This window comes from Sturnira hondurensis, unplaced genomic scaffold (genome assembly GCF_014824575.4).
Source record: "Sturnira hondurensis isolate 20B ecotype Veracruz unplaced genomic scaffold, ASM1482457v3 Scaffold0024822, whole genome shotgun sequence".
Lineage (NCBI taxonomy): Eukaryota > Metazoa > Chordata > Mammalia > Chiroptera > Phyllostomidae > Sturnira > Sturnira hondurensis.
Window position 1 is genome coordinate 4,364,861 of NW_028097453.1, and position 142,899 is coordinate 4,507,759.

General features: G+C 46.8%; 2 protein-coding genes and 1 pseudogene across 8 annotated transcripts; all 3 read left to right on the forward strand.

Moving 5' to 3' along the window:
- The first annotated feature begins 7,779 nt into the window (after nt 1–7,779).
- SLC22A15 (solute carrier family 22 member 15) lies at nt 7,780–71,707 on the forward strand. Of its 3 annotated transcripts, none has more exons than XM_037038771.1 (12): nt 7,780–8,122; nt 20,996–21,208; nt 40,661–40,793; nt 41,424–41,588; nt 45,099–45,228; nt 49,814–50,029; nt 53,725–53,865; nt 55,736–55,821; nt 63,157–63,277; nt 65,391–65,463; nt 67,541–67,729; nt 68,065–71,707. In XM_037038771.1, exons 1-12 carry the CDS (start codon nt 8,036–8,038, stop codon nt 68,149–68,151), a joined length of 1,641 nt encoding a protein of 546 aa, XP_036894666.1. In that variant the 5' UTR covers nt 7,780–8,035; the 3' UTR covers nt 68,152–71,707. The 3 variants fall into 3 exon arrangements, with proteins under 3 accessions (XP_036894666.1, XP_036894667.1, XP_036894668.1); XM_037038772.1 differs by having other exon boundaries at nt 67,541–67,666; XM_037038773.1 differs by lacking the exon at nt 67,541–67,729.
- A 463-nt stretch (nt 71,708–72,170) lies between these two features.
- LOC118981925 (chromatin modification-related protein MEAF6-like) lies at nt 72,171–77,306 on the forward strand (annotated as a pseudogene).
- A 24,072-nt stretch (nt 77,307–101,378) lies between these two features.
- MAB21L3 (mab-21 like 3) lies at nt 101,379–121,749 on the forward strand. 5 transcript variants are annotated; one of them, XM_037038822.1, is made up of 7 exons: nt 101,379–101,778; nt 103,246–103,519; nt 110,460–110,600; nt 112,085–112,376; nt 114,873–115,051; nt 115,449–115,643; nt 120,957–121,749. In XM_037038822.1, exons 2-7 carry the CDS (start codon nt 103,352–103,354, stop codon nt 121,188–121,190), a joined length of 1,209 nt encoding a protein of 402 aa, XP_036894717.1. In that variant the 5' UTR covers nt 101,379–101,778; nt 103,246–103,351; the 3' UTR covers nt 121,191–121,749. The 5 variants fall into 5 exon arrangements, with proteins under 5 accessions (XP_036894717.1, XP_036894715.1, XP_036894718.1 ...); XM_037038820.1 differs by having other exon boundaries at nt 103,273–103,519; XM_037038823.1 differs by having other exon boundaries at nt 103,280–103,519.
- The last annotated feature ends 21,150 nt before the right edge of the window (nt 121,750–142,899 follow it).

Here is a 142,899-nt window from a genome sequence, read left to right on the forward strand (position 1 = left end):
AAGGAGATGTGGGTCTCAGCTGAGAGCACCAAGCTGTCATGCTTACATTGGGGGCCCGCTGGTCACCTGGGGCAGGGACGGAAGAGAACCCCATCCAGCTTCCAACAGAACATCTCGGTCAGAACGCCTACTCCTTGGGCAAGCCCCTTCACACAATGGAGAGCTTCTCCATTTAACTGGTGTCTGGTTATCGGCTGTCCTGACTATCCAACAAATGAAAACCTAAATCGGCTTTGAGGACACATCTTTCCATTATATGTTTCAAGGATATGTTCGCCATCTCCTTACAACAAAGCACATTTTTACCTCATAAGGCCACACACAGCGGAAAAGAGCAATGACAAAAATAAAAACATAAACACAAAATGACTCAAATATATTTATTCCTGTGCGTATGGATGTATGTTGTGCCACAGATATTTTGCTCCTAAAATCTTCTCTCCTTTCACTTACCTCCGTTCCGCACTTTATCCTGCAGGAACGGGGCTCCGCGTGGGAGGGAGACGGCAGAAAAGGAAGGCTGGTCACCAGGATACTGTGGTGATGGCAGCGGGACATCATTCGGAGCTCAGTCACCAAGCAGGAAAGGCTGAGAATTCGTTAGCAGCCCAGATAGAAGACCATCGCTCCCATCACCATTTGGAACGAAAGTGTACCTCCAGAAAAAGCCGTTTACTGCTTTGTCTGCAGAAAGCGCTAGAACAGTGAACCAAAGAGACAAAACAGCCTTTAGTGAATATTTATGGCACTTAAGAAAGTGTACATTGTAATTAGCCATATGCTCTGCTTGCACAGCCCAACAAGAAATGGGCTCGGCTAGCGAGAGCTCCAAGGCTGGTTTCGGCTCAAAAGCACAATGGCTATTGAGGAAGGACTAAGGCACAAAGGAAAGCTACAGCGCCTTCCCATCCTTTAGCTTCAATCAGAAATGGATGAGAACTCTTCCGTCATAAGTCTTCAATTGTAGCCACGTTGCTGAAGTATGTATCCCAACCAGAGTTCCTGGCTTGGGGTACAGGGAGGGACGGCCCTCCTGAGCTAAAGCCCCAGCCCTAAAATTGTAGATCCTGGGACCTATTTACAAAGGAACCAGAATGCATCTGTGTTACAAAGATAATGTTGTTTTACATTAGCATTTCCGGATAAGAAAAAATGGTTCAGAGATGGGGCCTACACCCAAGAGTGGTCCCAGAGAGCCAACTAACTAACGCACAAACAAAAACCCACAAACTTTTGAGAACTTGGTTCTATGTGCTGCTTTGCCAACTGCGCGACTTTCCGTAAATACAGTATCTAACCCCCTGTAGCCTTCATCTGTCATTTCCATAAGGTGAGGGCTGCACTCAGCGAGTTTTAACAAATGGTATTCAAAATGTGTGTGGGTATGCATGCGCCCTCTCCAACAGCCTCATTTTCTTGAGATAAACCATTAACTTTCATTAGATTTGAAAAGGTCCTGTGACCCCCCCCCCCCAAAAAAAAAAAAGTTTGAAGGAAGAATCGTAGCCCTGGTAGGAGAGGAAAATGAAACAGAATAGTCACGACCTCGTGCTGGAACAGAAAATTGACAAGAGGATTTCATTTGCTCTGTTTGGCTGAGGATAAGCCACTTTTCTCATGCAAATGAAGGCCGAGAAGGAAGATGAGTTTATATTGTTTAAAATGCAATGTTATTTTTTGGCTCGAACAGTTGGATCCCAGTAAATTAGGGATTAATTTGATTCTGAAAATCATGCAAATTCTCTTTGTGAATTTGTGCATTAATGTAACTTTCTTCTAAGTGACTTTTGCTATGGGGAGATAAGATTTGGCTACATTCTTCTCATGACGGAAAAACTCAAGGACAAGAGCCCTTAGACTGAACAAGACTTAATGGATGATAAAGACTCTTTTATAATCTAATCTATTTGGTTCCCGCTGTTATGTTTTGATTTGGGGTTGACTTCACCATCAGATAACAGGGCAGCAAGTATGCAATTCCCACAGTCAACAACTCCTCCTCCTTCTCCTGGCTCTTGTCCCAACCTACTCATCCAGTGGTGCAGCCAAGAAGAAAGTCATCTCTGGAATCCAAGCCCCACCAGGCAGAGGGAGAGGCTTTGCTGCTTTAATGCTGTATCCCTCACACCTCGAACAGTGCCCAGGGTAAGCCGGTTGCTCAGCAAGCGTTCGCTGAATGAATTGTAATACGAATTTCAGGATGGCTTACGTTTGGTGATGTATCTTTCTGAGACTGAGTTGGTCAAGTGTATCAAACTTGGTTCTCTGACCTCTACTTTGGCTTCCTATTTTCTGAAAGCAATGTAAGTTGCTCACTTTGATTGATAGAGCCCATTTGGGGCTAAGACTCCCGATTCACAGGTTACATCATCTTTGTGCAATAGGTAAGCAACTAAAGTGGTTTAGGTGTTCTAGTAGCGTCCCAGATCTTAATCGTGGGGAACTTGGAGGCTTTTGTCCTTGGATAAGACACATTTTCACCCACCCTATGGAATCACAGCCTCAATTTATCAATCCCCCACGAGACTGGCAAATTCACCCTCTCGGCCTGTATTCTGTTGTGTAACTCTCCTCCCATGTAAGAAACAGCAGCAATGGCCACAACAATAACACTGACACCTTCATGGAGATTGGGCACTCAGGAATGAATCTGTTGAATTAGATGAATGCCCCTATTATCTAAGCCTAGTGCCTCTTGAGACAACATGTAAAACTAAACTCTTAGCAAGCACAGTCTAAATTCAAACACTGTTAATGGCTAATTTCCTTCATATTTCATATCCCGCTACTGAAATTCCTGAATTTTAGATCTACCTCAATGTACACTCCTTTGTTTTATGACTAAAGTTTGAGACAGAGCAATGGCCTATTTCTCCGCATTAAACTTTGATGTATTTTAGTGTATGTTTCTTTGCCACCTTAAGGATGGTTTCTGAACTATGGTTCTTGGGTTGAGCGGCCAGATGTCAGAGACATGTCCATCTCACCGCTACCTCTGTTTTCTTTTTGCTTCTCCTCCCTTTGTCTTCTTGCTCCTTCCTCCCAGACATCTACCCACAAAAGTTGGCTTCCTGACCTGGTTATTTCCTTCATTTTCACGGTGCTATATTTGTTAAGGCATGTTGCACACTGACAATCAAGGGTTATCTCGGGAGGAAGGTTTTTGCAGAAGGAAAAATATTCTTCAGATTATTTTAAGAGACAGTAACTCTGGGTACCTCTAGGCTAGTGTACAACACTGATTTCCAAGGATTTGATGCAACACAACATACACAAAGTTTATTATCTCACACATCAAATTTCAGTAGACCCCTGGGACACCAAATTACCTATGAAGCAAAAGACATGACACAGTGCTTAGGTGCACAGGTGCACCTAAAATGGTAACGACTGAGTATATTTGCTTCAAAGCTTTATGTAATTCACCAGATAAAGCTAACCCCCTTTTTCCCCCTCATAGCCCAAAAAGTATGTACTGGATAGATACCTTAATCTAAACATTATTTTAATTTTTTATTATTTAAAATACCCTAAATGTTCAATACTCCTGAAGTATAAAAGATACAGGTACTGTAAAATTATGGGAGAAAAGACTTAAGAAAAAGGGAAATGAGAAAGGAGTGGTTAGATGGAGGAAAAGATGTCCTCAAAATGGAACTCTTTGCTGAGAGCCACAGATGCAGTACCTTGGGTCTCAGGAGAGCTTTAATTAGTCCAGCTTTTCCTTCAGCGCGGGCTCAGAAGCCCTGGCAGTGATTGTAAATTAGGGCAAAGAAATCCAGCTGGGCCTGGGTGGGTTAAGGGGGAAGGGCAGGCTCTTAAAGGGGTAGCAACCATTTGAAAGAGCAATAGATACCTCTGATCCCCATGATCCCAGCCATAGGCCCTTGAACCTACCAGCACCAACCCACTCCACCTTCCACATTCCCCATCTCAGTCAGTAGTGCCTCCATTTTTCCAGTCACTGACGCCAGAAATGTAGGAGTCATTCTCAATTTCTCTTCTGCTTTTGCAACATGCAATCATCAGTTTTTGCAGCTTTTACCTTAAATTGGACTTCATTTCTTCATCCCCCATTATCTGGGTTAAGGCCTCCCGCCCTCACTGGGTCTGAGGCCTGCCCGGGCCATTACAACGGTATCTCAGCGGTACATCTGTGTTTGACTGTTGTCCCATCACCTTGCAAAAATCCCACCCTAGCTTCAAACACTGCGGCGGTTCCCCACCACAGGAAAAAGTTCAGACTCCTCCGCGCTGCGGGTGTGGCCTCTATCGCCCCATCAGAACTCATTTCTGATATCCCCAGGTGCACCTTCTGCTCTCAGAGGAACCATCTCCTCCATATTGGGGTATATATACTAAAAGGAACAGTTTTTTGCTAACTGAAAATACATAATCTTTTAGGGAGTAAAATGAAATAATCCAGTTCCTACCTAGTGCTTTATTAATTGAACTATATATCATGCAAACTATTAATTTACATTTTTTCACTGCACACATTATGATGTCAGTTTTTTTCAAAAGTCAAACATATAACTCTTTGACCAGTATAGAATAAACCCAAGATAGATATTTTAATTAATGAAGGAACCAAGTAGGGTGGTAAAGCTGCTTCTAAGAGCATTTGAGAAACTGGTTATTTCTAGGAAAAGAACCCAGAATGCTAAAATAAGATGGCTAGCTTAAATACAAAATGAGTTAATGTTTTACAGGGCAGTGAAATAATAGACAATCTTTTCTATTGAACATAATCACTTATATCTCTACCAAACAAAAATCTATAAATTTTCACAGAACTGCATGGTGCCTGGATTCTAATTCATAGTAAATAGCAAAGTCAAACCCAGGCAAATTCTACAGAATGACGTAATCCTGCATGAGACCATTAAACAACACTGCAGGATTGCACTGAAGTGCATACTACAGTCTTCTTCCTGCTTTCTTACTATTTTCAAGTACAGGACCATTTTTTATTAACGATGGAGTTTTTGTATTATTAAAACATGTCTCACGAACCTCTTCCACCAGTGTTTTGGCACTACAGTAATCACTTCCTGAGTCAACAAAGCTCTCCGGAACGTAATGTTTTTACGTCCTCCTAAGATGTCCCACATAAATATTCTTGGAATCTTGTGTAGGCTCCCATGAGTTTGAAAAGAAAATAGATGTATTGTATTAAATAGCTATCAATAGTGTATAGTTACGTGGATATTAACAATGTAGTAATAACTACCAAAGTCATAGTAATAATGCAATTAGCAGCCCCCCCAAAGGAGCTAAGAGAGAAGAGCAATATAGAAATGGCTTTAAGACTCCACCAGATGGCCTGAAGGAAAAAGTAAGAAGATGGTAAAAAGAAAAACGAAAGAAAATGGTAGGAATTGTTCCAAATATGTAACCCACAACAAATATAAATGGACTTAATGCACCTATTAAAATACAGAGACTATCAAATTGAATGGATCAAAAAAAGATTCTTCTTCCAGAAACATGCCTAGAATGTAACAAAACCAAAAGGATGAAAATGAAAAGATGACAAAGAAAGTAATTTCAAAAATCTGATGCAGCAACCACATTAATAATTAATGTTAATTATCTAATTAACATTAGACAAAAGTAAGACAAAAAGCATTAAAAAGAGCTATTTATTATGATAAAGAGAATGACTTAATGGGTACTTTTATGACCTACAGAAATAAAAACAACTTGATAAAAACTCAAAAATGGTAATCATTTATTAAAAACATATATGGTATAAAAACTGACACATTTATTAAAAACAGATGCATCTAGCAGAAAAAAATCCAGAAGTAATACAGACTATTTGAATAATATTAACAAGCTTGATCTAACATATAGAGAACATTACATCCAAACAAATGGAGAATATTTTATTTTTTAAAAAAAATACTTCAGTTACAGCTGTCCCACCTCATTGTTCTCCCTTGCCCCTCCCCCCCCCACGCATTATCTATGACCATGAGTTCTCTATTCTGGTTCCTTGGCTTGCTCCTTCCCTTTCTTTCCCCTGTCATCCCCCTCCCTCACACTCCCCCTCCCCCCCAGCACTGTCAGTTTGTTCTTCATTTCCATGTCTCTGGCTCTATTTTGCTCATTGGTTAAATTGAGAATATTTTCAATACATTCAGTACATTTTTCTAAAGTAACCACACACTAGGTCACAAGAAAACACAATTTCCGAAGACTCAGTATCATCTCTGTTCATGAATCATTTAAATTAGTAATGAACAATAAAAATATGGTTTAAAAGTGGCAACCACTTTAATTGGGAACTAAAAAAAGCACTTATAGATAATAGTTCATCGGGTAAAGAGGAAATCATAATGTCATAGAACATTTTAAACTAAAGACACGGACGGCGCTGTGTGACAGAACCTGTGGACAGAGCAGAGCCCCGGCAGAAATGCAAAGCCTTGAGCATAATTATTCTTTAAAGAAAGAGAAAATTGAAAGGAAGCTAAACTTTCAAGCCACATAGCTAGTAAGAGAATTACAGAGTAACAAAAGTAAGTTAAGAAAGCAAAGAATTGATAGAATTCATAAAATAGAAAACAAAAAATACAGATAGAAAACTCAGAAAATAAAAACTGGTTCTTTAATAAGGAATAAAGCAGAAAACCTCTGGCAAGACTGATAAGAATGGAACACTGAACAATGAACAATATTAAGATTGAAAATAGGGCACAAATACAGCTGGAACATGATTTTAAGAAACCCTGAGAGAACAAGATGAACAAGTTTATTCCAAAATGAACTTGGGTTCATTTTATATTGGTAAAAGAGTCATATTCCTCACTTTTGAAAATTTTTCTTTGACATCATGACGTGTGGGAGTGAAAAATTAAAAATTAATATTTCATATGATATATGGCTAAATTAATAAACTGTTAGGCAGAAATCAGATTATTTCATTTTACTCCCTAAATGTTTTTTAAAAGACGTTGTATAAAACTAGCTAAAATAGAAACATTTCTATAGAAATAACTAAAAGTAATTAAAGAACACAAAATCACAAAGATACGTGATGTCTACTCACCCACCCACCCACCTATGTCTGCAATGAAGAGCCTGTTTCTGGAAAACAAGCCAAAATGAGACGGTTTCATGGAGAGATTTACCAAACACTTTCATTCATTTTACTAAGCACTATAATCCCACTGCCAAATCCAGATAAGGTCAGTAGGAAGAACAGAAAACTATCGGCCTATCTCACTCTCTCGGCTGTAAAATTGTGGATAAAACATTAGCCGGTTGCACCCCTTCCGTCCAATATTGTGTGGGGGTCATGACCTGGACAATGGAATACTATGCAGCTGTTAAAACCAGCCTTCGGACGTGGACGAATGAGGGGACTAAGGGAGGCGACCCCTGACCCCGGGCCCTGCCACAACTTTCTTCACCTTTCCAACCCACAGGCTGCTGTTTATCCTCAAACACCTTAGCAGCCATCGCCTCCTGCCCCACAGAGCAATCTTTCCCCTTTTGTGTTTCCTTCGTACTTTGTCAATATTTCTATGAGCAAATCTGTCTCACAGTTGTGCAAGGCTTGTAGGATTGGGAAGAAATGTTGAACAGTACCCTTCTCCAAAGGGTCCAGAACGCTCCCTCCCCACCTCTCATACTGAACTGATTGATACGAAAAGACAAGTAATGCTGAGTCGCCACCAAGCCGCCCAACGGTTATCGCGCCCTCTAAGCCCCGAAGCAGGGGCCTGAGTTGGACGCGGCTGCAGTTCCCGTTTTCTCCATCGGAAAGGGCGCCTCTCGCCAAGCCACTTCCTCTTCCTCTCTGTTCCAGCGGCGCGGGCACCGATCCATCTCCGAGAAAAGCTCGGTAACAGGAAGCGGAGGCCAGGGTACCGGGCATCCAGCTCGGATCCCACGTCCTCCGCGCGCAGCCCAGGATTCCGCACCGCCTGCGCCCCGCGCTCCACCCGCTCCACGCCCGCTCCCACCCCAGCGGGACCAGAGCGGGTACCGGGGGAGCGAGGGCCCCGCCAGAGTCCCGGGCACCATGGAGGTGGAGGAGGCGTTCCAGGTGGTGGGGGAGATGGGCATCTACCAGATGTACTTGTGCTTCCTGCTGGCAGTGCTGCTGCAGGTGAGTGCCCCCGCCCCAACAGCGCCCCGCACCTCCTGCTCCCGGCGTTCGGCCGCGGGCGAGGCGTCCTCCTCCCCCCGCAAGGCTGGGCCCCACGCTCAGGCTCTGCGGGAACACCCGAGGTGGGGGGCACCTTCCAGCCTAACCCCACCGTGAGGGCAGGGCTGGGCCCCAGGACGCCAGGATCACCGGCCAGCCTGTCAGCCTCGGATCCTCCCACTATGGCGGTTCCTCCAGGTCCACCCATCCCGTCACCTCCAGTGGGGAAAAGAGTGTGTGTGTGTGTGTGTATGTGTGTGTGCATGCGCGTGTTAGGTGGGCGTTATGACCAGCTGGTTACTAAGCGGGGCAAAATCCTGTTGTTACCTGTGATCCACTGTGAATAGGAAAGCGAATTGTTGCTTTAACCTGTGGCGCTGACACCTTGGGATCGAGACCTCCGAGAGAGCCCTGGCGACCTGCCGCTGAAGGGTCCGGGCTGGAGCAGCCTCCTTCAGCTCTGGCTATTCGCTTACTGCCTTTAACTGGATTTGGGGGGGCTCCCTATTCCAGAGGTTGTCAATGCACAGGTTTATTTCTCTCTGGTTTCAGTTCTGCTGGGTCATTCTGCCCAGAGGTCAGCGTCGGCTGAGCCTTCTGTAAGGAGAACAGTGCTGTCTACAATGTGTGGCTATGAAATGGAACCGAATTCTCAGACGCAGTTTTCACATCCCAACCTAAAAATGTGTGTTCCCAGTGCTCAAGGTCACTGTAAATAACGATTTTCCAAGCAAAACTTTCTCCTCTTTTGCCCGCTTAAAGGTTCTGTTTGACATCAATTACTTCTTCCAATATTCTTAAAGACATTTTATTCACAGATTCTTCATTAGTATTTACTGTGAGTCAGCCATTTTACGCATTCCTTCATTCAACAGATATTTAATAAGTGCCTACTATGTGTTTAGCAGGGGCTGCACTTGGACAAATCAGAAACCCCTTCCCCGTGAAGTTTGTATTCTAGTGGGGTGGGTGAGGCAGGCAGCCAGATTGCAATAAGGGACATTTTGAGGGAGGTACAGGATGGTATAAGTATAACCAGTCATAACTGTAACCAGTTCATCGGTTGCTTAAACCTTGTGTGAGATAACTGCTCTACAGGAAGATGGGGGTGGGGGGAGGAGAGGGTGGACTTACTGTTTCATTTTCACTAAAATGATTGAAAGTTCAGTTGATTTTTTAGCACCAGCCAGCACTGCTCAAATGCTGGACTGGAAGACGAAAGCACTTGGTTCTCCAGTGAAGCAAGCTCTCAGCTCACAAATATGCAGTATCCTGACGTTTCTTTGTCTTCGCTTTAAATGCACTTTCCCTGTAAGGGAAAACGGTTTGTGCTAAATTACAAAAGAGTGTTTAAAACAGAACAGGATCATAATCTTGCAGTCTTTTAAGCCTGGTTTCATTTGTAATACTTTTTCTTTGGGAAAATTCTTTCCCTGGTCTAACCAAGAAGTCCAGGAACGTAACTCCCTGGCTAAGAAATCCCACCTCCCCACTCCCCCAGCCCTGCATTCTACCTTTCTTGCCGCTATCTTTTTATCTGCCTAGCCAGGAATCCAGCAACCTGGAATAAGTTTGTATTGAGTGGAGTGTGGCACTGAAAAGTCCACTGTTCAGGGTTCAGGTCCCATTAAGATTCCCTGACTGTTCTTTGTGGTTGACTTGGACAGTTAGGTTAGATTTTGGTACCAAAGAGGCCTAAGCCCTTGACCATGACTCTTCACTGAACTCTGCCTGATGTGTGGTTAGTATTTGCCGTAGAAAAACCAGGTCTTAGAATGCTGGGAATGAAGTGACTCACTGTTTATCTTATACACGTGGCCTGGGGAGGCGCTCCTCCCCTTACCTTTGTCAACACATGCGAGGCCCCGGGCTAGGCGAAGATGGTTCACAGCTGTCACATATTTATGAAGACTCAACCACCCCTTTGAGATATGTGAGACAGGTGGTCCTAGGATCGCCCCCAGTTATCCTGGATATGAGAATGGAGTTCCCAGAAGACTTCTCTACCAAGTCTGCTATTGGAGAGGCTCAGGCTGTGGCGGATGGTCTGCAGAGCCGCAGGCCAAGGGAGTCCCATGCACGGTTGTAGTACGATGCTATCTACCAGCATTCTCTGGGGGTTGCTTCCTCCGACAGAGGAAAAAGTCGCAAGTTCTTTTCAGAGTTGGCTTACATGGAAGGAGGTTAACGTTGTCTGCTTTTGAAACCAAAGCATTTGTCTACCGTTGCCCAAGGAAGGTGCGGATCAACTGCGAGCCCCGGACATTGTAGATGGGACTGTCAGGGACGGGGCCTGTCAGGGACGGGGCCGGGCCTCAGCAGGAGCCTTTTCTGCTGCTGAGAGTTGGTTAACGACCAACCTTGGCTGAGAAACGCAAAACCAGGGGGACAGAGATGGAAACTTGACGGGTCCTTTGATGCGTTCTTCCTCCTGGGACTATGATTACTTTTTAAATGGCTTTCATCTCCATTCACTTCAAACACGTTCAAGTTCAAATAAAAAGACAAAACCACATTACAAAGCCAGCGCTAAAGATCTTTCGGTTAACTGCTTTCTTGGATTATTAGTACTGTCATATAGCTCCTCAAAAGTGACTTCAGGTACCTTTGGCTGGGAGACAGTCCTTCATGTCTGTGCAGATGTGATCGTTGGCGTCTCTGTAGTGTTCAGCTTTCAGACACCTAAAGAATATATGCAGATTTCACAGATTCCTCTTGGGCATAAGATGCAAATGCCCTGCGACAGCAATATGTGGTTTTAAAGTGTATCAGCAAAATCTAAGGGGAAAAAATGGCTTCACATAAAAATGGTTGTCTTGCCCCGGCTGGTGTGGCTCAGTGTATTGAGCACCAGACGAAACAGAGTCGCCGGTTTGATCCCCAGTCAGGACACATGCCTGGGTTGTGGGCCAGGTTCCCAGTAGGGGGCAGGAAGAAGCAACCACACATTCATGTTTCTCTCCCTCTCTTTCTCCCTCCCTTCCCCCCTCTCTAAAACTAAAGAAATAAAACCTTAAAAGATAAATAAAAATGGTTGTTTTAAGAATAAGCAGTAAGATTTACAATTTTACAGTTAGAAAAATTCTTCCCTCAGGCTAGAGCTATTTGTGGCATTTAAATATGAATACTTCTGTTGACTTTATTGCTGTTTCTTTTTTCTGATGCTGACCCAGACTCAGTGCCATCACTACCGGTTTAGGTTTGAGTGTGTGTGCGCCTGTTTGCCAACCTGTCTGGAGGAGGAAGGCTGGAGTCCACTTCTTTGCTCTTTGGTCTCTTTAGACATAAATGAAAGCAGATCCTGCTTCTCTGCTCGAAGCCAGAGACTCCAGCTCCTGGATTCTTCTCAGGATCTCGAATCAGAGGTTGCATTCTAATTCGCGCGGGATTTAAAACAGCCATTAACCGACAGAAATGTGTAACCTGTAACAAGCATTTGTTTCACCAGCAAAATTGTGATGCTGCTGTAAGTGAGCCTCAGCTTGGGCTGTACTACTCTGGCGTTCCAGAATCCCTTAGTCTCGTGTCAGCTCTTACTAACCCCAACCTGATGTTTCAGATCCTGAAACTACCAGTGCATCCAAATCGTCCACGCAATAAACATCTTTTCGCAGCGTTTTGGAAAGGGCAATGACTGAACAAGTGTTTTGCGGAAAAGAAAACTATTCCTATAATAGTCACACATGTAAAGATGTTTACCTTCAGTGCTCATATGGGGAAGGCATATTAAAAAGACTATGAAATATCATTTCACACTTATTAGATTAGCAAACATTAACTAGTCTCCCAGCACAGGTGTGATGAAAATGAGACGTAGAAACCGCACCATCAAGAGAATGAATTGTCCTGTCAAGTGAAATTAAAAGCCCGTGTTGGACTCCGAGGTGGACGTCCCACAATATCTCTTAACCATGTGCATAAGGGGATGTGTATAGGACATTTACTGCAACGCTTTTTGTAGTAACGGAAATTAGAGGCCACCTAAGTGATTCTCAAAAACAGACTGGATAATAAAAATGTAGTATAAATTTGATAGGATATAACACTTAAAGCGAATGAACCAGATCTGTACAATAGCTACGTACATGGCTGAATCTCTAAAACACAAAGTTAAGTGGAAAAAAAACTAACCAGCCAAATATGTACAATGTGCCGCAAACTCTTATCCTAAATGTTTAGGACATACGAGACAAGACTATGCTTGGTTTGTGAATGCGTATGAACAACGGGGCACTGTGAACACAGGGCGTGGAAGGATCCACTCCCAGGCCATGGAACTGGTTGCCTCTTGGGAAGGGAGGGAACGGTGCTGGGAGGGGAGGGGTGCAAAGGAGGTTTCCTCGGTGTCTGTAATATTGTATATTAAAAACCTGAAGCAAACATGATAAAGTGTTACTTGCTAATTGTGGTGGTGAATCGTGTTTTATTGATTTTGCTTTTGTGTTATCTTTTCAAAATTAAATAATGGTAAAGAAAAGATCCGTATACCTAGGAGAGAATGCTACAGCTCACTGATGGAGAATAGCAGTTCACTCTTTTACTGATATTCCTTTAACCAGTTGTGGCTGTGAACTGTGGTCACGCAACACTTGGGAGGGCGAGAGAGAGCGAGTTTCATTCAGGGTGTGTTATCAAACTTTGGAGAGAACCCTGTCACAGCTCTTACCTGCTGGCATTCGTCACCATGTCCCACTCTCCCCAGGGAATTCATAGGAGGACTGACTTTTGACGAGGTGTCTCCAAAGTGGATAGCTGATGGTTCTCACCTTGCAACCACAAGCCCATGGTGAAGTTCATCCCGTGAACATCAGTGAAGACCTCTGTTCCGTTTCATCATTAAGGCCAGCTCTCCTGCCCCTGGGGATTCTCACCACCACCAGGGGTTCAGCTGTGACTAGAGGCTTTAGTAAGAGTTTCATGGCTGTCATGGCACCAGAACATGCGACCGTCTACCGGGGTCCTATGCTAGTTTAAGCAAGTTTTATCCTGCCCTTACCCTCTGATTTAGTTCCGCCTGCCCTCAGACAGTGGGTCGGATCTTGGACCATAATCTGGGGATCGTCTGCCCAACGTGCCTTCCGTGAGCTTAGGTGGGTGAGTGGGGCCCCATAGGTCAATGGCAGCTGGCCACACTTGCCCCCAGGAAGCTGCTGTTGTCTTTAGACAGACACTGCCCCCTGGTGCAAAGCGAGTGGAGCTGCAAACCTATCAGACCCTAGGATTTCCATTGTGGGTGTTATGGAGATCCAGGAGGCCTGTGGAGGTTTTGGAAGCTCCTTTGAGCCTGGAGCATCTCCAGAATTGGGATGTGCCTTGGGAAGCAACTAGCCCAACACCTCTACAGCACCCAGAGCTCCAGGTGCATGTCTGGCCAGGGCCACCCACAGCTGCTTGGCGTGTGCCTTCACAAAGAAGGTATCACCTTCCAAGACAACACAGAAAGAGTCATTAAAAATGTGGACAGAGGCAATGTGAAGACGGCAGGAAAAACGCTAGACTCCAATGCCCCGTGACAGTCAGCCGCAGGGTGGCTGAGTGGACTTCCCAGGTGGCCCCTCCCCCCTCACTGCGCTCTAGGAAATGGCTGGATCATAAAAGTTTACTTCACTTGTTTTGCAAGTTCAGGATTTCTTAATGTTGCCCAGGGCCCAGCGGTGAGTTGGTGTTATGTCAGTGTTGACCTTGAGAATGCCAGCTTTTCTGAATGCGGCTCATCACTACAGTCAGACGCTGCCTTCCAAGGAGGAGCCATGAAGTCAAAGACACATAGAGCTCAGGAATCCTCTCTGATTTCCTGAGCCAGCCCTGCGACAGAAGCGAACATCTGCCCGCATTCCCGGGGACTGGATGCTACTCAACAAATAGTACGTAGCTGTAGAAGAGCGAGAAAATACAGGGGAAAAAGGACAAAAATTACCAGAACACTGTCACCCAGAGCTAAAACATGCTCACCTTTTGACGGTATTGCCTTCCAGACTTTTGATTATACAAATACGTACATTGATCACTTTTTGCAAAACAAATGTATTTTAACCTGATTTTACTTGTCATGCAATATTGGGAGTGCCTGCTGGTGCTCATAAGTGAACAGATATGTCTTTTTTAATGGCTGTAGCACCGTGTTCGGGGTGTTCTTTTTAAACTGTGAAACATTTTAGATGAAGTACAGAGAATAATATCACAAACACACATGTACCTACTTCTAGATTTAATAAGTGCTAATATATATATATATATATATTTTACTTATTGATTTTTTAGAGAGAGGGGGAGGGAAGGAGAAAGAGGGGGAGAGAAACAGCAATGTGTGGTTGCCTCTCATGTGTCCCCTACCGGGGGGGATCTGGCCTGCAACCCAGGCATGTGCCCTGACTGGGAATCGAACCGGTAACTCTTTGCTTCATAGGCCCATGCTCAATCCACTGAGCTACACCAGCCAGGGCAATAAGTGCTAATATTTTGCCATATTTGTTTAAGGTTCTATTAGTCAAAGTTTGCCCAGAGAAGCAGGAAGCAGAACTCCTAGAATGGAGATACATGTACATGTGTCCATGTGTGCATATGTGTTGCATATGTAATCAACGAATGATTTATTATGAGGACCTGACCAGTGCAATTGTGGAAGCTAGTCCAGCAGTCCCTGTGGGGCTGTTGTCTGTGTTTGATGCTGGGGCTTGAAGCCTGCAGAGTGGGCAGTCCAGGAGGGAAGGGGCATCTGGAGCCCATCGGGATATACTGGAATCTGCATCCCCCTCACTGCCTCCAGCCTCGATGGAGCAAATGCTTTGCGTCCTAGAATTAAACACACACCTGACCCAGGAATCAGAGAAGCTGAAGGAGGGGCCAGGGAAGAGGAATCGGGTTACAGGTGGAGCTGCAGGGTCATGCCAACCAGGTGAGCCAGGGAAGAAGTGGCAACGTGTGGGAGGCACAAGGCAGTTGCCCTGACCTGCATAAAACCCAAAACGGCTGCTCCTTTGCTTTCACGCCTCCCCCCAAATCTTGCCTGCAAGTATCCCTGGCTGCCCACCTTAAATAAAAGCACACAAGCCGACACTTGGCATTGTAACATGGTGTGTATATTTTGTAGTTCCATCTGTCTGGTCCTACCTGTAGTAATGAAACATTTTATTTCTCTACAAATTTACTTAAGTTGAAAGGCCTGAATGAATTTAAAAGAAGAGTACCAAGTAATTAGTAGAAAACCAAATGTGGGTATGTAAACCTCTTACGGGGCGTACTCAGATGACCGAAGTTTGGGAAAAGCTGAGTTAGCTGGCCCTGGGGTAATTCTTCAAAGAACACTAAAAATATGTTCTTTACTTTCCTGACTCTGGTTGGGCTATTTCTTTGTCTAAAATTTCTTTCCTCTGATTTTTGTTTTGATTAACCCCCCTGCCGCCTTTTCACTACCTAGCTCAGGGGTCGCACTTGGGACCATCTGCTTATTCCCCTAGTTGAAATCCCCGTGTGTTTCCTCTGTGCTCTGTGTCATTGCATTCGGATTACGGCCAATGTGGCGTTTGTCAGGACCTGTCTGTATCTGTAGCTCTGGATATATTTCCTGTCTTGCCTTGAATGTATGCGCCTAGAAAGAAACGACTGTTTCTTATCTGTCCTTGATATCACCTAAGACTTGTAATATCGTCCAATGTGTTGTAAAGTGTTGGCCCTCAGTGAACTTTTTTCAAAATTAAACCGAAATAACAGGAAGAAGGTGGACCAGTGGTGGTATTTCCATTTAATCTGGAGAGAGACAGGAACAGATGCAGGTTAACTGGTGTGTCCAAAGTCTTAATTAGTTGTTGGAACCAAGACCAAGTTCTAGATTTACTGGTTTTTAATCTATTATACTTTTTTTCATCCCCTTACACCGTTCTGCAAGGAATTAGTTAAAATATATCACAGGCTCTTGGGTTTCTTGGAAAGATATAGAAGGGTAAGTTGGGGCTTCTTTCCTTTGGGAGAGGACAAATCATTAGGAAATCATAATTTAACTATATCTACACTGTTAAATAATGATGCCAAAATAATATCCCCACAGTAAATAATGCAGGCATTGCATGTCCATGACTTAAGAAAGAAGATGTTAGTGAAGTCTGGGGTGGTTCATTGACTCCAGAAGGAGAGCTGACCTTGAGCTGAACTTCGAAGCAGGGGTTTAGGGAAAAAATGGGTCATTCCAGGTGGAAAAACATAAAATCGGGAAAAGTGTAGAAGAGGAAACAACCTACGCCCTTGCTACACCCGGTGTGGCCCAGACCAGCAGCCTTGACCTCAGCAGAGCTCCTTAGAAATGCAGGCTCTCTGGTCCCTCCCCCGCCTAGGGCATCAAACTGCACATCAGAGCTTGGGAGGCGCGGGTGGGCTGTACAGTGTACTGCTGGCTGGAGAAACATCCCATTGGACCCTCAGCATAGGTTGGTCAGATGTGAATGAATTGGGTAATGCTGTACTACTGGTGTCCGTTCTTACTAGACGAACACGTGACGTTGATCAAGGTGTTGGTTTGCTGAAAGGTTGCCAGAGCCAAGGTCCAGGCCCAGGTTTATAGCTCTCGCGTTCTTTTCGCAGCACACAGTGGGGCATGGTGTCGGGGAATTGAATAGGCCGGCTCAGAGCTTGAACGAGGAGCAGGCGGCAGTGGGCCACCGGTGGGGATCCAGGGTGCTGGGCCGTTTATCACGTATCCACTCCTGGGCTTTGGACCAGAAGAGTTTCACCAGGCGTGTCTCAGGGAGACTGACGTGATGGAGGGATTAGATTAGAGTCCGGAAGAAACGAGACTTAGGGACGCCAGTTATTCAGGACACAGCAACTAAAAATTTTTAAGATCAAGAAAATACGTCATATATCAGTAAATCACCTTAAAAATATTTATGGAACGCTCCCTTTGTGCCGGGCCCCCGGCAGCTGGTCGTGCCCGTGTGGTGCATTTGGCTCAGTCAGTTAGACTCCTGAGCACCAGGTGCCCGGAAGGCTAACAATAATGACAAGAATGAAATCACTTCTGATTTTTCCTGCTTATTTTTTTTTCTCTGAAAAAAGCTCTGGCCCCAAAGTCAGGTNTTGGAGACGCCAGTTATTCAGGACATAGCAACTAAAAATTTTTAAGTTCAAGAAAATACGTCATATATCCGTAAATCACCTTAAAAATATTTATGGAACGCTCCCTTTGTGCCGGGCCCCCGGCAGCTGGTCGTGCCCGTGTGGTGCATTTGGCTCAGTCAGTTAGACTCCTGAGCACCAGGTGCCCGGAAGGCTAACAATAATGACAAGAATGAAATCACTTCTGATTTTTCCTGCTTATTTTTTTTTCTCTGAAAAAAGCTCTGGCCCCAAAGTCAGGTGGCTCCCAGTCTCGTTGCGGTTTTGCTATTAGTGCTACTGGCGACCTTGAATGAGTCACCGATCGCTGGGTAGCTCATTTTTCCTGCTTCGAACACACATCCTAACTGCCCGTGACTTCACAGACCAGACATTGTGATGGGAGAATTACAGAGGCGGTTTCGGTTTCCTGAGTATTACAAAAGCTTATAATGCTGTTAAACATAAAATGGCTTTTAAAACCTTCGCTTTCTGAAACTTTCAAAATTTCAATCCCCAAGTGCATTTTAGTCACTTTTCTAATTATAATTATATTGAGAGGGAACAAAGGCCCAGCCATCTGTGGCTCTTGCTCTCCTTCCCTGGAGGGGGCACTGGAGAAGATAATGATTTATTTGAGGTGTTGTGAGTCCCCCTCCGAAGGAGAGTGGCCAGCGCTTTCTCATTGTGCCTCCGAGGCCCATCTGCTGATGGGTGCGATTCATTAGACAAGAGTGTGCGGGCGCGTGTGCGCCTGGTAGTCGTGGAACAGGAGTGTGAGAGGAGACTTGTGCTCTGCGGGAAAGAAGCAGGGTGTGAGCTCGGAGACAGTAGAGCAAGAGGAGAACCAGCCCGGTGTCCCGTGATCAGATGAGGGCTAAACCTTTGGCTTCATAGGACCGGGTGGCCCGTGGGTGGCTCTAGGGTAGAGGACCTAACAGGAATCTCTGTGCCAAGTGTAAGCCTCACCTTCCACCTCATTGTCATAGTGCCTCTTCCATAGTGTTTATCCCGTGGTATCAGGGCTGCCTGCCTTCCTCCTCCGTCTCCCTGATCTTTAGCAAAACCAAGCCTGGCCACGTGTGTCAGACGAGACACAGGCTGGGGCTGTTCTGTGGAGCCCGCACTGCATGGACAAGCTGCATGTTTGTGATCCATCTGGGGACGGGAAGCCATGGTCCTGTGTGTTCATTTGCAGGGGGAGTGCACGTGTCCACGGGCATGGGGGGGGGGGCAGGGGAAACCTTGTGAGGGGGGTTGGAGGGTAGAGAAGGTGAGAAAGGTGGAAGGTCCTCATTCAGCCTACAGATTGCTGGGAGCATGGCCGATGAATGCAGACAATACTGACCCACTCGGTTTCCCTGCTCCCTGCAGCAGGAATCCGGCTCCATCTCCACCACCTCTGTTTTCCAACGGCCTCCTACACTTTCTGGTTTCCGCCGAGAATGGCAGCCTCCTCAAGCAAACACGGTCCAGATTTGAGGACCCTCTGGAGTCTTTCCTCCTTCGCCTAGAACATTGCTTATCCCAGAACGATCCAGATAAGGATACGATGGGTTAACATGTTTCCAGCAAGCACTCGGAGCAGCACCTGGCCCGTAGTTGGCATGAGAGAGGTGCTTGCTGTCATTAGCTGTGTTCCGCCCTGGTCATTTCTCCGTTCGTTCACTTGGTGAGTGTGTGATGCCACATGTCTAGGCCCCGAGTGGTTTGCTTTGGAAGCCCAAAAGGTGAACCAAACAGAGAGCCTGCTCTCAGAGAGAGTACATTTCAGCAGAAAAAATCAGAAAGTACGTACATGTGTTACAGTGAAGAAAATAATAGGGCTCTAAGAAAAAAGGTCTGGATGGAGCTTTGGTGGGATGGTGAGCAGAAGCAGGAGGGGGCTTCTGGAGAAAACCGAGAGGAAGGCAGGATGGTAGGAGGCGGTTTCTGAGTTGCGGGTTGGAGGACGGGAAAGGCTCGGACAGGTACAGCAGGAGGAAGTGCTTTCCAGGGAAGAGACTGTGGGAACAAAACCAGAAAAAGGCAGATTTGGAGACAATATAACTAGCTTGCCTTGCTGGATCGAAGGCCGTGCATTTACCGGAGCCGAGTTTTGCGTCATTTCCTGAGTTTCCTTGCCCCATTTTTTGTTTTCATTTCTTTATCTCTCAATGAAATTTCAGTGGGTTCTAATCAGGAGGGGCAGTGACTAAAACCAACTCGAGTGGCTTTATAATTATAGCTGCTGCTAAATGTATCATCTCTCTGTTGTTGTAATTATTAAGAATTCTATTTTTATAAGACGATTGCCTCCTGTTCTAAAACTTCCTTCATAGTATGCAAATAGGGCCAAGGAAGCAATTAAATCCAGAAACATGTTTTGTTTTGCACTTTCCAATAAATCACCCAGGCAGGCTGACCTGTGGCAGCCTTGTACATCTCGAGAGGCCCACAGCCATTCCGCTCCAAGTAGATCGAGGCTGCCTTCCATCCTGCAGCCCACCGAGAGAGGGAAAGTCACAGCTTGGGTTTTGCATTAGCTTTCTGTTATGACACTCACAATGTCACGACTTCTTCGCTCTTACCCTGAGAGTAATCTCTTCACCTACTTGTGGCAAATCACTGTGCCTTGGTGCTTTAGGTTATCTGCCCCTGCACACTGGTGTGGGAGGCACTGGTGGGGGACACTGAGGAGTGGACACACGCTGTGGGCAGGTCCGCCCGCCTTGGTGTGCCTCAGGTGACACGCCATCCGGTGGGGGTGTCACTGTGTCTGCTGAGCAATCACGAACGCGTTTGTCCTGTTTAAAGGTGTATTCTAATGCCTTGAGTTCTAAATTAATAGGGATAATTTCTTAAAATAACAATTTCTCACTTGGGAGAAAGCTCATTTGTTTTCTTAATATATGTTCAGCTTGAAATAATCATCCAGCAATGAGAGCAGATGTAAATGGAAGTCCACAGCATAAAAGGCTGCATTGGGCCCGAGAGCTTGCAGGCCTGTTGTGAGCAGCCGAAGAGCCCGGAATAGTCGGGGACAAATGGCATATGTGTTCAACATGTATTTCTTAAATGAGTGAGTGAGATTTTTTTCCCTTTGGGGAGACAACTATGTGTAGGTTAAACGATGGTTAAGAACAAACAAAGGTTATACAGTGAGTATCTCTTCCTGAAATTTTGAATTTCTTCACATTGCATTGTAAGTTGTATACTGTATTTTAAAATATCACCTAGTCACGTATTATGCTTGCCTGCTTTAATAAAGCACCCTCGTCTGGGTACCTACCCTCTCATATATATGCTTCACGTGTGTGTGTGTGTGTGTGTGTGTGTGTGTATTGCTTTCTGACACATTTTACTGTGCCAAAGAGTCTTCTTGCTTAAATAGTGAATTCAAGGCCAAGATACTCCTGGCCGCTGACTCATGCTTATCTGAACTGGGGGTTTAGTGTTGAGGAGAAAACAGTTGGAATGTTGCTCTTCAAAATCCTAGCCAGTAGTATCTTCCCTTCCACCCACCCAGTGTTGAACCATTTACGTGCAGTTGGAAAAGGTATCAGGTGCTTTACATGGGGGATCGCCGATGGGTTCATAGCAATAATAGATCACGAAGCTTCCTTTTTGCGTTTGTCTCCTTGGTTTCTGATACGTCTGGATTCTATAGCTCGTGAAAACACAAAAGCAAGAAACCTGACTTGCAAGGTGTGTGAGCTTATGGATTGTGTTTCCAGCACAGACGGTTTCGTGTGTTTGCTCCTCCAGCTCTACGTGGCCACGGAGGCCATCCTCATCGCGCTGGTCGGGGCCACGCCCTCGTACCACTGGGACCTGGCAGGGCTCCTGGCCAATCAGAGCCTCGGTGGCCAGAGGGCTGGGGAAGACCGGGCCCTCGGAGCCTGGCTCCTGAGGGCCAACGGCAGCGAGATCCACAAGCACGTGCACTTCAGTGGCAGCTTCACCTCCATCGCCTCCGAGGTAAGGCCCGAGGGGGGGGTGGGGGGACAGGGGAAGGAAAACAAGCCATCGGGGGCACTACGGGAATGCATCTCCTGGTCCCCATGGAGAGGCCTTTTTGTCTGTCGATTTAAATTTCAGTCGCATCTTCAAGTACCTTTCTAGTAAATTTCAAACACATTCTTTTTCCTTCCTACTAAAAATGGGAGAAGCATGAGTCTTAGCAAATTCGTTAAATGAAGAAAGCAACTCCAAAAGACGTGCCCTTCGACGAGAGTGTCCTGTTAAAAAGTGAATGAAAATGTCCATGCTGGTTCATTACGGACACAAAAATCAACCAAGAGAGAGAAATGTCATGACCCATCTGGAGCATCCAAGGTTCATGTTTAAGTCCAGTCTCGTGTGCAGACCACGTGACTATACAAACAGCCTGGGATACAAACGTACCACTTCCTGTGGGCAGGAGGCCTTGCTTTCCAGCAGGGCTTTGCTGGCCAACAAAGTTCTGAAAAGGACCGAGCCTTCAGGGCCAGTCAGAGGTGAATAAGCTGCGGGTTGACAGTTTGGCAAACAGAGACCCTGGGATGCGGGGCCAGGCTCACGCTCAGCTGGAAAGTACCTGTACTGGTCGGTAACACATTAAAATAATCTATGTTCTTTGCCTTCTCCCCACAAGCTCTCCATTTGCTCAGTGCTATCCTGGAAGTTTCTCCTCCGATCAAATTTTTTTGAGTTTTTGTCATGGTATTGAATTTTATAATATACATCGATTTGCCATTTTCTACATCAATTGCAATGATCCTCCTGTGATTTTTTTCTTCTTTACCTTCTAACAAGGTGGATTATATGAATTGATTTTTAAATATTGAGCTAGTTTTACATGTCTGGATGGCATATAATTATTTTATATATCGCTGAATTCTATTTGCTAATATTTTGCTAAGGATTTTGGCTTCTGTGTTCATGATGGATGTTGGTCTGTAGTTTGGGGGGCTTTGTATTCTTTTTATCTGGTTTTCGTATGAGAGTAACCCAACCTTCATAAAATGAATTAGAAGTGTTTCTATTTCCTAGAAGAAGTTATGTAGAATTGATGTTAGTTCTCTAAACATTTGTTAGAATCCTCCATTGAAATCATCTTGGCCTGTAGATTTGTTTTTGAGGAGTTTTAAAATCACGGATTCAATTTTCTTAGTAGTTACAGGGCTATTTAAATGATCTATTTTGTATCGTGAATTGGTCCATTTCATCTAAGTGGTCCAATGTATATGTACAGAGTGGTTCATAGTATGATCTTGTTATCCTTTTGACACCTTCAGAGTGCGAAATGATATCTCCTCTTTGATTACCTAATATTGGTGATTTGCGTGTTCTCTCTTATTCCATTTCTTGTCTGCCCTGAGAGAGGCTTGCCAGTTTTATTGATGTTTTTAAAGAGCCAGCATTTGTTTCATTGATTTTTCTCTGTTGTTCTATTTTCAATCTGATTGATTTCTGCTCTGCTCTTTATCATTTCCTTCCTTCTCCTTGCTTTGAGCTTATTTTTGCTTTTCTTCTGCTTCAAGAGGAGGTAGCTTAGAGTGTTGATGAGAGCCTTCCTATTTTCAAATATAAGCGTTTAGTGCTATATATTTCCCTCTCGGGACAGCTTTAACTGTGTGCCCCAAAGTTTGACATGTTGTATTTTAATTTGTATTTAGCTTCATGTATTTTTTTCTCTTGGAGATGTCCTATTTGACCCATGGATTGTTTAGAAGTAAGCTGTTTAGTCTCCTAATGTTTGTAGATTTTCCCACTAGCTTTCTCCTTTTTATTTGGAGTTTGGTTTTGTTGTTGTCAGAGGATATATTCTGTGTGATTTCAATTCTTCTGGCCCAGGGTGTGGTCTTTCCTGGCATATGTCCCATGGGCACTTGAACCAGATGTATGTTTTGTTGCTGGCGAGTGAAGTGTTTTGTAAAGATTGTTTAGATCCTATTGGCCGATGCCTTTATTGAGTTCTTCTGTCTCCTTGCCAATCTTCTCCCCCGTTGTTCTATAGATTGTTGAGAGAGAGAAGCGTTTGTGTCTCTAATTATAATCACAGATTTATCGATTTCTCTTTTTACTCTTCTCAGTTCTTGCTTCACATATGCGACAGCTCTCATGTGTGGTATGTACATATGTATGATTGCTATGTCTTTTGGTGGCTTGGCCATTCTACCATTTTATAATCTTCTTCTCTGTGCCTGGTAATTTTTTTTGCAACACATGATAATTTTGTGAAGCTCAAATTTATTCTCCATAGCTCAGCTTTTATTGAACGCAGCCACGCTCCTTTGTTGAGGCCTTGTCGATGGTGATCTGCATGCTGTAATGGTGGGGTCGAGTCGCTGTGACAGACCGTAGAGCCAGAAAAGCTAAAAGTATTGGCTACCTGGTTCTTTGTTCCTGGTAATTTTATTTGTTCAAAAATGTGCTTTATCTGATGTTAATATAACCACTCCTGCTTTCTTTGATTAGTGTTAGCAGGATATATATACTTTTTATCATTATGTGTGAAGTCTGTTTCTTGTAGACAGCATATAGTTGAGTCAGGTTTGTAAATCTACATTGCCCATCTTTGCCTTTGTGTGTCTGGGTAATCTACACTTAATGTAATTATACGTTAGGGCATACCTCTCCCATTTTATTTTCTGTTTTCTGTCTGTTCGCTCTTTTTTCTTGTTCTCTTTCGTTCATCCTGCCTTTCTGTAGGCTACTTGGATATTTTTCAGAATTCCATTTTGACTTATCTGTAGTGTTTCTGAGTGTATCTCTTGTATAGTCTTTTTAGTGATTGCTCTTGGCATTACACTATATATATATATATGTATATATATATATATATACACACACATATGTGCATATATATAACTTATCCCAGTCTACTGATATTGTCAAATCACTAGTTTGAGTGACGTAAAGAAACTGTTCTTCACTTTACATTCCTTCGCTCACCCCTGTTTATAACACAGTTATTGGAAATATTTTCCCGCTCACTTTTAGAGCCACGCTGCACAGTGTTACAATACACATAAAGAGTGCTCCCCGTGCCTTTGGAGAGAGCGCGTGCAGGCTTTGTTGGGGCTTCTTTTGTTGCTCCCCTAGCATTTCCGAGTCACTGGCTCTTCCGGCACCTGGCCTGGGATGCGGAAGGCAAAGAGAAACCTGGGGCTCTCATCTCCGTGCCATTTTCAGGCCCCCGGGCTCCCACTGGGTCTTCTCGCCACCTTTCAGAATTGCCTTTTGTTCGTTTTATGCAAAATGTCCAGGGTTTTAGTGATGCATCATGGGATGGACAGGGAAAAGTAGGTTGACTCCATCTTCCTGGAAGTGAGAGTCCTCTTGTGTCCTTTTGACCTGCTCATCACTTTATTTGAGCACCTCAAATGTTTTGGGCATGACCAGATATTCCAGGTTCATCTTGCACTTTCCCATCCCCACTGTGGAAAGCCGTTTCTCCAAAAAGCCCTGGTTCTGTTTATGGCCCCCATAGGATTTTGAAGTGGGCGAGAACAAGAGGTCTGCTCACTACATTACAAGGAAGGTGAGTTTCAGACCAATTTCTGCCACACCTATAAACACTTCCTAACTAAATTCTTTTTTCTCAAAGCACAAAATAAACTGTCTTGCAGGCTTGAGAAGTGCTAGCTCCATGTTTTACAGGTGTTCCAAACTGCATGCACGCAGGTCGTGGCGACAAAGTCCAGCTTTCCAGAGTCAGTGTACTGGCCCATTTCCCTGCCAGCACCAAGCAGACAGAACCTTCCAGAGTTCACATTGGCTAAGGACCAGGGAGAAGTTTTAGCCTAGGAAAGCCCCTCTATAGGTAAAGAGGGCAGACCACACTGGTTGTCTCAGAAATTCACACGCGGGCCATGAGTGGCTCTAAGATACATCGAGCTAAGTTACCACGTATCTTGAATGCCTTTGCTTTCACCAGGGATGGCCCCTGTTTAAAATTCAGCGTTGCTCATCAGCAGGCCACTATTTTAATGAAGGACAAGCACAGTGCCCATTGTCGATAGGGACAAGGACTTTCGGTGCCCAGTAAGGAGATTTCTCTGGAGAAGGGGCTTTCTGCAGTGGAGGCCAGCGGGGCACTACGGGGCAGGGCAGCCTTGATGGGCCTACCGTGGGGCCGTGGCAAGAGCTTGGCCTGAGGAACATTTACGCAGAATGTCCCGCAGTATACGCTTAATACCTTAAATTAAATAACGTAGCGATACTATGCTTCGGCATGACAGACACTCCACATATTTCAGTGCAATCGAATTAAATTAATACTAATGAAATCTATACTTAGGAGCCCTTTTAGGTACCACCAGAGGGACACCATTATTAGGAAATGTTTATTGAGCAGCTACTACTTGCCTGAACCCAGAGAAGGCCTTGATACAGGGAGGGAGGTGGCTGCCAGACCCTGCGCCCCAGGGCAGTGGGCCTGGGAGCCCTGGTCACTGGCGCATGTCCTGGCTGGTGCTCAGGAGCCTTACCTGCATCGTGCTTGACTAGAGGCTGAGCATGGAGGGGAGGGAGCCCAGAGAGCTAGGCCGCCAGGCAGAAGAGCTGGGAGAGAGAGGAGAGAGGAATTGAATAGCTTCCTGGCAGGTGCTGACGAGCTTTAAGGCTGCTCTGAGAAGGAAAGGAGAAAGGGCTAAGGTGGCCCTTCGCTCCCTACCCGTGTGGGCAGCTGTGTGTTCCTTTTATTGCCACTGGGGTAGATAGGTGAGTCTCGGTCTCTCTCGCCATCTGTCTTTGTGGGACTGTAACTCTGTGTCCCCTGCCTCTCTCCCTCCCTCCGTTCCTCCTCTCCTTCCTTCCTTCCTTCCTTCCTTCCTTCCTTCCTTCCTTCCTTCCTTCCCTCCGTCCTTATTTCTCTCTGCCTCTGTCATTGGGTCTTTCTGTGTCTGTTCTCTGTTCCCACCTCTCTTATCTGTCTGTCTCTCCGCATTTACCTTCTGTTTTTCCTCTCTGCCTTTCTCTGTGTCTGCCTCACCGGCCTGTCTGTCTTGCCTTTCCATCTGTCTTTCTCTGACATTTCTGACTCTCTCCATCTCTGTGTGTCCTTCTCTTGGTCTCTTGCTCTTTCTTCCCCACTGTCTCTCATTTACGTGTCCTTTTCCTCATTCCCACCATGCAGGTCCACCAATGTACACATACTTGGGTGTCCATGCCGCTGTCCACCTCGATTATACACACAGACTTATACGCATGCGGGACTTTCCTCCCATGGTACAGAGGCACGCTCATATTCTCACCCCGTCAGAAGGTCGGCAGTCACCCACCTCAGAGGTCAGGGCCCAAAGATTCCCCGTACAGATATTGATTCCTTGTGCAGCGGCTTCCAGCAGGTGCTCTGAGGTGTGTCCAGACCTGTGGTTGGGGGTGGGGCTGCCAGCTGCCCAGCTGGGTGGAGTCTGTGCGCTGTCTGGGAACACAGGGGTCATGGTTGGGTTACAAGGCATTATCTGTGAAGCAGCCCAGACGCTGAACTGGCTGCTTCTAGCCCGAATGGGCTCGTGGTGCTCCGCAAGGGCAGCTGTGGCCTGTCCACCCTGCTGATGGAGGAGTGCGGGTGGCACTGTTGCCACAGAGTGGGACAGAAGCCCACAGCCCCCATGGGATCCTCCGTTGTGACCAGACCATTCTGATACTTTGCAGGGAGTTTGTGGGTGAGAAGGGGAGTTTCACAAGCCTCAGTCGGTAAATGAGAGTGAGGACGCAGAGACGCACGAGTACCTTGGGTGCACGCCCGTGTGCTGCTGACTGAGTCCGGTGGGCAGCCCCGCCCTACAGATCAAACCACTGACCTGTGGGGAAATTGAAGAACTTTTCCTGACTCACATACTTACTAAGCCGCCGGTCTGGGATTTGATGAGCCCGAATTCTTTCCGCTGTGCCCGGGGTTTGCCCGCTTTTCCCCCTTGATCTTGGCATTTCCGTGTAGAAAAGAGCTGAATGGTTTGCCGTGGTCGTTGAAAGGGCATTTTATATTTTCTTCAATAAATGTCTCTACTTTTCATAGTACATGGTTGGATGCTTTCTCGACAAACCTTCTTATATTCAAAGTCAAGAAGAGGCTTATCTGCTTCACGTTCTTAGTGCAGAATCTTATGTTTTCCCCAAACCCACTTATTTTATTTCCTTGTACAAATGGAGTGTCCCCCCTCTGTGCTGCCATCCCCCTGAGAGTGTGTGAGTGACAGGTGTATTCACACACTCAGCTTCTGCCTTGGACCCTGTAGCCCTGTTTGGGTGGTGGTCCACGCCCTGGAGTGGTTCGGAGCAGGTGGTACAGGTGGCTTCCAGGTTTCCTGCTGCCAGGACCATAAAACAGGAGTCAGCCGAGAAACGGCGGCAGAGGGCAGAGTAACGCGAGTGGTGATCGGGGCAGCCGGGGCCACCAGTGCCGGGTGGGTGGTGATGGCTGCTTTGCCTGCCGCAGTCACCTTCAGGACAGGGAGTGCAGTGCAGCCCCAGACCAAGCCCTCCCCTTAATTTCTCAGTGTTCATTCGATGTCGATTCCCCCTCAGTCAGTTGCTCCTCAAAATCTCCGAAGTGCTAACATTGAAACTGGTACCCAAGCTCGCCGTTAGGTTGGTGAATATCCCTAATACATAATCTGTAGTGTAGAGATAACATATGGTTCTCACCGAAACCATTTGGTATAAAATGAGAATTAAAAAAATAAGTATAAAGTCTTCTTGACATTTCATACAAAACTTTTGAAAGGAAATACCAAGACAGAGTCTGCAGGACTCTGTGGCTGAAGAAGATGGTGTTACATATACGCATTTTACCAATCTCACCTTCCCCTTATTACATTCTGGTCAGGCCCTGCGGAATTATTCATGGAGGGTTTTGGGAAGGGTGAATAAAAGGTTATGTAGATATTAACTTTGAATTAATGTGAAAAAAACCCTCTAATCTAGGAGTCTTGGCTATTTTAAAATGAGTTAATAGCCATTGAGGTGAATTTATGTAGCAAATTGCTGTCTGCTGTATTCAAATTATTCTCTGAGCTCCGACTCATTCAGAAAGGACTAAATATCATGGAGACACACAATTATTATGCTTAATTAATGTTTGCAACCAAAAAAGAATAAGGTTGGAATCTTTAATATCATTATAGATAGAACAACTGAGATTGACTGATTATTATCTAGAGATTAATATATTTTCCCCAAGCCATACCCTGGAGTCAAAAGACAGAATATTAAAACTATTTGAAAAATTCACTGCAATAATTGCTTTAGGGGCTAATTTTTTTTAAATGCCTTGCTTCCTTACGCCTGCACTACTGACTGTTATGGACTGCACACTTCATCCATTAAGTGGTAATTCAGAGTGACAACTACACTGAAATGAAGCAAGTTAGTTAATGACCATGAAATTGTTCCTGAACCACCCTGTCCAAGTTCTTCCTGATCCCACAGGGCCTCTGATCACCTGGTTTTCTCCTGAAGGCAGTTTTCCTGTCCTTCAGGAAAACTGTAAATATTGGGGGGCGGGGAGGAATGCTGGACAGTGGGAGAGTGAAGTGGGCTTGGAATGGTCATCCAAAGAGTTCAGGATGTTTCAGAGAACAGTCACCCGCTCCCGGCTGGGTGGTGTGGAGCCCTCAGGACAGGGCTACAAGGCTGGGAAGCTGCTGTTTCTTCCCGCCCCTTCCCGCCCCTCAGACGCTATTGTGCTGGGAGTCCGGCTCCGGTTTCACCACCACGGGATTTCGGCTGACAAGACGCTCCATCAATAAGCATGCGCCCAGGCTTTCGGCTGGCCACCCGGACAGCCAGAGAAGCCGCCTTAGCCTTGGCCTTCCTTGTTCTTCCTTGTTCTTTAGGACCAAGTAGGCTGTGCCCAGGACAGCCGCCCGGTCTGTCGCCCTTGCAGGGAGGGCGGAGCTGGGTCTAGTGACCCCCACTGGGCTCGTCATCAAGTCTGCCCCACTGAGAAGGCCACAGCAGCCTGGTGAGGGACACGGGGGGCCCTGCCTGAGCTACCTGCTGCTCTCAGTGGGGACGTGCGGGAGCCGCGAACACACTGCTTTGATTTCTTGAGCTTCAGGAAGTTTCTGTTTCAGGGGTGCACATTTTGCCTTTACATTTTTTCCAGCCAGGTTTCAAGAAAAAAACTGCCCATTTTTCTTTCTCTTTAGTTTTCTTTCCCATGAAGGTAGAGGCTTAAGATTGAACCAAAATATTCCATGTGGCTGATTGGCTACAGGAAGAAGGAAAACCCCTCCAATCGCGAATCTCCCTCCCAGTCCCTGTGACGAGAATGCCACTCAGTGGCTCCGAGGAAAAGGTGACCAGTTAGCGGGTTCTCTGCCTGTCCCTAAACTCACCACTTGGTACTTGACGTGGGGACACTGAATATTTCTTGTCTGTGAAGATGCCCGTAAGACTGCGGCACTTACCCTTGTTCCCCAAAGAACTCAGGAGGCGTTTAATTAGTGCTGGCAGGTACTGTCAGGTGAGCACTGGGGATGTGTACCTACACTCAAGAAGCTCACAGCGTTGTAGGGGAGAGAAAGGTGAGCAAGCAATTCACCACACACCGTAGTAGAAGACGCAAATAGAGAGGACTGGCAGGGAGGAGAGCGTGGCCAGCCCTTCTCCAGGGAGTCAAGTAGGATTTCAGGTGCTGGGAGCTGCTTACACTCACTGTGTCCTGGATGAATGGGGCTGGTGGGGGAGGGGGGTGGGAGTGGGGGACAAAGGTGGGGCCTGTAGGAGAGCAATCAGCACCAGGCTTCTTGGCAAAAGTGGACTTTTCCTTGGGGAGCCGTGCCCTCCCCTGGGGGCTGCGAAGATCCTACATCATTCACGGGTGGGTAAAGCAGCCATTCGCCCTCTGCAGGCCAGAACACACACAGGACGGGCACAGCTTCCTTGTGGAGGGCACCGACCGAACCAGCCTTGAGGAAATGTAGGGTGCAGGGTCTTTGTCACCCACCCGCCGCCCCTACCAGGAGAGGGGTCTGGGCTGAGAGCACGTTTTTCAACTCTGGTTCCATGAAATGTTGCTGGTAGATGGGGGAATGAATGGTCAGTGCAGGTCCCAGGAGGAAACGGAAGCAGAGACAGACAAACCTGTGACAGTGACCGAGCCGACAGGAAGCTGCTCACAGCAGAGGCCGGTGTGTGTCATAATTCTCAGCGCTCTGACTCTGGAGTCTTCCCGACATTCACAGGCAACTGAAGAAACGGCTCTCTCAGTCTGTCTGGTGCAGTGGGCAGGGAAGGGTGAGGCGGCACCGTGCTGTTCAGGGCAGGAAGGGCAGCAGGCAGCCTGGGCGGCGAGGTGCGGGGAGGGTTAATGCGTCACGTGGATACTCGGGATGTCACATAGACAGTAGTAGATGACAAAGGCTCAGGTAAAAAATAGAAGCTTTATTAAGTGCTATGTTTTAAACCTGTACTGCAGAATGAGATAAATCTCCTGAACAAAACCACTTTGGAAATCGAGGTCAAAATTCATTACTCTCGTCTTCTCACCCCCAGCCTTCTCCTGCTGTTTCCCAAGCCCAGGGTCTTCCTGTTTGACACAGAACCTCCCTTTGTCCCTTCTCCCTTTCGCCAGCCCCTGGTTCTGCCACCCTAAGCCACAGGACCCGCTTGTCCCTAGTCTTCCTTCTAGTATTCAGTCGATGTTTTCATAGCTTCCTAAATGGAACACATGTTAAGGGTTAAATAACAGAAAATCGTTACCCAGCATATTGTAATTTCTGTGCTTTTGGTTTAACTCTCTCAGATCGAATGATTTATTCCTTGTGAGCTCCAGAACTCTATAAGACTTGACTAATTCAAGCATTTAGCGCTGAAGGGAAGAGGCTTCGTGACAAGTGTCTTGGCATCGGGTCCAGGCCGTTTCTTCTAGTGTGATCATGTCTGGGCTGCCTTTGTATCGTCTGTAAGTTGGGAGTACCAGTAATCACGGCGCACCTATTCTAAACGGCGGTTGTTGGGGTTCGGGGAAAATACTGTGTAAAAGTTGGTTGGTTATTCATTATCCGGCTGTAAGGGTAGGGTAGCCTTCCTATGTGACATATCTTTGATATACATTTTTCATCACTCAGAGGGTCATTTGTTTTAGGATTCTATAAGCATGTGGCCCATTTGAAAGCAATAATTTAATTTTGCAGGTTGTCGTATTTCTGCCACATCAAAGAATGATTGATTTGATTTGTGACGTTTTCATAAAGCCTAAGTTTTAATGATTTTGAGACATTTTGTTACTCCCTTTAAAACCTGTCTTCAGCTCTGGCTGGTGTGGCTCACTGGGACGAGCGCTGTCCCTCGAACCAAGGGGTCACCAGTTCGATTCCCAGTCAGGGCACACGCCTGGGTTTCGGGCTCAGTCCTCGTTCGGGGCACTGAGGGCAGCCGATTGATGTTTCTTTTTCACCTCCACGTTTCTCTCCCTCTCTTTCTCCCTCCTTCTCTCTCTCTCAAAAAAACAAAACAAAACAAAACTTGTCTTCAAGCTTCACTCAATCTGTGGTCAAACTAATTCACGCTAGTGGCTTCAGATAATACCCCACGCAAGACTCAGCCCAGGTCTCTATAACTAGCTTGAGTCCTTCCCTTCTCTGAGGCCCCCGCCCGGTCCAGGCTGGCCTGGGTCCCTGGCATGAGCTTCGGTGGGTCTTCCACACTTGCCCCTCTGTTCTGCTCTCTGTACGGCGGCTCCAGCCACTTCTCTTGGCACCCACCAATACCTCACCCCTCTGTGGACGAGCCCTTTATTCTCAGCCTCTCAGCGGTAAGAATTCAACTATAAAGGAAAAAACCCTCCCGTGACTGCCTCAACTCCCGTCACCCTGCCCGCCTGCCGTTCTCTCTCCGGGAGGTGGGAGGCTCTGCCAAGCGCCAGGCCCTGCGCTCGCTACAGCATTTGCGTCCCGTTCATCTTTTCTTCCCGAGGTGCCTGCTGTGGGTGGCTGTCCCAGTTGTGCCCGATTTCTGCAGATGAGTGAACAGCTGTCCCTGTGCTTTTAATGCTAGGGCCGCGCCAATCCTTTTGGAAAATGCAGGATAATAAGTGAATGGATGAACTCCATCTTTCAATCGCAGTGAGCACACGAACAGAAATACAGATGTGGGTTATAACACAACAGTAGCTTTAGCTGGGTCCTCCCGAGAGGCTGGAAATATTCTGCCTTTACGTTCCTCCTGTTCTGTTAATGCGTAAGAGAAGAAGAGAGTTCCTTCTGTTTAATTCGCAAGTGATTTCTCAATTTGAAATGAATAACTATAAAAAATTCATTCTGTAGCTCTAGAATTTGGCTTGTCTTTTTTAAAAAGATTGTAGGAGAATCATCATTTTAATCATCTCTAACCAATTAAGGGCTTGAGTGATTTATAAATTTATGATTTTTAAAATTTAAAGCCTGGTAAAAAACACATTTTTCAAGAATATCACGCTCATCATTTCTTAGATTTATCACAGTTTAATTTCTGATGTCCTGTGATATGCTGGCTTAGGTTTTGCCTTGGTACTAAATATTCATCAGAAGGGCAAAGAAAAAAAGCTAACCACGAGTTTAGTCTGGTGGGCAACATCTTTTGAAAACCTTAAATCGGGTTATACCAGTCCATTTTCTCAAATACCATAGGGGTCACTCTCCTAGCATATCTTGTCTGAGCTTTGACAAGATAAAACTGTTCAGTTCACACAACGGGTACGTGGTAAGTGTGTAAACTGCATTTGAAACATTGTAAGACTGAAAAAAAACCCAGACATTTACCTTGGAGTCTGACGTGGTAGGGAGGGGACATAGAAAGCCGGCTGCGAGCGCGTGTCCTCAGTCTGGAGTCAGCCATGGTGCACCCAGCCCTGTGGCGTCTCCTGGGTCCCAGCCTCGCATCCTCTGGGCGCTCTCTTCAAACCTGGCAGGGACTTCCAGCTTTTCTGTCCATCATCCTAAAGGCGTTCTAGAAAAATCAGGGAAGCGCGTCAGCCCAGCCAGCACTGACCTGAGAAAGAGTCACGGGAAATTGCTTTGACACTGGAACTGACAGCCTGAGAATCAGAATTGGGAACTCGTTGGTCAGACATCCCTTGGGCCACTTGTTCCTCAAAGTGCCAGCCCAGCCAATAGCTGCCCAGTTGTAGGAAGGCTGGTGTTACGGGCTTTTTGTTGGATTGGAGAAGTTGTGCCAGTGTGGTGAACAGGATGCTTGGTTACAGTGCAGCCGCGTGAAATACTGGCTATCAATTAAGCACAAAACAGATCAGTGTGGGCCCAGACATCTTGGCCATGTTAACAGACTAGCAGAAATCATGGTGCAGGGTAATCAAGGCTGAAGTCGCAGGCCAGGTTTGAAAGGCACAGGGACACCAAACAAACCCTGAGAACAGGAAACACGTAAAAAGCAACTGTTTGAGTTCCAAGGCATGAAAAACCAGTGCTATAGGCCTGGTTTACTGGCCATTGGAAGAGAAGGGCTGTCTCCATGATAAATACACGCCTCTCTTTTCTAGGCCAGCCTGATATTATTTGATTCATTTTTCAATCTGGAAAAATGTCACCCTGGTCATAGCCTCGTGAGCTGAAAATTCTACCGCAGAACTATCTATATGGCCCAAATAAGTTAGTTTTTCCTAAAACAGAATTTCTCCAAATTCCAGAACTTTTTCAGTCTCTTTTATGTGCAACTTTGCAGTGTAGTTTGTCCTTTCCTGTACAGATCCATAAGTCAGGGCTTCTTAACATGATCTAGTCTTTTCTGCTGACTCAGGCCCTGCTTTCTAGTACAGAGGTCGGTGGTGGGAGGCCTTGAGGAGGTTGAAGAATGTCTGGAGTGGCAGGATTACTGCGGCAACCGTGTCGGGAGACTGGGGGCCAGCGGTCTGAGGGTGGGATATTCAAGACCCGGAGTCTGGAGGTCATGCAGTTACTGAGCATGACAGAGTCCCGGACTGGGCTTCCTAACCTCACTGTCCATGAGAATCACCCCCAAAACTTAAAAAATACACCAAAGCCAGGGCGCTACCCCTGCGTCTTCAGGAACTGAGATTCCTCCCAGCTTTGGACTTGACTGTCCCTAATATGTGTCCGTCTTCATCATGGCCTCAGACAGAGCTCTGCTCTTCAGATGGACATTGTGAGAACCAGGATAGTAGAAATAAGAAAGGGACAAGGGGCAACTTGGCTGTCCTTAAGAGAAGCCCCTGGCAGCTGCCGTCCCATGCCTCTGCTTACATCCACCATGCAGAACCTGAGAGCGTGGCCAGAGCCAGTTGTGAGGGCAGTTGGGACGTCACTTCTCATTCTGGGTGGCCACATGCCCAGCTGAGCAGTCCGCTCCTATGAAAGAGTGGATCTTTCAAAACAGGCTAGATTCTCTGCCACAGGGGCAGGGTGGGTTATATAGACTCATCACATGAACTTCAGACGAGCTGCTGATTTTCAAGTGTGGTTACCCACTCCCATCTCAGGTTCTCAGGTCCAAGGAGAAGCAGCCTCCCGTTGAGGGGAGGTAGTTCCATGAGTGATTTCCTCCCGGGACGAGATTTCCATTAGGGCAAGAACGGAAAGGACAGAGATGAATAGAGGGGATTTTTCTGATGGTGACCGAGCACTATCTCCCTCACCTTATGTCTTCCTTTTCCCAAAGCATATTCCAGGATCGCAGTGACCACTGCTTTGCAACTCCCCGGTGCCTCTCTCCCTCTGCAGTACTCCGGGAAGCCGCCCACTCTGTGCAAGCTTAACTGTCCTCCTCCTCCTCATCCCGATCACTGTGGAGGTCAAGGGCACACCCAGCTGGTCTGGCCGTCCTGCAGCATTTCCCTTGAATGGGCCATGTCCCACTGAGGGGATCCTGTACGAGGACATCTTCCTGCTTAGACTTCTAACCCCTCCACCTCCATCCCGTCAGCTGTCGACCTCACTCGGTATTTTCAGTGAAAGAGAAAGGAAGCCATCAGGCCTGGACTTCCTCCACTGCCAGCCTCGGAGCTCACGTTCTGCCTTTCTCCCTTGGAGAGCGTCACCTCCCTGCTTCTATGGAAGGCGAGCCTCTTCACTTTTGCACAGCCAAGCCCACGCCTCCTGGCTTTTCTCCTGCATGAATATCGTCTCCACTGGGTCGCTCTCATCGACATGCACACGTGGCAAAAAACACACCAATAATCTTTGACCCACACATCCGTCAAATTCTGTTCCGTTTCTTGGCCCTTCTCTGTGGCGAAACTTGTGGCGGCCGTTTTGCACATCGCTGCGGCCGGCAAGGCCTCAGCTGCCTCCCATTCCTCTGCCGTGCCCCATCTGGCTTCCATTCGCACTCTACTGAAATGCTACGTTGAGTGTCCACTTTGTTTCCAAGTATAACTGCTCTTCTCTGTCCTCATCTTGACCTCTAAGCAGCGTTAGACATACCTGACCACCCCTTCCTCCTGGAATCAAGTTGGTTTGTCATACCACGCCCCCCCATTTTCCCGTGTTCTCTTTGTCTCCGATTCTGTGACGGTTTCTTCTTTCCCTCACCTCTGACTGTGGAAGTGTCCTAGGCCCTGTCCTGAGCCTGCTTCCCCATCCAGAGGTTCATAAACCCTCACATCCTCTCCCCTGAGCTCAAGTCTCATATCCAAATGATATCTGGCGTGGCATCTGCTTTCCCGTCATTCAGGCCACAGATGTCACCTCCCCAGAGAAGCCTTCCCTGAATCCCTATTTAAAGAGGTTTCCTCCCACTCTCTCCCTGTGTGTCGACGTGTTTAATGTCCGTCTCACTCCACTGGCACGTGCTCTCTCTCCATGGGAGCAGGGACCATGTCCAGCTCATGCACATCTGTATTTCCAGTGTTTAGAACCGTTATTAACTCCTCGTAGAAACTAATCAAATATTTATTGAATTCCTAAATGAAACAAAATGTCTGGGATGTAGTTCATCTTTTTTGTCCTATCCCTTCCATCACTCTCTTGCTGAAATTATGACGGCCACCAAAAGCAGAAACTTCCTGATGACCATTCCTAAGGGCAGTGCCACCCCAGTTCACTGCTTCTAATCCACGAAGGGCTGGGCAAACCAGTTAATTAAGCTTGTTAACGCATGCGGAGGACAGAAGTTAGCAGTAGTTAGCGAAGTTAGCACAGCGTCCACAAGGGGCGCTGTCCCTGCTTATTTTCCAGTGCCCGAATCTTGTTGCTGTTGCTGCTCGCAGATATACAGAAGCTGTCTTGTTAAGGTCTTCATCGATTCAGTCTCACAAGATATGCAAGAGAAGGAGAGAAGTTCAATCACTTTGGGCCATAAAGACTGGTGGCCAAAGGGCCATGGGAAAGGAGCCGCCCGAAATGGGGAGAAGGGGGTGCCTCCTTGCAAGTGTTTGGGAAGGGGCTTTTCATGACCCCGTCTTTGCTGACTCTGGAAAACAGGCTGCGAGGGAGAAGGCTGAGCATCCTCGTAGTTCTCTGAGGCAAGTCTGCGACACAGGTGGACTTTCATCCTTATAACAAAGATCGCTTTACCCCATGACTGGCCAGGGCTTTAGATAATGGCATTTTGATCGGAGGGTTACTTTCTCTTTAAGCTTACACGTTTCCCCAAAGTAGAAGATAATAGTGCTCAAGGGATGTTTTTATTGTGGTAACATATCCACAACATAAAATGTACCATGTTCATCACTTTGCAGTGTGCGGTTTGGACGTAAGAAACATCCAAACCTGCAGAGAATTATCGCGCATTTGTCTGAGCCAGACGGGTAACAATTGCTGGGAAGCCGGATCTCAGTGGACTGAGAAAACACCCTGGGGGATGGCAGTTTTGCAGCCGACTTTCATACATTCGAGTCAGAGGAGGAGGCTTGAGGGGGGTTGCACGAAATTCACTGGTGGTAGATTAGGGAGGGGATTGGATAAAAAGTCAAATGGGGAGACACCTACTTTTACATCGGTGGGTACCGGACAGTTCACAGTGAACATTCGCAGCACACGGAGATGGTGTTCGGGGAACAGGCAACAACCAGGGGCTCCGTGGTCAGTGCTCTGGTGGGAAATGGTGCCTGAGGGGCCCACACCATGCGGTAGCATTCAGCACACTCACGTTGTGTGACCGTCACCACCATCCATCTCCACGGCGTCCTCATCATCCGGCGCTGAAACCGGTGCCTGTTAAACAGCGGTTCCGGTTCTCCCAGCCCCCGGGGAACCACTGCTCTGCTTCCTGTCGCCGTGGCTTTGACTGCTCCAAGGAGAGGGACACCCTCCTCTTCGGACACTTCCGGCCGGTGTGGACGGAGAGTGGCCGAGTACCAAACCTGACAAACTCCGGGGAGGCCCGCCTGATGGCCCTCCAGACTCGGAGACCGAAAGGAACCACACAGGATGGTCTGAAATGAAAAGTTCCTAACCAAAAGCGAGTCGTGACGAGTAATCTGTCCCAGGCCAGTATCTTCCTCAACAAGGGTCGATCTTTGCCTTAACTGAGTCTGTCTATGGGGCTTTTTGTTTCTACAATGACTCTCCTCTGGCGCGTCAGGGCAGCTTCCTTTCTCCAGATCCCCCAGGACACAACCACTGCCCCAGAGCCCCAGACCAGGGACCCCTTGTTGCTACTGTTATCCTGTTAACTGTTAATTAACTATCCCATGCCCACCAATGTAGATGTGTGCGTCTGTGCCTCCTCCTTTTCATCCAGTCCCAGACGGTCCCCCTTCCCCAATTTGCTTTCTCCTGCCTCCCTGACCTACCACCAGTGAATCCCACGTAGCCCCCTTACATCTCCCCCTTTGAGTCTGATGTATAAAACCAGTGATAAAACTGCCATTTTCTGGAGTATTCCCTCAATCCGTTGAGATTTTACTGTCCAGCAACTGTCATCAGTTTGGCTCCAATGGATGCATAAAAATTCTGTACAGGGTTGGACGTTTCTTAGGTCGACACCACCGTGTGTGTGTGTGTGTGTGTGTGTGCGCGCGCGCGTGTGCGTGTTTCACATCAGGCTCTCCTGCCACGCCATCTGGGGATCCGACCATTCCATTCCGCTGGGGCCCTGTCGGCCTGGAGTAGACATTACATCCCACAGGGTAAGGGCTCGGTCCCACAAGGCTGCTCCCGCCGCCCCCTTCAGAGGCCAGTCTCAAGCCTTAGTTGCCGCCTGCACTTGTGATCGGCCAACTCCGAGTCAGGAGTTCCTACAGCTTTCTCCTTGAGTTAGGTGAACCCGTGTGGGCAGCCCGTAGGACTCAGGAAAACACGTCACTCACCAGCTCTCAGGTTTATTATGGAATTTAATTTTTATGGAGGACAGAGCGCCCTGTCCTCTCTGGGGGTCCCACCCTCCCGACAGAGCCCCCTGTCCTCTCTGGGGGTCCCACCCTCCCAGTGCCTCTACTCGTTCACCACCCGGAAGCCCTCGGAGCCCCACCCTCTTGGGCTTTTATGGAGGTTTCATTACATAGGCGTGGTTGATTAAAATATTGGCCACTGGCGACTGAGTCGATGACCTCCCTCCCTGGAAGCCTAGAGGGTGGGGCTGAAAGTTCCAACTCCCTCATCCTGGGGTTCGTTCCCCTGGCAACCAGCCTCCGTCTAAGGGGCTTCCTAGAAGTCACCTCATCAGCATAATGAGGTGTGGTGGAAAGGGGCTTGTGTAAACCACAAGACCTCCCTGGCACTTTTACTCCTCTGAAGCTTTTTCAGGCACCGGCAACAGAACTGAATACAGTAACGAAAGATGCCCCTGTGGCCCTTCCACAGGAAATTGCAAGGGCTTCAGGAGCTGTACGCCAGGAACAGTGAATGAAGACCAAATATACATTTCTTATCCTGAAGCACATCACACTTGTTAACCTAAAAATAAAAGGCCTTCAGTGAGAAGCAACAAGCATTCATTTGAGATCCAAAAATAACGGCTATTCTCAAAGCACTGATTCAGGCAGAACCCGAAATAGTGTTCCCATTAGGGGGTGAAGGCAAGGGGCATTCCTGAGAAAGGGAAGGGGAACAATTGCATGAATGTACAGAGGGAGTTTCTGTATTGCTGAGCTGAGGACACATTTTCATAGGTGTGGATGAAATAACACAGTGATGCTGACTAACCCTAAAGAACAACTTTAGTTTTCAGTCTGTAGTCACAACCAACAGCTCTTGGGGACACAAAGCCACCTTAGGCCCAGTCCACAGGTTATTTTGCCTCCAGCTGGAAAGGTTTGAGGACTAAGACTTGCCAGGCATTTCCCCTGTTCATACTTTTCACGCATTCGTGAAGTAGAATCATACAATATTTGTTTCTTTCATATGAGGAAAGAGTGAAGAGAGGGAAGGTATAAAATAGTCACTTTACCAATCTGCTAAAATTAATAACATGATGAAAGTTAAGACGCGAGGACTCTCTTCTCATTCTAATTGGCCTGGGAGCTTAAGCATTTTTAAACTTTCCAGTTGTATGTCTATGCCTGGGTGTACCTCTGGACCCCCAGGTAACCGTCTGTGTACCTGCCGGAGGACCCCCGTGTCCAGACCCTCTGACCGCCCCTTGGAGGACTCATGTATATCTCCCCTGGTATCTGATGGCCTGACAGCTGACTGGTACCCGTCCTGGACCAATCCTAAGGCTAAGAATGCAGAACATGTAATTCTCAGGATGCACTCTTTATTATAAGAACTTTTCTTTCTTCTTTGGAACCCTTGTGAACTCTTGCCCAGCTATGTGAGTAAATCTCCATCCCTTAGTTTTGGCAAAGCCTCCAGACTCTTTTCAGCTTTGTTTGACAGTCTTCTCATTTTATCATGGTGTCCTCAAGGTTTGTCCATGTCGTAGCTTGTCAGAATTTTATTCCTTTTTAAGGCTGTATAGTATTCCGTTGTACAAATATACGACGTTTTCTTATCTGTTCTTCTGTCCATACACCCTTGGGTTGATTCCACCTGTTGCCCATGACGAATAACGCTGCTCCGAACATTAGGGCACAAACAATCTGCTTGAATCTCTGCTTTGAGTTCTTTTGGTGTGTATACCCAAGACAGGGAATTACTGAATTATATGGTCATTGAATGGTTAATATTTTGAGAAAAGTGTTTAAGGAATTTTAAACCCATTCATCTATTGGAGAAAAGGGACATTTATTGCCTCCTGTATGTCGCTCGTGTGGTGTGTTAGGCGTCAGAGAGATGCAAATGCAGGGGCTTAATATGAGGGACAAACAGATGCGTGAGCGATAAGCTGCTGTGCACTGTGTTTGTGCTGTAACATGACGTGTATAGAGCACTCTGGGATCTCATTATAGTAATAATGATTTCCGGTGTTTCTGGAGATAAGGTCTTTTTGGATGTTGTCCAGGGTGGATGCTCTACTGAATTCTGGGCCATCGTGGGCCATGCAGCAGAGAAGTTAGGGTGTACAAGTTTTGTCATACATGTTTTTTTTAAGGGCTAACTCCCTCCAGCCAGCTTTTCAGTGACCTAAATGTCTCCCTTTTGTCATTACTTCCTCTAGTGGTTTTTAATTGCCAACCGATCCTACAAAGTGAGCGCGGCAAGCTCTTTTTTCTTCAGCGGTGTGTTTGTGGGAGTGATCTCGTTCGGTCAGCTTTCGGATCGCTTTGGGAGGAAGAAGGTCTACCTCACAGGTAATCCGTCAGCGTGTTCAGGAGCTGAATTAGAGGACAGATTTCCCAGAGGAAGCAGTAAGGGGCCCCTTTCCTTCCGGTTCTCAGGGAATTGTCATGTGGACACAGAGCTGGGTTTCGCGACACAGGTAAGAGGCCAGACGGCAGCCAGAGGTGATTCCGGCATCGCTGGGGATGGCCTGACTGCAGCACCGTGAGCTTTCAGAGATGCTGGTGCCATAGGCACCCCCAGATTCTAGTTTGTGCCGTTTCTAGGGAGAACGAAGATCGAGACAGCCTGCTAGATCCATTTCCTCCTTCCTTGCATTGTTGGCTCATTTCAAATGAGCTCTGCAGGACTCACTGTAGTTCTCTTGACAAGCTGAGTATGAGCTAGGATTTTGTAAATTTCCAGCATTTTTGTGCGTAATTGAAAACTGTGCATGACGGACAGAAATCACCTGGTAACAAAGAAAGAAAATTTCAGTTTTTATTGACAGTTTTAAAAGAAATCTCTTAAAAAACAAACCAAAGGCTCAGAAAATTTAAGTTTACCAAGACTTAATTTTACAAACTAATGAATAAAATTTAATACTTCTATCAAATGCTGTTTTGTCTCTGGATTATTGAATACTGTTACTCTCTTTCTAGGTTTTGCTCTTGACATCTTATTTGCTATTGCAAATGGGTTTTCCCCCTCGTATGAGTTCTTTGCCGCCACCCGCTTCCTGGTGGGCATGATGAACGGAGGGATGTCGCTGGTGGCCTTTGTCCTGCTGAATGAATGTGTGGGCACCGCCTACTGGGCACTCGCAGGTACTGCTTCAATCCATGCACAGGGGAAGGTGAGGAGCTGCTCCTGAAAACTGCAGGGCACCAATGTAACCCTGGAGCCTAAAAATGCACTTGGACGCGAAGTGCTCTGTCCAACTATTAGATTTGCTTTCCGAAGTTGGTCCTGTCTGACCTTGATTGAGTCATTTTGTTTGTATTTCTCCAAAGACAGTCTCCCCAGGGGCCTGACTCCCAGAGGTGAACCTGCCCCATCCTTGCAGGCTGCCTCAGATTATGGGGAGAATGTCAAGTTCCTCACAAGGACGTTCACTGCTTTTACTTTAAACTGAAAAGTGGTGCAGACAGGAAATGTTGGAAACTCCTTTCTCAGAGCCTTCTTATCCTATTTTATAAATCCATGTCTCATGGATCTTTCTGGCTTTTACAGGTCTGTTCAAGCCGACAGAGAGTACTTATTGGAACATTTCTTTACTGTTTTTTTAGTTTCATATTGAGGCCATATTCTGTATTCTTTTTAACCATCCGATCACCTTCTCAAGAAATAAAATGCTACAGCTGTGAAAATTTTCATATTAATATATTACTTATTTTCCCCTTGTATAAGTATCTTACAACAAAAAAAATGTGATGTCTACTGTAAGATAAAATCAAGAGATACAGTCAAGTACAAAGAACACATGTAGCCCTCCCCAGCCGGAAGCCACCACGGTTAACACATTGCTGTGTGTCCTTAGAGCTTTCCTTTGACTCTCTGTTCCACAAAAGACTTGTCTATTAAACAGACCCTCCCACGGACCAGACTCTTCTGTTTCAGGCACGTGGGATAAAAGGGTGGACGCAATGGGGTAGGTGAGGGAAGGTTCTGGTTCTCATGGAGCTTATGTTTTAATCAGAACAGGCAGAACAGACCTGAGGTGATTTCAGAAAATTGTAAGTATGATGAAGAAAATTAAATAGGACCATGGACTAGACAGTAATTGTGGAGGACAATTATATTAAATAGGATAAATGGAGAAAACTTTGATGTAGGTGTTTGATCTAAGACATGAATGATGAGGAAGACCTAGTTGTATAAAATTCTGAGAGAACATTCTAGAAGAATGGAATGGCAAGAACCAAGGTCCTGAGGCAGGAACGAGCTGCTTTGAGGACCTGCAAAAATGCCTGTGCTGTAGTGTCGAGAGGCAGGGGAAGACTGGGGAGAGAGCAAATTGAAGGTCCTGGATGATTTGGGGCCCGTGATAGGCTAAGTGAGAATTTGTTTTTTCCTCCACGTTCAAGCCAGTGGGTAAATTAACTAGAGGAGCGATAGGTAGCATCGTACGCACAGAAAGATCCCTCTGGTAGGTCTGGGAAGAATGGATTGTGGAGCAGCATGGGCAGAAACTGACAGGCCATTCAGGAGCCTGTTGGGGTTGGCCCCATGGAACTTGGCAGTGGGAAGTGAAACCTGACAAGGTGGGGCGTGGAGGAGGAGGAAGGAGGGTGTGTTCCATCTGGATTTGGGTGGGAACATGACTTGTGAAAGAATCAGCTGAGAGGGGACAAGGAAGAGGAATCAAGGAAACTTCAAGACTTACATTTAAAAACTAGATGGAGCATTGGTGCCATTTACAAAAAGGAAGTCGTTACTAGACACTGTTTTCTCAACCACCTGAAGTGTGGTTTTTACTGCTGCAAACTGAGCAGAATTGGCAGACTTGACATTAACTTAGAACGGGCAGAAAAGAAATCTGAAAAATAGGCAGGAATATCCAAAGGCCCGTAAACAGTTACAAAACCACTTCTGGTACTCCAGAATGCAAAAGGGGTGGTTTGAAATGTTTATTTTTAATTGAATGTTTAAACCAAACGACCCAGAGCCTTACCTCTTCTCCGTCTCTACACCTAATCCCTGTTGCCATTCACGTGCGGCTTCTTGCTGGGCATTCGCTGTGAGTGTCCATTGGCCTCTTAAACACAACGGGAGGCTTTCTTTCAGCTACAAGATCCCCGTCACCTTGTGCGACCTCCATCTGTAGTAATGTCATGACAGTTCTCAAGGCCATCAGAATAGAACCTTTGAATTGTGTCCTTGTGTCCCTCCTATCCAGGTGACACCAAGTCTTACTGGTTGTGACTGAGAGGCAACGCTGTTAACCTGTGGGTACAGGGAAATCATTTGGCTGCCATGACCAAACCGGGCCTTGGAGGTGCCTGGAGCCTGGAGGTCAGAGGCTTCTCATCTCCGTCCTCGCCCTTTCTGAGAAGCTTCCCCTCCTCAGTCAGGGATGGCCCTAGTGTCTCTCAGATCTCACGGTCCTGGACAGGTCTCACCCTCACCTACCTACTGGGCCACACGCTCTGCTTCGGAGTTCTCAACACGGAACGTGACGTCACATCAACTCTCCCTTTGGTTCCTCCTTTGCTTCCCTGGGGCACATAGGACACATGCCATTATTTTTAGTTTTAGCTCGGTAACCTAAGAGCAAGAGTAAAAGCAAACCTTCATTTTACAGAACGTTTGTAGAAAATGTGTGTAACAGGATCCCCCCAGCCTATCTTTATGGGCTGCCCACAGAAGCCCACCTTTCCCCGGAAGGGCAGCATGAGAGAGGAGTGTGCAAAAACAGTCCCTTGTGTCAGACCGTCCAGGGTTCGAGTCCCGGCCTAGCCACACACAGCGCCACGTCCTAGGCCAGCGGCACCTAACCTTTCTGAGCTATGTTCTCACTCTGTGGATGGCTAATAATGGTCCCTGCGTTCTAGGATAATACACATAAAAGGCTTACTGCTCAGTACACAGTAGCTAATACATAAATAGTAGCTATTTCTGGCACTATTAGCAATAGTAACAGATATGGAAAGTGTGATGGAGGTATAGAATTTGCGAGTGTACTGGGCAAGCCAGTGGATTCAATACCCGTCTCAGCATTTATTCTTAAAAATGTGGGCTTCTTAACCACCCCGTGATTGATTTTTTTCCTATCAGTGTGCTGACAGGAAGTCATGCTTCATGGAGCTTATTATATTCTACTTGGGAGAGACAGACAAGAACAACACAAATATAAGCTGTCACATCTGATGGTGATAAATTAAGTGGGGAAGGGCAATAGGGAGAATCAGGAGGTAGGTTGTGATGTAAAATAAGGATTTCAGGGACAGACATAAGGACATCCGTGACAAAAGGAAGTCCCACTGTTGCCATAGTCTCATGACCTAAGACCCTTATTGTCATGTTGCAAAAAACATTGCCAAGCCTCCGCTGCGGGATCAGGTAGATGTCACTCCCACGGACAGCACCGAAAGTGTTTCGGCACAGCCTTCAAACTCACCTTGACCGCAGGCGGTGGGTGTCTTTTATCTGACCTTCCCTGTCTCCCGCTTGTTTGCCGTCTTTTCTTCTAGAGTATCATCGGACGCTCTGTGTTTGGGTGGGTTTTTCTTCCCCAGTGACCTCTGAAGGGAAGGGATCGGCTCTGGGACATGGGTGGTGGCAGACAGTCTGCAGACAGTGCCTCTGCAGTAACAGGCCTCTTTTCCCCGAACCAGGGTCTATCGGCGGCCTCTTCTTCGCGGTTGGCATTGCCCAGTGCGCGCTGCTGGGGTACTTCATCCGCTCCTGGAGGACCCTGGCTGTGCTGGCTAACCTGCAGGGAACGGTGGTCTTCCTCTTGTCTTTGTAAGTAGTGCTTTCTCGTGGAGTTTAAATTCGGTAAGCAGAAGGAATGTCTTAAGAGGACACGCACCAGTGAGCGGCATTATTCCCATTTGGGAGTTTGCCTGAGCTGGCTTTGGGGAAGAACTAAGTCCCCGAAGTGCCCCAGTGCTTGGCAGCTTCTGGGAAGAGAGATACTTAAGTAATTCAGATGCCAGTACCCCTTGTTCAAAGTAACCTCTCAACAAACTGCATCTTATCCTTTAAACTGTGACATCAGGGACCAGTTTCTTTTGAACGTGATGTCTCAAACTTGAAGATCTTCAGGCCAAACCACATCGGCGTCTCGGTGTGAGACGGTGGTGGTTTGGTGGACCGATCTATTTCTCGTGATACACAGTGGCAACCGCTCGTCCCAGAGATGAGTCTCCCTTCAGGGCCTCTGAGCGCGGCTGCGGGAAGACCCTCAGATACGCAGGAAAAGGACGCTTTCTGCTTGGGGTGTCGGGGGGTGTGGAGGGGCCGCTCCAAGTGCTAAAGGCGAGCTGCCGGCCTGGGGCTGTTTCGCCGGGTGTTTTAACATGCTCGTGAAAGGTTTTCTTCTGAGGTACCAGACCCCAAATTTTGATCACGAACACCTTTGGGATAAATACAGTTTGGGGGCAATGGTACCAGCTTTCTTCTGTGCCCAAAAGTGAGGGGTCCCTGTCGTAGAATTTTCCCTGAGGGAGAGCTCTCATTTAGTAGTTCTTTATTCAGGTTTAACAGTAAGTACAGAAGTGAGTACGGTAGAAATAGTTAACCTACGTTTAACGTGGCTATTTATTCAATACATTCAGTTGTATGAATTGGAGTGAGGTCATGTTATCAGAAAGGGAAACGATGTTTTGTTAGCCTGTGCACTGTGAATTTTTGGAATAAACAGATGCTTCATGTAGACCTTGAATTAATAAGCATTTATGCAAATACTGGTAGATGAAGGAATTTTCTTTTAAAATGTTTAATAAGTCTGTCATTCCTAGATCTAATCTGCCCCTCCTGTCTCCTTCAAGAGCAGAGTGACTTTGATGGATGACAAGCTGTTCTGCCTTTCTTTTTTCTGTGTGTCATCTGAGTTGGCTACTACTTAGTGGGAAATGAATTCACATCATGAAAAACAGGAAACAGAGAGAAAGGAGCATGTGAAATTGAAATACATGCTTATTCCCCTAGGCCAGGAATGTGAGGCTTCCCGCGGCTGGCCTCCAATTTATCTTTCCTAGTTTTCTCTTGTCCAGTTTCCCACACTCTGTTCCAGGCACAGTGAGCCGGGCGTTGTCCCCAGTTGTACCTTGTGCTCGGCTGCGGCAGCCGCTCCACCCCTGGGTTGCGCCTGCTCAGACGCAAAGCAACATCGTCCGTCTCCCCGTTTCCTCTTAGTTACTGAATAGCCTTCCTGGTTTGCTCAAACGCTGCCCACACTGAAGTGTTCCCGATCACGCCTCTGGCGACAGGGTACTCGCTTTCTTTTCTGAACCTACGGCTCTTAGCCTGTGCCCTTCGAGTGGGCCTCGTGTTTCTGCCTCCTGCTGGAACCTGTCTGTCTCCACACACCAGGGGCTCTCTGCTGGCGGTGGCAGGCTCTCTGTCAAGTTACATTCCCAGCACCAAAGCCCAGGGTCTTCCACGCGGTAGATCCTTCGTGTCCATTGGGCAAATACTGGCACAAAAACGTGTGGAATTAGCTCTGAGCAACAGAAGAAAAAGTCACGTTATTTGAGAGTCATACTTTGTTGGTTTTATTAAAACCATATTACTTGGCTTAAAAATTCCTCATTTTCACAATATTAGAATTTAAATAATTTTATGTTATACACGAGTGCCCCCTTATTTTTCAAAGTTTTTCCACTTGCTAATAAATCTGCAGGAGCCCTGACTGGTGTGGCCCAGTGGGTTGAGTATTGGCCTATAAACTGAAAGGCCACTGGTTCGATTCTTAGTCAGGGCACATGCCTGGGTTACGTATGGGCCAGGACCCCAGTTGGGGGTGCGCTCGAGAGGCAACCGATCGAAGTTCCTCTTATCCATGTTTCTCTCCCTTACTTTCTCCCTTCCTTCCCCTTTGTGTGTGTGTGTGTGTGGGTGGGTGTGTGTGTAAAATAAAACAGGAAGAAATCCACAGAACATTTTTGAGCAGAGGCAGCGTTGTTAAATTAGCACTGTAGCTTCTGAAGGTGACCACGGCACCGCAGAGGGCGGATGTTCCAAACTCGCCTTTTCTTTTGAAGAACTGCCTTGCTCTTTGGTCTGTCTGTGTTGCAATTCCCATTCTCAAATCTGTCCACTGGCAACTGGGTGAGCCTTTGTCATGGAGAAGCTGATTGGCTCCTCAAAATGTGGTGAAATATCAGGTGCTACATTCTCATAGTCAAGACCAACCCTTTCCCCAGAAAAAATAATTTTATTAACTCAGAGTTAAACTTCCAGAGCCTGAATATCTCTCCACTACTGTGCTTAAAAATGATTGATGAAGTTTTAAAAGTAATTTTCATTGCCTACAAATAATTCTGAAAACACAGAGAAGTTGAAGGGGAGAGGAAAATGGCTTAAATTACTCAAAGATAATGACTTTGGTTTTGGGCTATTTCCTTACTGGTTCTTTATTCCTCTTCCCAGTCCTCCTCAGTTTTAAATGCTATTACCATATATTTTCTAGTATCTCACTTATTTTCCTATTCTAAGTTTACTATCTGTATGTATTCCTGTGGTCTTCTTTCTTTTCACGTGTAGTTGGACTTAATCGGGTAGTTTATGTAATACCTCGCCTGTGGGCAGGGCCAGCTGATCCAGGGGGTAATTGGCGCGCCTAACTGCCATCAGAGCAGTATTTTATTTGGGTATTTACTTGTGCCTAAGTAACAATAACCAAACGGTAATGAGGAAGTAAATAAAGGGATTGTTCAGGATGTTCTATGCTAGAAGGCCTTAGTTACTGCTCTTGTTGACGGTTAAACATTATACATGAACATTCTCTCCCCAGCAGCAAAACTTCTGGGAAAGTCCTGCCATTTATTTTAATCTTCACCCAAGGATATGTTTATTGATTTTGGAGAGAGAGAAATATTGATGTGAGAGAGAAATGCCAATTGGTTGCCTCTAGTATGCACCCCAAACAGGGATCAGACCCACAACCTAGGTGTGTGCCCTGACCAGGAATCGAACCCACAACCTTTTGGTGTAAGGGATGATGCTCCAACCAGCTGAGCCACCTGGCCAGGGATGTCCTTGCCTTTTTTGTTTCCATTGCCTTTCCTCCCTGCACCTGTTTCCCTGTCGGACACAGAATGAAGGCGCTCAGTAAAGGGTGATGGATGGCTGACTGTCCAGGAAGCTCCGCATCCTGTGGTGTTCATTGCCGATTCACCATCCTGCCGGAAAGGCACCTTATGTAGCCAATATTATTTCCACAAGTTTTGTTTTAGGCCAGTAATGTCATATTGGATCCAAAAGTACTTGATGTTGTGTTTGGTAAATAAGGGTTTCATGTTCTTACGATAGTTGTATGTATGAAAAGTCATCTAAAGGTGTCTGCAGAAATGGGAAGAGAAATACAAGTAACGTCTGTCCTTAAACTGTTGGAAGATATCAGTGGCAATGTAAATGTTTGAGACTTTGTAGCTGTAGAAGAAAGTAATTATTGTTTTGTAACCAGAGGTTACAGTAACCAGAAAGAAACTTTTATCTTTTTTTAAAAAGATTTTTATTTATTTATTTATTTCTAGGTGGGGGAAGGGAGAGAGAAAGAGAGGGAGACAAACAGCAGTGTGTGGTTGCCTCTTGTGCTCCCCACATGGGGGAACCTGGCCCGCAACCCAGGCATGTGCCCTGAGTGGGAATGGAACCAGCCACCCTCTACTTCGCAGTTCGGTGCTCAATGCACTGAGCCACACCAGCCAGGGTGCAACTTTTATCTTTTAAGGCCTTAGGGATTCAATAAATATCCACATGACATAATTCAAGTCAGTGTCAGCAGATCTGAGTATTTTTAAGTAGTAAATACTCAAAAGGAACTAATTTGTAATAAACCCTGTTTCATTTTTATGTGGTCTTAAACTAATCTCTACCTTCTTCATCGTGTGTCACTATGTTAAAAACACTTTATGTATCTTTTCTGATGAGATGATAAAGACTTTTATCTTCTTTGTGGAACTTTTCCAGAACCTAAAACATCTACAAGCCCTGTAACATTATCCTCACAGCACCTGGCTGTGACTTGGAGCCATGACTGACTTGGGCTTTGTGAAATGTTTGTATTGTTTAGTACTAGTGACTTACCTTGCTGTTCATATATTAAAATCTGCGTAAAAGTAAATGTATGCTGTTTACCGGTTTCACTGCTATTTCGGAAGCATGGTCTAGGTTTGCATTCATAAAGCAGACCACCATTTAATGATGGCAGGCTGTTCCGTAGCCCTCTCTCTCTCTTCCCTCCGTAACCGAGAGAGCTAGACTTTAGACCTGCCATGGAGTCGGCAGTGGTGAGGGATCCCGCGCACAGCGTAGGTGGGTTGTCTCCTCCTCTGCACGTGCACCTGTACGAATATACAGCCTTTCATGACGTCTCTTTCAGATTCATTCCTGAATCACCTCGTTGGTTATACTCCCAGGGTCGCCTGAGCGAGGCGGAAGCGGCTCTGTACCTCATTGCCAAGAGGAACCGCAAGCTCAAGTGCACGTTCTCCCTGACACATCTGGCCAACAGGGACTGCAGGGAGACCGGAAGTTTCCTGGACCTGTTCCGGCACCGGCTCCTCTTGAGGCACACTCTGACCCTGATGTTCATCTGGTAATTATGTCTACGGGGTGTTCTGTTGATCTTCAGCTGAAGGTCCATTGGTAATCTCTTCCTTCTTCAAGGTGACAGAAAATGTTGCCTTTTGTCAGCATGAAGTTATTCTCACAGAAATAAGCTGCCCCCCCGCCCCCACCTGGGGCCTGAAACTGGCCTCTGTTTCCACACCCTCCCTTTCAAGGACGAAATGAGGGCGTCTGAAGGCAGTTCACTGAACTAGACGTCAGAAACCCATTTTTTCTCAGGAGGTATTTTATGTAAATATTTGTCACCCTGCAAGGAAAAAAAAAGGCAAAGCAAGCAGAGCAGAAATAGGAGTTTCTAACTGGGGCGTTACACATGCCCACCTTTGGACTGGGCATCAGGCGGTGGGGTAGCACGTGGCAATTGGGCTGCGTGTTGTAGGGCATCCCCACTACTCGCTGAGATGGCCTGTCATTGTCCCCTGGACAAATGGGATGCTGGGAGTGTGAGGGGACCTGACTCAACACCACTTAGGCAGATCAGAGAATGAATGGATCAGCACGCTCTCTGAACCTGACTTTCAAGTTTTGTTGATTACAACCTCCCTCTCAAAGCGCTCTGAGCACTAAATGCAAATCACCCCAGATGGCTCAGAATGGTTCTGTTTAAAGAACAGAGTTGGGAAACAGGGACAAATGGGTGGACAGTGTGTACAGTCTGTGAGGTGTACATGTGTTTTAATGTTGTACATTCTGCCGGGGTGCCACAGATGTTCTCTGGTCTGGTTTCAGGCGTGAGCATCCGACTCACTGGCCTAGAGGACTGATGTGTGTGGTTTGTTTGCATTCACTGCGATGTCTACGACAGAAAACCCCATTTTCACGTGGGGGTGAAGGGGAGTAACTCTCTATGAAAGCGATCTGATGTATGAAGCTCAAAAGAATAGTAGCTTGAGAATAAGAAACTGTGAGATATTTTTCTATGTCGTGATTCTCTTTGCCAACTCCACCAAGCCCTGGCCACCGCCTGTGTGCTCAGGGGCCAGCTCACGCTGACGGCCACCTCCCTCCGGGGCCAGCACGCTGCTGGGGCACCGCAGGCGCATGGCACAAACAGAAGGGAGTACACGAGCTTGGAGGCGTGGAGATTAAGAGAACCTTCCAAAGCACAACCTGACCACACAGCACAGGAGCTGCTAACTTGAGAGCTAACTTATTGTAATGTAAATACTTAGGAGGTGTGTTCAGGTACTTTGGGCTTCATAAAACTGTACATTTGTGTGTTCAATAGACAGGCGAACCCTCGGCCTTGAAGGAAGCCCCTTCTTCTTGGGGAATATTTACTCTCATTTTTAAGATTTTTTTATTTTTTGAGGCATATCAAAACCTTTGGGTTCTGCCTTTTAGGGGATTAAAAAAACAGGTGAACCTAACAACCAACCAACAAACTAAACTTAGAGCCAGGGAGAACATCCCTGCTTGTTTTATATCTTACCCAACACACGGAACTGCTCTGAGATGAAATTCTGTCCCCTGGGCTCAGAATTTTAAAATACACAGTAATAGAGACACTGTCATTTCACGTGCTGCCGTCCCCATGAAGATGCTGCGACAGTCTCAGATCCGTTCTGCGGATCCGCCATCGAAGAAAAGCCTGCACTGGCGAGTGAAATTATACCTCCGTGTTCAACACCCGTTCCTGTGCTTGTTTCCCACAGTTGTGCCTTTTTCGATGGCTGTTCGGTGCCCTGGATCTACCATTCAATATTATGCAAGCATTTAAAATTTTGTTTGGGGTCCATAAAGAGGTGTGAGATGATTTTAGCCACTGTAGTCCCTCACCCCAATGACCAGTTCTGCCACCAAGGAAATGTACAAGCAGAGCCCCCCCACCCCGCTTGGGACCAGAGGCCTCCTGCCCTTTTCTCTCACCATCAGCTGGTAACTCAGTTCCTCTAGGGATCCTGAACTGGCTGGGTTTATTCATGCCCTGGTTGCTACAGTCAGGACCCAGTGTAAACAGGGCTCCGTCCTCCCATGGGGTCCCTTCCCTGGGATTTCTATGCAGAGTAGACACAGACTGAAGCCCGTAACACGTCAGGAACAGCATCATGTAAGAGCAGGGTCTCTACTGCGGGTAGAAGGGGGTTTCAAAAATATTTTAGGAAACTGCATGAGTCTGAATTTGTTTACTTTACCATAGGTAGGACCTCACATTAGTAGTTCCACGGCTGTGTTGTCAGGTTTGGCTTTGAAAGGTTCCCTTAACCTCCACACCTCCCAGCTCGTGTCCTTCCTTCAGGCAGGTGCTAGGGGGACAGGGAACACAGGCACTCGGTGGCTCCTTGCATCTGTAATGTGATGTCCTGGCTGCCTCACTGCTCCTTGCCCTCCAAGGGGCTGCTCTCCCTGGTAAGAAGCAACGGGAAGTAGCTGCTGCCCCAGCTCCTTGGCCCGGGAGGCGAGAGCGCCAAGTGGTCCATCTCCAGGGCTCCCTGTTCCTCCTCCCCAGCCTCTCTGTGGTCACTGTGGCCCATGGACAGCCCGGGGCACCTGGCCCGCTGTTTTGGCAGAGGCAGAAAGGAAGCTTCCATTTTCCCCTTTGATCTCATCCCAGCCACAGCTCATTAGGCTGTTTCTAAGGAAGACCAGAAGGAAGCAAACAAAGAACTTCCCCATAATAAACACTTGTCAGAGTGAGTTGCCAAAGCGTAAAAACTGGTGAACTTCCAAAGCCCAAGCCTTTCACTGTTTGTGTAGAAATGTATGGTTTGCAAAATGCATTCCTATACTAAGAAAGCCTAGTTTAAGGGATTTATTTATTTTCGTTCTGCTGTAGTTTGTTTTGTTTTAATAATGCCATTTCCTAGATGTGCCATTAATAATTCCAATAATGCCATTTCATAGCACCTAAGTTGCTATTTTATTGTCTTCACTGCCGTTGAGGAAGCCCCAGCTTGCAGGTTCAGGACGGCACTTCAGCTTAGCTCCTTGCGCCCCTTAGTTCCCTGGAAGGGCCAGGAGGCTCAGTGCCAGGGACAGTGCCTGCCACTAGGAGGCGCTCCCGCAGTGTTCTGGCAATGGCGCGCCTACGTGGATAAATGGCTTTTCAAAGGGCTCTTCCCACACTGGTCCTCCTGGAGAATGCTGCCCCACGGCCACGCCATCTTTTCTTCCCTGTTCTGGGTGTCCGCAGCATGGGTGCCTGCTGTACGCTGGATGGGGTTAAGGGCTGGGTTGGGGCTGGAGCACCAGTCATTCATGGCCTGCAGGTGACCCACTGATGATCCAGTCACCTCTCAGCTCCTGTTCTCCATGACATCCGCTGCTGACTTTCTCCTTGGGAGTTCTTTTCTAGAGCCGTTTTGATAATCTCACAACAACTGCTTAAGGCAAGAACCTATAAACCCAGTTAAACAGAGTAAGAATGGAGTCACTGTCTTCTATTAAATGCAGAAATGCCTGCTGAAATCAGGAACAATGTTTTTGTCTCTTTCAGGAGCTGGCCACTGATTTGCTTCACCTGGCATCTAGACAAATCATTTCCAAGTCCCCTTTATTTACTGGGTTTTAGTTTAGAGATTTAGATTAGGCTAGAACTGTTCATGGGACAGCCAAACCTCTTGCTCGAGACAGATCGCGTTATACCGAGCCGACATTTGAACCTTCTCCAGAAAATGCTTACGTGCCTTTTCTGTTGTCCTCTGTCTCCTATCCCCACTGCAGGTTTGTGTGCAGCCTGGTGTATTACGGCCTGACCCTGAGTGCAGGTGATCTGGGTGGGAACATGTACGCCAACCTGGCCCTGTCTGGCCTCGTGGAGATCCCGTCCTACCCACTCTGCCTCTACTTGATTAACCAGAAATGGTGAGTGTCGCTGGACACTGAAGTATGCTACACCTGCACATTCTCCTGTGTATAAATACCTAAGTATTTGTCTGTCTATAGTGTCTGCTAATTCCGCGGTGATCAGAATTCTTTTCAGACCAAGCATAGTAAGAATTCATTGTTAGTACAGCTTTTCTAGGGTTTCACATGTATGAGGTTTTATGTGGGTTTGCAATCCAGCATTCAAAGGCATTGTTACCTGAAGGTTTGTGAGTGGTGTGCGCATAATGTGTTAGTCTTAGCAGGTGTGATTACTGGTTCTGTCCAGGTGGGAGTGAACCCCATCCACCCAGTCACTGTCATTTAGAAGTTCAGGACAAGGAACTGGAGGAACTAGAAAGGTATTTTTAGTTGGGAGGAAGAACATCCCCCGTTTTGCTACTCATTGTGAATGGACAGTTTTGAAATACTTTTCAAAAGTTCTTTTCTAGAACACCTTTTCCTCCGTTTTCTCAGAGCCCCTTGGTACTGAGCCCCGACCAGGGCAACTAAGAATCCCGTCCGTGTGAGCCAGGAACCAGCTGGACTGGGCTGTTTCTCATTCTCTAGAAATCATCATTTTAACCCAAAACAGCATTCCTTGAGCGTTGCGCTCCTTGCTGTGGTCATGGGTATTGAGCTTAGCACATTTGCAGGGTGGGTTTGGATTCTGCTTAACTGAAGGCTTTGTTCCCGGAGGTGGCGCTCTGCTGGCCCCTCTGTTAGTGACAAAGCTGATTCTCATCGCCGTGTAAGAGCTGGTGAGGCAGCATCTCCAGAAACCTGTCCCCAACAACCCGCTGTGCCAGACGCCCCTCTTTTGTGCTGGTACGACTTCCCATGCACACCTCTGATGGCCACGTGAAGTGTTACAAGGACTCTGCCTGTCCATGAGGACATCCTACATGACTTAGTGCATCCCTGGCACCTGCCTCGAATGCAGCCTGTCACTTGAAAGGCGTTTGGTACTGACTGTTCAAGTAGGCAAAGTGACGTGGGGACTCAAGACTCTTCCCATCTCCAAGCTGCTACCACCAGTCAGGATTAAAACTGAAACAGACAGAAGGGATGCTGCCTTTGGGGTCAGGCAGACCTGAGTTCAAATCCAGTCTCAGCCATGTGTTTGGCCTTATGACTTGGACAAGTTACCTCCCCAGACCTCCACGTACTCATCCTTACTCAGGGGATGATAAAATACCCCTGGTAAAGTTGTCATACAAATTATAAGAAATGTCAAAGCTCCTAAGAGAGGACCTAGCGAGGTGCAGGCCCCTGGAAAAGGGGGGCTTATGAACGTCAACATCTTTCTTCCGAGTCTAGAGTGCTGACTTGAAACTTGCTACTCCCCAAAAGGGAGTGTTATGTTTCACTTAATTCTGCCCTATTAACGAGAAAATGTTTCTGTTTATACTTTTTAAGAGAGAGGAATGGCTATGTTTAAAATTTTAACTGCTTAAGATTCAAGTAACCAAAAATGGAAATAAGCCACAAGACTTCATTTTCCATGTTTTAGTTCCATTCTCCGGGAGATGGTGAATATAATAGTATAAGCCTTATGGTGTAGGGTCAGGGTTGAGTAAGGTAATAGGTGGGAAGCATTTAAAACAGTGCCCGGACCACAGTATATACAGACATAGGTAGAAGGATTTCCCCCCGCACCCGTTATTTAAGCCTGCTACCCAGCTAGTTTTCCTTTGTTTTATGATGGTCGTTTATTTTATGTCTGGGGCAGTCACATCGGCCTCCCGCTGCTTAAGGAAAGATGAACACGTATAATGAAACGGAGGCCATTTCAACAGGAAGGCTGGTGGAAGGAGCAGGCGAATCTGTAAGATTCTCCAGCGCAATGTGTCACTGCTTCCTATCACAGGTTTGGTCGGAAGCGGACGTTAGCAGCATTCCTGTGCCTCGGAGGACTGGCCTGTCTCCTTGTCATGTTTCTTCCAGAGAAGAAAGGTATGCATTTCGAGTTCCCACCGATGGGTTCGAACAGCGCTTCCACTGCAATGAATCTCAATATAGTCGAGAGATTACCATATGCCAGCCTTCGTGTCTGTGATTGTGTGTTATTTAGCAATCGTGTGGGGTATAATGAGCCAGATTCTTCTCGTTGCCTAAACCGTTCTCTGGGTGTATAATGCGCTTGGAGGCGCCTTATTAATTCTTTCAGGCGATTAAGCTGCCATCTGGGGTGTGTGGGCTGCAGGGCTGGTGCTGTCGGAGCTGTTTATTTCGTGAGGAGGACCGTTTAGTGCTGCATGGACAGGGGCTCCGACCAGGGCTACCGACCAGGCTGTCGTCCCAGCCAACCACGAGCTGGGACCGCACGGTCACTGGCCGCCAAGGGTGGCTTTGGCACCTCTCAGTGTCCCCATCAATCCTCCCGACAATAACAATGGCAATGAAAAGAATATTCACTGTGGGTGACAGGTGCCATTTTTCTCCGTCTCAGTGAGTGTATGAGTAAAACACTTTCAGAAAACTTTGGTCTTCTTATGTAGGTATAGCTTTGCTACGCAAACACAGCTTCAAAAGCCCCTCTGAACATCTGATTTCACCTCACCTGAGCCTGCTGCGTAGGAAACATGGAGAGAGTGCCGCTTCTCCTGATTCTCGGCCCAGCACACCCGAGGCATGCCAGCTCTCGACGCTTCGGGAACCGTGGCTTTGGCAGCAACTTTTAGCAACGAGGAGGGGGTCAAACAGACTCTGCTGCTGGGGCATAGGGTTCAACAAAAGCCCTTTTTGGGGAGCTTTTGGGCTTTGGTAGAGCTCCATCGAGGAGTTTGCACTCCATGTGGGAATGACTGTGAGGCGGCTGATGTCTGGCCAAGACTGGGAATGCAGCACGCTGCGTGATGGTGCTCCTTTGGTCATGGCTCCTCCCTGAGGTTCAGCTGTGCCAGGGTCTCGCTGAAGACCCCAGGGCCGCGGGCTCTGACCCTGTCACTCTCCAGTACACCTGCCATGTGGTCTGTTGCTGCCTGAAGTTCCAGGCCGTGGATCCAGGGTGCAGTTTGTTGACAAGTTAGGATCTTACTCGGTAGGACAGCCTGATAGTGATTTTCAGGGAATCATGGAAACCAGAGAATTCAGTAAGTTCAGCTGTTTTTATTCTCCAAGCAGATCGTTGCCTCTGCTGGTGCCCAAAGATGAGAGACCCCCTCAGCAGCCGCCCACTGTAGGCTGGTGGGGCTGAGTGCTCAGTTCTCTCCGTCAGGGACAGCACAGTAAATAGGCTTCAGATCCTTGTAGCTCTAGGTTCAGCAGACTTCACTTTTTAGAGGTGATGTAGAAATTCAAGGTGCTTATATTTTAACCTGTCCTAGTCCAATGTTCTGTTTGTCATCTAACAGGGAAAATCTTTTCCTCCTTACTGTGAGCCTGGCCAGTCTCTGCCATTCCTCCCTCCCTCCTTCCCTCCCACACCTCTGCAGCCTCCAGAACCCCAGCCTAGGACTCTGCATGGGGCCCTTTCTACGAAATCCCAAAGCGAAGCAGATGCGGACCGCCCTTACTCTGCTCACTTGCAGTCTGTTTTCAGAGAGCAGCTTGCAGCCCTGGTCGATTGTGCCCCTTGGTGGACGCACGGCCTCACAGCCTGGAAGAAACTTCGCAGAGCATCTTACACCCTCCACGCTGTGCCTTGGAAGCACGATGCCTCTGCTCTGCTCAGAGAAGGGGACGTTTCCTCTGTTGTTGAAGATTCCCAGGGAAGGAAATTCCATAATATCTCTTAGCAAATTGTTTCCACTTTTGATAAACATTAGAACGTGAGAGTGGTCCTCTCCCACTGCAGCGGAGCTCACTTCCTTTCATTTTACTCGTCAGCAGACAGAGAGCGGATGGTCACCCCTCGTGGCCACGCACCCCATTCTATACTTGCAGGTGTCGTCTAGCGGTTTCTGAACCTTCGCTTCTTTGACCTCAAAAATGTTTGTTACTCAAACAGTCTTTGAATCTTTCATATTTACTCATTAACATATTTGGATAGCTTTCTTTGAAATCTCATTTTTAAAAGGCCTGAGCTTTAACCCACATGTTCTGAAAGTTCTGATAAATACACATGAAGAAAGAAGCCTACGAGTTTGGAAAATCCCATTCGCATCTCATGTGAGCTTAGAGAACACTCATTTTCTCGTGGCTTTTTATGCTCATTTTTTTCTTCACACCCCCCACATCCCGCCCCAGCAAACAGGCATTCATTCTCTCCTTTCTGCTAACTCAGGGGCCCCTGTTCCTTCCTTCCAAGTTTACATTATAAACTTTTTATACAAATTCAACTTAGGCAAAATGGATAAATTCCCTGAAAGATACAAACTACCAAAGTATACTTTAAAACAAAGATAACCTGGATAGCCCTGTACATGTTAAAGAAATTGAATTTAGAGTTAAAAAACATTCTCACAAAGAGAATTCCAGGTCCAGATGGCTTCACCGGTAGGATCTATGACGCACATGAGAATATCAGTTCTTCACATGCTTCTGGAACATCAGACAGGAGGGAACACTTTCCCAACCTAGTCTGTGAGACCCGCACTTATTCCGACACTAACACCAAAGACACCAAAGAAAACTGCGGACCAGTAGCCCTTATTAATGTAGATACAAAAATCCTTAACTAAATATTAGCAAATTGAATCCAGCAATGCATAGAAGGGGTAATAATCATGACTAAACTGGGTTTATCTTACAGATGCAAGTTTGATTTAACATTCAAAAGCTACTCAGTCTCATTCACCATATTAAGAAAAACAGAAAGGGCCTGACTGGTGTAGCTCAGTGGATTAAGCGTGGGCTTGCTAACCAAAGTGCTGTCGGTTCGATTCCCAGTCAGGGCACATGCCTGGGTTGCAGGCCAGGTCACCAGGAGGGGGCACATGAGAGGCAACCACACATTGATGTCTCTCTAAAAAGAAATAAATGAAAACCTTTAAAAAAACAAAAAGGGGAAAAAATCATATGATCTTTTCATTATATGTAGAAAAAGCATCTGGTCATAACTCCACACACATTCATTACAAGAACTATCAGCAACTGGAAGTTTCCTTAACCCGATAAAAGGCATCAAGCCAAAATCTATAACCAACACCAAATTTAATGGTGAAAAAATAAGTACCTTGCTCCCTAAGATCAGGAAAAGCTAGGATGTCAACCTACCACTTGCATGGTGCATCGTGCTGAAATTACTAGCAAATACAGTAAGGTGATACAAAGAAATTCAAGGAATTCAAATTGGAAAGAAAGGAGTAGAACTCTAAATTCATGAGACCACATGACTGTTGCTGAGTCATTTTGAATGCAATTTTGAGTGCCGCACAGTGTCCTCACTTAAGCGTGTCTACCGCTCCCACTGACTAGTACAATGAAGTCATCACTGTTCACACATGTGCATTTCAGTCCACGCTCCTTGGCTGCCAGGTTACATTGATGTCACGTAAACCGTTCTCGTTATATGAACAGTGGCTAGACTTTTTCCTGACAGACCTTGTATACTTCTGATGGAAATGCAAAGTGGCACTGAAACTTTGGAAACTGTTAGCAGCTTACTTTAAAATGAAACATACACTTGCCGTATGACTCAGCAGTACCCAAGAAAAGCAGAAAATAGATCCACACGGATTTCGATGTTAATGTTTATAGTATCTCCATGAATAATAGCCCGAAACTGAAGAGAACCCAGATATCCATCTAGTAAGGAATGATAAACAAATTGTGGTATATCCATACAATGAAATATTACTCAACAAAAAAGAAAAAAGTAATTAATGAGAACAGGGATAAATTTGGGGAGCATTGTGCTAACTAAAAGAAACCAGACACAAAAGTCTACACACTGTTACTTCATTTGTATGAAATTCTCACAATGGCAAAACTCTAGTGACAAGAACTGTGTGCAAAAATGGTGTTTTTCTTTAAAAGGAAAAAAGGCCAAAAGGAAGCAAAATGAATTGAGGTTCTATGCCCAACCTACATACCAAAGTAGTGGGCCTACAGCTGCCTTAGAAATTTTATACATATGCATAAACAGTAATAAATTTGCTATAATCACCGAGTGAATGAAGTGGATGAGTAAGTTGGATTTTTACTGTTTGGGATTAGTTAAATTTGACTGTGATATACTGAGACACTCTGTACTGGCGACTCCAGATGACTCTGAGAAAACTTTCAGATAGTTGGTTCCGAAAAAGTAGCTGCATCATTGAAATAAAATTTAACCTCTTGAGTTCAGCACTTCGAAGGAGCCAAGTGTTTGGAGAACCCCCCTTTTTCCCCTTGAAGGCAATGGAGTTAAGTTTTCCCTTTCGAATCACTCTCGTTTCAAACAGCCTCTTTGAACGTTCACTGGCAATAGCCAATAGTATCTATTTCATTTTTAGATGAAGAACCAAGGTCAGGAATCCAGGAAACCAGCCCTGTGCCTGCAAAGCCGTCCTGCGCGTTAACTCAGGAGGCCCAGCAGCCCAGCAGGGCCACAGAATCAGAACTAATTTTCTAACAATCAGAGCTGTCTGAAATGCATGTGGATGGCCTTGGGGAAAAGTGAATTCCTGCAGGTTGAAGTGGCAATGGCAGACTCCATTGGCAGGAAGAGAGGGGCAAAGTTTCGGGCATCAGAGGGGGTGTTAAGCTGATACTGCGGGCACATGGCTGAGCCAGGCTCCCCAGATGGGCTGCATAGTCCCAAACCTCCCGCCGGGGACTTCTTCCAGCCTTGGATCTCGTGGTGGCTTAGATTATAGACTTTGTGCAATGTGCCACTCGAATTCAATTTTCAGTATGGCAGCCCCCTAACCTGTTGTTAAACATGTAACATGTCTCCATACAGTTCTGAAAGATGCCATCTTGTATGGGTGGAAAATAGACCCAGAGTTCATTTGCAGTCAAACAAATGTGCACATTTCTGTTTGCTTCAGTGCCACTCAGTACCTTTCCCTGACTCACTCAGTTTTCTGGCAAGCAATTGATGGATTTCATTTGCCCTCATTATTGGTTTAATTGAAGTGGTTATACATCAAGAGTCCAGATACATATCTCAGGGTAAATGCCAAAAGGCAGGAATCTTTTTCCAGAGGCACCTCATGGCTTAAAATAATATATTCAGCACTTACAATTGCAAATATCTTCTTCCAAATAGCCTGGCAGAAGAGGAGAAGGCCCCAGATGGTCAAGTTTGGCAGTGCCTGGGCCACTGAATGCAGGACGCCATCTTTAAAGTAGATGATTTATTTCATTGTCAAGCAGGGAAGGTGAAACATATTGTAGAATGGAGTGTATTACACGCCTCCCTCCCCAGACATTGAGGGACCCTGAACATGGGTTCTTTTCCCTAATTAATCCCTGTCCTAGTCCTTCCACGTATTTATTCAGCGATATTTAGTGAGCATCACTGTGCATCTCACTAGGGGAGGGGCCGTGAGGGACACACTGCAAACACCATACCTGCCTCGGCCCGAGCTAACTGGAAATGTACTGTGGGCAGACCGGATGGAAGAGCGAGCAACAGCTAGAGGGTGTCTGGAGCAGGCCAGCTGAGCGGATTGGTAAATGGGGACAGTGAAGGTCAAAGGAAGGAGAGGATGTTGCCTATTTGAGTCACTGAAGGGAAGAGTGGTTTGTATGTATGAGTCATGCGTGTAGTCCCCAGGGAAGGGGACAGGCATGTTCTATTGGGCAGAAATGTCAAGGACAGTGAGAGGCAATTTGGTGATTAGACATCGCTGTTGACCTTCGAGAGTCGGCGTTTTGGGAGAGGCTGGCATTGGGAGCCAGACCACGCTGAGCGACAGAGCAGCCACATTTGGGGAAGCGGAAGGCTGGTCACCCCTCGGAGATGTTTGATAGTGAGGGGGGGGAAGTACAAACGAGTGGACGAGATTTTTTTTCCTCAGAAGAAAATTATTATTTTGAAGATAGAAGCTAGTGGGGTGATTGAAGGGAAGAGGTTAGATATGTTTGAAAGGGAATGATTAAATTGTAAGATCCCAGATGGGATCGTGTCAATAAGGAGAGAACCGAAGGATAATGGATTGTATTTTTGACAGGGAAGTGAACTGGCAGAAAGTGTATTTTTCCATGTTATGTAAAAATGTTACATTCAGGAACTCAAATATCATTGATTAGTGGAGGGGGAGGAAGGATTGAAAGTGGTTTCATATTTAAGTCTCATTCTTTCACCATCATCATTAATGTTTTGTAACTTCTGGGAGTAATTTAATGGGATTATTCCTTATTTTTGCAATGGAACACTGAGGTCTGCGAACAGAAGATAGAAGTTTTTCTGCCCTGACCCCTGCCTCCTTCTCTAGGAGACAGAACTCCTCTCAGGGACCAGACTTTGTCCCGCTGACCACCATTTCATGTTCTTCATTGTTGAACCGGGTTGGGGGAAAAGGAGACGCAGTTACCACCTGTGGTGGGTGAAAGTTGACAATGACCCTGAAGCTGACTTTACCACAGTACAGAAGTTTTCAGGGAGCTATGCCATTCAGGAGTGAGTCCATGTTTGGTCACACAAAATGACCGTGACCATGTAACATTTCATGGGAATAGCCAAATCACCGAGGAAGTATTTGCACGTGTGTTGTGTGTGGTCACTACACCTTCTGAATGCGCATCCACTCTTTGCTATGTGAGACCCACATTAATGTCTCACTCCTTCAAAACTATTAGGTTGGCCATAAAGTTCGTTTGTTTTTTCCCGTAAGATGGCTCTCGTAGTGCTTAGTTGTCTTTGACTTCATTCAAAGCAATTTTGTTAGATTGTCTTGTGACAGCTGTCCTATCAGCGTGCATTTAAAAAGACTTATCAAAATTGGTAAGTTTTTGTGTAGCCATTTTAATGTTGAAGATGGAAGAAAATACACAATATTTTTGGCATACTGTGCTTTATTACCTCAAGAAAGGTTGCAATGCAGCTGAAACACATACAAAGATTTGTGCAGTGTATGAAGAAGGTGCCGTGATTGACCAAATGAGTCAAAAGTACTTTGCAAAGTTCTGTGCTGGAGATTTCTCCCTGGACGATGCTCCACAGTCGGGGACACCAGCTGAAGCTGATAGCGATCAAATCAAGGCATGAATTGAGAACAATCCACATTGTACCATGCTGGAGATAGCCAACATACTCGAAGTATCCAAATCAATAAAGTTATTGGTGAAAATGAAAAACATGTCTTTTATTTTACAGAAAAAAGCTAAGCAGACTTCTTGGCCCACCCAATAACTGAGTCATTAAACACAGCTCCGTTGCACCTCGGACCTCACAGGTGTCGCCCTTGTGCTCCCCAGACACAGGTGTGTTTGCCGTGGTGAACAGCCGTTCCTTGTCTCTGCTGGGGAAGCTGACCATCAGCGCCGCCTTTAACGTAGCGTATATCTACACCTCTGAGCTCTACCCCACCATCATCAGGTAAGACCCTCCCGCCCCCACACGCACCCCTCCTCCAGCGCTTTGGTGGACACACTGGCATGGCTAGAGGTAGGGTTCTCACTTCCCCCAGAGCAGAGTTAGTGGGGGCCAGCAGCAATTAGGCAAGTAGTGATTAGCTCAGAAACCCTGCGTGTAGACTGTTCTTTGCTCTCGGCTATGGCATTGTAGCTTTATCTTGAGCTGAGTTCCGCATCTAAATTGAGAGGGAAGGGCTCTGCTCTGAACTGCCTTGTCACCTAGACAGTGCTCGGGTGTTGTCTAATTTCGGTGGACTTCATTTACTGATAAAGTCACCCGTGTGTCAGGCACATGACAGCCGAGGGGACAAAGTCCCTGTTCTCACAGAGCCTACATTTTAGTACAAAATATACATATTTTTTAAAATTAAATGTATTGGGGTAATGTTGGTTAATAACATTACAAAACATACACATTTTAAAGAAGATAATTCCACTGAGTAATAAATATTACATTTGCATATTAGTTGTTAAGATGATTTTAATGTGTAGGACATGGTTGTATTAAAAAGAACATATTCTAGCCCTGGCTGGTGTAGCTTAGTGGATTCAGTGCCAGCCTGTAAACCAAAGGGTTGTTGGTTCGATTCCCAGTATAGGACACATGCCTGGGTTGCAGGCCCTATAGAGGGCATGTGAGAGGCAACCACACATTGATGTTTTTCTCCCTTCCTTTCTCCTCTTTCTAAAAATAAATAAATAAAATATTTTTTTTTAAAAAAAGCATAGTCCAGCCCTGGCAGGTAGCTCAGTTGGTTAGAGCTTCGTCCCACCATGCCAAGGTTGTGGGTTCCATCCCTGGTCAGGGCACATACGAAAGACCATCAAGAATGCATATAAGTGGCTCTGGCTAGTGTGGCTCAGTGGATTGAGCACTGGCCTGTAAACGAAGGGGTTGCTGGTTCGATTCCCTGTGGGGGTGCATGCCTGGGTTGTGGGCCAGGTCCCCAGTTGGGGGCATGAGAAGCAACCACACAATGATGTTTCTCTCCCTCTCTTTCTCCCTCCTTTCCCCTCTCTCTATAAATAAATTTTTAAAATCTTTAGAAAAAGAATGCATATAAGTGCAACAACAAATTGATTTCCATCCTAAGTTTCCCGTCACACCAGAAAACAAGAAACGAACCCTGACCCGAGGGACAGGGGACAGCTTTGTCCTCACAGAGCTGCCCTGTGAGCTGGGCCAGGGATCTCTCAGTCGGCACTTCCCCAGTTTTCGACCGTCGTTCCAGATGAATCCCTGTTTCCTTGTCCATGCAGAAAGCCTAATGTGTTTTTCTGCCCTTTTGTCCATTAAGAGATCGGATAGTCTGCAGCTGGTTCATCATTTCTAACTGTTCCTGGACCCTTACTTTCCCGGCTGCTGGCTGTAAACCAGAGTGACCACTTCTTCCAAACTGGGACACATTTGAGAAGAATGTTATTGACAGTTGGTGTGGAGGAACAGGGGGATGTGTGGTCTCCCTACCTGTGCCCGTTAGCGAAGTTCTCACTTCCTCCCACCTCTTCCATGCCCACACTCCACAGGAAGGTGATGTTCCTGGTTTCCTATGAAAACGCGTTCAGTCCACTCCTATTTACATGCCCAACGCTTTAGTAGTGGACTAGAGTTTAGATGAATGGGCAGACTTTTTAGATCACGAAGCTCTGGCTCTCTATGGCTGTACTAACTGGTAGGAGACATAGGGTCCCCAAACCCATAAAAGCATGTTGGACAGGGAATAGCCACATGCCCAGTTCTGCACCTGCCTCTATAACTAACCTGCCCTGCAGGGTAGGCAGCCTCGTGTGGCAGTTGAAATTTAAATTTATTAAAACGAAACAAATTGAAAACAGTCCCCCACCCTTAGCCCCATCCCGTGCGCTCCATCGCTGTGTGTCCAGTGGCTCCCACGCGGGCAGCGCAGGCAGAGCACCTTCACAGCGTCACAGGAAGCTCGGGGGGCAGCACTGCTCTGGGGGATCCCGCGTCTTTCCTCCGGGACGTATTGTGCGAGGCCCCTGTCCCCAAGGTGTTTCAGTTGTCCCCCTAGAACTTTCTGATTTCCTGAAAGCTTTTTCTTGATGCCTTTCAGGAATGTTGGGCTTGGAACGTGCTCCATGTTCTCCCGAGTCGGCGGGATTATTGCTCCCTTCGTCCCCTCACTGGTTGGTTTGTATTTCCTCCTTTTGTTTCCCCATGACTCTCTGCTTTGGAAACATGTGGGCCTTTGAAGTTAAGGATCCTTTTAGATGGAGTGTCTGTCGGCACAGATGGACTCTCACCAAGGATGTTGTTACCACCCCTTCCCTCCAGGCTCTGATTTTCTGCTCTCTGCGTTCATTGGAGACTCAGCTAAGGGCATCCTTTCCCTCTTCCTTTCCCCTTCCTTGTCCCTTCCTTTCCCCCTTCACAAGGTAATTAGCAAATATTTATTAAGCATCTGCTGTATGCCGGGCTCTGAGCTAACCTCTTTCCGTATATAATCCCATGCAATCTTCGCAGTAACCTTCAGGGCAGGCATTGTCGCCTCCCTATACTAAAGAGCAGCGTGCAGCAGAGAGAGGTGACATGTCCTCCCCAAAGGCACACCACTGGGAAAAGAAGACCAGAGGAGAAATATGCCTAGCACTGCGTCTCCTGACTTTTTGCCATTTTCCAAAGTTTATAGTCAAAGCCAAGAGGTTAGGCTTAAACGACAGCCCGCAAGTCCGCAAGCCCGCAACGACACCTGCAGGAAACATCAGGTGTTGTGACAGCCCATGGAGTCTTGTGCGCGTCCCTGCTGGGTCTGAGCTCTGGTTGCCCCAGCCGAGCTTGGGGAGGAAAAAGTCAGGTTTGGTGTGGCACTGGAGTGCCCATCCTGTAGATGACTGTCCCTACCCTGTTGCCTTTCCTCACCTCTTCCTAGCACAGGACGTCTCTGAAGTGCAGCTCTCCCTTCTTTGGAGCTGTGATACGCTTCCTTTCTCTGAGGATCTCTCTCCATGTCTCTTGTTTAACTTTAGATTACAGGACCCTTCTTTGGAAGGAGTCCCATTAGTCCCATTATGTAAAATGGGTCCGACATTAGAGGTTTATCATTCAAGATACCCACCTTTGGCTGGCTACCGTGAAGCATGGTAAAACCCAGCACTGGGTCTCGGTGGACTCTGGCTGGGTTGAGAAGGGGTGAGGGCGTTGTGTTCCCTTTGATTCGGCAACACAGCCATAGTGTGTGTGCGCCCGGAGGTGGCCAGAGGTCAGAGAATCTCTTCCTCCCACCACCCACCCCCATTCCTGCTCCAACCCTTGTCCCCCCACAGCCCGTCTCCTCCTCCTCCTCCTCCTCCTCCTCCATCATCTCTTCACTTTTGCAAAATCAGCAAACTCTTCAACATTACCCAAGGGGCCACCCTCACTGGCAGTGGCCCGGCCCTCAGAGTGTGGAAGCCTGACCCAGGGAGAGAATGCGGAGCAGCTGCTATGCAGGAATTCGAGCCTGTGGGTCAGCTCGGGAAGGCCCCAGGGCAACATCCCCGCAGGGCCAGTTTCTCCCGTGTTATCTTTGAGCCTGCTTTGATGTAAAGAAACGAAATTTTCCTGGAAATATCTTTTGGATCTCTGAGGCGAGTGCTTGAATCGCTGGTCCTCACCCAGGCTCAGTTCAGGTTGTTTCCAACTATGGGTCCATGTGGGGTGCTTTTGGAGTCTCTCGTTCTCTTCAGGATGTGTGTACCTCTAACCACCCCCCCCCCCTCCGCCTCTTAGGAAAGCTGCTAAGGGAATCCTTGAGCCTATACGGGATTGTTTGGCTGATGCCAGGGTTGAGAACGTTCAAGTTCACCATTGGCAAATGTTTGGGGCATTTCCCGAGTGAAGAGGACTATGTGGAGATCCCTGGGGTATAAGCCGCCCACCAGGAACGGAAGCTGAGCGCCAAGTTCCTCGTGAGCTCTGGCCATGGGGGCCTGGCCTGCTCCTCCCACAATGGACGCCCCATGCCTAACACAGCAGGCTGCTCTGAGGCTGCTCAGATCCCCAGCGGCTGTGTTACTTACTCACTCCCATCTGTGTGCCCGAGGGACCACTGATCCCCCAGGGTAATTCTCTTTGGGGAAAGAGGTGGTTGATGGTGTCTTCTAGTGGGAAGGCCTGAACTGGGTTGTAAACAGGGCGGGTCCTCCATCCAGACTGCTGATGTCATCTCCAAGGAAACTGATACCGAGTTTCTGTTTGTTTTCATCCTGCTCTCTGCCCCCACAGAAGTATGTGCAGTGGTCTTTGCCTTTCGTTGTCTTTGGAGCCTCGGGCCTGACCTCGGGCCTCCTGAGTTTATTATTGCCAGAAACCCTTAATGCTCCTTTGCTGGAGACGGTCTCTGACCTTCAGGTGTGTTCATACCGGAGGCTGGGGGAGGAAGCTCTATGTTTACAGGACATGGATACCCCACAGGTACGGCTGTGTTTGTCTTAATCATTCAGAATCACCACTTGGACGATGGTAGTTTGGGGAGGGGGAAAGTGTGTCCGGTTGGATTAAACAGATTTGAGCAAAACTGCTGGAAAACAAAGGGCGGAGTCCAATTTTCAGAGATTTTATTTCAGCAGCTGATTTTCAGAGGAATAAAGATAGTCAATGATTCATTAGACTTATTAGAATGCCTTAGGGGCTAATTCTTAGGGGAATAGACGTTGTAGCAGTACATTGGTCAGTTAAGAGCTAGGTAGAAATTTTCATTTTAGAAACGTCATGACATCCTTTCCCGCCCTCTTCTCCTTTCGTTTCAGTCCATGGGCAAGGAGGGCGCTTTCGGGAGTGAGAGCGACGAGGAAGAGTTCTACGACGCACACGAAGAGACACAGATGATCAAGTGAGAAGCCCCGGGTTCCTCCTCCGAAGCAGCAGGTCATCGTCCGTGCCTCTGGCCAAGGCAGGCTCTCCCAGGACACCCGAGAGAGCTGTAGAAAGATGGGCTTGAACATACGGAGAAGGCGCTCAGCTTCCTGACTGACTTTTTTCCTAGCACAGAGCCAGCTGGAGAAGAGATCTCATGAGCGAGGCCATCCCTGCGTTGAGGAAATAGATGTCCCTTGGTCGAAAGCTCAGATTCACCTCAGAATCCTGACCTCTGGCCAGACAGCTCGAATCCACGCACCAGAGGGGCAAGCCGATTCGTTTCTAGAAGTTTGATCGGGTTGCTCTTCCTTCATCATGACCTCAAGGCAGACATGGAAAAAGAAATTTTTTCTCATGATTTTCAGGGGATGAGATAAACACCCTTAAGATTGAATGCTTAGGCCGTTAAGATTCATCTTTATACCATCTTGGATCTCTGCCCTTCTCAGTTGCTCCTCGCCAGGAATCTTCTGAGGCAACGTTGGCAAGAGCAGAGCAGAAGCCCTGGGTTTGGGTGGCCCCAGACCCCCGCCAGCCTCACCCCAATGAAATCTGAGTCTTCAGCCCAGTTCTCAGCCTCACAGTTGGCTCGAGGTCCAGGTGTCTTCCATCCCACAGGTAATCCTCTGGGGAAAGCCCACCGTTCCAAAGCAGCTTTCTCAGTCAGAGGTGTGGCCTCGACTCCATGTTAGCCCCCTTCTACCCTCGAACTGTGACACTTCTTCAGTTCCCACTAGTGTCCACCTCTAGAAAAAGTGCCATCTCAGATCCCAGTACCAGCAACAGCCTCAGAGTCATCCCCACTCGATGACGAAGTTTTGCGAAGGAGGAGAACAGTTTAAAAGATGACACGTTGAGCACTGGGTGTTGGGAGTGTGGGGGAGAGGGTGCCATTTTTCATAAGGAAGAAAAAATGATCTCCCACAAGATTACAATCTGGTTTTCAGTGTCGTGCAATGTGGAACTGGGGCAACATGTAAGAATTTGAACTTTTCTAGTCCGAGATCTCTCCCTACCTGTTTAGTCAAATGGAAGGCACCGTAATTTCACAGGAAATTTTGGTTTTTCATTAAGTACTAACCACGTGCAAGCAAATCAGAATCGTACTTAGTTCCCTAAAGTGCTGTGCTGAAAAGATCTGATTCCCCACGAAACCCGAAGCTTCTCTCAAATCGGAGCACCAACCAGGGAGTCAGTGGGCTTGGTCCACATGGCTCTGAGTTACTTTCCCAACCAGGAAAAAGTCTGCAGTTTCGGAAGTCCCATTTCTGCTGATCTCTTAGAGGGAAAGGTATTGCATTAGAGTAAAAGGAAGACATCACCATGACCACCTCCGGAAATCTTGGAGGCATCACCCCAGTCGGCGCCAGTACTCCCCTGCTGTCTTCCACTTCAACCTCTCGGTTCACACTGTGTCGGTCTGTACCTCTGGGCGTGCTGACGCACGTTTTTTTCTTTATGCCCTCGTTGCATATCGTGCTCTTCGTAAGTAGGGGCCATCTCTACTACTTTGTATTTCTCTCTGCTATGCCCAGAACCTGGGCCTAGACAGCCTACGGACTAGTAAGTATCGCTGTTTGTAGCCATCAGGGAAATTGTGGGATGCTTCCCAGGGTCATTTTTGTAAAGCCCAGGTGGACCTGACCCAGACGCCCACTCTGTGGAATCCCGCTTGTCTTTCTCTGGAAATGAAAACTCTGTCCATGACCGGGAGCAGAAGAGGAGGATTTATGAGGACTCTTGGAAGCTCTTCTTCAACAGTTGGGACATTAACAATAAAACAGTAAACTAACACACGTGTGATTTGGGGTTGGTTGGAGCTCTCTTGGCATTGTAAGAGTAACACAGTCTATTATAGAAAATTTGGAAACTAGAATTTAAACACTTTGTCACTCATCGGCCCAACCCCCTGAGGCAACCAGGGTTATGCCTTTGTTCTGTTTGATGACCAGTTAGGAATCCCTCTCTGTGTTGGCACTAGGGTTCCCTCTGCCCCTGGCTAAATAAATGAGCATTCTATTAGTGCTATCCCTGGGTATCTTTTTTTCCAGCTATAGACTGGAAGAAGGGAGGGAGGGATAGAGCTTGGACACATGTTACTTACGAGGGTAGGCAAGCTGTCAGCGGCTCATGTCAGCTGTGTCACTCCACTTGTCTCTTTCTAGATCTTTTGGCAAAGTTTAGTAATGATTATTTTTTCATTCCCCTGCCTTTTATAAAAACATTGTTTCTTTTGATAGTAACTGTTGAAGAACAGTGGAATGTAGAGAATGTGCGTATGTATAGCTTTGTGTTAATTAAGTTACTGGAAGGCTTTTACTTTATAGGGAGCATATTTAGCCTCGGCCTACGCTGGGTCGGGGGCAATAGTGACACTTCTTCCACCTCCACATGTCATCCCCCTGGGAGGTCTTCAGGGGCCGTAACAGAGACGGAGCCGGCATCTCCTGGGGTAACAGCGCCTCCTTTGGAAACGCCTCCTGGAAAACTCACCTGGGCTCTTCTTCCGGGGATGTTACTCTTTCCAGAAATATGTCCATGGCAGCTTGCTTGGGTTCTTTTTTTTTTCCATCATAGATTTGCTTGTCAGCCAATAATGCCCGTTGAACACTCCTCTCTGTTGACAGCTTGGAGACAGAAATGTTTCAGCTCCATTGTACTCTTATGGGGCCCCCATCAATGACCAAAACATCATTCTGTGGCATGTGATTGTATGTTTAAATATATTTATGTATATATGTGTGTGTATTTATAAAACTTTCATGATACAATACTTATTTTTGCTAGGCCTACTAACAATTTATATTTTGTTTTATTTCATTTTATAAATGCCATTTGTGAGCCACTAACAGAATGCAGCCCATAGTTTGAAACCCACTCTTCGCTGCTCTGGGCTGCAAAGGCTTTAGAGCCCAAGTGCACGTTCTCCGAAGTCCTTCTGGCTGGGCTTCCAGGTGCAGCTGCATTTCCATCAGGTAGAGACGGAATCTGGGAGGTGGGAGCGAGGCGAGGCCGTACATGGGATGTGTTGGTTTCTTCCCCCTGGAGTCCAGGCATTCAGCTCCGGCGAGTCAGTTTCAGCCGAGATGTTGACGGGAGGGGCAATATTGATTAAAATCTTAATAAGAGTTTAGGTAGACAAAGAACAAGATGGGACAAAGCTAGAGCAAGATTTCAACGTAGAGCCTAACAAAATAATTTCAATATTTGTATGGAAAAGTAAACATCGGGACTAATCAAGACAATGCTGAAAAACAACAAGCAGAAGGGATTTGCATCCCATATACCGAGACTTCTGAAGCTCTAGTCTCGGTGCGGCCATAAGGAAGTAACCAACAGGACACAGTCGAGACTCCAGAAGGAAACCAAGCATGTAAAGCATTTTTTAAAGATGCTATGACCAATCAGTGGGAAAAGAGCTGACTATTCAATTACTGATGTGGGAACAATTGGGTTTCCATCTCAAAGAAAATAGATTAGGTTCTTTCTTCTCACCATAACAAAAATAAATTCCGAATGAGTTAAAGGCCTAAATGAAGAAAATGCAAAACTTTAAAACTACTTTAAAGTGGTAGAAGAGAATATATTTATGGCCTTGGAGGATAGATGGATTTCTCAGACAAGAAGTAAAAAATCACAAATCATTTAAAAAAAAGAAAACATTAATAGAATGACTATCTAAATTTAAAACTCCCTTCTGTGCGTTTTAAACACCACAAAGTTAAAAAGAAAAGCAATAGGAAAAAGTATTTGCAACTTCTGTAAGAGACAAGGGTTACTATCCAGAACATATCAAGAATTAGTGAAAATAAGAAAGAAAAGTAATAGGAAAATTTACAATAAATGTTAGGCAATTCACAGATGAAAACCTCAGCCTCACTGGAGGATCAGAGGAATGCAATTGAAACAAAGGTTCAAAATCCACAAGATTGGGTGGAGTCGTCAAATCAAAATTTGAGGATATAGAGAAAAAGAATTCACTTACATCAATAGAAGCATGAATGGCTTCATCATCAAACTCAATAGCAGTCAGGTAGAAAATGTGCATATTCTGAGGTACAGAAATTCTGCTTCTGGGTCTATATCATGGGTTGGTTTCCAGATGTTTTCACTGTCACCCATCATAAGAAAAAATGTCTTACACTAGGGCACGCACAGTATACAAACCTAAGTACATGTCTCTATATAATTGTGTATATACGGGGTCTGGAAGAATAAGGCCTGCTTGAGTAAGGCTGGCAGGGTAGTAATATGAGTGTAATAATTTACAGTTTTAATGTGAACATTCCACCTAAAATGTCATAGGGTGTGCTTGAGTGTGATATTGTTATGTTAGAGAATTACATGCTTAGGATTTTGTAATAAAAATGGGTGTTATGTGTGCGAGACCCTGTATATAGCTAAAATGATATTTCATAAAATAATACTTGCCCTTAATATATACATTGCATTGTCTTTCTATTTTACTTTATAATGGAAATCATACTGGTGAAAACATAAAAGCGATTTCACAGTTCGTGAGCAGATTAAAATATGCAGCTGGAAAAAGTAAAACATGATACCTTTAGTATTGTCCTTATTACTTGCCTAATGCAGATGTGCCAGGAGATGTGTACAAAGATGTCCCTTGTACTTGTAGTAAAACATTGACATTAAATACCTTCAGTAAGGAAATGTAGAGATATGACTTTATATTCGTAGACAGGAATGAGAAGGAGTTCTATGTACAGAGGTGGATGAATCTCAACAACATTGAACCGATTTTGCTAGATCAAAGTCATTTCAAGGTTAAATTATTTAGTGAGTTATTGGAGCACTAGCCAATTAAAGAAATTCAAATCTGTTTTATGTCATATTTTACCATCAAGACTTGATATTTTCTTGCAAAAAATATAGAAGTCTCACTATTATTCCCACTTGAAAAAAGAGTCATTCCTCTTCCCTATAGGTCTAAATTTCTTTTGAAAGAGAGTTTTGCATCTGTGGAAACGTTTAGAAAGCTTCTCAGCTGAGACCTCAGAGCTTTGTAGGATAAATCTTAGGAGAGATTACCTATTTACTGACAAATGTCAAGGGCAGACAAAGCCAGAGAAGCATTACAATAACTTCAGTCTAGATTCTGTGGAACAATTGATTTCAAATAGAATGGATTCTGGTGGAATTGCTTTGCTTCAAAATATAACTTTCAGAAATGATTGTGTAAGATGAACAAATAAAAACATGCACACACAGTTTGGAGGAGAGTTGAATGAATGACTTTCCACTGTGCGGGCAGAGCTTCCAGAGCCCACAACAGAGGCAGTATGTGGAAGGGAGCCCGTTGCTGTAATTCACCCACGTCAGCCTCCTGGGGCAAAGCGTGGGGTCAGGAGCAGACTAGAGAGGTAAACAGGAAACACTCAGCACTGGGAGGCATTGGAAAGTTGGTGAACATTCATCACATCAGACTGGTTTTTTTTTTAGCTAAATTCAATTTGTTCTGTTAGTTTAAAAAAGATTCCATATTAGGACACTGGTTGATATTAAAATAACAGATTTAATTTTTTAATTTTATTTTTATATTAAATGTATCAGAGTGACCTTGGTTATATTAGGGTCTTTAGATCATTGAAGCTAAGCTACTCTTGCCAGTAACAACACAGCAGATTCATTTGCTCCCTAGAACCACTTTAATTACTATGGGTGCATTTCATCATGTTAGGAAATTGCTGTCCTATTTGCTGTTGCAGGTGGCATGCGTCCATTTAATTGTGTATCAAGATCAACTGATCCGTGTATGAATGTAAAAGAAGAGGGTCTGGAACCTGCTCCACACTGTCCACAGCTGGAGTGTGATCTGACACACAGCTTCCCTCCACTCTAATTTTTTTCCATTTTTTTCATTGCTTTTAGAGAGGAAGGGAGAGAGACAAACATTGTTGCAAGAGAGAAGCACCAATTGGTTGCCTCCTGTATGCATCCAGACCAGGGTTTGTACCTATCCAGACTGGGGGCGGAGAGGGGGGGCATGCACCTGTGCCCAGACTGGAGATGGAACCTACAACCTAGGTATGTGCTGTGACTGGGAATCGATCTCACAACTTTTCAGTTATGGGACAACGCTCCAACCAACTGAGCCACACAGATCAGAGCATCCACTCTATTTTTTTGTTGTTGTTTTACTTGGCTGACAAGTTTTTAAAAAATTTTACTAAATTTTTTAGGGCGACATTGGTTAATAAGATTATATAGGTTTCAGGTATACAATTCTATAATACATCATCGGTACATTGTACTGTAATTTCACCATCCAAAGTCAAATCTTCTCTCACCATATATTTGACTCCCTTTACCCTTTACTGCCTCCCCCAACCCTGTTTCCCTTTGGTAAGCACCATACTGTTGTCTGCGTCTGTGAGTTTTTGTGTTACTTTCTGTTTCACAGCCCACATATGAGTGGAATCCTATGGTTCTTGACTTTTTCCTTCTGACTTATTTTGCTCGGCCCAGTGCAGTAGGAAAAAAAGAAAGGTGTGTATCTGGTTTTCACAGAGTTGTGATCTGATAGGGGAGATATCTTGATTTATTAAATCAAATTGAGCACTATAATATTCTCAAGATCAATGGTATGGAAGAAATACTAGCAACATTAAGGACAGCATCTCGGTGCACTGATGATCCTTTTTGAGGAAACAAACTATCATCAGCAAATATTTTAAAGTCTCACATCTCTACCTTTATTTCCTTGAAAATACATGATAGAAAAACAAGGATTGGCAGTGACTTATGTCTATCGTGTGCTCGCTTCTAATGCAATATAGTTAGATTGGCAAACTTAACTCCAGAGTTTATTGGAAAGAAAAGCAGACAGCCCCAGTGTACTTTCGAGTAATATTCTTCTCATTATTTATGGTAATTAATTTTCCATTAGAGTTTCCTATGAATGGATACCATAACCGAGGAGGAAGAGGAGGGTGAAGACCATTTTGCTTTTATAGGAAGAATGGCCGCAGAAAACTGAGGTTAGGAAATAACAATCAACCCGATTTTCCATAAAGATTCCCAAGTTTACATTAAGTGATGGAGAGTTACATCAGTGTCCTGTTGCTGCTGTTACAAATGATCACAAATGAAGTGGCTTTAGACCACACAGATTTATCCTGTTGTTCTGGAGGTCAGACCACAGAGGGAGTTTTGAGGGGCTGCAATGAATATGTCAGTAGGGCTGGTCTCTTCTGAATTCTCCAGGGAAAAAATCCATTTGTCTCTTGCAGCTTCTAAAGGCTACATCGTTCCTTGGCCACAGCCACAGCCCTCCCATCTCTGCTGCTGTGGTCCCCTGCCTTTTCTTATATGGACCTCTGCAGTCGCATTGGGCCCTTCTAGGTAACTCGGGCCTCTCTCTCCACCTGAAGGTCCTTACCTCAATCACGTCTGTCAAGTCCCTTTTGCCATCAAAGGCAATAGTCTCTCACAGGTTATGGGGATTAGAATGGAGGTAACTTTGGGGGCCAGTGTTTAGCCTGTCACAGGTGCCTCACGTGTATCAGTGACGGGTCCTAACTGGATGGGACCTGCTGGATGTCATCAGCATCTCCTTCTAAGTTTTATAAAAGTGCCTAGTAATTGTCAGGAGAAGTCACACCCAGACTCCAATCTGCATTTATGAATATTGATCTCACTGGCCCAATAAGCTAAGCCTGAAGTCTCCCACTTACTATTTGGGAGAATGAACTGCTAACAAAAGCATTTTGTAAGTCTTTGTTTCTGAGTTTTACTTTTACTATCTCTTCACAACTTCCAGCAGTTATTTTTCAATCAAAATCAACTCTGTTATTACAATGACCTTTGGTATGTGCTCCTAGGCACCCTGAAGTTTCCATTATAGTGCTCAGTTTGCCTTAATAAATCCTGAAGCCTCCCCTACTAGGTCATAACACTGTGAAAACTGGGTACACGTCTTTCTTTCCGCCTACCGCGTGCCACCACGGCACTGGGCCAGTGTGTCACAGGCATCCAAGTGGCTTTGAAGGGATGCGTAGGACTTTCCCCATTCTCCCACATGAGCCCGATCGCTGCCTTGCACCCGAAAGCAAGCAAAGACTGTATCTCATTCATCTTAGTAACTCTAAGAAGGAACAAACACGGTATCTGGGACACTGTAGGCATTTATCAAATTTTTATTTTATCTTATTTTTTTAAGATTTTATTTATTTTTAGAGAGAGGGAAGGGAGGGAGAGAGAGACATGGATGTGAGAGAGAAACATCGATCAGTTGCCTCTTGCACATTCCCGGCCAGGAACCTGGCCCGCAGCCCAGGCATGTGTCCTGACAGGGAGTCAAACTGGTGACTTTTTGGTTTGTGGGATGACATCCAACCCACTGAGCCACGCTGGTCAGGGTGCATTTCTTAAATTTTTAAATGAATGAATACCAGACACAAGGCAGTCGAGATTGGCTTAACTTGTCTATCAGGTAATGTACTCAAAAGAAACACTCTTCCTCAAAAATCAGTTTGAGAAGGGGGCTGTGGGTTATTTAGCTCCAGTAAAACCACTTACAGATAACTACAAAAACCTTCATTCCCGGCAAGGCTGCGCCGCCGCAGCTTGCGGACATCCTGCGGGAGCCGGTGGAGCTTGTGAAGCCAAAGCAGGAGCTGGCAGAGCCGTTGGCGAACCTGAAGACACAGATGCTTTTGCAGGAAGCCACCTGGAAGACACTCAGATGCACGGCAGTGGCAGTATTATTCGGGACTGGGATAGGTATCTGACCAACCAAGAAAACTCCAGCAGCAGAAACGATGGAAGGAGGCAGAGGTTTAAGGAGGTCCAGCGGCTCTTCAGTCCATCCTCGGTTACTGCAGCAGCTGCGGTAGTGCACTGGCAGGAGTTCTGCACCAGCTCATTGGAAAGAGGGGACACCTCTCCAGACTTCCACAATCGGGAAGATGGGCCCCGCCCGGAGGACCCCCAGGATCTGTGCAGGGAGGGAATCCCCCTCGGAAGGCTGCTTCTTCCACTTCCTCAGGGAGCCAGCACAGCGGCCCTAAAAAACGAAAGAATAAAAACCGGCACAGGATTGATCTATCTGCAATTAAACAGAAAACCGCGAGCTGACTATCAGAAGACTGACCAGTGCAGGAGCCTCCAGGCCACAAAGACATGTTGTCCCTTGCCCGGGTGCGTGGCCGGCCCGCTGTGCGTCCCCAGACCCAGTGCATGGGACTCAGAGCAGCTCATTCTGAAATGCGGTGACAAGTCCCTTCCATAAGACCACACTGGACCATTTACTTTGTGTCGCTTTTGGTAACAGGACTGCAGGAAGCCCGTGACATGGGTACAGTCCCAGCAAGCTGCTAACGGAGTCTCTCCCTCCCCGGAACGAGCGTCTGCCCCCAGACCCCCGACCTCAGCTTCATCTGTGAGCCCCGCGTGGAATGGCCTCTGCTTTCGTTTTATGCTGAAAGGAGAGCAACGACCGCATTTCAGACGGAGGCTCTAAATACCGGGCATTTTCTCATTTCGTTTGTGTTCTGTCATTTTTCCATTGTTGTTTTCACCATTTTACTTTCTTCTGGGACTTTTCATAATGACTTTGTACAGCTCACACCTTCTTCCTGACATATCTAACAATCTGGCAGAGTTTCGGATGTTCTTGAACTGGAAGTGGTCCGGTTCACCAAAAATAAAATGGGGAACTTGGCTGTTTGGTTTTTGCACAGGAGAGAGGTAAAGTGTTTATTTAATAATTACCTGCCCACCCTAACTGGTGTAGCTCAGTGGATTGAGCGTGGGCCTGTGAACCACACGATCCCAGTTCGATTCCCAATCAGGGCACATGCCTGGGTTGCAGGCCAGTTCCCCACAGGGGATTCATGAGAGGCAACCATACATTGATACTTCTCTCCTTCCCTTCCCTTCTAAAGATAAATAAATAAAATCTTTTTTTAAAAAAAGAATTATCTTAAAAAAAAACAAAAATAAAATAAAATAAAATAATGACCTACCTAAAATCTTTCTGAATTGGAAGCAGTTTCCATGTTGATGGAATAGAAAGAGCTGAAAAGCATAACTTTTAATCAGTCCTTTTAAAATACTTTTATTCTTTTGTATAAAGTATCATAGGGTTTGACTTCTCATGCTTACTTTTAAACCTGAGATATTTTTTCACTTATTTATTCATATCATGCCTTATGGAAATTTTTTCCCATCTTATCTCTCTTTGCTGGTATTTGCCTGATTAAATAGTGCCTTAAAAATCACTTATGCATGTGAAAAGGCTGGAAGTTGCTCCCAAAGCTGCTAACACGTGGAGTTCTTGAACAGAGCGAAAGACGTGGTCAATGGGAGCCGGCAGCGCCCACGGCTTCCTGTTCTCATAGAGGAGCCGAGGACCTGGCTGATAATCGTTACCAGCCTCTGCCTGGGCTGCGCATTGGAATCACCTGGGAAGCTTAAACAATACCGATGCCTGGGCCCCACCGCCAGAAACTCTGGGCCAGGGTACAGTCTAGTTACAGGGGTTTCCTTTCAAAGACTCCCCGGGACTCGGATGGGAAGCCAAGTTAGGAATTACTGCAGTGGGAGACTGGCTAGTGCAATTTAAACCCTGTGTTGAGAATCAGTCTAAGGGATGAGATTTGGGCCTGAGTCAACAGGCTGTCCTGTGTATTTAGTCACAGTCCTTATGCCTTTATCTTGTTAGGAAAAAGATATGTTCCATTTGTGATAATAGTGGTAGTGCTGAATGTGGGTGGCATTGATTATCAAGACAATTAATTGTACCCTGGCTGTGCAAAAGTTTTCATTCTTGTTCTCAAATAATCCTCTTTCTTTCTTTCTTTCTAATATTTTTACAAATTCTTTTTATTTATCTTTAGCAGGGAAGAGAAGGAAAGAAGGAAAGAAATATCAATGTACGGTTGCCTCTCTTGAGTCCCCTGCTGGGAACTGGCCTGCAACCCAGGCATGTGCCCTGACCGGGAATCAAACTGCGATCGTGTGATTCGCAGGCCCTCGCTCAATCCACTGAACTACACCAGCCAGGGCTTTCGCTTTCTCTTTCTCTCTCTCTCTCTCTCTTTCTCTTCATTCACTCTGGCTATTTAGATGTCTTTGGCTATATCTTTGGGAGCTAAACTCTAATGTTAGGGTTTTTAAGAAAATAGTTTCTTATGTTTAGGTTGTTCCTTTACAAAATGATAAACTAAAACAATGGAAACCAGAAAAAAACAACCTTCATTTCAACTTAACTTTCTTATCTCCTAGTATCAGCATTTTATGCAAAATTAGAGTTAGGATTAGAATACATTCAAGAAAGAAATGATCCCTTTTAACAAAGTCTCAGATTTTTACCTTGAAAATGGAAGAAAGCAAAGAAGGATGGATTATTAAGTAATAATCTTGTCTGTGTACTTACAGGCATTACTAAAGTACCATTCACCCTACTGAGTTGTAGAATAAATGAATTTGATGGTTTTTAAACTGAGACCTCTCCCTGCCCCACAGAGAGGCAGTCCACCCCATGACGGTATTCTTGAGAGAAATTTTTGGCATTAACCATCAATGTGATAACATTCAGTTCTCTTCAAATAACTCACCCAGTGGAAACAACAGCGAGAACTTGGGAAATGCTGTCAATTAGATTCCGGGCACTTGAGGGATCAGCATCTTAAGAAAAAAAAGTCATGAGGTATTGGATCAAATTCTTTCCTGTTTGCTGGCTAGCTGAGAAGCTGGCTCCCCTTTGGGGACTGGAATACAGGCCACCTTTGCTGTAACCAGGGAATGCTTTGTCAGGGGAGTGGATGAATGCTGGGAAACAGCTGGGAGTGATGCCTAAAGGGGAAGTTGGACAGTTATGCTGGTTGAATGTACGTTCCCATGCCGTCACATCTCAGAAGAAGCTATTTATTCCTTGGTGAGCGAGTTCCAAAACTTCCTCAAGCTGAAAGTAGCATAGTGGGCATATTTCTCTCAGTGGAAGAATTTACGACCTTACCAATCCAGCCCGTCAGGGGAGGGGTAAGGTTGGATGAGGATCCAGCCCACGACTCCAACCCGGGTGGAGACCTGGGGCTGTAGCAGAGAATTTGGTGGGGGTGGGGGAAATTGGGGGAGGGGCAGTGCAAAGCTCATGTTCTTTTTCTCTTGTGCAACAAAATATTTTATTTAAGCAGAGGAATAGAATCTTTAACAAGTTTGGTGGACACAGGTGTCATGAGAAATGGAGTGGCCACTGAACCTTTGTCCGTCTTTGAGTTTCCTTCCGAGTATTTCAAACTAGCCCACAGAGTTCAAGTTTATTGTAGGAAGATGTGCACAAAACATTCAAAAGATTTTCTTAACCAGTTTCTACTAGTCAAGAGACTATTTCAGGAGAGGAAAAACTTACATTTATTTATTAGTCAAATAGTTTGAGTACCTGCTGTGTGCTTCACCCTATTCTAGGTACTGGGTTGAGGGAGATAACATGTATTGAGCACTGTTCTAGCCCGTTCATATTCTGAGGCACTACCAGTCCTCGGAAGAATACTCTGAAACGCATACTGGTGATTCCATTTTGTGGATCAGAAAACCGAGGCCCTAATTAAGTAGCTTTCCCCACATTAAACAACTAATACTAATTGGCAAAGCCTGGGTTATCTGACTTCCGGTGTCACTTCTTAAGTGACCGTGCTACACTGCTATGCTTCTTGCGGGGGTTCTTGAATTTCGGCCAGGCCTACTCTCTCTGTGGGTTGTTTGATGGCGATGATGATATCGACGGAGATGCTAACTGCCACGCATTAAGGATCGTCGTGCACCGTGTCGCCAGGTTAAATACATTCGCTTTATGGTTACGTCACAGAATTCTCACAACAACTCTGTTGGGTTAAGAATCCCTCCTCTGTTGATAAAAACAATGAAGCTCACGGGCATTAAATAGCTTCCTCAAGGTCACGGCGAGTAAGTGGCAGTGCGAAGTCTAGATCCGGTTTTGTCTTTTGCCAAGGCCAGTGCGCTGACCCCTTCTGACACGCCTCCTGGGAAAGAGAGCTGCTTCCGGAGAAGAGGGGACGCTGCTCTTCCGAAGACTCTTAGAAAGGGTGGCCCCTTCTCCCTGGCTTTCAGGACGAGAACGGGAGGTTGAGAAGAGCAGACGCTGGTGGAATCTCAGCGAAGCCAAGGCCCGGGTGTTTTGATGAGGCTCCTCGTGAGGGCAGACCATTTTAAGACGGATTCTCAGTTAATGATCCTCTATTATTTTAGAACCAATGAGATTTTGTCCTAACAATTCAACCAGTGCAGAAATGCATTTGTAAGTCACTAATACAGATTGAGAAGCTTGTCAGGATTCAGACTTGGCATTAGTGGGCCAAATCCAGTTCCCTTACAGAAGAAGATGGAATAAATTCTCCATCTCTGGGGTGCCCTTTGGGTTTACTTTCATTATTCACTTTAAGGCAACCATTAACCTACCATTCCACCAAATACATTCCGGAAAAGTTCACTGAGAGCCTGCTCTGTGCCAGGCACTGCGGTAAGCTTGGAATTGTCCAAGCTTACTGAGCTGGGTTCCTCCAGCTGTGAGCCTTCCTGGAGCCTTTGACCTAAGCAGCGCATGGGGGTGGTGTGAGGTATCCTACTGGTGAAAAGGGAGCCTCAGTGAAATCAGAGCTAGCCTCTGGGATCCGAGTGCGGGAGACTGGCTAGTATCACATTCATGCGTTTCTTTTTCAAAGACTTTCTTAAGAAGTGAGATCACAGGCTGAGCCCCCTGCTAGGGATTTCAAGGAAGTCTAAATCTCATAACCTCTGAGCTATCCCTCACCCTATGCTTTTAATTATGTCAAGGAGTAAAATTAATTAACTAACAGGCTAACCCCTGTTGTCTGGGAGAGAAGCTTGCGGCCGTTATCAGCATGGGAGCACAGAAAGGGTTGCTCTTGTAGGCACTCTCTTCGTGTATCGGATGAGCCACATTTTTTAAGCCCGGAGCAACTGCCACTGTTTACCCCCACTTCCCCCACGAAACATCTCCATTCCATGCATAATAGCTTCTAGCTCTGGAGTAGTTCCAAAGACATTTTAAATATCTTCTGATATCTTCGCCATGTCTCACGGATGTAGTTTTAGAATCAGGGAGACTTAGTTCTCATTCTTGTTTCCCTTTTTAACATGAAGTACAAATACCACTTTTATTATAAGTCCAAGTATATTGAGCCGATCACTAAGTGATATTTCTGGAAAAGTCCAACTGCCATGTAGGACAGCTTTGATAAATTTTACCACTTAGGAACTACCAAAGATTTTAGAACGTGTATTTAATCCACATTTTTTTAAAAAGGTATTTTTTACAAAAGAATTCTCATGGTGCTATGTTTCTTTCCAAAAAATGAAATTGACATGAAATGTTTCAAGAAAACATATTTTCACCTGATCCACTTCATTTGCCAGCTAATGAAGAAGCAACTGGAGAAATATGACTTTTATGAGACCACTGCCACGCTCTTTATTGTCCTTGAAGATTTGTCATTTCCTATAGAATAATGCCAGTGAGGTGACTTCCCCCTTTCCCCTCCCACTTTTCTGAGAACTCCTGGGGTGGGGGAGGAGGCGGGAGCCTCCTGGTGGGCGGAGTGGCGGGAGTACAAAAAACCACTTCCTCTAACCCTGGACAAGAGTTTTCTCTCTTTGGAACCAGCTTGGAGGGGTAAGTGTGGGGCAGAAGGAACTGGGGAGCCAGCGTGTTTCCCTCTATAGCTCCACAAGGGAGCTGGGGAGAGGCAGCCAGGGGCGCTGGCTGCACCGTTCTCTGGGCCTGTAGGCAGAGAGAATGATTCATTCCCAAGGCTCCTTTCTGGCTGCGGTTGTGCTTAGAAAGAATGATCTGACCAGTGTCATCTATGTTTCAAAGGTATATGAATGGGAAGTAAATGCAATTACACAGTCTACACACCACCCTTCAGGGTGATGGACAGGGCTCATGGTTTTAAGGATGCCAATCTGTTATTACCAGACTCACGAATAAGTCCTTGTTCATCTGGGTTCTACCCTTTGCCCTGTTCCCTTCCTACTTTATATATGTTTCCTGAGCAATCCAACATCTTCTGCTCTGATTATTGAGTGTTATTATTTGTATATGATACCTTTTTGTGTTTATGAAAATACGAGTAGGTTAATTGTAAAAAAAGTCAGACAATAAAAAAAGCTAACATGAAAAAAAATTAGATGCGATCCCACCCCCCAGAGGAAACCATTCCTAACCTTTTCTCTGTGTCTGGGTAATGTTTTGTGACCTGCTTTTTCTCCCACTGGTCAGTGTATCATGAACATTATTCTGTTGTTAAATTTGTAAAGGCTGCCAAGTCTCCCATCATATGGATGCATTAGAACCTGTTCGCCAGTATTCAATTGTTAGCTATTTGGTTTATGTCCAGTTCTTAGAGTTGGCATACTTCACGTTTCCTTCAGATAAATCTTAAGGTACACATTGGATCGATGAGCATGATTTTTAAAGCTTTGATGAAAGTTGTCATATCAGTTTACACGGCCACTGCTGCCCGTTGCCTCATTACCTTTTCCTGATTTTTGCCCGATTATCAGATTCGTGTGTTCGAGGGTGGGAAGGGTAAGGGAATATCTCATTGTAAGTGTTGAATTTGCATGTCTCTGGTAACTAGAGATGTAAGGGTTTTTATGTTGATTAACCCTTTGTATGTCTGCTTTTGTGGATTGCCTATTTGGGTTCTCTGCTTATTCTATATTATGAAATACGTTTTCTAATTTTCAAGTTTTGAATTTTTATTTAGTGGACATTTTCAGGACTTTGAGCCTATGTTCCTCATGCACACAAGTTTAGTTCAACATTCCTGTCCTTTTTCTTCCGGCTTCTTTTACGATTCGTTTTTATCGTTAACTCCTTAATTTACTTGGAATTTGCTTTGGTCTTTGGGATACAGGAACAGGGCTTTTTTTTTTCCTGAACTGCTAAGACTTTGCTTTCTGCCATTTGTTTGCTCAGTCGTTCATCTTGTCCCCACTGATTAAAATTCTACTTTAAATTCGTTTTTGATTATTGGCCTATTTCTCACACTCCTCCTTGAACTCCATCCGGCCACCCCCTCTTTGTCTGCTATGCTGGAGTGTCAGCATTCACCTTCTACTGAGCCCAGGTTTTCTAGCGTTTTATTTGCACCACACAAACAGAAACTGCTCAAGTCTTCTTTGTTTGGATAAGTCCTTCTGTAAATATCCTTCCGCCCCAATCTTGGATGATTCTTTTCCTCTTTGTTTTTAGGTTACATAGTGTTTTTATGATTCCACGTTAATAATTGACTAATCTGTAACTGAAAGGGCAAATGCAGTTCTGATGTTTGCCAGCCAAAGTTGGGGCTTCTCATTGGATCCCCTAAAATTAGAGTTTTACTCCCTGGGTTGGAACTTGGGGAGACAGTTGACGAAAGTTTCCCTAGCTAGTTTAATGTGCAAGGACCTGAAAGGCAGGGGTCCAAGCGGGGGCTGCAGGCCATTCCCACAGGGGAACTTTGTCTTGTGCCCGCCCCCCCGCCCCGGCCAGGCAAAGCCTCTGCACCAGGGTCCGGTTTGCTGAATTTATTTTCCTGTTTGCTCTGACTGTATCTGGGTTCCTACTGGACTATTCTTTCAGGTCTAACAGGATCACTGGTGTCCTCTCATCTGGAGACTTCCAAGGCAACAGCTAATGACAGTGGAGCCCCACAAGTAGGAACTGGGAGGGTGGAGCACCTCTTGTCTGGCTCTTTCCAAACTGGGAAATATTCATGGGTTTTGGAAGAACCCATCCCTACCTAGTACATGTAAAACATGTCTCATCCTCGCTTTATCGTTGGAGGGGGTTGACTCTCAGTGTCTTCCAATTTGGATTGAGCTACAGTTGGTTACATATCCATAGTACCATGTCTAGTTTCAATGTGAATTTATAAAACCGTAGGTATCTTTGTATTTGTTATTTGCTTGGGGTGGAGAAGGGTTCTGATGCCTGGGCTGCTTCTCTCATTTGACTGGGCATCTGCTGTTGTCCAGTGGTCTCCTGACGCAGCACGTCGGCTGCCGCCGTCCTTCTGCCATCAGATGGCTGTATTTCTTTTTCTTTCCTCATTTGTTTATTCATTCAGTCTTTCTTTCATTCAGTATTTATTGAGCGCTTGTCTAAGTCCTTGGGATAAGGTGAACAAAATAGACCCAAATCTCTACTGTATAGTAGCAGCTTAGGTTTTATCAGATATTGAAGCAACCAATCACCATCATTTTACTCCCCAGCTTCAAAGTGATCAGTGACTCCCCAATACCTGCAAGACAAAGTTCAGACGCCCCTTCAGGTGAAGGCCAGCAGTAATTTGGGCACTGTTGACCTGCAGGGTCTCAAATCAGCACTTTTCACCTTACCCAACACCAGCTAACGCCTTCCAGGGTCTTAAATACCTTCTGTTGTATCTATTTTTTCTTTTAAAATATTTATTTAAGCCTACTTTCTGCTAGGCATTAAGCTGGACACTCAGAAAACCAAGTCTTTCTAACAAATTCTTCCTTCAAGGATCTTATAAAACTAGTTGAGGAGACAGACAAGTGTATCACTAATTAACAAGCCAGTTTTGATAACTATTGTACTATGGGTTAGCAGGAAGCCTATGGAGAATGCTTGATAGCTCCATGTTTTTATTGGTTTATAGCTCCTTAGCTTTTTTTATTGGTATATGAGTATAATTCACATATCATAAAATTCATTCTTTCAAAACGTATGATTCAGTGGGTTTTTTTTAGCATATTCACAAGCTAGTGTAACCATCACCACTACCTAATTCCAGGGTATTTTCATCAACCCCAAAAGAAACCTTGTACCTATTAGTCGTCACTCTCCACTCCCAGCTGTCCCCTGCCACTGGCAACTACTACCTACTTTCTGTCTCTATAGATTTACTTATTATAGATATTTCATATAACATGTGGCCTTTTGTGTCTGGCTTCTTAGCATAATGTTTTCAAAAACCAATCATATCGTAGTGTGTGTCTATCAACATTTCATTTCTTTCTATTGCCAAATAATATTCTACCATATGGATAAACCACATTTTATTTATTCACTCAATAGTCCATGGACAGTTGGGTTGTTTCTACTTTTTTTGTTTGTTTTGTTGGGTTTTTTTGTTTGTTTGTTTCTACATTTTGAGTGTTATGAATAATGCTGCAGTGGACATTCCTGTACAGATGTTTGTGGATATGTGTTTTCATTTATATTGGGTATAAGCCTTGGAATGGAGTTTTGGGGTCATATGATACCTTTTGAGGCACTGCTATCAACATTTTAACAATAGTGAGTCTTCCATTCAATAAATAGGAAATATGTCTTCACTTGTCTTATTTAATTTCTGTCAATGTTTTATAATTTTCAGTATACAACTATTAAACGTCCTTTGTTACATTTATTCCTAAGTATTTTATTGTTTTTGATGCTACTATTGATAGGATTATGTCTTAATTTTATTTTCTGATTGTTCATTGTTGGTGTATAGTAATAAAACTGACTTTACTGATTTTTGTATAATTGGTCTTGAACTTGTAGCCACCAACTTTGTAGAATGTGTTTGTTTAGCACAAATAGGTTTGTATGTATGTGGATTTATTATGGTTTTCTCTATACAAGATCACGTCATCTGCAAGTAGAGACTGTTTTACTTCTTCCTTTCCAACCTGAATGCCTTCCCCCACCACAACCTGTTTTTGGTGTTTTGTTTGTTTTTTTACCTAATTATGCAGGCTAAAACCTCCAGAACAATACTGAATAGAAGTGATAAGAGTAAACATTCTTGTACTATTCCTAATCTTAGGGAGAAAGCGTTTAGTCTTTCCATGTATGGTGTTAGCTGTGGGTCTTCAATAGATGGCCATGTATGAACAGGTGGCCTAACAAACTATTTATAACTTGTTGATAATTTTTTATCATGAAAATCTATCAAATTTTGTCAATTTTTTCATCTACTGAGATTATATGCATTTTGTTTATTATATCACTAATTTGGTGAGCTACATTATTTGATTTTCATATGTTAAACAACCTTGCATTTCTGAGATAAATCTGATTTGGTCATGTGTATAGCTTTTATGAAATGTTGCTGGATTTGGTGTGCTAGTATTTTGAGGACTTTTGAATGTATATTCGTAAGAGATATTGGTCTGTAGTTGGCTTTTGTTGTCTTTGTCTGGCTTTGGCATTAGGTTAATACTGATCTCATAAAATAAGTTGGGAAGTGTTTCTTTCCCTTCTATTTTTTTAAGAGTTGTGAGTGATTGGTGTTAATTCTTCTTTAATTTTTTTGTAGAATTCACCTGTGACTCCATCTGATCTTGAGTTTTGGGGGGTATGTTTGAAGGGAAAAGTTTTTTATTACTAATTCAAACTATTATAGGTCTATTCAAATGTTCTATTTCTTCCAGAGTCAGTTTTAGTAGTTTATGTCTTTTATAGATATTTGTTCATTTAGATTATCTAATTTTGTGAGCATACAATTAATCATAGTGTTCCCTTATTATCCCTTTTGTATTGCAGTAAGGTCACTGATGAGGTACTTCTTTTATCCTTGATTTTTGTATTTTGAGTCCTCTCTTAATCTTGGTCATTCTAGCTAAGGGTTTGTCAGTTTTGTTGACCCTTTTAAACAGCCAGCTATTGGTTTCACTGATTTTTCTGTCTTTTTTTTTCTATTTTATTGTTTTCTTATCTTTATTACTTACTATTTTCAGCTTTCTTTGAGTTTAATTTGCTCTTTTTTCTAGTTTTTTCAGATAGAGGTTTGTTATTGGTTTGAGATCATTCTTTGTTTTTAATATAGGTATTCATTGCTATAAATTTTCATCTAATCACTGTTTTACCTGTATTGTATAATTTGGTATATTGTGTTTTATATTTCCATTCATTTTAAAGTATTTTCTAATTTCCCTCATGATTTCATTTTTGGTCCATTTTTATTTGGGAATGTGTTGCTTAATTTTGACATATTTGTGAATTTTCAAAATTTCTTATTGTTATATATTTATAATTTAATTCTGTTATGATTGAAAACATACTTGGAATGATTTCTTTTTTAAAAATATTTTATTTATTTATCTTTAGAGGGGAAGGGAAGTAGAGAGGGAGAGAAATAGCAATGTATGATTGCCTCTCATGCGTCGCCCCCTTCCAGGAACTGGCGTGTAACCCAGGCATGTGCCCTGACTGGGAATCGAACCATGATCATGTGTGGTTTGCAGGCCCGCGCTCAATCCACTGAGCTACACCAGCCAGGGCTGATTTCTGATTTTTAAAATTTATTGAGACATGCATTTTGTCTATCTTGAGGAATTTTCTGCATGCAGCTGAAGAGAAGTGTAGTCTTCTGTAGATGTGTATTAGGTGTAGTGATTTATAATGTTGTTTTAAGTCTTCTGTTTTCTTGTTGATCTTCTGTCTAGGTCTTCTCTCCATTGAAAGTGGGGTATTGGAGCTTTCAACTGTTATCACTGAATTGTCTTTTTCTCCCTTTAATTTTATAAGTTGTTATTCCATTTGTTTGGCATCTTTGTTAATAGGTGTATATATATACTTACAGTTGCTATATCTTCTTAATTAACTGACCCCTCTATCATTTAAAAATTCTTTGTCTTTAGTAACAATTTTTATCTTAAAGTGTTTAGCCTGACATTGATATATTGACTTCAGTTCTCTTTTATTTACTGTTTCTTTTTTCATCCTTTAACTCTCATCCTATTTATGTCTTTTAGAAATCTACAGTATATGTCTTGTAAACAGTATATCATTGGTTATATCTTTGGTTTAAAAAAATCTGTTTTGTCAGTCTCTGCCTTTTAAATAAAGTGCTTAATCCATTTATGTTTAATGTAATTACAGATAAGTTAGGATTTACATTTGCTATCTTCCTATTTGTTTTCTATGTATCTTTTGTCTTTTTTGTTCCCCTGCTTCTCCACTACTGCCTTTTTTTTTGAATTAGGTAGATATTTTCTAGCATACCACTTAAATTTCATTTGTTATATATTGTTAATTTATTTTCTGTGGTTGCCCCGAGAATTACAGGTACCATCATAACTCATGACAATCTAATGCAGATTAATGCCAGCTTAACTTGAATAGTATACAAAAACTTTGCTCCTGTATAGTTCTATTTCTTTCCTCTTCTTTTGTGTTGTTGACGTACAAATTACATCTTTATACTTTATGGGTTCGTCAACAAAGATTTGTAATTATTGCTTTATGAAGTTGTCTTCTAAATCATATAGGAGAAAAAAGAGTTAAAAACCAGGAATATACATTTGCACATTGTCTATATATACTGATGCTTCTTATTTTTAATGTGGATTTAAGCTACTGTCTAGTGTACTTTTATTTTAGCTTGAAGGACTCCTTTTAGTATTTCTTGTAGGCAAGTCTGCTAGTGATAAATTCTCTCAGCTTTTGATTATCTGTGAATATCATAATTGCTTCATTTTTGAAGGATAGCAGTGCTTGATATAGAATTCTTGGTTGACAGATATTTTTTCTTTCACACCTTACGAATGTCATTCCACTGCTCCCTGGCCTCCATGACTTTTTATGAGAAATCAGCAGTTAATCTTATCAGAACCCCTTGTACATGATGAGTCACATCTCTCTTTTTTACTTTATTTTTTATTAAATTTATTGGGTGACATTGGTTAATAACATTGCATAAGTTTCAGATGTAAGATTCTATAATACATCATCAGTATATTGCATTCTGTGCTCAGTATCTAAAGTCTAGACTTCTTTAACTGTATATTTGACCCCCTTGACCCTCTTCATCCTTCCTGTACCCTCCTTCTCCTCTGGTAACCCTGATTCTGTTATCTGCATTATGAATTTGTTTTGTTTGTTCTTTGTTGCTTTCTGTTTTATATCCCACAAATGAGTGAAATCATATGGTTCTCTTCCTTTTTCATCTACTTACTTCACTTAGCATGGTACTCTCAAGATCCATCTATGTTGTTGCAAATGGCAGTGTTTTATATTTTCTTGTGGTTGAGTAGTATTTTGTTGTATGTATGTACCATATTTTCTTTACCCAGTCTCTCTTATGGCTTTCAAGATTCTCTTTTTGTTTTTCAACACTTTGATGATAATGTGTCAAATCCCTTTGAATTTTTCCTACTTGGAGTTCATTGAGCTTCTTGGCTATATAGAATAATGTTTTCCACTGAATTTAGAAATTCTACAAATATTCTTTCTTCCTACTTTCTCTCTCTTCTTCTTAGACTTCTATAATGTACTTGTTGTTATACTTGATTGTGCCCCACATGTCTCTGATACTGTTAATTTTTATGTATTTTTTCTCTCCATTGATCAGGCTGAATTATTTCAATTGACCTGTCCTCAGTTTTGCTGATTCTTCTTTATACCAGTCCCCTCTAGTGAATTTTTCATTTTAGTTATTGTAACATTTCAACTCCAGAATTTTCATTTGGTTCCTTTTATGAATTATCTTTATTAGTATTCTCTATATGATGAAACATTGTTTTCATACTTTTCTTTAGTTTTTTTAGACATGGTTTCCTTTAGTTCTTTGAACATATTTAAGATAGCTGACTTAAAGTCTTTGTGTAATCAATCCAAATTGTGGGCTTCCTCAGGGAGAGTTTCTATTGATTGTTTTTTTCTTCTTGTATTTGTTCTATACTTCCTTGTTTCTTTGTATGTCTCATAAGTGTTTTGTTGAAAACTATATCTGTTAAATATATGGTGTGGCAACTGTGGGAATCAGATTCCTTTCCTCACCAGGATTTGTTGTTGTTGGTTCTATTTGTTATAATTGTTCAGTGACTTTTCTGAACTAATTCTTTTCTTTGTTGTGTATGGCCACTGAAGTCTCTGCTAATTTAGTTTAGTAGTCAGCTAGTGATTGGACAGAGATTTTTTTTAACCTTCTGCAACCTATATGTCTCCCAGCCTTTGCAAAGGGGCTCTGTAGTGTGTTGGGGCATGTCTGCGATGGTCAGGCAGTTTACAACTCTGCCCTAGCCTTCGATTCCTGCTTGTGCAGAGCCTCAGGGCAGACAAAGGTGTGAAATTAAGGCCTTTTCAGGTCTTTCCTGAGCATGTTCATAGAGTTTCACAGTGCCTTCTAGATTCCCAGAAATGTGTAGGAACCTCCCAAAGCCTCTATGGACATTTAATTCCCCAGCTCTTTGTTTTAGGACATTGGTTACTATATTGTTTGCCCTAATTATTACTCACTTCTCAGACAGCCATGAAATTAAATAATTAACTGTAATTGTTTTCACAGATGCCCTTAGGAAAAAGTCTGTTTCTACTGGGAGGGGCCTGAGTAAGGCCCCCTATGGACAACCTCAGCTCTTCCCGGGAGCTACTGGCCAAACTGCATAATGGTAATTCTCTAGACTGGGGTCTTAGAGGAACTCCATTCCTGTTCTGCCTCCTCTGATGCCTGCCAAGGTGTGCGTTCTCATCATGAGTATGGGCTGTTCATTTTCAAGGCGACTGTGGAGCTAGGGAGTGAAACATGGAAAAAGCTAAGCCACCACGTAGCTCTCTCTTCTTACCAAGATTGATTTGTTTTCCTGGAGTAGTAGATTCTCCCCCAATTGCTGCAAGACTGGTTAATTTCCTGATTTCTGAAAAGGTTGGTTCTGCCCCCTTTTTTTTGCAGTTTTCTCATTACAGTTATGGAGGAGAGAATTTTTGACATCCTTTATTTTCACTGACATCGCTTGCTTCCATGCCTTTGGACCTATTTTCTTTTCTTTCCAAACTTCCTCATCAATCGTTTCTACCTTTCAAGACTCAGTGTAAATATTACTTCTTCAGTGAGGTTTTTATCCACCTGCTGGGAAATACTGATTTTATTTGCCTTTGCTTGTACCTGTCATTTACACCTATCACTTGTTGTATCTTGTATTGCAATTCAGTGTCTGCGTTTCTCTCCTCACTAAAAATGGGCCGTTTTTGTTTCTTTTTCATGTTGGTAATTCTCTGGTCCACACAAGAGAACTGTTATCTTAACCCCCAAAAATGTATTAGCTTAACTAAAATGCACACAGCTATTCTGAGAGACTTTACTCAAGACTATAAAATCACAAGTGCCAAATCCACTTATGAAGAAATTAAAACCAAGTTATGGAGAGACCTCCAAGCGGAAGACAGATCTGTCAGTTACGTATTCTTCTGTCCACCTTACGTAGCAGTCTTTCTGGGGGTGGTTGGCCTTTATCCAATTCAGGAGTAGACACTACATGAAGAATGATTACTATGTCCCCAGCTTGTGGAGAAAAGCTATTATGATTCCCTAGTAATTACAGCTATGGTTTATTATATCCTTAACTGGGTCATCTCAATTAACCTGAAGTATTTATAACAGATATTTTGGTTTAGGAAACTTCTAGTTCATTAAAAGGAGTTCTGTTGAGCTGTACTGGGCACCCATGCCAAGAGGTACAGAGAACTACAAACATGGTTGCTCTGAAAGCCACTTCTTTCATTTCTTTTTTAAACTTTTTTTATGTATTGACTTTTAGAAAGACATCGATTTGTTGTTTCACTTGTTTGTGCATTCATTGGTTGATTGTTGTATGTGTCCTGACCAGGGATCGAACCTGCAACCTCGGTGTGCCAGGATGACACTCTAACTGAACTGAGCTACTTGGCCAGGCCTCTTCATTTCCTTGTTCTTGGGGCCTGTGTGTGATAAATGTACTGTTCAGTGTCCCTTGACATAGCCTTCTACCTTTGATTATTTTGGTGTGAAGTGTAGTTAGACTGAGCTGCGTAGCTGAGGATGTATGTAATCTGGCTCTTACTTGGATATTGAAGAGAAAATCGGGATCTAAGCAGCCCTTGGTGCCAGGAACCCTCAGATCCCTTTAGTGCGAATAACTGACGACTTGATGTTGAAATCAGGCCAGAATTTACCAGGAAACAAGAGCACTGTTTGAAAAAAGCCCCAAGAGTTGGGGGTAAAGGATTACTCTTTGTGGTTGATAGCGTTCTGGCTGCTTGTGCCTGGTTGTCATGAAGAGGGGAGAGAATGGACTGGGAGGTGGCTGTGACAGGCATTGCAACGTGGAAGAAGGGGGCTTAGCCTACATGTCCTGTGTTAATAGGACTTTGTTATAGCCTTGCTCTGCCTAGGGCTCGAGATATCATGTTGCCTTTCCTGACGCTAGAGTGCAAAATGAAGGTGGTACAAGTATCCTACTGTTCTGCAGAGGAGGCTTGTTTCTGTCCACACTCCACCATTCCGTGACCCCCAGGGGACTTAGATACTGAGGAGAGGACTTGGTTGCATGGAAAATGCCAGTGTTTGTATGATTAAGTCTGGGCACTGAAGCCCAACTAATGTAGAAGAGTTATTTCAACTGCTACCAGTCATTTGGTGCTTTATTCCACCAGCTTAGATTTTTTTGTTTTACTGAAATGTTTACTGAAGACTCACTGATGTTTAGGTATCAACCTTCATTTACTTCTTTTCTATTCTTTTTTATTGTCCTTATTATTTTGTCTGGATGGTTTGACCTTGACCACTCGTACTGAAGGAGCACTTGCCGAAAAGGTCACATTTTATTTTCTCAACATTGATTGTAGATTACAAACTGCCATAAACCCATGGTAGAAAGCCACGTTTTCCCTGGCATTCAGTTTCCTTCATCATGTTTCAAGAACAAATATTGTGGTTGTGAGTAGTGAAACAGAGAGGCAAGGTCTGAGTGTTCCTTTCAGCAGGGATGCCTCCAGCACATTCCTTTCTCAGAGGAAGGACAGGGTGTTACCCCTTGTGGGTAAAGCCTTTGTGGGCTTCCTTGGTTTTCTAACCTGATGGAAAGCTCAGGACACTTTATTTTAGTAGATTCCTGATCTGGATGCCTAAGTCAAGCGCTCTTATTTTCAAGACTGATCATCAGAGAACTCATTTGCAGAGTGCCTGCTTGGCCTCCTAAAGAAAAATAGCAAAGGAGGAACTGGGGTGGTTGGCACAGTGAGCTTTCAGTGGTTCTGGGATTGAAACTTTCGAGAAAAGGGGGAAGATAGAGCTGGCCCAGCTTCTGGCGCAGGTGGGAAGAGGAGCAGAAATGTGTCCCAGAAAAGCAAGAAACTCACCCTTCAGAAGACACCGGCTGGAAGCTGTTGCCTCTTCCTGGGGCAATGGGTTGACTGGTAGCAGGGAGTGTAACAAGGGTGCCACTGAGGTGTCTCTGTCCAGCTCTGGGAAGCCCAAGTGACTTCTTCAGCAGGGTGTCTTGGTCTGCTGGGGCTGCCATAACAAAGCACCAGGGACTGGGTGGCTTAAACCATGAAATTTATTTTCTCACAGTCGTGGAGGTTGGAAGTCCAAGATCAAGGTGCCAACAGGCTTGGTGTCTCCTGAGGCCTCTCTCCTTGGCTCGCAGAGGGCCACCTTCTCACTGTGTCCTCTCAGGGACCTTCCTCTGTGTATGTGCGTTCTTCATGTCTCTTCCTGCCTCTTCCTGGAAAATCTTTCTCACGCAGGTGTCGTTGGCTCACCACGCATTGGCCTGAGAGGACTGGGTCTACCCAGAGGGCCGCCCTTCCTGGTGGCACAGTGGGGACGAAGTGGCTGATATGTCATCTGGGAGTCCCACCACCACAGTGAACCTGACACAGTCTCCGCCTGCAAGGCTGACAGGCTAGTGGAGATGGATAATCCCGTAGACAACCAACTGCAAAGTAGATCACTAAAGAATAATTTCTATCATATCTGTGCATTATTAGAAATCCTTCAAAGGCTCTTTGTTGCCTACAGGGGGAAATCAAAATGCCTTAGCCTTGAATTCAGTGCCTTGTATCATCTCTCCACACTTACCTGGCATCCTCCAGGTGGACTGCTGTGACCCCTGCCTGGGCCTCTGTGCCTGTGGCCAGCTGTTACCGTTGGCCGAGGATGCCTGCGCTCACCTTCCTCTCTGGCCCTTACCTTCTCAGTGTGCACTCAGTCCCCGTCCGGGCCAGCAGCAGGGCCTGACCCATCAGTACACATCTGACAATGCCACCCTTTATACTTGGGCCTTAACTCTAACTTGACCCACTGCAGGAACCTATGGAATCGATAGGATCTTTGAGTTTGGGCACCCAGCACAAGACTTACATCAAGCGGGAAGGGCAGTGAGCTTTTATAGTCTGAGGCTTCTTTTTTAAATTTCCCAGGGTACTTTCAAACATTTCTGTTAAATGCTCGCCCTTGAAATTGTGTAGCTACCTTGAAAAGTTAGATATTTACCATCAAATGATTTATGAATGTTCCTTTACTGTCTCCAACCTACATGTATTTTTTTTCGTGCTTCTATCTTTCTTGTGTCAGCATGGTACATCTCAATAAAGAAAACCAACACAGAAATATATCTACTTTACAGTCGTGCTAATACTATTTTCTAACTTCCAAATCTTTATGTTATAAGATTGGGTCTGTTTTTTTTTTATCCTCCCCCAAGGACATGCATATTGATTTTTGAGAGAGGGGAAGGGAGGAAGAGAGAGAGGAAGAGGGAGAGAAACAGCAATGTGAGAGAAACATCCATTGGTTGGCTCTCGTAAGCACCCCAACCAGGGACTGAACCCACAACTGAGGCACATGTTCTGACTGGGAATTGAACCCACAACCTCTCAGTTTATGGGTGACACTCCCACCAACTGAACCACACCAGCCAGGGCGGGTCTGTTTACTTATTATGCAGAATCATGTTGGCAAAACTAATTAACTAGAGTCTAAGTTGCTAGGGTATTACCAGAGCCCCTGACCTGGGAGAAGGGAGATGCCCAACTCCAGTAAGCTCTAGCCTTCTGCAGGGGAGAAGGAAAATAGGCAACTCCAGCCCTCTCTGGCCATACTGGCCCACTTGCAGAGGGAGGAAGAGCAAAACCTGAGCAACTAGTGGAGTTCACAGACCAAAAGCGCAGGCTCGCTGAAAGAAAGAGACCTTATCGCAGGGCTATAGCATGTTGCCGCTCTTCCTGTGCCTCTCCACCACAAGGCCAACGCCTATTTATAGCAGATCCCTTTACTGAGAACATTATATCCAACTCTCAGGAAAAATGAATAAGGCATATGAAAGAAACGAGGAATGCTTTCGATGGGCTCATTAGTAGACTGAGAAAAGCATCTCTGAGCTAGAGGCAATCTCAATAGACAGACACCTTCAGAGCAGAATGGCAAAGAGCACAAAGACTGTAAAAGCAGAACAAAGTATCTAAGATTTGCAGGACAATTGCAAAAGGTGCAACACACATAACAAGGATACCAGAAGGAGAAGAAGCCGACAAAGAAACAGAGGAAACATTTGCAACGGTAATGACTGAGAGTTTCCCCAAATGCAGTATTCCCCACTCAGCTGTGGTTTCTCTTCGAGCAGTTTCCATGATCTGCGGTCAACTTCTGCCTGAAAATATTAAGTGGAAACTTCCAGAGATAAATGATGTACAAGTTTTAAACTGAGAGCTGTTCTGAGTAGTGTGATGAAACTTGGCGCTGTCCTGCCTGAGACGTGAATCATCCCTTTGTCCCGGATGTCCCCGCTGTATACATGACTCATCTGTTAAGTCACTTGGTAGCTGTCTTGGTCATCGGATCAACTGTTTCCGTATGTCCGTCAGTGCTTGTGGTCAGGTTACCCTTATTTTACTTAATAATGTCCCCAGGGCAGAAGAATATCGATGCTGACAATTCAGACACTTCATGGAGAAGCTTTCCTTAAATGAAAATGTGAAGTTTCTCAATAAGGAAAACACATCATTCGCTGAGGTTGCTAAGATCTATGGGTAAGAAAATCTCTCTCTGAAATTGTGAAGAAAGAAAAAGAAATTCATGCTGGTTTTATTGCCGCACCTCAAACTGCACACGTCACGGCCGTGGTGCACCAGGCAAGAAAACAGTAACAAATGTGGTAGTCACGAGTTCCACCATACTGATAATTGCTGTGAATGTGAATGGTCTACATTCACCGATTAAAAGACAGAGATTGTCAGAGTGGGTCGAAAAAACTAGACCGAACTCTATGTTGTCTACAAGAATCTCACTTCAGATATAAAGATTAAAAGTGTAAGGATGGATAAAGATATACCATGCTAGAAGGGGGCGGGGGTAACTGTATTTACTGCGGGAAGGACAAACTGCCAGGCAAGGAGAAGTTGAAGACAAAGAACTAAAGTCGGATCCTAACCTCACCCCAGACTCTTGGCAGCCACTGATCTGTTCTTCACCCTTGCGGCTGAATGTTTTTTAAGAGTTCCTGAGAATGCCAAATAAACGGAACGATAGTGTGTATAACCTTTTGAAAGTGGGTTCTCTCACTCAACATAATAACTTTAAGATTCCTCCATGTCATAGATATCCATAGTTTGTTCCTGTTTGCTGTTATGTAGGACTCTGTGGTATGTTTATACCACAGTTCCTTTATCCAGCCACAGACTGGAGTGTCGGGGGGGGGGGTGTCGGGATTCTGACCACCGCAAGTAAGGCTGCGGTGAACAGTCACACACAGGCTTTTGAGCAAACCAGGGGTTTGTTTCTCTGAGACATAGACCTAAGAGTGGCGTTGCCAGGGATCAGAGGTGCACTCGGCTTTGTAAGAACGTACCAAACCATTTTCCACAGTGGCTGTACCACTTTACATTCCCACTGAAAAGCTATGACATTTCTAGGGCTCCGTGTGCTTATCTGCACTTGGTGTTTTCAGTATTTCTTTTTGATTCTAGCCATTCACATCAGCATGTGAGTAGTTATTTCTTAGCATGTTTTAGTTTGCATTTCCCTGATGGCTCATGGTACTGACGCCTATGTTCCTTTGTCACCCTGCATCCTCTCTGGCGAGGTGTCTCTTCAAGTCCTTTGGCCCTTCTTCATTGTTACTTGTTTTCTTATTGTTGAGTTGGGGAGTTCTATGTCTATTCTGGATACAAGTCCTCGGCCGGGTCTGTAGTTCTCGAACGTATCTTCCTCTTCCGCATCTTGTCTTCTCATTTGCACGACAGTATCTTTGGAAGGACAAATGTTTAAAATGTTGAACTGGATGAAGCTCAATTTTTTGTTGTTTTAATGCATCTTTCATTGGGTGTCGGTCTAAGAACTCTTTGCCTAACCCCAGTTCACAAAGATTCGCCCTGGCTTTTTCTAAACCCTGTATAGCTTTATGTTTTTCATTTAGACTGTGATCCATTTTGAGTTAATCTTTCTATAAGGTGTGACCTTCCTGTCAGGGTCTAACTCTGTTCTTGTGGGTGACCAAACATTCCAGTAAATGCCATCTCTCCTCTCTCTACCAAATTGCTTGCACTTTGTCAGACATCAAATGAGCGTATTTGTGTGAGTGCATTTCTGGACTTTTCATTTTGGTCCATGAATCTCTGGGTCTGTACCTTCTCTTTGAGTCTCTTTTAACTAAAAAAAAAAGATGAATTTGTCATACGTTGTGAGCAATGGGGGAGGGGTGGCGGGGTCAGTCACCTGTGTGTCCTAGAACTAGTAACAACTCATTCTCCCCATCACCTATTTCCCGACAGTTTCCAACTTGGATACCACGGAAACGGGGGTAAACAGCTCAATAGAGTGCCAGTGAGCTTCATGGTATAACCAACTAATAACACCAGTGTCTCCTTCCATAAATGTGCACCTTACTCTCGGAGTGACAGCTGGAAAGTGGGCCAGCCCCACGTGACTCAGAGCAGAGGGAAGGGAGTAGCATTCTGACCTAAGGAAGAGGCTCAGATGAAAATGGTAAGGAGATATGAACATGGAAGCACCATTCCTGTTTAACTAGTAAATCAAAGTGTCATCCAAGCCATAGAGGAGGTTTATTACACCGACAATGGATGTCAGTTGAAAATAGTTTCCTGGGTTGCCTTTGAGCATGGGCTGTTTGAATGAAAAAGATCCAGAATGACATTCCAGTGCGTGGAGTACAGATGGGCGGACACACAGACAGATGGATGCAGATCTGGACAGTCTTCTTGTCTTTCCCCAGCACAAACTAGGGTCATGTAATACATGCTTTTTCATAACTAAAACAGGTCATCTTTGCTGCATAGAAGGCTGGAGTTCATAGGACTAATCACGTCTCATTATTTCTTTTGACCAAAGGCCATACAAGTGGTAGAGTCAGTGTTAAATAAATACGTTTTCTTCATTCAGGCTGATGTTGGAGGACTCCTTTTTCTGAGTGTATTAGGGTGATAATTGCTGCTAAGAAATAATGGACTTTTCATTGAAATGGCCAGATGGAGCCACGACTTTTACAAAGATACAGGGGGGTTGGGTACCAAGACCCACATGGCACATTCTAACCCCTGCGCAGCTCTTCGGCAGTCCTGACAGTGTAGGCTGTGAGTAGCGGCTTCCTTCCGGTACAAACCCTTCTGGTCCTGCCACTCTGCTCTTTCTGAGTTCAAGTCAGCGTCTCCAGCGTTTGTTCACCTAAATAAAGAAGTGAGAACTCACTCACTATCTACCTTTTACTTTTCTCACTTTAGTGGATGCCCTAGGCAAGATGGGATTGGATTGCAGAGTGGGGAAAGGGGGGGCACCCTCATTTACTCATTTGTTCATTCACACATTTCTTCGTTCATCCTGAAGATATTTACTGAGCACTCCCCCCCGTGTTAAGTACTGTAATCAGTAAGGTAAACCTTGGCCTTGAAGGAGCTCATGCCTGGTGTATCCTTGATACAACACATAGTCCCCTACTCAGCCTTGGGAATCAGAGAAGGCCCCTGAACCAGGTGGCAGCTGAGCTGATTTTTGGAGGACAAATATGAGTAGAAATAGTCCCAGCAAGGGTCAGAGGGAGGGGTGAGTGTCCAGGCAGAGAACATCGCCTGGATAAGGACCCAAAGAAGATGTCAAGCTTTTAAAAAAACTGCAACAATTTTAGTATTACAGAAGTATAGAGTACAGGGCTGGGATTTGTGTCATCCAATATTGCTATCTCCCTCTCACACACACACACACACACCCCCTGTAGAATATCTTAGAGAGGAAATATATTCTCTGATCCACCACGGGCCCCACCCTTTTCCATTGTTCAGCTCTACCCTGTTTATCTTATTACCTTCTTGGCTCCTGCAGGCATTTAAATTTGGGATCCTCCACCTCAGAACCTTGATAAAAGGTCAAGTTCAAACTATCTTAGTTGCCATTTTGGGTAGGAGAGGAAAGGAGACTAGGTTTTTGATGGAATTGTGAAGACTAACCCAGTGAAAGATCTTACCCATGAGATAGGGCTAGGAGAATTAGTCACATATGTTAAAAGAAGGGACTTGTTTTCTCAAAGAAGAAAATGGAGCATAAAAATACATTTATTGATGTTCCACCATGTGTCAGATACCATTCTAAGTTCTTTTATAGCAGGCCTTTATATAAAAGATGGTAGTAATTTAAAGAGATCATATATTCATGTACAAAGTTAAACTGATCATTTATGAAGTGATTTTATGCATTGCAACATATTGTATTTACAAGGACGTCACTCTAATGCTTCATGCAATCAAGTATTCACCACTATTAACGGAGGGTCGATTGTGTGTTAGCTGCTTGGCTGCACCGGGGACACAGAACACTCAGCGTCCCTGCCTTGCTTCCTGCTGGGGCCTCTGAGCTGTTGGAGGTGAGTTGCTTCAGCATTGAAGGAAAACTTTGGAAGAATAAGTCGAATTTGTAACCTTGGTGACCTGGAACACATTTGCACATTTAAGATTGATTTGGATCAAGCCAACCCTTTGCCTTCCCGGAATGAGTATCCCAGCCACTGGGTAAATCAGTAAGAAGTGCCTGGTGAGCTAGGGTGACTTTGTCTTCCCAGGACTTCCCATACTGATGGCTCAGGGCTGTGACAAGCTTGTCAAACTGCCTTGAAAAAACAACTTCTTGGTCCTCACAACAGAAGTTGTCAAAGCTGGTTGACCTGTGCAGACCTGCATTTGGTATGAGTCAGGAGAAATGAGGAGTCCTATCTCCCGAGGAAGGAGAAGAACCTGAGTCATCTCTGAGTCCCTCCGAGTGGCCTAGCGCAGTGCCTTACGCAGACGCTGCTCAGTAAATATTTGCTGACCCAATACCCAATTAACCAGAGATCTGTATCTGCAAAGAAAGCTGTCTTTTCCAATCTGTCAGAGGCCACTGTATTAGTGACTGCCCTATATTTGGAACCTTGGAGTAAGAACAGGTTGTGTTTATATATACCACACCCCTATTTCCTGGTTCTGACATCCTGGTAAAAAGAGACTACAGTAAGTCACCTGGGCACATGCTTCTTTCTTCCTCTCCCAGGTGCCTCCGTTGGCCCTGTTTTCCCTTCTCATGTCTGGCAACTGTCACTGGCCCCAGCTCAGGAGGTTTCTTTTTATCGTTTCGATCAGCTGCTGTACTGGTGCAATGGCAGTTGGAGAGCCACAGGCGAAAATGACGCAAGTTTGCACATCTGATGACGAGTATATGGCGTAAGCTTAGAATGGGAGGAAAGGTCCCGCCAGAGGAAAGGGACACGTAGTTAACGACTGCAGTGAAGCGGGAGTAAGGACAAAGACAAGAGTACCTGGAAGAAACCACTCGGAGGACGTGGGCTGCGTTGAAAATGAGGTGGGTCCAGAAATCCAAAGTGAAAGAAGCTTGGAGGGAGGGAGGTTCTTGTTCCCTCTGTGAAAAGTCGATCATTCGGAACACCTGGCCAGTGGTAAGAGCAGCCGAGGGAACAAGATTGAGAAATATTCAGGAGCATTTGATAGCCAAAAAAAAGGGGGGGTGGGGGTGGGGGGAGACTTAGAATGACAAATGGAAGAAAATAGAAACCTTGAGGCAGTATTTTTTTAAAGATTTTATTTATTTGTTTTTAGAGAGAGGGGAAGGAAGGGAGAAAGAGAGGGAGAAATACATCAATCAGTTGCCTCTTGCAAGCCCCACACTGGGGACCTGGCCCCCAACCTAGGGATGTGCCCTGACCTGGAATTGAACCAATGACCTTCCAGTTTGCAGGGTGACACCCAGCCCACTGAGCCACACCAGTCCGGGCTCAAGGCGGTATTGAGGAGGGTGGCTTTCCCTGGTTCATATCAGAGCGCAGTTTCACAGAAGGGACCTGTGGGAAGAGGCTGGACTGAGCCCTGGGATTGAGGTGGGCGGCGGTGGGCGGAGCACAGCAGCCTGGGAGCTCTGCTGCTGCTTCCACGCCACCAGCAGGGCAGGGGAGATATGTGAATTCTGAGGCTGCAGAAAGCAGAGTTGCCGCGGCACGCAGCAGCACCTTGCTGAGCACCCCGAGGTGGGTTCGGAACACCACTCAGAAGTGAGTGGGGCGCCTAGATCACTGTCACCTCGTGAGAGCAAATGATTGCACACTGTAATGTTTACCAGTGTTGGGGAGTAAGATCAGAGGGGTGTGATTTTTTTGTTTCCTGTGATGAAACCAGCTCCAGCCAGCCAGACTGGGAGCTTACTGCCTGTGCTGTTTCCCAACATGGCTTGGCTGGGCAAGCCAGCCGTGATGGTTTCCTTGACTCTCAGGGGTCTGTTCACTGTGACGTACCTTTTATGGCCAGCTTTCAAGTGGGAGGAGGGTTAAAAGTCAGCGGGTGAGCAGGAGGATCCCTGTCCTGTCACTGGTGGGTGTGCCTGTGCGTGCACGCCTGTGTGTGCGTGCCTGTGCAGGCGTGCGCTTTCCTGCACGCTCACTGTTGGGCCCTGATCCGGTCGGCAAGCCAGGCCCCCTGTTTGCAGGCACGGCCAGGCCGGTTGTTTGGCAATTTCTCATGCTGTTTACTGTAAAGATGGTAAATCAGTGTGTGGGATTTTGGGCGCCAGAGGGCAAGGGGTATTTACTGTCAACAGGAGAAGGGCAAGGAGAGAAAAGGTGCTGAACCCTGGGGTGTGCCTAGTCTTAGGCCGAGAGCATGAGAAGGTGGGGAGAGGCCACCTGCGGGGATCTCTGCCCTGGGGTGTTGGAGTGGGAAGCACAGCTTGGAAAACTGCTCTCTGGCCTCAGTGCCAGAACCAAACAGAATAAAAAGAAGGTTGGACTCAAATTCCATTTCATTGACTCTCCTTTTAAAGTGCTTTTTAAAAAAAAAATTCCCAAAGATGACAGATGGATGCTCACAAGTTGGGAATGAGAGCTTAAGTGGAGAATCGAGAAGGCAAGTCTCTGGTCCCCGTACACATGCCCCGAGAAACCCAACCCAGAGAGCTTGACGGTGCTGGGAGAGCGGCCAGTGGCACAGACCTTCCCTGGGAAGCAAGCCCGCAGGTTGCGGCTCCGCTCAGGACCCACCGAGAAGCAATGAGATCTCTGACTGCGGACAACTTAGAAGAGTGCCTGCTGGATAAGGTGAGGACAGATACTGGGCTCCCACACCCCCCACCTCTGCTCACCCTGCTCATCCTGCTCACCCCTCACCCCTCCTCACCCTTCCTCACCCTTCCTCACCCCACCAATCTTGATTCGGACTTCATTGTCAGAGTGATAAGTTGGTTTCCTAGGCAAAACTACTAAAAGATAAATAAGAAAATCTTACAATGGTAAAAATGACAGCGAACAGAATTATTTCCCACTAATTTTCCTTCTGGGGCTGTTAGATGGAAGGAGTGTTGGCTGACGTTTCCCCGTCATCCTGTGTTTTCTGAAAGAAAAATGTCCAAATGTTTTTAGCTGGGCCTTCAAATAATGCTTTTATCTTTCTACTCTCTGCCTCCCTCCATCTCCAGCGGGACTCTCAAACACCTCTCTGTGCACTGAATTCAGCCTGTGTATGTACTTTCTTTATCCTATTAGCATATTTCAAAATTTTTTCAAATTTGTTGCAAATACAGGGTGGGCAAAAGTAGGTTTACAACTGTGAGTATGTGAAACAGAGTTTATTCTGGTATTATTATTTATTAATTACTGTATTATTTTCCATATGAACAACTGTAAATCTACTTTTGCCCACCCTGTATTTTAAAATAGAGATTTTTGAATAGAAACCCAGATTTTCATCTTCTCTGGGGGGGGGGGAGCGGGAATCAAGATATCTGGTGACCACAGGTCCCAGTTTCTTGCCTGGCAACTGTGGGCTGAAGCTGCGTGACCAACAGGCCCTGAAGCTCACTGGCCCTTGGGGCTGCACTGTGCTGAGCCCAACACCCACCCCTTACCACTCCCCCATCTGTGTCCCCGACCCAACCCAACACCACCCCTGGGGCTGGTTGTGTCTGTCATTCCTGTCCCTCAAAACTGTGTTTTGAGAAGTTCACAAGCCTGAGGGGGTACAGCTTCTCCTCCCCTACTTTTCTGCCTCAAAGCCACCCTTCAAATTCAGCTCAGAGTCCACATTCTCAAAAACATTTCCCAGACACATAACGTTTTCCTTAGCACAAAACGTTTTTTGCCTTCCGGTGAAGTCTCCTCATAATTACTACTGATAATATTTATTTGACAATCATCATTGCAAAGATTGCATTGTTTTATTGTCTCTAAGTTTCTGGAGGGAAGGAGAGAGTCTTGGATATCTTTATTCCCCTTGATATTCACGCAGTATCTTCGCACGTACGTGGTCAGAAGATCTTCCGGGTTTACTGAAGATACTGCAAGAATACTGTAAGTGGTGCTGGCAGGTGGAGGCCCACCCAGTATCTCATTTAATCTAATGACAACAATATGACACACGCAGAGGAGGGAACAGAGGCTCCTGTGGCTTAAATAACTTGTCCCAAGTCACAGAGCTAGGTAGAGAGGGCACTGAGGTTTCAGCCTACTGTTCTTTAGCCCGAAGCCATATGTCTCCTGCAAACACACCCGCCTATACAAATCTCCAGAAGCACGCACTGAGCCCCGGCTCTGGGAAACACGCGCTGCCCAGAACCCAGGTCCGGGATGTGGCTTGCTGAGTGGGAGAGAGATTGTGTGTTCCGTTCATCTCCAAGGGTGGCCCTGTCCCACCTGCGAATTTTGCCCATAACTCCAGAGGCAAAAGGGATAATTGTGCAGATGGGTAAATGTTTAATGTCACACATGGCTGACCACGGGGCTGCGGTGGGATTCAAACGGGCTGCTGGAGGTGGAGGGGTAGCTTTGGTGGGGAGAAGTGCTTCAGAGGCTTTGCCTCCGCGCATGCGTAGGACTTGAGTGAGTGGAGGATCACAGCAGAGGCCGCCAGGCCAAGGAAGCCCATTCACGCGGTGGGTGTGGGTTTCTCTCCCAGTCACCTTGTCCTTGGGGAGGCTGTGTGCAGTGGTTCTGACGTGGGCTTTAGAATGAAACAGCCCGCGCGTGGACCTCTGTCCTGTGACTTCCTGACTCTGGGATCCTGGGCAAATTACTTACACTTTCTGAACTTCAGTCTCCTCATCTGTAAAATGGGGGCAATCATAGCATCCGTCTTAAAAGATTCCTGGGAGGCCCCAAGGAGCTAAGCCTTAGAAAGTATCCTGCACATCACAAGCTTCCCCAGGCTGAGCTCCTTCGTGCCCCTGTGGCTAAGGCTTCTACTATGTGTGGGAGCTGCGAATATCTTGTGGGGCCCAAGCACCTGGTTCATGGAAGAATTAGTCTGAAAAGATGGGGGCGTGAGGGCTGAAAACCTGTCTCGTTATATGTATCGCTGAGTTTACGTCTCCACCCCTTCCCATTAGTAACCCCTGGAAGACAGAGACGGCGTCTGTCCTTTTGTACACTGATTATTGGACTTGATGCGATTCCAGAATTAAAAGACTTCCTGTTGTCGGGAAAGAAGCTGTCCGCTGTTCCCCGCAGTGGCATTCATCACGGATGACACTTGCACCGGCCGCACACTCAGGGCTGTGACCGAGCCTGGGGAGACATTTTATTCCCAGCACGCTGCTGGGTGCCGTTTCCCTCCCGCTCGCTCCAGGAAGCGCGTCGGAATGCAAATGAGTCAGACTGTTATGATAGGGAACGACCTTGATGTCTCAATAATTTACATTTGAAACAGAAAAAAAAACTGTCCACAAACTTGAGCTAGTCCTAGAGCGAAGGACGGTGTGATTCAGGGGGAGGGGAAGCAGCCCTGGACGGGACTCGGTACCTGAGCGCGGGCGAGTAGATGTGCGCTGGAGAGAGGGAGCCCACCCAACCAGAACGGCGCCCTTAATGAATGTGCGCCTCTCCGGGCTGCTTTTGCATCAGTTCTGCCTAACCAGGGTAACTGAATCTGCCTGTTCATGAGTGTAGCGTGACTTATCCATGGTCAGTCGGTGCAGGGGAAGGGTTAGATTAACCTCCGTGCTCAGATTCTCAAATCCAGTAGTCTTTGAGAACACTGTTTCCCAAGCACTTTGACTGCAGTGTTCTGTCTAGTCAGCCCTTGTGGTACTTCCCCCCCCCCCCTTCTCCTGGTCAGACTCCTGATCCCTGAACTTATCCGATGTCCCCTAATGTACCAGCCAGCTCTGTCCTTCCCTGCCCAGGCCGGAGAACGTGACCCACCACTGAAACCCCCGTGCTCTCCAGATCTCGCCCAGCAAACTCAAATCTTAGCACCTCGGCTGTTACCACTGCTGCTGGAGAACACCTGACAGCTGAGCCCACCGGTCTCTCCTGGCTTGTGGACCCGCCTGCATCTGTCTTGGGCATGGCCTGGCAATCTTACACCTGTGCCCAGGTGGCCCCTCATTCCTTAGAGAAGCCATTTCCAAAGTCTGTGACCCCAAAGTCCCCTGCCTTCCATCTCTCCACCTCGCTCTCAACCCATTGCCTGGTCTCCTGCTCTAACGAAAGAATAGACAGCCGACAGGAAATCTCTCTGATTCCCGCCATCCCCTCCCCTTTTGTCTGTATTTGCACCCACCCGTTCTTTCCTCCTGACTCCCCAAGGCGACTTCCTCGCCAGGTTTCTGCTCTTGCACAGCAGTTCCCAGCTGGAAAATCCTTACTCACTGGCTTTGCCCTCTGTGGCCTCTTCCTTCCACGCTGGCTCTTTCCTGTCAGCCTTTGACGTGTTCCAACCTGTATGCCATTATGAAAAAAACCTGTCTGTGTCCTTGTTTGTTTTTCCTTCCCGAGAAAACTTCCCGGAGGAGTTGCTCACCTGTCTTCACTTGCTTGTCTCGTGACCCCTTGTGCCACTGCAATGTGACAGAATGTCCAGCAAGTGCCCAGTCCCAGCTCCACACCCTATGGACACTGTGCAGGCCTTATCTTAGCCACTTACTGTTGACTTTGTTCTGGAAATTCTTCTTGCTTGATCTTCAAGACCTCTCACTGTGTATTCTCCCCCCTCACCATCCTCCTGCAAGGCAATCCCTGCCCCAAGGGTTCAAGGAATGATTACAACTCTCCACTATGCTCTTCCTGCTAGGCACCTACCGTGCTCTCTGCCATACGTAGCTCCCTGCCCTTCTCTTTCTGGCTCACTCCTACTAACCTTTCAAGATACCACTCCAGCAACTCGAGTACACAACGCCTCCAGGAAGGGCCTGCCAGTCTCCAAACCAGGGAAGTGTCCCTGTCTGTGTGCCCAGAGCGCCCTTTACAAACATTTACCTTAGCACCAGCTGGCTGCAGTTTCAGTTTGCATTGTGTCTCCCCCATGCCCCCAGCTTATCTGTAAACCTCTTTATAACATGTATGCACAGATCCTGGCACGAGGTGGATATTCAACAAAACCAGGCTCATGGAGAGGGGTCACAGCTCACGGCAGCCCTGCACTGGCCAGGGCCCTTCACCACAGGCTCCAAGGGCATCCGCCTTCCTTGACCTTTGGCAAACGGCCTTACCTCTGTGACCACCTGGTCTCTTCTGCCTGCACATTCAGGCAGATTCAGAGTCTTGGTAGTTTACAGACATTCAAGAAAGGTAGCTTCGGTCCCCTTTCCCGCGATGAGCATGGTGGGGGGAACATTTGTGTGGGGGCGGGGGGAGGCGGCTCCTGCTGGCAAAGAGAAGTTGTGAAAAGCTGGTAGCGATGTGCTCATATTATTGAAGGTCAGGCAAGACCCGTGGGTTCTGAAAAGACAACTTGATGTCTATCATATATTTCCAATAAGGTTGTAAGCTTGCAAAGGTCAGAGACCCCGTCTTATGTTTCTTGTTACTCTTGGGAATCTGGAGTGCATCCATTAGTTTTTCAAAGCCAGTCTTCTGTGTCCACCTTCACACATGCATCTCAAACAGGTTTCAAGCTGCCTCACTGTACTGACGGCACCTCCCCTTCCCTTAAGTTTTGTGCTTACATTTGTCTTCCCCACTGGTTTAAGTTCATGGCCATGTGTGTGACTGTTGCTGTGCCCTAGCATGTAACGGTGCCTGGCACATAACTAGATAATTGTTTATTGATGCACTGAATCTATATGTGACATACAGCGCGTGTGCAAATAAACGCACAGGCACCGTTGTGTTCTGTGTCCATATGTGGTCAGCTTGTCGGTTGGTGGGAGGTATGAGGTCTCGGGTGACTGGACAAATTGATGACTAAAGTATAAAAAACCAGAAATCTCATAGACTTGGGCTTTTTTTCTATGAGCATCTAAAAACTACTCTAGAATCTATAGAAACAGCCATTACAGAAAACTCAGAAGAAATACAAAGAGTCACGGGTGGGCATTACATTTAGATTATTTATTGGGGTGTCCAGCCTTTTGGCATCTCTGGGTCACACTGGAAGGAGAAGAGTTGTTTTAGGCCACATGTTAAGTACCCTGCAACATATAATCACAAAAAAATCTCATGGTGTTTTAAGTAAATTTACGGTTTTGTGTTGGGCCGCGTTCACAGCCATGCTGGGCTTCATGCAGCCCACAGGTTGGACACCCCTGAAGGTGCTTCTGAAGGTCAGTGCCTGGCTGGGCTCCGGGGCATCTGTAAGGGAGACCGCCCTGCTGGTCCCAGCCTGCAGACGCCTCGTGCACAATGTAACAAAGGGGTCTTCTAGTTCAGAAAAAACCCGCAGACTCTTTCCGCCCCCAAATCACCTGGATGTTTCTGTCTCTCCTGGAGTTCACTAAAAGTTCCCTTGTGTTTCCCACATAACACAAGCATCTGTTTCCTTAAACCTTAAGGATCCCTTAATGTTTATATTTTCTGTTCAGTTTTCTGTGGGTATTTTCCGGTTTTTGGAGACCTGCTGGACAGAGTCGGAAGAGACGTTTGTACGCCCTCTCCTGCAGGTACAGGAGGGCGTGTCCCCGGAGAAGGGGCCACCGTTTGCTGACACGGACAGGAAGTGCTCACTGCAAGTTTACTCACCTTGAACCACAGGTGGCGAACGCAAGGTCCCTGGGCCAAATCCAGCCTCCACCTTGTTTTATCCGGCCCGGCACCTTGTTTCTACCCAGCGGCAGCGCCGAGCTCCTTGCCCTTAGTTAAGGAGTAGCTATATTTATACAGTCCTAAAATTACATTTGGCTCTTTGAAGGCAACTGTGAGGCTGATATGAAAGTGAGTTTGACACCCCTGCAAACCATTTAATATCCGCGCATACTAAACTGGTTTATATTCACCATCCCAGCCAGCAGGCATCATGCTCCTTCACACTGTTCTCCCCACAGTCCCCCAAACCCTGCAGGATGCCAGGCTGAGCACCCACCCCCAAGACGGCCCTTCTTCCCAGGCTCCAGCCCCAGGGACACCCCTGCCAGCCCTGGAGCTTCCCCAGGCATGCTCCTGCTGCGGGGGCCCTGGGATAGACTTTCCCCAGCTGTGGTCAGGGCTCACTCAAAGGCCACCTCCTCAGAGATGACTTCCCTGGCGCCCGATCCCAAAATAGCATCCCCTTTACTCCCTAACCCCTTAGCCTCTTTTATTTCTCTTCGTGGGATATACCAGACCGGTAGCACATTCTGCCCACACGCGGTACAGCACGGGGCAAAAGGAGGTTTACAGTTGAGTGTGCAAAACAGGGTCACTCTTGTATTATTATTTATCGAGTATTGTGTTATTTTCCCATACAGACAACTTTCAACCCCCTTTTGCCCCCCCCTGTATGTATATATACATGTATGTGTGTGTATGTATCTGTATACATACCTATGGTCTGTATGTTCAACTAGAGGGCAAGTCTCTCCATCCTGTTCTCGGTTGCCTTATTCTTACCTGTGCTCCGGCACCTGGACAGGCACACAGGGCAGGTGCTAGATGAATATGGGACGAACGCTTCGATTTCAGAATCAGGCTCTCGGGAGGGGCACCATCAGACCTGAACGCACCCCTCCTGGAGTTCTGGGGAAGGCAGGAGCTTCTGAGCTGAACATGTTTCCTCCCCATCACTCCTTCATGCCAGTGCTTGGTGGCCAGACTGGAGGTAACCCCTGTGCTGCTCCCTGCCCCCCCCCAGGTGGACTTGAGGCGCCAGTGGGTCTCCCAGACGGTGGAGGAGGTACAGAAAGCCATCTACCATCTGACCACCAGAATCAGCAACCAAGACATCCGATTCCAAGCCATCCCTTACTCCTCCATGTACAATGGCAACATTAAGGTGAGCGGGTCTCACTGGTCTCTGGGTGCCCATGCAGACAGCCCAGACACCGGGGTGGCGGGGGCTCGGTAAGTAGCAGGGGCTCGCACTGGGAAGGATACTAATCATACTTCCCACAGGTACTCGTAGTACTTGCCATTCACAAACTTATTTGAGCTCTCGCACACTTGCTTTCCTATCGATGATAGGCACTGTGACGTAGGGAAGTCAAATGACCTGATCAGGCACAGTAGGCACTGAAGCCAGAACTTGTACGGGGCCCTTGACCCCAAGGGGTAATGATTAGCCCTTAGTGAATGATTAACATTAGTGATTCACATTTAGTGAAGGACCTGTTCAGGTATTAAGCAACTGATTCATAGATTGGGCATTGGGCAGAGGGAACTTGAGGCATTATGGAGAATAGTGGAAAGTGATGGTCTGTGGAGTGCAGGTTGGGGAAGGAAGAAAGTGGAAGAAGTCGCCTTGAAGAGCAGTCTGGCGCCCCAGTCCCTGCTGAGGAGCCCCACCAAGCTATAAGCCACCAGGGCCAGCACGTAATGACCAGCATTCACACAACACTGTGGGGCGGGCCACACCGTTCTCGCGGAAATGGTCTCACTCAAACCCGCAAACAGTCTTGTGGGACAGACATTATTGGGTGTTTTCCCTTTTTGAGATGAGAGAAGTGAGGCTCAGAATCACTCTGGATCCCCAGGCTCCTTTGTCTCGATTTTTCTTGTGAACAACAGAACAACCCTTCACCGGTGTCCCACTTACATGTGTTCACGCCCCCTTTCTCACGCCAGACTCGGCTCTTCATGTGTAAGGGTCATGTTTATCGATGGCTCCATTCCTCGCCCCCTGCAGGGTGGGTGGTCGACCCTCAACTCCTGTAGAATGAAAGCAAGAGCAAAAAAACATTGGTGCATGAATCAAAGAGCGTTGCCGGTCCAGCGCATGTCGAGATTGGTGGGCATAGCAACCACCCATCAGATCCTGGGACGTGCGCATTTGGACAGCGTGTTTGATCTTAGGACGTTCACCTCAGGGTGAAAACTGTAAAGTAGATTGGATCCTGGAATGTCAGAACATCATCTGCCCACCTCTCCCACCCACCTCCACCACCACCCAAATCAGACAAAAGTAGACCGGGGGCTGGGAACACAAACATAACACCGCTTTTCCTGGAATGATATCCCAGCAAATTTTCTCCTGGGAGAAAACCTCTCCCTGCAAACATGAGGTGCCCTGTAAGGTTCCATGTCTGGCACCCTGTCCCCTTGCAGATTCATGAAGCCGAGAGCTCAGTGAATTAGTTACCGGCTTGAAGCAGTACCATGGGTGAGTGGCAGGACAAAGGTGGACCCTCTCGCAAAGGGCCAGTACACTCCCTGTCCACCTGGTCACGTCACTGAGGGTCGAATGGTTAACTGAGCCACCTGGTGCAACAGGTCAGCGGCAGAGCACGCCTCTCACCTCCCCCTTTTCTTTCCTGACCCCAGGTTTTGGCCCCCAGCCAGTTCCTGGTCACAGTCCCAGTGAGGGGCCTGGCTGGGTACAGGGAGGCCAGGGAGCAGCGCTGGCGGTACTACACCCTGCGGGGCGCCAGGCTGCCCTGCCCCCTGCAGAACCCAGAGGGCCTGCAGCAATGGCTGGAGGTGCAGCAGTTTCCTAAGAGCCTGTGGCTGTGGCACGAGGCAGATGTGAACATCGAGGGGGACCTTGTGCCCGCCAAGGTCCTCCAGGTGTTCCGGACGCTGGTGGAAGACGCCATTGAAGCCTGTTGCCTGTCAGGTGAGCAGACCAAGAAAAGTACAAGGGAGATTTTAGGCACTTTCATTTTTCTTGATCAAACCTCTGCTGGGGTGTCACCCAAAGCTCAGGCCCCTAAATGGAGACCACAATCCTATGCTCTTTGCACCTGCCCGATCCCCGGGGTACGAATCAGCCCTCTTTCTGCTGTCACACACGGAAGACTGGGAGTCACACCGCGCTGACACACAGCTGTGGGTTTCAGCGGGCCCTGCCCTGGCGTAGATAGGATGGGCTTCCGGCCTTGCAGCCTTTCCAAGATGTCAGCTTAAAAAACCTGGGCACTTTTTAAAAAGCACGCTCTTCACAAACCTCAGATCTTTGCGATAAAGCACGTTTCTGCTACAATACTCGACAAATGACCATAGTGCCCTGGTGGGTTGAGACATCACACATGGAAACCGCCGACTTTTACCAAAACGCAAACCCCAGAAGCCATGGAGAACTGAGTTCAGTAACCCCAGGATCTTAAGTCATGGTACAGTGTGGCTCAGGCACACATGTGCACATACATTTTGTTCACCCAGAGTAAAAAGGTGAATTTCCAACTGGAAACAATGGCTGATTCCCTCAACTGGGCAAGAGTACTTACAAATGAGTAAGAAAAAACATACAAGCAAACCAATAGAAATAATGGCCCCAAAAAGCCATGACTCACAAAAAAAGAGCATAAAGGGCTAGTAAAAGTAAGAAAAATGACTTGTCTAACGTGTGTTTTGAGAAATGTACCTCAAACACCTAACACATTGGCAGACGTGAAAACAACCAGTCGCGCTCAGTGTAGGGGCAGGTGTGGAGAAACACATTTTCTTGGAAGTGTACGTTGGTGCCTGCTTTTTAAAGGGCAATGTGTCCACTTTTATTTTTATAATGCGATGACCTGGCAGTGCAGTGATTCCAGTTCTAGAACTAGATACACGAAGAAATACTCACAAGGACACCCACTGCCGTAGGCTCTGCGATAGCCAGTAGCTAGAAAGCATCGAAGTGGAGGCAGAGGAAAACTGACTCCGGAAACGGTGCAGCATCAGCCTAGTGGATGTCTATGCAGCCTTTAGAAAGAACTCGGTGCGTGTGTATGTGCACACACAGAGTTATGGAAAATGCTCGTGCTGGATAAGTGAGTGGGAAACCGCAGTGCCGAGCAATGCGTGGTTGCATTTGTGCAGAGAGAAATGGATCTCATTGTACATTTCCTGTGTGGCCAGAACCATCTGCAAGGTGCCACCGTGGAGCTTGCTCGAGTTTAATGGACTGTTACCTTGGACAGATGCTTCTGCGGGTTATTTAATTTAATACTCATTGCACCTTTATAGAGTAGGAATTATGTTTTGACCTGTTTTACAAATGAAATTTGAGAATTAGAGAAAGTAAGTAACATGCCGAAGGTCACACACGAAGTGAGCAGAGCGAGCCGCAGGAGCAGGGCGTGGGCCCGGCAGGCGAGTTCCAGCAGCTGCTGCCTTGTCTCTTTGGGACACTGTCATCCGTGAACGTGAACAAGAGATTCAAACTGGGCTGGTTGGGGAGGAAGAGCCAGACATCGGCCTGGCCCTGTCCGATGGCTCTGATGAGGGGCAGAGGGTACTCTCTCTCTCACACCCCCCGCCGAGGAGAGAAGAGTCCTGCTTCTGAACAGCCAAGCACAATGAACGAGATGGCGTCTGTCCTCTTCTCCAAGCAGGGAAAGCACAACAACAGATCCCCGTCCAAGAGGGCTCGTCCTTTTCTGTGATGAAGGCGGACGAACAAACGAAAAGACTATGTATCTTTTGAAAGAAGGAGGAACAAATTAGAAGTGGGTTCTAGTTTATGAGCAGGAAATCTTTACCAAACGTGTGTCTTTTCTCTCCCTCTCTTTGCCTGGTTGGAAATGATGGCGTGAGGGCTTCTTTCTGCTTGCTGGACTCCTGGAGCCAGCGCCACACTGGGAAGTATTTTGTGATGATAAATGCATCTGAGGCGAGGCAGGCTTAATGGGCAGTAGGAACAAGCACCACCTGAGCGCTTGTGACTCGGATAAGAGATGGGTTCAACCGAATGCCACCAAAGGCCGATGACTAAGGACAGGGACTGAAGCCATGCTAAGCAAGGGTGACGGGAGGGGAGTGTATGAACGATCGGATTTCGTTTTGCAATAGCAAATACTCTACCTTTTATTGGTATTCAGCGACTCTTTCTTTCCATTGAGCCTTCTGAAAAGAATCTATTAATTTAAAAGAAAAGGTACCATAACAATCTTGGGGGGAGGGAGGAGAAAGAGAAAAGAAAAACGCAGAAACCATGAGATTTTTTCTAGCAATGCTGCTATCAGTATTTATTTGGCTAATTGTCCAGTCTTGATATAAACACCGTCTCCTCCCCCTCCCCACCAAGCGAAGTCGCCCCTCCAGTTCAAGCTGCTGCTCAGAGTCGCTCACTGTCCCCAAATTCCCTCTTTGAATGCTTTTTCTGAGCCTGTTTGTCATTTCCCACCAGGAAAGGTCAGCTTGCTAACAAACAGCGCTGCAGTTCGGGTTGCCATGGAAACGTCCCGAGGTCCGGTGGAGATCGAGCTGGCCCCCGCAGTGGAGATCCCCACCGCCTGGTCCAAGAAAGCCCGGTGGCCTCCGTGTCTGACGCGCTGGCCCTCCCCAGAGAGAGTGCAGTGCATCAAGGTACCTCGGGGCAGGGCCCCGTGCCCCAGAGCGCTGTCCTCAAGGTTTAGCACCGGTTCGGGAACAAAGATCAGCGGGTCTCAGAGTGTGGGCCGAAGAACCGCGTGGCCCCTGGGGCCCTGGTAGACGTGCAGCCGCCCGGGCCCCGCTCTGAACCTGTGGAAGGAGGCGTTGTGGGCAGAGCGCAGCCCTCTGGCTTTAAGGAGCTCACCAGGTGGCTTGTTTGCTGCCCACGAGCAAGGGGGCTCGTCCTGAGGCCCCTCCCTCCGCGCGTGGTGCAGGGGGCACTGCCTGTTTGTGGGCCCGTCCCAGTCCCCCAGACTGGTGGGCCTCGTCGGAGACAGCATCCATGCCCGTGAGCGCCGTCGGTCTCAGGGGCCGCCGTCTTCCCTTCCAGTCGTTCGGATTCACCCTGTTGGCACGTTCGAACTATCACTGGCAGCTGAGCTTCCCGCAGGCCGAGCGGGTGCTGCTGGAGCAGCTGGACGAGGACGGGGGCTGCCGCCGGCGGTGTCTGCGGGCGCTGCGGCAGATGAAGGAGGATGTCTGGTGTCCGGGGAGCAGGCCGGTGCTCACGTCCCACCACCTGCAGGTGAGCTCCGGGCGGCCCGCCGCGTCGTCCGTAGGTCCTGGCCGCAGCCCCTGGGAAGGGGCCTGGGGGTGCACGTGGTGGGTTCCGGCTGGGACTCCCGGGTCCGGAGTCCGCATTAGCTGTCCTGCGAAGTGTTTACTGCCCTTTACTGAGCTAGATAACCCGGCTGGACGTGCGGCCGCAGTACCCCTCGCTGGCAGGGCAAACTTTCCGCACCTGTCTCCCTTCCCATTTCCCCCTCTCCCTTTTCTTTTTTCTGTTTCTTTATCTCTCTCCCTTCCTTTTATTTTACTCCACAAGCCGGCACCAGTGCCCACCGTGTGCCAGAAATTTAGAAATGAATTCAGCAGGTGGCCTCAGCCCTTGAGAAAGAAAGCTACAGTCCGGTGAAATCTTGCGAGTTGCCCAAACCTCAGATAAACTCGTGGTTTTCCTCAGGTCAGGACTTGATCTCCACTTGAGTCCAAGTGCAGCCGCTCACGCACGCACATGTGTGCACGCTCCGCGAGGAGGAGGAGGAAACCGGGAGCTTCCCGGTAAACCCGAGCTTCTAGATTCCAGCGCCCGGCCTGGATCTGCCCTCGCTCGGCCAGCACGAGCCTCCTCGCCCGCAAACCCAGCCCTGCCCATTCAGGAACCCGCTCGCTCAGTCACTCAGCAAACGCTGGTTGAGGTTACGCGCTGTGAGCCTGACACCCGCCCCCCGCACCTGCTGTGCGCTCTGCACCAGGAGACATGTGGGGAGCAAACAGACACGGGCCCTGCTCTCGCGGAGCTCGCTGAGCTCGCGGTCCAGCAGGGGAGACAGACGTCAAGCACGCGGTTTTGCAGGTGCGTGTGAGGTCACACAGTGCAGGGAGCACGAGGGAGAAGAAGGGTGTTGCTCTGCGAGAGCTTAGGGCAGCAGAACCCAACCCGGACCGGGCACCCAGGGCCCTGGTCTTGGAGAGGCAGCCTGTTATCAAACTCTCAGCTCCTCTTCTCAAACGTCTGACGCGTGGCAGACTGGGCGCTTCTGGATGCCGCCTGCAGCGCAGTAGGTGGCAGGGGTCGGACTCCTACCGACAGCGACAGCATAGCCCCAGTCTTAGCCAGCATCTGTCAGGACCTTCAGCCCTTCTCCCCGACCCACTACGCAGGTGAGCTCAGGTCCCTGGGCTAGTCACCTGGGTGGTGCCTTCCTTGCACGCTCCTCCTACCCACGCCTCCTCTCACTCAGCGGACAACGTTGTCCAGCCCTGTGTTACTTTCAGCTCTCATGTAATCTTTTTAAGGGCAAATACCCTCTTGGTCTTATCATCACTGCACCCCTGCTATCTCTCTCAGTGCTTGGACCTCATAGTCGCTTAGTAAATATTTGTTGTCCAGTGAATGAATGACTGCACATTTGATCAACTTTGTTTACCCCCTCATAAAACCACTAGTCTTTGCTTTTTTATCTTTCCCGATCATCTGTCTGCTCAAGAATCTGGTAGCATCTCGTTTGCACATACTGGGACCTTTCTCTGAAGTTTCTACGTGTCTCTAAAAACACACACCTGTCCTGGGTCAAGGGCAAGTGCTTTCCGAAGGTTGTCCAATTTGTTTGAAGTTCGCTTCTTTCTTACTTGTCTTTCTACTCGAAGAAGACTTAGAGCTGAGGAGGAAACTCCACTGCGTTTTGTAGCAAAACCTCGTCGTCCCAACCGTGAATATCACTGCCTCACAGTCAGGATGGATATTATAGTCGAGATTGAGTAGGGCCACCATGGGCCCCCAGCCCTCAACTGCTCTCAAAACTGCATTCTGTCCGAGGATCCCTTTCATTCCAGCTGTGTCTAAATCATCTTGAGAGTTTTAGGGCAACTCCTTAAAGGTTCTCTGCTTCAGTCCTCCCTCACCCACGGGCACAGCCCAGGAAAAGTGTGCATTCTCAAAACCGGGCATTTAAAAGGGAGCTACGTGTTGAGAAGGGCGGGACAAGCAGACGCAGAACAGCTTTCTCTGGTCTCTCACGCTTGGTCAAAGGGCAGAATCCTCTCGTGTTTAGCCAACGGGTCGGACGTGGCTGGTGACAGTGTGGTGTCTGCAAGGTCTTGGCCAAGGCTTTCGCCTGGGAAAGGGGGGAGAGTTTGGGTTGCAAAACAGCCCGGCGTGGTCACCGTAGGCCTGACACTGTTCTGCAGGGCCCTCGCCGCCTCCCCAAAGGGTTCTCCACAAAGCGGTTTCACTCAGAACACGAGATTACCAGTGCCTTTCAAAGCAAATCTTTTGTTTTAATTTGTAACTCAATTTTTTGTTTATTCATATTTAGATACTTATTTTTTAATATTATAAAGGAGTTTTATTATTTATTCATAGTAAGGTATGAGAAATTGTATGTAACAAAGTATTACAAAACACAAGAACAGGTACAAGGTATTTCAGGAACTACTCATGTATAATGGGCATCCTTATTTTTCCCTGGAAATTTTGGACAAAAAAATGCACATTACCCAGGGCAAAGTACGGTATTTCTAAAACCTATTCAAGGGCACAGGGCCTTGATCATTATAATAGGCTTTAACTGCTTCAGTTTCTTTAGGGAAATAAAAGGTTAACTTCAAGAGTAGAATGAATACATTTCATCTTTGTATATAGGTTATCTTGACTAGAATGAAACGATCTCCAACTCATCTGCTCCAAACAATTTAATCTAAAAACGTATTCAGTATCTTGCTGTGAGCTGGAATATGTTCTTTTCCCTTTTAGTAAAGACTGTATTTTAAACCTGCTAAATATTTACCAGGGGTGTCCAACCTTTGGGCATCTCTGGGCCACACCGGAAGAAGAGTTGTCTTGGGCCATTAAATACATTGCAACATGTAATGCTGCCAAAAAATCTCATCATGGTTTAAGTAAATTTACGGTTTTGTGTTAGGCTGTGTTCATAGCCATCCGGGGCTGCATGCAGCCTGCGGGCTGCAGGTTGGACACCCCAGCTAGTTCGTTATTTTACTTCGTCAGTAAATGTGTGCTGAGTACCCGCCAGTGCCCACCGGTGCGTGGGCCAGTCCCTCTGCTGAGTGTCAGTGACCGACGGAGGAGCGAATGAGAACAGGTCTCGTCCTCAGCTCTCACGGAGCTGACAGACAGTTTGTGGTGCGTAAATAAATGTGACAACGGCTGCTCCTGTGCTCACTGCCGCTCCTGAGAAATAAATGGCTAAGAGGATATCTGCTGGGTGTCAAGGGATCTAGGACCTGAGGAATGAGTTTCCTGGACATTCTCGCAAGTCTGTTCAGGCAGCTTTGGGCTGTGAGAGGCCCTAGGATGAGAAAGGGCGTGACATGAGGCCGGGTGGCCAGCAGGTGGAGCCAGCGAGCATGCAGGGCCAGGTGGGGCTGGAGAGGAAGGGTGGGACAGAACCTGGCAAACTGAAGTACCTAAGGCTTGTGTGTCTAATTAACACACGGTGGGAAGACTTGGAGGTACTTTAGAGAAGCAGAAACGTAGATTTGTATTTCCAAAACATCACGTTGCCTTCCATGGGGATGGTGACAGAATGTGACGAAAACAGGTGCAGACTGCTTACACAGCCGTGACAGAGGGCGGTGCGGTGGGAGCCAATGGTGATATCGGTAGATTTCGTCACTACCGGGTTGGCCAAAAAGTCCATTTAGTTTTTTCTGCAAAATAAAACACACATTTTTTCATTTTCACCAGTAACTTTATTTATGTGGGTATTTTGAGTATGTCAGCTCTCTCCTGCTATTGGCTTCTAGTGAGTGGAAGCCCTAGGTGCTGCTAAACGCCTTCCAGGCATAAGACAGCCCCACAGCAGAGGATTAATTGGCCAAAATGTCAGCAGGACCAAGAAACTTCACAAACCACTCTTGACACATTGGACCAGTCACGGCACCTTCTCCATACACGGCACACATCTTTTTTTTATTTCATTTCATTTTTGCATTTTAGCTTTCTTGATATAATAAAGCGAAATACACTGAAAATGTTGTGTATCTTCTTCCATCTTTAATATTAAAACGGCTGCACAAAAATTCACCTATTTTGATAAAGGTTTTTTTTAATGCTCCCGGATATGACAGCTGTCGCAATATAATCTAACAAAATTGTTTCGAATGAAGTTAAGGACAACTAAGCACTCCTAGACCCATTGTACGGAAAAGACTAAACAAACTTTTTGGCCGACCCAATACTTGTGCAGGAGGATTGGCTGGGTTGGTTGGGGTTGGCGAGGGAGGGGATGACCCCTGAGTTTGTCTAACTGCTGGATGCGCCACGCTGGAGGCTGACCCGGTTGGGGGGGTAGGCTGTGAGCTCAGTCTGGACATGCTGGCAAAGGACTTTCAGGTTTTCAAGAAATACCAGGAGAAGTCAGTGGAGAAGCCTGGGCTGGTGGAAGAGAACTAGGAGTCACTGTATTTCATGGGAGTTAAAGCCACTGTTGTGGAAGGGAGATAGTATGAGAGGGCCTGGGGCTGAGAAATGCCAACATTTAAAGGCAGGTAAAGGCGGAGAAGCCTGCAGGGGTGTAGCCGTAGTGCTGGAGAAACCCACAGAGTGTGTTGGCTTGGAAGCCAAATGCAGCTTAACTCAAGAGGGAGGGTGTGGAGGAGAGAATCAGAGTCTGCTGAAAGGCCAGGTGAAGCCGGGGCTCGACAAGGCTACTGGGTTTTGCAACATGCAGCTCGCTGGGCCTTCAGCGGAGCAGCGGTTGAGGACCGTCAGGCAAAGAGTTCATCCTGGGGTGGGCTGAGGCTGGGAGTCGGAGCAGAGGAAATGATGACAGAGAATTGAGCGGGCTGTTTGGAGAGACCTGGATTGGCAGAGGTGATTGTTAGGGCAGGAGATGTGGGGGTGCAGCAGGACTTCAAGAAGGTGTAAAAGCCAGTGAGAAAGGGAGACCGATCATACACGGTTTCTGGAAGGAGAGAGGAATTGGTCGCTAGGAGGCGTGCTGGTGGCAGAGAGGAGAGTGCCAGTGTGGGCAGAGCTGTCCCACCCACCGGCACCAGGGCTTCCGTTTTCCTTGTAAAGTAGAGGCAAAGGCACATGGGGGGGGGGGGTGGCGGCGTGGAGAATCAGCTTTAAGAGGAGTCGTGATTGTTAGAAACGTCGGTGGTGGAGAGTGAATGAATGAATGGAGAGGCGTAGGAGACCAGCAGGACAAGGCTGAGAGCGCAGGAGGCTGGGGAGCAGGAATTGAGGGCAGAACCAGCTTGCCCTGGTGACCCTTTCCTGCCCCCTTCCAAGGTCACGTGAGCTCGGTGCTCCCGAGGACGCTCTCCCCAGTCGCCTCTTCCGCGTCTGACCCCACTCTCCCTCCCGCAGACAGTGCTCTTTTGGACTTGTGAGAAGTATCCCCACTCGAAGGACTGGCAGGTCTTCAGCAAAGGGCTGCTGCGCCTGGCGAGGAAGCTGCACCGCTGTGTGAGCCAGCACTTCCTGAAGCACTTCTTCGTGCGGCGCTGCAACCTCCTGCAGCATGCCAACGCCGCCGAACTGGACGCCGTGGCCCGCAAACTGGCCCTCTTCCTCAAGGACCCCCAGATCAGCCTGCCCTGAGGCTGCGCCAGTCTCGGGGGCTCTTGGACATTCCGTCTGGCTCACCTCTGGATTGTTCCGGTCAGATGCCAGGTTCCCGCCCAGGACAGAGGCTGCTAAGGCAGAGGAATTCACATCGGCCCAGGAGCACGTTAGCAAAAGCTGCGATGTCAGGGTGTGCCCCGCCTCCCTGGAGCGGAGCAGCTGTCTCAGCCCTGGCTACCTACCTCTCTCGGGGACCAAGCCTCCCCAAGCCACAGACTGCAAACCAATGACATTTCTGAGTTTATTTTGCCCTGCTCAGGTGCTGACGGGGAGGATGGAGGCAGAACCCCTGGAAGGCCAGGCATCAGCCTGTGACCCGGCTGTGGTCCTCCAGCCTGCTGACCGTGGGTTCGTCATTTTTCCATTTGTAAAATGGGACTGTTTATGTGCCTCCCTGCGGGCAGGGCTGTGCGCCCATGCTGCTGCCCTATCTAGGAGAAGGCATTGGACAAACACAAGTGCTGCTGGTTGGTTCAGTGGCCAGAGTTAGCATCCTGGATCAGCACCTAACCACTGATTAAATGATGGCTTCTGACGTGTCAGCACGCGTGTCTTTGCTGCCAGGTCCCCCGCACGGTGATGTGAGGGTGGTGCAAGGCTTGGGGCTCTGTCTGCTTTGCTGGCATCCCCTTAGGGAAAAGGAGGTTTAAATGATGGGGGCCTGGCCAGATGTCAGGGCAGCTCTGTCCACCCCCTGATCCCAGCCACCGGCCTCTCCTGGCTCCGCACACTGTGACTCAGGGGTGGGGCTGCCCTGTGTTTATGAAGGAGCTCGTTGCTGTGACCTGCACAGAAGGACTTGGGTGTCACTCACCTCAACACCTTCCTCTGCTCACTACGTTCACTCGCTTGTTCATCAATAAATACGTGCTCTGTAGGCACTGGGACTCCACCGAGCGCGAGAGGACATCCCTGATGGGTGATGCCTCATGGGGTAGATGGGAAATGGACAGCAGGTACGTAAACACTGTTGTCATAAATTTTAGCAGGTGCCCTGGAGTGATAAACAATCCTGAAACGGAGCCACAGAGAGATCCCTGAAGGATGAAGATGCAAACGGCCGGAGGCGAAGGAAAGGGAGCCAGGGTCAGACTTGGAGGGGTCGCAGGAGGCAGGTCACTTGGCCTCAGAAAGCTGGTTAGGAATTTGCCTTTTATTCTCAAATCAAAGGCGTGGCCTTTGACCTCTCCCAGTATCGTGCTCTCTGCTGCATTTTAAATACATGCCTGTCCTTGTGTCTGCACAGAGAGGGGTCAGGGCTCCCACGAGGGGGGCCGGGGTGCAGAAAGCTCTCCAGCCCCGCACTGTGAACTTCGCTGTGGTCAAGGCCACCCAGCCTGTCATCAGCCAGGAACCGTAGGAGTGCTGAGTGCTGGGTGAGACCAGCGGCTTCTCCTGACATTTGCTCACCGCCTCTCGACTCAGGGGAATCCTTTATCACTTACAACATGCTCCCCAAATACATCACAGTGAAGCTCCCCAAAGCATGAACTACTGGTTTTATAAAAAGAAAAGTCACATTTGAAAATGAAAACATTAATTTTACAAAAACACTGTAGCCAGATGGTGGGGTCCCTGGGCTGTCTCGCATAGGAAGTCATGGTTTTAAAATGTTGAAAGACAAACATCTCCCCAAGCATACAGTAAGTTTAAAATTCTGAAAACACGGACAGATGAGGAACCCAATGTTTTACTAAATCATTAACACTTGCATTCAAATTCTCATACTCTTAGATCTTGGGAAATATTTTTTGAGAGGTTGGAAGTTAATAGTGAGTTTTCAAAATTTTCATGATGAAAAGAGCTGAAATAAATTTCAAAATAGCTCCGCAGTCACAGAATGCCAAAAAGTGTAAGCTAACTGCACCTTTGATTCACAGTGTGTGCGTGTGTTTGGAGAGGGGTGGGACAGGGCACACTCCAGTCCCACTGAGGTAGATTCTTTCCGCCTTTCCCCGCAGATCTGTGGTTTTTGGAGAAGTAGGGCTGTCTGGAGATGCCTGAGTGTTCCTTCCATTGCCCAGCAGAGGGCAGCAGAGGACCACACATGAAAATAGTCCCGTTCCTACCCAGTTCCTTTTCAGCCCAGCAGATGTCGTCCCCCTCAACCGGTATCTTCACCTGGCTACATTTAAAAAAAAAAAAAAAAAAAAAAAACTAAGTGGGAGTCAGGATCAGAAGATTCCAGCTGATGCTAAAGTGTTTACCTTTCCCGCCATTTTTGGCTAAAAATTCACAGTGGTTCTGCTTATAGCTCAGATTTAAAGAGCCTGAGCAAGTGCCTATCCTGGGGACTGTGGAGTATTTGGCTCATAGTTTTGAAAAGCCTGATAACATTATTCCTCTATTATGGTCAGCTTTTGTTTTCATTCCCCCAAAGGTCTTTTCTATCCATCTACAGCCTTCTAGGCACAGGACCACTTTACAGTCTCTTTAGTAGCACGCCTGGTATTCAGTCCCAGTCACCAACCCAGTCATATGTGCATCCTTGCTCTGAGTGAGCTGTTCAGCTCCCTAATTCTAAATCTTCCTTTCTTTGTGGACACTATGATGGGCTGAATTGTATCCTTCTAAATTCCTCTGTTGAAGCCCCAACTCCCAATGTGTCAGAGTGTGACTGCTTTGGAGACGGGCTCTTTAAAGAGGTGATTGCGTCAAGGCGAGGCCATTGGGGTGGGGGGTTGCCCTCATCCAAGAGGACAGGTGTCCCTGAAAGTAGAGGAAGAGAGGTCATGGGCAGGTGGGCAAAGACAAAAGGCCATCTGCAAGCCCAAGGAGAGAGGCCTTAGGAGAGACCAACCCTGCTGGCACCTTGACCTTGGCCTGCTGGGCTCCAGAGCTGTGAGAAAACAGTTTTGTGTTGTTTCAGCCACAAGTCGGTGGCACTTTGTCATGGTGCCCCTGGGAAACTACTGCAGGCTTCGTGAGAGAATCCGCACCTCCTCCCTGTGATGAAGAGAATAAATGGAATATTATTCTCTTCTGTGATAAGTGATGGATGTAAGAGGTTCTTTGTTTAGTTGAATGAGTGCTTAGTATTTTAGATGCCTATCCCTCGTGGCCATCCATCCATCTCTGCTATTCCTGATAACTACCCCCACCCCACAGGTAAGTCCTTCACGAAGAAATTAGACACCATCACAGGGAAAACTTGTACAGCATTCCATCACCACAGATTCCAGAAACCCATCTTTTCCTTCTCCCTCTCGCTAATGTGGAGGAAGCACGTCTCCCGACTTCTCCACATGCGATGGGCCGATGCCTTCGAGCCTCTCGGGTCCATCTTCCCTTTATTTCTGTAGCGTCCCCCGCCCCACCCGCCCCCCGCCTCTCCCGCCCGCCTCCTGCAGCTCCCTGCCTCTCTCCTCCTCCAGTCTCCTGAGCTATTTTTACACATGTCTCCACTTCCTCAGCTCTTCACACTTTTGTTTACTGTGAAAACTCATACAGGAGAGAGTCTAAGCAGTTTAAAGAAAAACAATAAACACAACATGCTCACAAAGTGGGGAAAATAGCACATTGCAAGTACTTTAGAATTCTCCCAGGTGCCCCTCCGTTCCCTGGCCCCCTCCCTTCCTGACATAGGGAACCGTGATCCCAAATCTCATGTATGCCATTTTGCTTCTTTTTTCAGTTGTACTGCCTACCATATTCCATTAAACCTAAGCCCCTAGCATATTTCATTAAACCTAAGTCCCCAGCAATTGTAAGATGCATCACTATTTCATACATGAGAAAGGAAGGGTGCTACTAAATGTAATTGCCAGATACCACCGATTATGAGATGCATCCCAATTTTAGATTAAAATGTGAAAGGTATATTTTAGGATCAACAAAATGCAACCTGTGTCATCCCAGTGTCTTTTTAGTTTTGCCCTGTTTTGGGCTTTGAGTAAATTGAATCATACTGATGAAGTCCTCTTTGATTTGCTTCCTATGTCTACAGTCTGCGTTTTATACTCTCCCATGTGGATGAAGGGGGTACTGGTATGTTCCTTTTCACTGCTGTGTAGTATTCCACTGTGAGATTACACCACTTTATATATTTATGTTATTCTAATTGGGCATTTCGGTTGTTTCTAGCTTTAGTGATTTGAACTGTTTTGATACACATGCATTCTTATACATGTCTTCTGGAGCACTCCAGTTTTTAAAGGGAATGTACATGAGAGTGAAATTTTAGGTTCAAAGAATATATGCATCTTTAAATTTACACGGTAATGTCAACATATTTTCTAAAATGATTCACCATGTTAATGTAGGTGAATTTTTGGTGACTTTCTCCATTATAATGGAGTACATTTTGTGTCTTTTTAAAAATATTATTTTCTTTTCTTTGGGTCATGGGGACTTGACCCTATACTGTTTCGTAAAATTTTATAGTTGTGCCTTTCACCAGAGTTAGGAAGTACCCGATTTTTCTACTCCAAAAAAATGTAGAATAATCTCTTTGTTTGAAAGCTTGGGAACACTCATCCACACTTGGACCTTGTGTTTTCTTTGTCAGAAGATTTTAAACTATTAATTCGTTTTCTTTTAGGGATAAAAAATGTCCTAGTTTTCTATTTCTTCTTGAGCAGGTGTTATTAATTTCTATTTTTCTGGGAATTTATCCATCTCATCTAAGTTTTCAAATTTACTCGCATAAAATGTTCATAATGTTTTATTAATAATTGAAATTCTGTTCATGTTTTATCATCTGTTCATAATGTTTTATTATTATCTATTTAAATTCTGATGCATCTATATTTATCTTTCTTGATAAGTCTTTTAGACACTTATCAAAGAAGCACTTGTTTTATTGATCATTACATGTATTTGTTTTCTATTTCATTAGTTTCTGTTTATATCTTTGGTCCTTTCCCTCTACTTTCTTTAGGTTTATTCTGGTATTTTTTTTATATAACTACTTAAATGCTTAGCTCAGAAATTCTCAGCCTCTTTTGTTTCTTCAGTATGTCACCTTCCTGTTAATACCATTTTTGTGCAATCCCACAGGCTTTGGTGTATTGTATTTTCGTCTTTCAGTTCTATCCCTTTTCTAATTTCTGCCATTTTCCTTTTTTGGCGCATGAGGGGCTCCGAATTTTTTTTGAGCAAATTTTTCCTGGTTATGGTTTTGCTGTTGATGTCTAACTCAGTTGCAGCGTCGTCAGAGAAAGCGGCCTGCAGAGACCCGACCCTTTGGTGTTTGTTGAGGCCAGTGTTTCGCGTACCTCTTCCACACTGCGCTCTGCGTGTACGAAGGGGGCACGCACATTTAACGCGCTGAGCCACGGCAGCCAGGGCTCAGGGTGTGCAAATTCAGACGCGATGTTCAGTGCGTGCCCACCAGACTGCACACTCCTCAAATTTTCTGTAGATTACAGATTTCCTTATGGCTGCATTTTCCAGCATCTACGGAGAGAGGGTTGTTTTAAAATGTTCTCTGTGTAGTTCTGGCAAACGTTGGCTTACTGTGCTTTGGGGCTATATTGTTAGAGGCAAACAGGGTTAGAATTTTTATGTCCTCCTGGTTCACTGAAGCTTTTCTCATTAGAAGGTGACCTGTTCTAACCGCTATAAACATTTTGCCTAAACACTGATTTTTTTCTGGTAGTGACGTAGTGATCCCACTTGTGCTGTTTGGCTAGTCTGTCTTTTTCCAATCCCTTCACTTTGAATCAACTTGTATCCTCATGTGGCCGATAACTGTGTCTCCTGTAAACACGACTGGACTGGTTTTCTAAAGCCCCACCTGCAACAGAGGTCGTTGACTCCCAAGGTTAGTGCATTGGCCGCTCTTCTGGGGGACCACGCACTTGGACTTGTTGCTGCTCTGTTGCCATTCACCTCCCATTTGACCCATTTTGGAAGTCTTCCTCTGCCTCTTGTCCCACTTTCCTTCCTTTGAAAAAATTGATGTGCTTTCTTCCGCTTTTTCGTTCATTCCCTGCCCACCTAGTCTGGAAGACTCGAGTCCCTCTCTGTCTTCCTCATGGTCACCAGGGCTATTTGCACGTGTGGACGAACTTGTATGGACTAAGGTCAAATGGTAACTGATAACCTTTATTCTCCTCTTTGAGAGGGTCCTGGGCGGCTTGGCCCCTACAACCCCCCTCTCAGGTTTCCTGCCATTGTGATCTGGGATTGTGGTTCCAGCTGTTTGCCAGCTCCTTTCTCTCTCTCTGTCTGTCTCTCTCTCTCTCTCACACACACACACACAGTGGATGTTGTTATTTTGTAAACTTCGTATTTCCTCATTTTATTTACAGATCTGGCACACGCACCACCTCTCTTTCTTGAATCTCAAACCTTCTACCAGGGGACAGTCCCCTTCCTCTCCTGCCCGGCCGGGTGCCCCAGCATTTCCTGCCGCGGGTGTGCAAGAGTTGGTCTGTTTCCGTTTGTGGGAAACTGTCCTTATTCACCCTCATTCTTGGAAGATAGTTTTTCTGAATGTTCAACTCTTGGTTCACCACCTTTTTCTCACCACATGGAAGATGTTTTTCCATTGTCTTCTGGCTTCCACTTTTTGCTGCCTGCTAGTTCAACACGGGTCTATTTGTGGTTTCTTTGTAGGGTGTATGCTTTTCTCTGACCGCTTTTTTTTAAAATAATGTTTTTTTAAAGATTTTATTTATTTATCTTTAGAGGGGAAGGGAAGGAGAGAAGGAGAAATACCAATGTATGGTTGCCTCTCTTGGGTCCCCTGCCGGGAACTGGCCTGCAACCCAGGCATGTGCCCTGACTGGGAATCGAACTGCGATCGTGTGGTTTGCAGGCCCACACTCAATCCACTGAACTACACCAGCCAGGGCAATCCATTGTATCTTTTTAACTTCTCTTTTGTAAGTGCATCTTTTCATCACTCAAACCTGTGTTCTCAATAATTTACGTGGTCCTATCTTCTAGTTGACTAATTCCTTCTTCAGCGGAATCTCATTGAATATTTAGTCCATCTACTGTGTATTAAATTTTTAGGAGGCCTGTTTGGTTATTTCTCAAACCTCACTGGGTGTTCTTTAAAATCTCTTGCTCCTGCTCATGCTTTATAGCTTCCCTTTTATTTGTTTAAACATAAGAAATAGAATTGTTTTTTCATTCCATGCTGAAATCCCAACATCCAAAATCTTTGACCAGCTGTTTCTACTGACTGTTTTTTGTTTGTTGTTGTTGTTGTTATTATTATTATTATTATTATTTTGCTGATTACCAGCCATAGGGCTTCCTTGTGTTTTATAAATTTTAATGTGAATTGTCCTTTTTCTTAAAGCTTTATTGAAGCAACCCAAAACCATTTAAATCATATTTAAATGTTAGAGATTTTTTAAGCCAACAGATAGATGAACTCAGAAGACCTTTGAGATGAGCTAGTGACTGCAAACTCAGGGAGGAGGGGTTTCCCCTCTCCCACTGCCAAGGTCAGGCAAGTTAGCTGCCTTTTTCTTGGCAGATTTACTCCTTATTCGCCCTTATTCTGAGGGCATGGCCTCCCAGCTCCCAATTTATGCAGAGAAACGCCACTGGCCTTCGCACGTGGGCGGCCCCCGATGAGCTCCTCTGTCCTCCAGCCGCCAGTGCAGGGTCCAGGGCCCCGAGAGCCCGAGGCTCCTCGGGGCGAAAGCGAACTTGGATGTTCACTCACCTGCCAGGGATCCTGATGCTGCTGCGTCGTTGGAGTCCGTGGATTTGTTCCTGTCATTCTATCTCAGAGAGATGTTTATGAAGGTTTCAAAATGCATATTTAAGCCAGGATTTTAGTTCTGTCACTTGGGAGGGTCACCTAGAGCGCTTCATGTTCTAACCCACCAGGTGCGTCTTGGCCGGGCCAAAGCCAGCTGGAAATTTTATTCCAGTACGAACTCAGGTGTGGCTCCCACCCCCTGCCCCATGCCACGCCAAATGTCACCTCTCGGTCCCCATCTCACACAACCGCCCCAAAGCCCTGGGCACCGCTGGCCGTTCCTCCTCACTCCCCTCTCCTCTAGGGCCCTGTGAAACTGTCCCCTCGCTTCTCGTTCTGCTCCTTGGTCTCCCCTCCCAACCCTGCTCTGCCCTCTGGCCCCACAAATGTTGTCACCCCTCCCTCCAGGGCTCAGTCCCGGGCTCTCTGCTTTTCCGACTCCACACACTCGGCCCAGACAATGGTACCCACTCCTGTGGCCCCAAATGCCACCTCTAAGCCTCCGGTGTCCTGGCCTCCAGCTCCAGGCGGCCGGCCTCATGCCCTCCAGAATTCCTGCAGCTCACCGAATGTGTTCCAACTGCACGTGTGACTGCCCCCAACTCTGCCCCGGTGGCCTTGTAGGATTCTTACAGGAGCTTCTTCAAGCTGACACTCTATTGGTCATCAGTAGCTTTGATATATAGGAGGAAGCATTTTAATTTTTTTCCTAATTGTAAAAAAGGGATTTCTTTAAAAAAAAGAGAGAGAGAAACCCTGCACATCACTCTTTCCATTGCCCAACCTCTCCAGGGAGTGGAGGAAAACAGATTGGTCAAATGGGGGGTGGGGGTGTGGGCAACCAAAATGAGAGGAAAACTAGAAAAACAATTTAAAGTGGAAAATATGGTGGGAAAGACAGCCTAAGGAGAATTTTTTACAGATCACATATCAGCCAAGATTCTGTGATATTTCTGTAACTTGTATAAAGCCCAGCGATGTCACTGGGGGACCGTGTGATGAGAGACCACACGTGTGGTGGACTCCGAGATATGCCACCCACGTCCCTCTGGATGGAATAAAGGAATGAGGACTCACCTTCCCAGGTCCTGGGAGGGTGGCCCTTTGCTGTCATCTGCTTTTGGGACAGTCTCAGCTCAAAGGTCACTGCCTTGCCCAAGGTCACTCCCCGCTTCCCAGGGCAGGCCAGGCCCGGGACTGACCGACGTGGGTGTGCAGAAGCCCGGCCCTTGGGACACCTCTGAGAGATGCCTCCAGTGTTCCTGGTGAAATGGCCGAGGCCTCTGTCAGTCCTTTGTCACAGATCAGTTTTCTCCTGCCCTCAGTCCCGCGTCCTCCTTCCCCCTGACACATTCTGTTGATCGGGGTGGATCTCAAGATCAGCCCGACTTGACCCTTTGTTTCGGTCTCTGTCCCAGAGCTGCCCCCCGGGGAGCCCGAGCTACCATAAATGGGCTGCGTCCACTGACGTCCAGAGGGGACACAGCTCGGCCTCTCACAGCTCTAGGGTCTTGCACGAGTCTCTCCGTCTCTCACAATGCTTTTCCTCCCCCGAGTATCACTAGCATTCCAAATGTGGGCCGGCTTGTCCAGAGTCACCCGGCCCCTGGGGTGGAATTTCAGCTCTGCCACTTACCAGCCAGTAGCTTGGGTTATGACTCAACCTGACAAGACCTCAAGTTCTCAGTCTGTAGACTGGGTAGAGATTATGTCTTTTACCCCAGGGAACCCCCAGGGATCACGAACCCCACAGCAGATGAGCAAATGAAGCTTCCAGCCGGGATGCTGTGGGTTTCTCACCAAGGCCCACAGTTTGGGCGTAAGCATCTGCTGGAATGAACACGTCCAATTACTTCAGACCTTCAAGCACCTTGACACAGTATCTGATATCCCAGGGACTGCCTTGTCTTCGTGGGTCATGACCACGTCTCTGAAAGACATGACCTTGTCTTTCAGGCCATGTCAACCCTCTGCTCACAACCCTCCAATCATCTCCCATCCCTCCCGTACTGAAATCCAAAGCCCTGGGTGACCGGGAGCCCCACCTGCGAGCCTGCCTCCTGTCTCCCACACTCATCTTCCGTCAAACTGCGTCCTTGCTCTTCCTAGAACACTCCACGCGTGACTTGGGACTCTGTGCTTGCCACTCCCTGTGTCTGGACACCTGCCCTAGTTTCTTATATAAAATAGCATTCCTGGCTCCATTCCCTTCTCCCCCTGCCCCCGGTGTTGACATGGTCTACCCTCGTTCTCCGCTTGATTTCTCTCCATAGCACTTGGCACCAACGGGATGGTCTGACTGTCTGTCTGTCTGTCTAGCTAACTCACACCCACCAGAGTGAAAGCTTCACGAGGAAGGGACTTCACCTGTATTTTCAGGGTTGTATATGTGCAACCTTGGGCGTATAGTAGGTGTCCGGTACATAGTGTATTGAATGAAAATGTTTGCAAAACTCCTTCAAATACTATGCATTTGGGTCTCAAGGTTCTTGGACTTTCACGTGTATCTGTTGTTGTTCTTTTCATTCCACAAAAGCAACACAATCCTAGAATTTTCTAGCTTGAGGAGACAGGCTAGGCCTTGACACTGAGGGTGGAGGAGACTGGCTGGGCTCAGACCCCAGACGCGGAGCCGTTTGCAGTTGGGGTCTAAATCCCTTTCCTTTCAGAAGCCCTGAAACTTCTAAAATGCAAACCCAAGAAATGTGGGACGTGAAATCTAACTTGAACTCTGGCCAGACATACGTTTTCGGTGCCTCTTCCCCCTGTGCCCTCTGCTGTGTGTGGCGCCGCTGGCCCCCTACCCCGTTTCCTCTCTCTGGTCATCAGCACGGGTGGGGAGCCCTTGTGGGACGTGGGGACTTGTGTGCGTTCCTCCTCCGCCCACCCAAAAGAAAATGGAAAGAGACCAGTCACTTCCGTTCTCTGCATTCGGAATATCTTGGGGGGTTTATAAGACATGGGAATGTGGNGCAAACCCAAGAAATGTGGGACGTGAAATCTAACTTGAACTCTGGCCAGACATACGTTTTCGGTGCCTCTTCCCCCTGCGCCCTCTGCTGTGTGTTGCGCCGCTGGCCCCCCACCCCGTTTCCTCTCTCTGGTCATCAGCACGGGTGGGGAGCCCTTGTGGGACGTGGGGACTTGTGTGCGTTCCTCCTCCGCCCACCCAAAAGAAAATGGAAAGAGACCAGTCACTTCCGTTCTCTGCATTCGGAATATCTTGGGGGGTTTATAAGACATGGGAATGTGGGAAAATCGGAAAAAATAACCCTCATCGCCACAAAGAGGAGGCAGAGACCAAAAGAAGAGAAAAAACAATTTGCACAAACTTTTCTCAGCCCAAATTGAATTCTTGATTTCCCGTCTCGAATGTGCCCCTCGCCTGAGTAAACGGGGTCGTTATCCAACGGCTCACTTCAGCCGGAACCCAGGGTTCGTCCTCAAGCCCCTTCTTTCCATCACCCGCTGCCTTCGATCCCCAGCAAATCCTCTGGGCTCCACGTTCTGAGCATAGGGCGAGCCTGACTCCCACGCCCCTGGCCACCAGCACCCCCAGCCAAGGCTTCCTCCTCTCCTTTCCAGGCTGCTGCAGGGGTCTCTTCACGGGTTTCCTCGAACCGGCTCTCACCCCATCCCGTCAACATGTTCCCCACACAAGCCAGAGTGGTCTTCTTTTTTTTTTAAAATCCTCACCCAAGGAAATGTTTATTCATTTTTAGAGGGAGGAAGAGAGAGAGACATTGATGTGAGAGAGAAACATCGATCAGTAGACTCGCATGCATGCCCCAACTAGGGACCTAACCCACAACCTGGGTATGTGCCCTGACCTGGGATCGAACCTGCAACCTTTTGGTATATGGGACAACACTTCAACCAACTGATCCCCCCGGCCAGGACCAGAGTGGTCTTTTCAACATGCACATCAAATCCCCGCTCAAATCCTTCAGATAGTTTCCCATCCCCCTTTAAAAAGTCTGGAACTCTCCGTGAGCCCCCGGGACCTTCCTCCTGCCCGTCTCTCTGCCCCTGCCTACTACCCCGTCTTTCACTTCATCCCCCCCAAACCACCAAGCTCACTCCTGTCTGCCCCGCAGGTTGTCAAAGCCCACCCCTCCCTGGCAGTCTAACCCCTCACATGTCCCCCGTGGTGGGGCGCTCAGGCCCCTGTTAGAATGTGAGCTCCCTGTGGGCACAGAGTTGCCTCATCCACCACTGTACCTGCACCCAGAACAATGGCTGGCGCACGGCAAGTGTCCAGTGAATGTGCGTGTCGAATGATTGGATAAAGGAGTGAATGGTGCTGCCCTGCGGAGGCATCTGCTTCATAGCAGGGCCTGGACTTGCACCCAGGTCTTCTGACTCCCAGGCCAGGCGTTTCCCTCTCCAAAGCCACATTCTGAAGGTTGCAGAATCACCTCTTTAGCTGCAGAGAAAGAAAAATTACCTCTGGCTCCAGCAGCCTCGTTTCCAGGAAGGACCTGGCCCTCCCTGCGGCAGGACGCACACTCGCATTGCGGCGGGGCCAGCTGTGCAGCCAGCCTCCCAGCCACCACCCGTGGGGACACTGCGGCACACTCGCTGCCACCGCCGCCGCTGGGTGCAGCCAGCTCAGCCAGGTCCCACGCAGGCGCATGTGCACTGTTTGAGCAACACACACACACACACACACACACACACAGGCACACACATTTTGCATTTAAACAAAGCACCTCAGAAAGGAGTTCAGGCCTTGCCCCTCCCTTCCTGCCAAGCAGTGGTGACAATGGGTGGTGGTCTTGGCAGACGGTCTCTGTTGCCTCCTCTTTGTCTCTGGGTCTAGACCATTCATTTCCTCTCATTGAGCCAGCTTTATTTTTGGCTGTGTGACTCTCTTGTGTGCGCTTGGACATTTGGCTCCCAGACTTCTAGCCTGTGCCTCTCCTGTCAGGGCCCAGCTCTTGGGCACAGAGCACCAATGACCAAGTGAGAAGTGAACCTGCGTGGGAGCATGTCAGTGTGAAGGAACAAAGTGCCTTAACAATCCAGTGCAGACACCTGCTGATCATGTCATTAATTAGTCACCTCCCTCTCCAGGGTGCAGAGGGACATTAGGGTATTGGGTGGAGTGCCCGACACATGGCGTGGTCCCGAAGGAGTGGCCAAACATGTGGTTTCCCACCCAGGACCAGGTGAGCCACCGAGACTGTGCTGGGACAGTGAACAGCGTGGTTTGGGACATCAGGTGGTGGTGGCAGTGGGGCGAGGGGACCAAGGGGGCTGAGCTCTGGACTCCTGGGCATCTCTCCATCATCGCAGGCCTCCGTGGGGCCATCCTCTCATCTAGCTCTTTCCTCTCCTCTCGGGCCTCCTTCCAAGGTGTCTTTGTCCGCACAGTGAGATGGAGTGGCATCAACAAAGCCTGCTGCCCTTGGCTCTCTGATCAGGGGCTACGCGACTGGCCCGTGCCCTTGATGACCAGGAGGTGGGCCCTGGGAAGAGTGATGAGGGACAAGAGGTGGCGGTGGGGCATGGGTGTCCACCTCCCTCTGCGCAGGTCGGTCCCGGTCACGTTCTCAGAGGGCCGGGCTGGAGGGGCAGATGGAAAGGGACAGGTCTGCGGGGCACTGTGCATCTGAAGCAGCAGGTGGCGCCCATGGCTCCTCTTTGCAGCAACAGGAGGGCTGCAGAGCTCAGACCACAGGGAAAATTCCGCCATGGAGGAGCAGGCAGGGACACTGCGGGCCTCACCAGCCCGCACCCTGCGGAGTCACCGCACCCCTGCGGGGGCTCACGGGTGGCCTCCGACCCTGCCAGCTCTCAGTTCTCCAGGGGGCACGCTACTCCTGCCCACAGCGGCCCCTACCCAAGCCCCACACCTTCCGTGTGACCCTTCAGCTCAGGGGGTGCCAGGGCTGTATGGGCTCCCTGGGGCCCCTCTTTTCAGTGTGTGTGCAGAGGGGGTTATCGCACCAAGGGGGCCAAGGCCACCCCAGCGCAGGCATGTGCTCCTTCCTGTGTGTACATCTATGTTGCTGCAGAGAGCTCGGCCACCTCCCCTGCAGGATGACGGGGGACCCAGGAAAGGGAGGAAAGCTGCNCAGGGGGCACGCTACTCCTGCCCACAGCGGCCCCTACCCAAGCCCCACACCTTCCGTGTGACCCTTCAGCTCAGGGGGCGCCAGGGCTGTATGGGCTCCCTGGGGCCCCTCTTTTCAGTGTGTGTGCAGAGGGGGTTATTGCACCAAGGGGGCCAAGGCCACCCCAGCGCAGGCATGTGCTCCTTCCTGTGTGTACATCTATGTTGCTGCAGAGAGCTCGGCCACCTCCCCTGCAGGATGACGGGGGACCCAGGAAAGGGAGGAAAGCTGCCGTGTCCTTGTGGGCTCCGTTTTCTTAGATAACGCCAGGGGGAAAGGAGAGGGAGACCCCAGGGTGTCCTGAGAGGAGGGTCAAGGAGAGGATTAGGGGCTGGGGGAGCTGCTCCAGGAAAGGAGACGTCCTCACGTGCTGGTGCTTCCCGTGTGCCAGGCACACTCTGGGGGCGCTTTACGAGTCACCTCATTCAACACCCCCAGCAGCCCTTGGAGGTCCGGAGGCATCCGAACCCATTTTGCTGGTGGGCCTCTGGAGGCCCCCCAAGGTCGGCCGGCTGGGTGTGAGCAGAGGCATGTTCTGTGCATTTGTCCTCGTGAATTTCCCCCAGCGCAGTGACCCCAGAGAGAGGGGAGACAGACCAAGGAGAGGCAAAGTGGACCAGGCCCCCGGGTTCTGGAAGCCTCAGCCCTTCCCGCTGGCTTTGCAGCTACAGGAGCTGGACAGCACCAAGGGAGAGGGAGCTGGCGGGGAGGGGCCCCTGCTCTTGACCTGGGACACTCCTCACATGGATGTGGGTCAAGGTCCTGAGGGAAGGGGGCCGGTGGAGCACACGGGGCCAGGGTGGGAGAGGGAGCCCACCTTAGAATTTGCCCTGGGCTAAAATTTTCCAGCTGCACCTTTGACCCCTGTAAAAAGAATCCTCAAAACTCACTTTCACGGGAGTGAATCATTCACTTCCTGCACGGGCCAGGTGACCTTTGCCATGTGCTGGGCATTTTGTTTGCTTTTCTTAAAAGCCCTGGAGTCCAAGTAATTGCACCAGCATCCTTGGGGTGAGGCCCGGGGAGTTTGGGTGCCATGCAAGGCTTGGTTTCCTCGCTGCCTTCTGTCTCCTGGGAGTCTGGGGGCATTTCTCAGTGAGAGGTTCTGAGTTCCATTCTACAGCCGTAGCCCATGCGGGGTGGGAGGCCAGTCCAAGCGACCACTGGCCCTGCCCTTGGTTCCTTCAGGGTTTGCTCTCATCTCGGGTGGCAGCTAATTTTACCAGCAGAGATCATTCTCTCTTTATTCTTTTAATTGAATTTATTGGGATGATACTGATTAACAAAATTATGTAGGTTTCAGGTGTACAGTTCTATAATACATTATCTGTATGTCATATTGTGTGTGCATCACCCCAAATTAAGTCTCCTTCCACCATGTTTTTCCTTCTTCTACCTCTCCCAACCCCCTTTTCCCTTTGCTAATCACCATACTGTTCTGTGTCTATGGCTTATTTTTGTTAATTCCTTCACCTCTTTCACCCAATCCCCACCCCCCGCCCCCTCCCTTCTGACAGCTGTCTGTCCAGAGATCCTTCTCTTTATTCCAGGGCTACAGTTCCCTAGTCAGCTTTGCACATAGAGCGATACCAGTAAGAGGCTTTTCTCTTTTAACATCCCACTCACCTGAGAGTTGATTACCCTCCTATAAAAGTTAGGGAGGGCAAATTGGCTGTGTGACCTCGGGCAAGCCACCCAACCTCTCTAGGTCTCAGTCCCTCCATACAGAGGAGCAGTGGGCTCCAAGCCCCTCCCCAGGCTGGTGCCCTGCAGCCTATAATCCTGCAGGCTGTTATCGAAGGCAAACCCAGCTCCACTGACTATTTTTGGCTCAGTGATGAGAGAGCTTGTCCGCCACACCCGTATCTCCGACATCCTGACAGTCGGCTGGGTGCTTTCATCAGGCATCGCACTGAGCATTCAGACTGAAGATGCTCCGACCAAACACACCACCCCTCTCCCCCTCCCCTCTTCTTAGCCAACTCCTCTGATTACCCCTTTTGTCTCTCTGGCCCCCGAGCTGGGAACCTCAGTAATGCCTTCGAAGTCTTGTATCCTTCAGTCTCACATTCACTTGGTTCCTGAGACTCGCCCATTCCGGTGGTGAAGTGCTCTCAGCTTCTACCCAGTCCGGGCTCTTGTCACCTCTCACGGGGGCTCGGTCGCTGCCCCGAACACCCTCAGCAGTATCCCGGCTCCCATTCTCTACGCTGACTCATGCAAAGTGTCACCACCAGCTCTATGGCCCCAGCCCACAGCCCTGGTCAGCCTGTCCTCTGCAGACCTTTGAATGGGTTTCTGTGGCTGGCCGAACGCTCAGCTGCCATTCAGGGCCTCCGAGACACAGGCCTAGCCTCACTCCCCCGCCAGCCTTACCCTGCACTTCAGCCCCACTGACGCCCCTCCCTCACAGCCCAGCCGTTCTGTCTGTCCCCACATTCTTCCTGCAGCATGCACAGCTCCCCGAGATGGCTGTGAAACTGCCTCTTCATCAGGGCTCACTGCAAATGCTGCTCTGTCCCTGAGACATCCCCGGAGTCCCTCCCGGGAGTCTCTCAGTGAGGATCCCTTTCTCATTCATTCATTCAGTCTGCGGACACTGACGGAGCATCAGCTACGTGCCTGGCCCTGGGATTTCAATGGTGGATGAGACAGTCAAGTTCCTCCTGCTCTTGGGGAGCTTACTGATGGAGGGGGACAGGACCTAAACAAGCAAGCAAACAAGCAAACAAACAGAAAGTTGCAGCTTCCAGTAAGTGCTAGAGAAGAACTTCTCGATTCACCGGCCTTCACTATGGTCTACTGGTAACACAGCTCTCGGTGAGAAAATCCACCCCGTGAACCCTCAGAGGGCAGATTGTGAATCTCGTTTCTATGACGTCCGTGTTGCTGAGTCTCATCTCCTCTGTGTAGCAGCCCCTTCGTGTGTGTGTGTGTGTGTGTGTGTGTGTGAAAGGAAGGGAGAACTGACTTTTTCTTACTCTCCCTAAAATGTGTCCTTGTAGGGTCGCACCTCTTTCAACCACCAGGCTTTATTGCTTCACGCCTAGGAGCCCACAGTCGCTTCCCTCAGAAGCATGCCCGCTGCGCCACATTCCCAGAAAAAATGCGGCGAATTGCCTCTCACCCTTCGCCATGCTTTGCTAGTGTCAGTAGGTGACACGTGACCTGCCCGTACTCGGCTCACCAAACAGATTGCAGGGGCCCCACAAACTTCCCCCTTAGTCTGCCACCCCCTTCTGACACAGGCTCAGACTCAGTTTTACATCTTCTGTGCCTTCCAAACTCACCCACCCCCATGCCAGACATTCCCTCGAGGTGGTAGGACATGACTCAGCCTTGGGACGTCTCGGCCAGAATCAAGCCTCTGGGAGGGATTTCAGTAGGGTCAGGCCTGCGCCGGTGACCAGGGGGAAACACTCTCACCCCTGGCTTGTCCGAAGTTTCCTGGTGGCTTCTAGGGTTTCGGCAGAAGATCCTGCTGTATTGTGGGATGTTGCTCCGTTTTAAAATCCAGTCCCCTAAACGTGGCCCTTGGCCATCGGCCATCGAGATCTACTTCTTGGATAAAGAGAAGATACCAGCGGTTGCTCACACACGCACCCCTCCAGAGTTGTGCTGTGTGTCCACTGAACCGAAAAAGGGAGGGGAGATACAAATACGGGACAACCCTTCATTAGCACAGTTCTCATCACTGTGTTCCTGGCACCTCGCCCACCCTTGCCCACCACGTCAATTAATCACTCTCTTCCCCAGTCTCTGCTCTCTCCTCTCCTAACCCAGGTGCTTTTTTGAAGAGGGTGGGAATGGGGGCAGAGGGTCTCTCAGATAAATGTTTTAACATTGCGGGCAATTGAAGCAAATAGAATGGGATACTCAACAGTCTCCATTCTTGCTCCTCCACGCCCCCGCCCCCTGCGTACTTGGACTCTGGTGGAATAGTCCCGTACCTTACAGAAGAAATAATCACAGCACAAAAAGAAGTCTGCAGAGCAGATTTCTAAGGAGTGGTGGAAGCCTCTGCTGTGGGCGAACCGGGCTCGCTGTGTCTCAGAGAGTTAGTTATCGAGGTTGCCCGGAGCTGTATCAGAGCTGCCCGGTGCACACTCAGTCCTGCGGAACCCCTCCCGTGGCCAGGTCCCCGCAGCAGCCCCTGGCCTTGAGCAGAGCTGCACCTGGATTCACTTTCCATCCGGGAGACAGGCAGTTTCATTGCCGTGGCCATCTGTGGCAGAAACCCAGAGCCAGGAGCAAGTTCATGGGAACCTCTGTCTACAGGGACCGTCCACTGGGGGCCAGGGCCTGTGGCCTGGCTCTGCTCACTAAGGTGTGCGAGGACCTTTCACCTCTGCAAGATGCAGCTGCCCCGCCTGGGAAAGGGGACCAATAATGCTCACCTCATAGGGGTGTGGTTGAGAAAGTGACGGGAAACGTACTTGGAAGCACAGTGCCGGTGCTGGTTGCCATCCTCCCTGAGCTAACACACACACAAAACCTGCAATTTCAAAACTTGGTCGTAGAAGTTAACTTACAGTAAAACTGACTGGTGTGTGTGTGTGTGCAGTTCTATGACCCGTAAAGCACGCGCACATCTGTGTAACCCTCTCCACAGGGAGAATATGGAAGAGTGTCATTATGCTCCCGGTGAAGGACTTTAGTCCTGGCACTGTGGTTTCACTGTCTCTGGGTTTAATTTGCTAGTATCTTCCTTGCATCTACGTTTATGAGAGATATTGAGCTGAAGTTTTCTCCTGCCTTTGGGTGGTTTCGGAATCAGGGTAATGATGCTGGCTTCATAAGATAGGCTGGGAAGAATTTCTCGTTTGGTTTTTAAGTGTTAAATTTTCAATTATGCAGTTGACATACAACACTGTATTCATTTTAGATGTACGACATAGTGATTAGACATTTATACTCCTTATGAAGTGACCACCCTGGTAAGTCTCATGTGTTTCTCTACTATTTCCTCTTATTTCTCCTTGAAATATTTGTCAGAATTCACCAGTGAGACTGTGTGGGCCCAGAGATTTGTTTTTTTACAGGGTTTTTAACTATGGATCCGTTGTCTTTCATCATTATAGCACTATTTAGATCTCCTACTTCACCATCACTGAACTGTAGTTTGTGGTGTTCAGGAAACTGGTCCCTTTCATCTAAACAGTCAGACTCTCGAGTGTGGAGTTGTTTGTAGCATTCCCTCATTCTCTCATTCATTAATGTCTGCAATGCCTGGAGGGGCATCCTTCTTTCATTCCTGATATTAGTACCTGCTATCTTTCCTTTTTTTATCAGATGTTTATCAGTTTCGTTGATCTTTCCAAAGATCCATCTTTCGGTTTCACTGATTTTCCCTATTGTTCTTCTGGCTTCGGTTTCACTAATATCCGCTCTTGTTTGATCGTTTCCTTCCTTCTGCTTCCTTCAGGCTGATGGTGTCCCTCCTGTTCTGGCCCCTTCAGGTACAAGCTTAGGTGACTGACTGGAGACCTTCCTTCTGTTCTAACGTAAACATTTAATCCTGTAAGAGTCCCCCTGAGCCCTGCATTGGGTCCAACCCGTACATTTTGAAATGTTCTGTTTTCATTTTCATTCAGTTCAAAATATTTTCTCATTTTCCTTGAGACTTGCTCTCAGACTAAAGGATTCTTTTAAGTGTTTTGTTTAATTTCCAAGTGTTCAGAGATTTTTTTTTTAGCCCCCAGTCTTTGAAACCAGGTCCTCTCTTCTTCCTGAAGTTCCTGAAGTTCTCAGATGTATCTCACTTCCTTTCCTATTTGCTTCAAAAACTGGTTTGCAGGGTCTGCTTTCGACAAAACTGGACTGACAGCAATGTTTCTGAAGTTTTAGAATTTGTATTTTCCCATCAATTTATCCTGCGCTTGCATATTTGAGTTTTTACTGAAGAATGATTGTGCCTATATTGGTGGTTTACCAAGAAGAAAATACGTGGTTTGCCTCTCTTAGCAAAGATTAAAATAATTAGATTTCATTTCATAGAAAAAAATTTTTTAAATGGAATGGTCAATTTCTTGGTGAATTTCCTTGGACAGTTACTTAAACTCTCCAAGTCTCAGTTTCCTCGTAGGGAAAAGAGAGCTAACACCTACCTACCTCGTGGGGTTGCTAGGATACGGGGAACATGAGTTAGTGGCCTGAGGGTGTCCAGCGGTGCTGGGCATGTGCCGAGCCCTTGCTACGGATATGGGCTGCCTGCACACACGGACGACAGAACGAGTCACCCCCTGCGCTTTATGAAAGTCTGTCCTGAAACTCCCAAACAGGGCTATGAAATTGGATCTAATCCTGGGGCCTTATTATCTGGCCTCATGACAACCGGTCACTGGGACCAGTTTTCTCATACAAACAACAAGTTTGTTTTGAAGGAGAAGGACTCCAAGGCCGAAAGAATTTTCGGAAAGAACCAGACTGGTTTATTTAGAAACAAGACACCCTAAGGGATTTCATATTGTTCTGATGCTTTCTAGTTTGTACAAGCTCTTTAGCATGCCTCATCGCTTTTGGATTACCAAAATCACACCCAGGAAAAAAGGCCGGAAAATGAGGAGACTAGGAGAGTGAAGAACTCATCCATTGCTAAGAATGGCTGGAAGTCGCCCAAACTCCGTCTTCTATGTCCTATTCTAAGAGATCCCTATGGCCTAGGGGATACCAATTAAAGCCATTCAAGAGGAAGACTGAACCCTTTTGGACTTATTGGGACATTTTTCTAAAGTGCCTGTGAGCACCTGAGTAACAGTTTACACTAACATTTGATGTTTTCATGATAAGAGTATCTGAGGTTTCTACCTAAGTTATTTCAGTTGTGACAAGGACATAAAATCAGGATATAAAATGGGGACGAAGTGAGTAGAAAGAGAGTTGATCGGGCCTTCCACAGGGTGCTCCCGGCTTCCTGGGTGGCTCACTGACCAAGCCCCCCCACCCCACGGCTTGCTCATGCATTTCCAGTGAAGCCGGCATGCAGCTTACAGCCTCCTGAAACCCAGCAGGCCTCCCGGGAGGATCTAGCCTGCTCGAGACAGGTCACGACCCTTCCAGACTCGTTAGGTGGTTGTCGGCTCTTCAGAACCAGCTCTGCTCTGGGCACAGCTCGGAAGACACAAACCGCAGCAGCTCTGGAGGGGTGGCGCCCCTCTGCCCAGTCTCAGGGCACCAGTGGGCGAGGGTCTCAGACACAGAGGCCCACGTGTGCTGGTGCCGTGCCAGGGGTCCCCTGAAGGATCCAAGAGGGGGCCTTGCCTCAGGGCATGTGTTCTCTTGCCTCCTAACAGCCTAAATAATCGACTCTGAGGAGGGGCTGGCCCTCTAATGTCTTTTCTTTCTGTGAATTCCCAAGGCAGTTTCATTGCTCCCGGAAAGCAGAGAGAAGCAGCAACACGCAGCCCGTGCTCCTGTGAGTCACCGTCACGGCCCTGCAGGGCCGCCCTGGGCACTGGCATCCTGGGCTCTGGGCACCGCAGGTGGCTCACCTCTCCCCCAAGTGCCTGCGACAACCACACTTGTCTGCCCACCCTCCCCCCACTTTGAAATGCCCAAATGGCCCTCACAAGAAACAGGGAATTGGTGTGACTAGTAATTCTTGTTTAGCAATAGGGACAGTGGAGCCGGCAAACCATGAACCACGGCGCACTTCGGCCCATGGTCTGGTTTCATGTGATCTTTGTGCTAAGGATGGTTTTTGTCATTTTAAAGGATTGGGAGGAGAAGGAGAAGAGGAAGCGATAGGCTCCGTGTGTCATCTGCAAAGTCTATATTTACCTTCCGTTTAAAGGTAAATGGCCTTTTTACCTTAAAGGTAAACACTTCCTTGGGACTCTCATCCGTGTCCCAAGGAAGTGATAGTGATAAGCGGGTGGGAAAATAAATGCCCCATAGTAGC

Coding starts and splice junctions, on each gene's coding strand:
- SLC22A15 (XM_037038771.1), top strand. CDS start 8,036: ATGGAGGTGGAGGAGGCGTTCCAGGTGGTGGGGGAGATGGGCATCTAC. Junction 45,229..49,813: donor GTGGTCTTCCTCTTGTCTTT/GTAAGTAGTGCT, acceptor CGTCTCTTTCAG/ATTCATTCCTGAATCACCTC. Junction 67,730..68,064: donor AGGACATGGATACCCCACAG/GTACGGCTGTGT, acceptor CTTTCGTTTCAG/TCCATGGGCAAGGAGGGCGC.
- MAB21L3 (XM_037038822.1), top strand. CDS start 103,352: ATGCCCCGAGAAACCCAACCCAGAGAGCTTGACGGTGCTGGGAGAGCG. Junction 103,520..110,459: donor AAGAGTGCCTGCTGGATAAG/GTGAGGACAGAT, acceptor GCCCCCCCCCAG/GTGGACTTGAGGCGCCAGTG. Junction 112,377..114,872: donor TGAAGCCTGTTGCCTGTCAG/GTGAGCAGACCA, acceptor ATTTCCCACCAG/GAAAGGTCAGCTTGCTAACA.